Source organism: Alligator mississippiensis, chromosome 9, assembly GCF_030867095.1.
Source record: "Alligator mississippiensis isolate rAllMis1 chromosome 9, rAllMis1, whole genome shotgun sequence".
Classification (NCBI taxonomy): Eukaryota; Metazoa; Chordata; order Crocodylia; family Alligatoridae; genus Alligator; species Alligator mississippiensis.
Genome location: NC_081832.1, coordinates 45,093,454 through 45,219,209, shown reverse-complemented (window position 1 = coordinate 45,219,209; position 125,756 = coordinate 45,093,454). Strand labels below are relative to the sequence as shown.

Here is a 125,756-nt window from a genome sequence, read left to right as displayed (position 1 = left end):
GGTAGGTCTTGCTTGACCAATCTCATTTCCTTCTACGACCAGGTGACCTATCACCTGGACAAGGGAGAAGAGATTGATGTCATATATCTTGACTTCAAAAAAGCCTTCAATCTGGTGTCCCATGATTGCCTCTTGGAGAAACTGGCCAATTGTTGCCTTGGGTCCTCCACGATCCACTGGCTGGAAAATTGGCCCCGTGGTCGGACCCAGAGGGTAGTAATTGATGGAAGTCGCTCATCGTGGTGTCCTGTGACCAGTGGGGTCCCCCAAGGCTCTGTCCTTGGACCCATACTGTTCAACATCTTCATTAATGATGTGGACACTGGAGTCAGAAGCGGACTGGCCAAGTTCGCCGATGACACTAAACTTTGGGGCAAAGCATCCACACCAGAAGATAGGCAGGTGATCCAGGCTGACCTGGACAGGCTCAGCAAGTGGGCGGATGAGAATCTGATGATGTTCAACGCCGATAAATGCAAGGTTCTCCACCTTGGGAAGAAAAACCCGCAGCATCCTTATAGGCTCGGCAGTGCTGTGTTGGCTAGCACTATGGAAGAAAGAGACTTGGGGGTCATCATTGACCACAAGATGAACATGAGCCTGCAGTGCGATGCTGCGGCTAGTAAAGCGACCAAAACGCTGGCTTGCATCCATAGATGCTTCTCAAGCAAATCCCGGGATGTCATTCTCCCCTTGTACTCGGCCTTAGTGAGACAGCAGCTGGAGTACTGCGTCCAGTTTTGGGCTCCACAATTCAAAAAGGATGTGGAGAAGCTTGAGAGAGGCCAGAGAAGAGCCACGCGCATGATCAGAGGTCAGGGAAGCAAACCCTACGATGACAGGCTGAGAGCCCTGGGGCTCTTTAGCCTGGAAAAGTGCAGGCTCAGGGGTGATCTGATGGCCACCTATAAGTTTATCAGGGGTGACCACCAGTATCTGGGGGAACGTTTGTTCACCAGAGCGCCCCAAGGGCTGACGACTAGGTCGAACGGTCATAAACTACTACAAGACTGTTTCAGGCTGGACATAAGGAAGAATTTCTTTACTGTCTGAGCCCCCAAGGTCTGGAACAGCCTGCCACCAGAGGTGGTTCAAGCGCCTACATTGAACACCTTCAAGAGCAAACTGGATGCTTATCTTGCTGGGATCCCATGACCCCAGCTGACTTCTTGCCCTTTGAGCAGGGGGCTGGACTCAATGATCTTCCGAGGTCCCTTCCAGCCCTAATGTCTATGAAATCTATGCATATGTAGCCTCGCTGCTTGATGGGTGCCCCGCCCCCTGGTCACCAGCTAGTGACTGGAAGTCCTGCCCCCTAGCCCCTGACCTTTGCCACCAGAAGTCCCTCCCCTCCCCCCTAAGAGTATTCCTTTCAGCAAGGGGTTTTGCAGTCTTGGAACCAGAAAAATACCAAATTATATTCTAAAAAACAAATGTCTAAAACATTCATTAATTTGATTTCAAAATTATTTTTGTCCTGGTTTACATGCGTTTGTGTAGTGTACATAAGCTATTATATACAATCACCTCCTAAAATGAAGTCTTACTCTTGTATATTGTGGGTGGGTATGGGGGGTGGTTTGGGAATGTGTGTGTGGATATGGGGTGGGTAGGTATGGAGTTTGTGGGGGGAGCTACATGTGGGAGGAGGGTGGCTGGGGTGTGTGAGGGTGTGGGGTTATTGCACGTATGGCAGTGCAAGGGTGGGGTGCATGTGTATGGTGAGGTATGCGTGTGGGATTCTCCCTATGAACACACACAGTCCTTTGCTCCCTATCCACACACTTTCACCATAGACAAACGCAGGGTGCTGCACCTTGAGAGAAAGAATCAACAGCATACATACAGGCTGGGGAGTTCCGCTCTTGAAAGCACAGAGGCAGAAAGGGATCTCGGTGTCATTATTGACTCCGTGAGCCGCTGATGCCAGACCGCAGCCAGCAAGGCCAGCCATACCTTGTCATGCATCCAAAGGTGCATCTCAAGCCGGTCCAGAGAGGTGATACTCGCCCTCTGTGTGACTTTGGTCAGGACACAGTTGGAGTACTGCGTCCAGTACTGGGTGCCGCACTTCAAAAGGGATGTGGCCAGCCTGGAGAGGGTTCAGAGGAGGGCCACCCGCTTGGTGAGAGGGCAGGACAGGCCCTATGAGGAGAGACTGAAGGACCTGAACCTGTTCAGCCTCAGCAAGAGGAGGCTGAGGGGGGACCTGGTGGCTGCCTACAAGCTCATCAGTAGAGATCAACAGCAAATAGGCAGAGCCCTTTTCTCCCCAGCACCACCTGAGGTGACAAGGAACAATGGCAATAAGCTGATGGAGAGTAGGTTTAGGTTAGAGATCAGAAGGCAATATTTTACAGTTAGGGTGGCCAAAATCTGAAACCAACTTCCCAGGGAAGGGGTCCTCGCCTCTACCTTGGGCAAATTCAAGAGGAGGTTGGACGATTACCTGTCTGGGGTCTTGTGAACCCAATTCCTGCCTGTGGCAGGGGGTCAGGCTAGATGCTCTGTTCAGGTCCCTACTGACCCTAGCTACTATGAAACTTCTCCCCCACAACCAGGCGCAGGCCTGTGCTCCTGGGTCCAGCAATGCAACCAGGAGCCACATGGTGTTGGAGCAGTGCTGGGGCAGGAAAGCACAGAAATGGTAGGGGCTGGACTGGGATGGGCTGCTGTGTCCTACTGACAGCTCCCCTTGGGTCCTATCACCCCGGCTCCTGTCACTGTTGACAGGCAGCCAGGAGCAGATAAATATTTTTCTAAATTTTTTTAGGAGGCCCACAGGCTGGCTATAATGGACTGGTGGGCTGGATGCAGCCTGTGGGCTGTTTTTCACCTACCCCTGCAGTGACAGAACCAGAGGGTCATGTGTTTGAATTGTCAAACAAGTACTTCTCAGCTGTTTGGTCCACAGCCCACAAAAATGGCCAAATCAGTTCTCTAAAATTTCAGAACCTCGTTTAATTTAGTCTTAGGTAAATGGTTACCCAAATGATTTTACTTCCTTGGCCTGTCTTCAGGCATGCTCATTTAAATATCTGTATTACAGCACTGCAAAGCCCTCTTGTAATGGGAGCTGTATACAGGATAGTGCTTGATGTTGCCTGTGGTCCTTGAGGGCTCTGCATAGCTACTAAAATAATGTTAGAAATTGTCTGAGATGAGATCTACCCCCAAGGTATACATTTAAAGGTGGAAGAGATGAAAGATGAGGCAGAAGGGTGAAGAATTAAGTGTAGTTCCAGAGGAGGCCTCTGGATTCATTAACCAGCACCATCAGATCTCCTGAGTTTTGTCGGGACCCAGGGCAGCCGGCCAGCAGTTGTCCCTGACTCCCACCCGGGCAGTTAAGGGTCCGTTGCCTTAGAAGGCCGTCAGGTGGGTACTTGTGACGCTTGGAGTGGAATTAATTAAGCGGACGCTTATCGGTTGCGAAGCAAGATTATTTACTCACGCCGTCAAGGTGGTGAATAGCGGAGGTCAGAGATACTTGGTTAGTTACAGCTTAAGGTTTGTAGGTCATAGGTCGGTCTGCATAAGAGTTTGTCGGTCAGGCAGATAAATAGAGAAAAAAGTCGGGCCGGCAGGTCGTTGATTTACGTCTGATTAGGTCGAGACGGGGGAGACTGACAAGCGATCAATTTGTCAGTTATTCTCACGCATACATTCAGAGGTTTTTCAGGTGTGTGCCACGTCATAAATTTAATTAGAATCACCAATTATCTAGCGGTCTTCGCTAGGGTGTTCTCGTAGGGACACTCCCGGACACTCCCCTGTCATTCCGACCAATTACAATGATTTATGTACAGCACAGAAGGCTAAGTTCTATTTCATGTTGGTGTCGCAGTTATAAATTCCTTTTTGACACGCGCAGCAAAAAAAAGCAGTTACTATCATTATTGTGAACCCTTAGTTAACCTAGTGCAGAAAAAAACTGTTTTGAATGGTTTTACTTGTTTGTGACATGGGCACTACTTAATTTGGTTGTGACAGGTTTTAGCCTAGGGCCTTAATCACTGGACTAGTGCACAAAAGCTCCTGCCTTTTAAATGTCTCTTGTGTAAAAAAGGGTAATTAACATAAATTCCAAAATTCAAAGTTTTGACTGGACGTGTTATTCCAGGATCAGATTAAATACCCACTGCAGCCTCTGAAGAGGCTCCTATAATCAGTTTCAGTAATTCCATATAGTTTTTCCTGTGTGTTCCTATTGAATAATCTATCACTTACTTACCTGCTCTCTTCATTGTTACAATTCTCATATTTTTGCAGTGGCTTGCTTTTCTGTAACTTGTGGGCTAAGAACAAACTCTGCATGACTTTAAGCCAGGGGCGGACAGTTATTTCGGGTGGAGGGCTGCTTACTGAGTTTTGGCAAGCCATCGAGGGCCGCATGACAGGCAGCCAGGGGCAGATAACTATTAATTTTCTAAATGTTTTAGGGGCCCTGCGGGCTGGATAGAACAGCCTGGTGGGCTGCATCCAGCCTGCGGGCCACATTTTGCCCACCCCAGCTTTAAGCAACAACCCAAATCTGATAACCCTGAAGTCCTAAGATGTATGTAGGAACTGGCTCTGTATTTCTATCTTAAGTCTCTAGGATTTTCATTTTCCCACAAAGATCTCTGTACCACTGTCTAGTCTGATAAGGGAACGGGTGATGCTAGACTGAGATGATTTGAGTTTTCCCCTAATTAAACGTTTTAACCTTTTAAACTACTTTTAGCCCAGAGGCAGTGAGAGAGGATCTCATCTAGAAGCTGTTTGTTTGGTTTGGAGTTTTTTGAGCTGATAGTTTCATTCCATTCCAAATGGATGGGTTGTGTTTAACACCACGTTTTCCATTGTTAACTAAATCAGCAATGAGGCTTAGGTATTGGAGAAACTAGTGGTGACTGTCAGTTCTTCTTCTATGGGTGCTAAATTGGGGTTAGGGCAATGCAGAGGAGGTTGAACAGCCTTGGAGAATAAAGTGGTGACACACTGTGGCCTTTTGTCATCTAGACTAAATTAATTCCTGTACCCATATGTGCCTTGAGTAACTAGAGGTCCCCATGGCATAATCCACTCTAAAGGGTTCAAGGATGGGATCCTTGGCCCAGATCCACACGCTGCTAAATCCTGTATCTGGGCTGTGAGCATTTCTCCCTCCCAACACTTGTGCCCTCTTCTAAGCAGCTGTGGATATGCGTAATCAAAGCTCCACTGGTTCTGGCCATGAAGCCCCTTCCTGACATGATCCAGAACATTCAAGATGTTTACTGCCCTCCGCCCTGCTACTGCAGTTGTGCTGATTTCACTGCGAGGCGAGCACTTTGTAAACTTGTCCTGAAAGAACTTTCAAGCAGTATTTTATTTTGCAATGCAGCTGGTTTCATATTAGTTTCTTATGCGAGTCAATGCAGGTAAGTTCTTTTCAAGCAACCGGTTCTCTCTCCTTCCTCAGGTAGTCACGTCACCTGAAAATTATTTGCAGCAAGACACCAGTGCACGGCAAAACAGTCCAGTGTTACCACACCCATTGTGTGTGCATAGGCATGCAAGAAGAGGCTAAGTGCCAAATTTACTGGCTGTGGCAGTAACAGAAAAAGAGACATTCTCCAAGGCATCGGCAGCTGCAGAGAGCCTGTGACCCAGGACAGGAGTTCAGTGTCATGCTGTGATGTGTATGCTATTTACTGCAATGTAGAGCAGGAAGGAAGGCACCCTGATTTTGCAGTTAGAAAAGGGCTGTCCAACTTATTTTGCCACGTGTACTACATGAGGTGACCCACCTCTGGTGGAAACGTCAGCATGCCTCCAGGACTTAAGGGCCAACCATTGTCACTTGCCCTCTTTTTCCTTGCTGTCAGTCTAACAGCAGTGGCTGAAGCCCCAGACTTCAGTAGTGAGCAAGGGATTTGGGAGGGGCAGGGAAGAACAGCGGTGGCGTTCACCCCTTGGGTTCCAGAGCGGTGCTGGGAAGTCCTGTCAGCTGCTGCTTGGGCAGTGCCGAGCTACAACATACTGGTACTTGCATATGCAAAGCTGCTTGCAAAACTTAGATATGCCACCTTACTCATGCACACGGTACCAGTAATCTGGTTCATGTTAGCTGTATTCACCTCCTAGGCAAGGTACAAGTTTGTACCTGTTTGTGTAATTTCTGTAACAGAACAGTAGTTCAGTGCAAAGATTGGTTTCAAAATGGTGGTGCTTGGTTTAAGACAAACCTGGATGGATGTAGTATCTTTAATCCTTTTAGGTTAGACTAGTGTATTGAACTTCTGGTCCAGACCTCCCTCAGTGCCTTAGGTGACAGGCCCCTGGTCTCCCAGGATGCTTTGCAGTCCCATGTCCCCTCTTCCCACCAGCCAGTCTCCCCTTGCCGGGTGGCCCGTCTAGCCCCCGCCAGCGCGCCCGGCGCCCCCGCCCCCTGCAGTGACCCGCGGGCACCTAGCACCCCCTCGGCTGGACGCTGCTGGAGGCGGTAGCCCCGTCCTGGCCGGGTGTTCAGAAGTCCCGGGGCGGAGCCGGGCGGAGGGTGGCCAGGGCTGAAGGATACAGACACGGAGGTCCTTGCGGTCTGGGTCTGGAAACTGCCAGGATCTCACTCGGTTTCTTAACGTCTGGAAGAAGCGGTGTGTGGACCCGGAGCAGTCTACAGACCCCGACTGGGGCCTCGCATTTGTGTTTTGTTTTGTTTAGATGAGTCTACGACCCGCCAAAAATACGGAGTCGAGGTTATCATCCAGTATTAGCTCCAGCAGCCCGTGCCCGCCCCACTCGCGCTCGTGACACGTGGCGCGGACGCCGCCGGCCTCTAGCGTCCCGCCGGCACGGGCTGCTCTTGCCCGGCACCCGGGAACGAGGCCGGCGCAGGGGCAGGCTCCGCACCCCGAGCCTTAGCTTCGGCCGTCCCCTCGCCGCAGCCGCCGGGCCGCCTCCAACGGCCGCGCACGCAGGGAAGGCGGCGGTGCGGCCAGGCTGGGGCCGAGCCCTACTCTGAGGGTCACTTGCAAATGGCGCCGGCCACCCCCGGGGGCGGTCGAGGACAGACACAGAAGGCGCGTCCGGGGCCCCCGCCCCACTACGGCCACCGCCGCCCGCGCGCTCTGCGTCACCCCCCCAAGATGGCGGCTCAGCAGCCTCCCCTCCCCCATGGGTCCCAACGGGCACCGCGCGCGGCCTACGCGCCCCAGCATACAGCGCGGCACGCAGGGCACCGCGTCCCGCCCCGGCCCCGCCCCCGGGCTGCGGGATGACGCCACCATGAGATGAAAGACTGCGGATCCCGGCATGCAGCGCGCCGGCTCCCGGCCGCACTGCCCCAGCTCCGCAGCCGCGCGGCCTGCCGGGATTTGTAGTCCAGTGTCTGGTTCCGGATCAGCGGGGGCGTGGCCTATGGCGTCACACAGGTAGCGGAAGTGATCTCACGTCCGCCCTGGCTGTTGTGTTTGGAAGGGGAGAGGGGCGGAGGGTGGAGAACGCGAATAAAGAGCGGGCACGAGGCGGTGGAGGCGGCAGGAAGTAGTGAGGTCCGCGCGCGTCCCTGGTTGTCTGCTCCTGTGCGTCAGGTGGGCCGCGCTGGGGGCGGGGAGGGGCGGGCTCGTCCGCGCCCCGGGTCCGGTGGGGTTGGGCGGGGCTCCCTCAGGGTGGTGGGGCCGAGCGGCTGGGCCAGGCTGCCCAATGGCGCCGGCTTCATTGTCTCGAGCGCCCTCCATCCGGGTCCTCGGAGGGGGGGGTCCCCCCGCGGGTGGCGCGCGGGGCATGCCGGGACCGCCCCCCCCCCCGCGCCGGCGGGGCCGCATTGTTGGCGAACAAAGCGCGGGGGGGCGGAGCGCGGCGCGGCGGGGCGGGGCGCGGCTGAGGGAGCCCCGGGGGGGGAGCGGGGGGGCGCTGCGTGCAGCTGCCGCCTCTTCACCCCCCCCCATGTCCCCGTGCTGGCATCCGCGGCAGGGCCGAGCCCGACGATCTGCCCGCGGCCTCTCTCCTGCCCTGCCCGTTCTGCTCCCGCCGGGGCCTCCCGGTAACGCTCCGTCCCCCGGGCCGCGCGGCGCCGGGCACGAAGCCCCGGGTCCGCAGCCCTGCCGTGGCACCTGCCCGCGTCCCTCCCCCTCCCCGCCGGGGCCCGCGCGGAGCCGGCTCTGCGTCCTGCCTCCCGGGCTGCGGGGTCTGGGCCCGTGCCCGCCTGTCACCGGGGCAGCCCAGAGCGCTTACTTTATCTGTCTGTGTACCCCGGCCTGCTTAGTCCCTGCTCGCTAACAAGCCACAAAAATAAAATTAATGTCATACAAACACGTGTGTGGGGTGGGGGTAGGGCTGGATGTAAATAAGCAAAGTATTTAGCCAGTTGCTCCCAACAGATGTTAAGAGGCTGCTGTAGGGACTCCAAAGGTTGGAAGGAATTCATAGCAATCTGTGTAGGGACTTTGTCTAGGTGCCCTGGGCTGATCCTCTCTTCCAGCTAGTGGTGGCGAGCACTGCATAGTGCAGAGAGTGCCAGAAATGTCACAGGAGATGGGTAGGGGATTGTGACCCTCAATGACCTAGCTCTTCTAAATCCCTAATAAAAGTCTGTCTTAAACACAAAAAAAAAAATGAAGCTTTGTGATCTACAGCAGTTTGCTAGTAGCAGCTGGTCATGGTATAGGGATATCCAGTATTTCCTTGCATCTCCTTGATTTCTAGAATTACCAACATGCTGTAATGAGTTCTGCCATCTAATTACAGGGAGGCAGACTGTGGAAACAGACATTTTTTTTTCACAGCCTCCCCCCCCCCCCCCCCCCCCCCCCATATCTCAGATTGCAATAGCTTAATTTAAGTGAATAAGTGATGGCCTCCTTTGTTCTTGTTTTGAGGTAGGGAAAAACTGATCTATCCATATTTATCTCTATTGCAGTGTAAACAGTTCCTTTCTTTTCAGTCTTTCTTATGAGTTTTACATGCCCCTAGTCATTTTTATTGTGCTTCTCTGAACCATCTGTTGTCCTCACTGATCAGGTGCATATTTTTTGGATGAGGATAGCAATATAATAGCAGGACCTTTCCCTATTCTTGTTTGTTCCTCAGCATCATATATTAAACATGAAATTTGAAGTAGAGCCTTGAGGCCCCCTGCTGTTCAGTTATTGCTGTGATGGAAATGAATATTTCTCCTGTTTCCTGGGCCTCTTTTGTGAGTACTCTGCCTGTCATCCTTGGATTTGTTTCTCTAGTTGGCTCTAGTGAGGCACCTGTTGAAAGTGTAAAGGCTTGAATTCTTGTTGGTAATATCTCTTATTGGACCAGCTGCATGTTTGGGATAAATGTGGTGGTTGAAGTGCCCTTCCTTGGGTGTCTCAGGTTGGAAATTTCCTTTATCCACTCCCACAGTGACATTGTTAAAGAGCATGTGTAAATGGACTGTGTATGTTTTGGATAAATTCTTAATCTTGGTCTCAGTCCTTGCTTGTAAAAATGGTTTCCTTACAGCACTGGGGGTAAGTCCTATAAATATTTGAGGTATTTAAACTATTGTGACTATATGACCATCTAGAACCTTCTTTCTCCCATTTGGTTTCTAATAACACAGGTGTTTGTATGCATTCTTCCCTGTGGAAAAAATGACCAGACATTTTTATTCAGAGCTTATGCTATCAATGCTCTTCAAATATAATTGAGAATATAGGCTTTCACCCACTTTGAAGGTAGAACAATAGCATCATCCTCTATTAGTAATGGGTCATATATATAAGTCTGGAAAATAGCTCCCAGGTAAATTATGGCACTTCCTTCTTGGCTTCAGCTGTTAATGTCCCCTCTTACTTTCCCTTAGTAATTCATGTATAAATTGGTTGCTTTCATTGTTATTTCTAGTTATTGAGGGATACTGTCAGTTTTCCCCAACCCAGCCCTGTCATAGTTTGGAAATTGTATCTCTTAACAGCTTCCTTCTGTGAGATCTCTAAGGTGCTCTTTACATGAGAAGAGAGCTTCCTGCTGTTTGGCATTGGTATCTTGCTTTTTAAATGGTGAAGAACAAATTTTAATAAATAATTTACTTCCTTGAGGCAACTTTAAATTTATTGATATCAAATACAATACCTTAGTGCATTTTTGCTCATCTCATTCTGTTTCTTTGCAGGTTAAATTGGCATTGTCTCTTATTTTTGCATTAAAAATCTTAAACAGCAATGTTTCCATTTTTTTCTTCTTCCCCTTGTGAAACAATGCATGTTTTATCTAAAAGTTAGTGTTTTGTTTATGTCTTGGTCTTAATATTTGGACAAAGTGAACCTTTGGTCCAGCTCTCAGTTAGTGAGCCAATTTCTGTCATGCAGCAGGGGGGGAAGTAGAGAGAGTGCAGGCATATATAGATATAATTTTGAGAAATAACAGATTTTAAATGTATTTGTATTTTTTCTATCCCCAGCTGGTTTAATCACTGGCTGCTTTAATCACTCTTGTATAACTTCTGGCTTTCTGGGAGATACAAAATTTCACACGATGCTGCAGTGTCAATATGTGACTGTACTACAGCCTGCAGTAGGAGAAGTTGGGGAATGAGTTGAGGTGTTTGTATGTGAATGCTGCTCACTCTAAATATAGCAGGAGTGAATATCATGAAATACATGAGGTAATTGCATTAAAAAAAGTCTCATTTTGGGACCAAAGTATAAAGTTCCCAAGATTAGCAAGCGACTAGTTTTGAATACCTTGTAGGCAAACACTAAATGGAATACTTGAACTTACTCCAAACTGGATGGAGAACAAGTTCTGTGCATTTGTTTGAACCTTGTGGCCTGCTAGCCTTATGAAAGGGTCTGCATACTCTGTACCCTTGACCTTACACTTATTTGTAAAATGGCAAAGGCTAATTATTTCAGTCTGGATTTGTCATAAATCCAGGGTTAAATTACATGTAGGTACTAGAAAATGTGTTGACTAACTGCAGTTCTCAAGTTCAGGATTCAGTACATCCCATGGAACAGTATTACAGTTGCAACTCGTGACCCTGCTGCATGACTGATACAGAATCCTGACTTCAGATTTCAAAAGAAGTTGCCTCTAAAATAGTTAAGGAACTGTATAAATACATTAGTGAATTGGGATCTGAGCCAAACCTGTATTGTCTTTCTTGCACTGAAACCCCTTTTAGTCAGTGGGCTTTTGTTAATTGGATAGCCATAGCACTTTATGGTTAACTGATGGTATGAAGAACTCAAATAGGATCCTGGAGTTTTCCCAGGGTGTCTGAGTAGTGAAATTATGCATGTGTCCACATTTATATTTTAGTTTGGTGTTTGAAGCAACTTCCTCTTTTCAAGTTGGACTGTTTTGTACCACCCTGCTCCAAACTCCTTTTCAAAGAAATAATTCCCCAAGAAGCATTGTGTACTGCCTCCTAAAATAATGGATGTTGGGTTGGTTTATTGAGAAACTTGATACAGTTTAGAAAATGGGATTTAAAAATGACAGACTAATTTCCCTGTCACTTCAACACTTCTGAACTATGTTATACATCTGCAGAGTAACTGCTTTAGCAATGCTGTTGATTCCTTTAGTGGTCTTGCAAAGCATCAGTGTTCTGTTGAGGCTTGGTAAAAGAACTGTGTTAATAGTTATTTGGGGAATGCTCCAGTCAGGGTTGTTCCCTGTTTTGTTAATTGTGGTTTGCAGAAGTTGTCTTTCTCTGGGGAGGCTCTAATTACAAGCATAACAATCAGACTTGACTTGGCCTATATATGGATTTTGTAAATACAGATCAGGTATTTACCCATGATTGCTTGGATGGGGTCTCTGCAGAAGGTGAATGATGGGAGAATAAGCTTAAATTCTCCAATGCTGCAACTTTTTATTTACAGACTTCAGATCAGAAGTGCAGCCATGAAAGATCCAAGTCGCAGCAGTACCAGCCCAAGCATCATCAATGAAGATGTGATTATTAATGGTCACTCTCATGAAGATGACAATCCGTTTGCTGAGTACATGTGGATGGAAAATGAAGAGGAGTTTAACAGGCAGGTAAGTTGCTTCCCAGTTTGTGTATAATATAAAGTGCACAAAAGTGTATGTGGGGGTGGGGGGGCACTTTTTTTTTTAAAGAGGCAGCAGAGAGCCTCAATAAGAGTTTGGGAGTCTGGATATGGGGTAGCCTGGCTAACACCCGCCCCCCCCCCCCCCCCCCCCCCCCCCCATTTGCTCAGCCTGTCACTTTTGGAGACAATCTACATTTGTTTCTCCATCAGGAAAATAAGTAACTTCTATAAATATTGGTATTTTGATTTTGGGGTTTTTTTGGGGGGGGGGGGGTTGGGGTTCTTGTTTTGGAAATTCAGAGCTCTACCTGCCCCCTTTGCTCACCAGGATGCAGGTCCAGGTCCCTCGCTCCCAAGCCACAGCTGCGAGGGCTACAGGGCCAGGGACCTGAGTCCACAGCCCCCTGCCCTCCTGCAGCAGTACCCATGCCCCAGCTCCTGCCTGTGGGAGGTGGTGGCTGCTCTAGCAGAGCAGAGTGAGGAGCCTGGCTCCCTCTCCCTCCATGGGCAGCATAGCCAGAGCATATCTGGAGTGGGACCTATCAGGGCAGAGCAGGACTGGGCAGTGAAGTGCCTTGCTGCTGCCTTGGCGAGGCATCCCCTACCCACCCAGCAGCAGTGAGGGGCACAGCTCTGTGCCACGACTCCCACAACTGCCAAGTGGGCAGGGGGCACCTAACCAGGGTGGCATGGGGCTTGCAGAGCCAAGGAGCTTCCCCACCTGGCCCCACTCTGCCCTGCTGCTCTGGGTCATGCCTGCTGGGGCTCCCTGTCCTGCTGCTGTCCGCTCAGGGCCTCAGCAGCCACAGCCTCAGCCTGCCCCAGTCCTGTGCACGGATATGGGGACATGTGCCCTCCTGTCTCCTGGGAGTGGTCCCAAGGGTGTGCGCAGCGGCAGGAAGCCAGGCCCTGCACATTCCAGTCCCAGGTCCCATGTACCACCTGTGCTGGGCAGCAGCCCCAGCCCTGCCCAACTCCCTCTTATCTGTTCCTATGGGGGGGCTTCAACCAGCCTGCCAGCCTGCAAGCGCTCTTTACAAAAGTGGAAAATCAGTCTGTTTCTCTGTTTAAAGTGAACAATGCATGTTGTGTGGGTTTTTTTGTTTGGTTGGTTGTTTTTCCCCTTGGTCAAAAGGAAAAATCCGTGGTTTTTTCCGTTTTTTGTTTTTCCATTGGAAATGGAAAACCTAGGTCTCTGCTTATGGGAGAGTTATGGGTGGGGAAACTTCTATACCCTTTAGCTCATCTTACTGGGGCGAGTTACTGTCTGGCTTATTCTCAAGTGATAAACATGCCAGCAGTACAAATCTTTGATAAATCTGTGAGGAAAACTGCACTTGGTCGTGGGAATGTTAAGACCAGGTGTATAAAGAGTGCCTAACACTTTTTCCATTAGAAAAAGTTTTTAGATCAATTTCTCTAAGATTTTATCTCTCTTCAATAGGTTTTGATTTGGTAGAGAGTAAAGTCTTGAATAATGTCTGGTCTTTGTCAGACTTGAATTCACAGACACAGAAATTGCCAATTCTAAATCGCATTGCTGGTGAACATGAACCTCCTTAAGTGGGTTCCTGTTGTGGCCTCTCTTGTATTGGGAAGCCTTGAGCTGTTGCCAAGGTTCTCCAAAACAAATGCCCCCTGCTAGGGAGCTTTGGATCATGGCTCCTGGTAGCTAAGGAGATCTAGCAGTTTCCTGACTATCACACCAGTTGTTGCTTAGTCCAAAGGTTTGAGTCCAGTGCAGCCCATAGCCACTATCCTACTTCTAAGACTACAGCTTGGGAGAGAGCCTGTTATGTTGCAAAGCTGTGAAGGCTAAGGATTCAAACCCTGCTGAGGGCTACAGTTGTGTATAGCAACATAGCCTTTTTTAAGAAATTGAATTGTGTTCATACAATTATTTAGGCCTGTTTTTTGTGAGGTTTTTTTCCCCCCTCTCTACCATCACTTAGTTAACCCTGAACCAAAATCATGTGTGGGCTACTGTATGTTAAACCCAATTAACAGTTCCCTTAGGGGAAAGGAATCATGCCTGGGTTCTTGCTAGAACTAATACTAGATGAAAATTGTAACGCATAGCCCGAGGAACTGTGCTGTACTGAGGCCAGTGCTATGGGAAACAGGTTTTGGTAGTCTCATACAGTTCCACTCAGGTGTTAGGCAGGAGCCAAAGGGGAGTTGTGTTTTAATCCAATGTTTCATACTCATGCTGAGAGAGAGAGAGAGAGAGACCACTAATGTGTGTACCAACCCACACACTAGCGGGGAGGGAACTGGCCCTTCCCCTCCCCAGACGAGCCACCCACAGTCCTGTCTTGCTTCCCGCTGGGGCCTTGCAGCCGTGTATTATGGCCCCAGGCCCCAAGCACTGCCTGGCTGAGCAGCAGCCCCAGCCCTGCCCAGCTCCCTCCCACCCTACAGGAGTTTCACTCAATCCCCCTTACTTGATGGAGCTGCCCTGCAGGCTGCCTGGGACCATGTGCATGTCCATGCAAATGGCAGCCCCAGTCTCACTGCCTTCCTCCTGCTCCCTCCCAGCTCCGTGCGGGCTGGAACTCTGCTATCCTGCAGGGAGCTTGTTGCAAAATTGCAAAATCCAACGGTTTTCTCCGGTAAAACAAGAAATCTGCATTTGTCTCTGGTAAAGGTAAAATCTGTGGTTTACTCTCTTTTTCCATGGGAAACAGAAAACCTGAATCCCTGCTGATCACCTAGTCAGCTCTGCATTGAAAACCTAGCCCTAGAGTTACTGTATACATTAACCCTTTGTCAGGCTAAGGAAGTTTCAGCAGTTGGTGTGTGCTCTTCCTGGAAAGAGCACACACCAACTGCTGAAATTTCCTTAGCCTGACAAAGGGTCTTTGAACTTGACAGCTTGCTTAACTATTCTCCAACTATTGGGTTGGTCTAATAAAAGATATCAAATTCACCCAAGGAACCTTGTCTGCCTATGTCCTTAGACCAACATGGCTACAACCTACACCCCTGTATACATTGACACATTTTCCCCTTTTTAACACTAGATTGAAGAGGAGTTGTGGGAAGAAGAATTTATTGAACGCTGTTTTCAAGAAATGCTGGAAGAGGAGGAAGAACACGAGTGGTTTATTCCAGCTCGAGATCTCCCACAAACAATGGATCAAATCCAGGACCAATTTAATGACCTTGTTATCAGTGAGAGCTCATCACTGGAAGATCTGGTGGTAGGCTGCTTTTCAAATTATTTTTCAGTAATTTAAAAAAAAAAAAAAATTAAATTGAAATAACTAACCTTAACCTTACCAATAGAGATGCGTAGGTCCATAATATAACTTTGTTCCTGTTTGTTTCTTCTGAACTAATAACGCACTGTTTTCCCAATCTGTGTTCCAACACCTAAGCCAAAGTCTCTTAACATGCATTTTCCCCATACATATACAGAATATTACTTAGTATCCTATTACTGTTTCAAAATGGTCTCTGCTCTGGAGCTGTATTACTGTCATTCTAGCCTTAAGTACTAATAATTGGCCTTCTTAAACTTCATTGCTCAAGTTGTTGTTTTGGGCTTGTGCACTAAATCCTTTTGCTTAAAAGTAGTAGGACTTCAAAATTAAGCCTCTGGGATATTTAACTCCTGCCCCCCAGTTTTGCCTAGCTAGACTTTAGTCTACTGCTTAAATAACAAAGCTTATGGTATAATGGGGTGAAGATGACAAGTAGTGGTGTTAGTGATGGCTAATATGTAAATTAAATGTTTAAATAACACTTCTGTTAACACGTCTTCCAATCTGTTCCCTGACTTATTGTTAGGAAATGTATGAAAGTAGGAAAAGTCCTATAGGATACCTGATTATGAAATAAGTGAGAATGCATGTGCAGTTTTAGACATCAAGAGCAGTCAAGTCTAATGTTCCGCTTTTTAAAATCCTTTGCTGAAATTGCATAACTGAATGTGGTTAAAACAAATGTATATTGTCAGGCACCTCAGGCCACTGCTCATGATACTCTCAGCAGGACCCAGCAGGATATCCCTGACCTGGATGCAGATTTTAGTAGTTTATTCACCTGCTATTAGCATTTCATTTCTAATCCTACTTTTAGCATGCAGTGATGAGTAAGTGAAATGTCCTAAAATTTACTGTACTTTTTAATGTATTTAAGAAATCATGCTGTAGTTTAAGTGCCTGTAAGCTGTTCTGATGAGCATATTTATCTTGATGAGGATGTAATTGAAGTTGAGAGAGTCCCAATTTTTTTTACACTAGACATGTCTTTCCTCCTCTTAGGTCAAGAGTAATCTGAATCCAAATGCGAAGGAGTTTGTTCCTGGGGTGAAGTACTGAGTATTTGAGTAGACTGGGCCCTCTCTTGGTGGATGTAGCACAATTTCCACACTGTGAAGCCAGTATTAGAAGATTTAATTGTAAAAGCTCTCTCTTCTTGTCACTGTGTTACACTTATGCATTGCCAAAGTTTTGTTAGTCTTGCATGCTTAATAAAAGTGCTGAGACTGTTATTAAGTAAAAAGCTGTCAAAAGTTTAATGAAAATATAATTGGACCCTGGCTTTCTGTGAAGGAAACAGTGAGGTAAGAAGCACCAGTCAAGTTGAGACAAAGTACCAAATTTATGAAAATCTCTTGCAGACTCTGACTTTTTAATAGGTTTTAGGATTGGCTGAGGATGGTCTGTTTTTTTTTTTAAATGAGAACATGTAAACTGGTGCTAACTTGCACTGGATAATGCCTTAACTTTAAAAAGAAAAGCAAGGTTATCTGATTATTATGCAAATTAGCTAACTTTCCTTTAAAACTTCAGTATTGTTACTAATGATTTTCCCTTATCAAAAACTTTACTTCATGCTCTTTTTGAGAAGCATGAACTATAACAGTACTATTTTACAGACCTGTACAGAGTCCTAGATCTGAGTTACTGAACTAAAATCCAATTGATTGGAAGAAATGTCCTGTATTTACAATGTCATCATGTTTTAGAAATGTTTTTCACTTAATTACATTAAAGGAGATGTGAGTTTCATCACAATTTCTTCCGAGAACCCACATACATAGAACTGTATAACTTCTAGTATACAACTTTTAATATAGTTGGATTTAACCAAGAAAAACCCTAGCATTAGTGATTTGAGTGGTGCTTTTCCCTTGCTTTGTTTATTCATCACTACACAATAGTCTACAGCACAACAACTTTTTTCTTTTAATAAAGCTAGAACAGTTTTGGCTTCTTAAACTTCATATTTGGGTAGGTTAAGCTGCCATACGTGTTCAGTGTGAATAGTGTTTAAGTTGAAAATATTGTAAAAAAATTATATTTTTTCAAAAATATTTAAAAAAATAAATAATAGTAGAACTGATCTGTGCCCGTCTCTTGAATCATCATGAATCACCTTACTTGAACACTGCTTTTTAGCAACATGATGAAATGGGGGAGAAAGATGTTTAAGCTGCTGCTTATAACAGGCTAGTACCAAAGTAGTACAGTAAGTTAGATCACCTGTATCTGGGTGGTTGGCAACCTGCTTAATTGGCAGGAGGCTGCCAAATTAAGGACAAAGCTGCTCTGATGTTGTCTGTGGCTTCAGCTTCAAAGGGCACCATTTCTTTGTTCAGCTGGAGCTCATCAGTGATCTTGCCCAGCTCATGGGAGAAGCAGTGCCCTTTGAAATAAAAGCAGCAGCATCTTTGGGGGTTTAGCGAACCTTGCACCATGAGGATTTCAGGTCATATGGCAGAAGCCTGAGATCGGTCATGGATGTACTTCTGAAAGTTTCACAGGAAGGACGGAAGCTTTTTATAGCATAGTTGTTGATAGCAGTGGTTTTTAGGGTGTCTGCAACAATGCATCTGAAGCTAATGCAAGCTATTGGAAGGAACTTTGAAGCTACATATCATAGTTTAAGACTTGTCTGAAGAACTAAAACTTTAACTTCAGCAGTAAGCATGTCACCAGAAGAAGCTATTGAAGTATTCAGTGAAGTTGGTTGAAGGAGATGCCACCCTCCGTTTGGTTGGTTGGTTTGTTTGTTTGATTTGTACTACAATTGTTACATCTTGCCTACAGAGATGCTTCTGGATTGCAATCTTGATTGACAGCTAAAATTTTCAGTTAACATGAGACTGATGAATCAGTTGGGCTAGATGAGTCTCACCCAATCTTCAGCTTTACAATTCTGTGCTTTTTTTTTTTCTTCTTTTGTACTGCCTGGTAACTAAACTGTTTGTAGACTGTAGCCAACCAGGCTGCCCAAACACCTTAGAATTTCAACCACTGATGTCTGATATCCAATGACAAATGCGTCTTTCATAGGCATTTTTCCCCTTTTCAATGAAGTCTTAAGGAGAAAAATGGGAATAATAGCTCTTATATTCAGAGTAGAACTGTAATCTAATCATGTAGAATGGAGTGGCTTATTAATGACTATCTTAGTGGCAGTGGGATCTTCTGGAATTGTTGGTTGATGACAGAGGCTTCTTATCAGCAATGTGAACAGTAACAAGCTGTTCTTGTTGTATGCGTGTGTGGTGTGTTTTTTGTTGGTTTTTTTTTGTTTGGTGTTTTTTTTTTTTAAGGGCACTTCATCAAAATCCAGGGAGGAATCTTTCTCAGAGAAGCCCAGGAGTGTATTTTAGTGCAATAAAACTCGGGTCCTTGTTTGTTCTCTTCAACCTCCCCTTCTCTCCCTAACACTGCTGCTGCCCCCCCCCCCCCGCTAAAATTCTTCTAGATTTGCCGGAGGATCAGGGGTTGCCAGAAACTTTCACAGGCAGATGGGGGACATGGCTCCAGCCTAAAATGCCACCTGGCTAGCTGTGTACCACCCCTCCCCATCAGTGTCTGCCTGGCCACCTCCCCCCCCCAGCTTCATGGTCAGTGTGCCATGCTGCTTTTTTATTTAGGTAAGTGTTCCATGGGGCAAAAAAGATTGAGAAAACACTGTTTTAATGGATTACCTTGAAATGTATCTCAACAAAAAAAAAATCCTACACTGCTTATATTTAAAGACTACATTCCTCACACTGATTCTTGATTTAATTCTTGGTATAATTGTGTTGAGGTCTGTGGAGTTGAATGAGGGATGGATTTGGTCCAGGGTGCCTAGATGACCACTTGAGCCATCTTTTGCCTAGGTTTGCAAGCCTTCTTGGAACCTGAACAAAGTTCTGCATAAGTCTTAAGTGAATTTAGGGTTTGAGTTGTAAACTGCAGAAGGTGGAAATTTGAAGCCAGTCTTGGGGAAGGGGGTATGACTGTCATTTGGGGTGAATAGCTTGGAAATTCACTTGGCTGGGGTCATCTGACCCCAGATGTCTTTCTTGCTCATGCAGGGGGCTGGACTCTGATCCTTCAGGGTCCCTTCCAGCCCTATGATTCTATAATGACATTAAAGGGGCCTGCAGTAGTAGAGCCTGGTGACATTTCAGTAGATTGTCACAAATGACATGAACATTTAGGGACAATGTCTAATACAGTAGAGATGGTGCTGTGTTGGAGTTGTCTTGCACAGACTCCACTGGAATGGTAAATTGGAATCAAGTTCTTTCACTCTCAAGTTTGGCACAGCTCACCTTCCTTCAGTAATCTGAAATAGGCCTATGGTAAAGCAGGCCTAACTGCTGCTGCATCTGTTATGCCAGGGGTGGGCAAAATATGGCCCATGGGCCAAATCTGACCTGCAGCAGGTCCCTTGGTCTAGCCTGGCCCAGGCACCATCCAGCCATGGCATGTCTTGCTGCCTCCTGGGCATGCAGCAGGGCTCAGTTGGCACTGCAGCTGGACTGCCTTTCTAGGCAGCCCAGATGGTGACAGTTCCTTCCAGCTGCTGCCTCTGGCCCCAGCCACGCAGTACTGGCAGGGACCCATGGACGTAGCCCCAGCCTTGCACCTGTTCCAGGTTTGCCTGCCCAGGGTCAGCAGTTGAGGCACAGGACAGAAGCTGTTGCTCAGCACAGCAGAAAGCAGCTCCTCCCCCTCACTGCTGCTGGCTGTTCCTGCTGCAGCTGCCTGGAGCCTGTACCAGACTGCCCTGCATTTTGTTTTGCAGTGTCACTGCTGCCCCACAGGGCAGCCTGGAGGCAGCGGTGACAATAGCAGAGACAGGGCAGCCCAGTGCAGGCTCTGGGTGGCTGCAGCAGGAATGCCCAGCAGCAGCGAGGAAGGGGAGGGGCTGCTTTTACCCCCCGCACTGAGCAACAGCTTCTGTCTTGTGCCATGGCTGCTAAGCAGGACACGTGGGGTTGCGGCTGTGCAGTGCAGGTCCCCGCCGGTACCATGGGGCTGGGCCCAGCAGTGATGGCAGCCAGAAGGAGCTGTGAAGCTGCCCTAGCACCACTGTATGCCTAAGGGGCGGCAGGATACACTAGAGGGAGGCAGTGCGGAGTAGGCGTGGGTGGGCTGGGGTTGGGGCTGTGCCCAGGCTCTGGCTGATCTGCTCTGTTGGGGGTGAGTCCAGGGCAGGGTAGGGGCTGTGGGCCTCTGGCAGTGGCAGGGAGGTGCTATAGGGCACATGAGCTCTGGGCTGTTGCAGGCAGGGGTGGATGCTGACCAGCTCAGGCAGGGAATGTGTGGGGAGCTCCAATGCATATCCCACCATACCTGCAGACTCCCCTGCAAACCACATCCTCTCCCACACAATCACGTCCCACAAACACCGCACCCCTCCCCCACATGCACCTGTGCACATCTGGGGGGAGCCCTGCTCACTGCTATGTGCCCACAACCCATACCCCCCCCACACACACACACACCCCCCCCCTTCTTATACAAGAATAAGACTTCATTTTGAGGTATTATGCAATCACCCACACACAGACAAATATTTTTTTTAAAATAAAATACATTGTTGATTTTAAAAAAAAAAAAAAAAATCAAACACTAAGTATAGAATTTGTGGGGGCTTTTCTGGTTCCAAGATGGCAAATCCCTCTTCCCAAAAGCAGTACTTCTGGGGGCAAGGGGAGGGACTTCTGACAGCAAAGGTTGGGGGCTAGGGGACAGGTCTTCTGGTCCCAAGATGGCAACCAGGGGATGGGGCTCCTGTCAAGGGGCAAGGCTACCCTTGTGGCTCTCAACAGCTCAACAAAACTCATTAAGCGGCCCTCTGAAATAAGTGCCTGTCCCCATGTTCTGCCCATGCCACCCTCTATGCAGTTCTTTCAGACCTTCGTGCATACGGCTAAGTTGTTTGTGTTGTCTTGTGCATCTTCCGTTGCGTCATGATTCTTTGTCCTTGACTTGAATCCTTTGAAAACTGGACACACTGGCACATACTTCAGCCAGTGGATCCTTTTTACCACATTCATCCCAAATGGGAAGTCGTAGCTTTTCAGGTTTTCAGACATGCTGCTGTCAGCATGCGCTCCTGCCTTCCACTGCACCAGTCCTCGTTCCTCTTCCGTCCCTGGGAGGAGGTAAAGGTCCCAGAGTTTAGGTTAACATACAAGACTGGTAGTTAAAGTAGAAGAGGAGCAATAGAAGAGTAGAGCAAGAGAAGTAGAAGAGGAGCTGCCTACAACAGTAGGGTAGCAAGTAACTTAATCTTTTCAAGTTAGAAGTATTTTTGTGGGCAGTTCTGGGGAGAGGCAATTCCCACCCCACCCAATACTGTGTCAGTACATTGATCTCTCTCACGTGGGATCCGGCCTCCTCAAGTGGCTAGTATCTGATGCTTCTGATGGATGCAAACTCACCTGGCTAATCTGAGTCTACGCAAGCAGAGAAGAAAACTTCCCTGCAGTCTGTTCCCTGCATTGGATTATCCTGCCATCACTGAACATGAACTGTACTTGCCAGCATAAGATCTACTATGAAACTGCATGCAGGAAGACAGCAGGAACAAGCTTATAGTGTAACATCTGTTGCTTGTTTTCAAGACTTCCTGCCCTTTTTAAAAATACTGTCATAGTGTTTCATTCAGACCTTCTGTGGCAGACAGACATTGTAAGTTAGCTGGTTGTATTGCTGAATGATGTTTCTGCTCATTTATGATTGTCACTAGTGATCCTTACTTATGCTCTGATACTGGGCACAAAGGGCAGCAGTGGGGGGATGTGTGGGACTGATAATGAATACCTCATTGAAGTGCTTTCTAAAGTTTTTTCTTTTTGTCACAAAATGTTTATATTTAGTTCCAATTGTGCCAGTGTTGTATACTTGGAGAAACCATCTTAAAGCATGGCTATCCAACTTCTAGGTGGTTTGGGGTTGCACTAGTGTGAGCTATGGCCCCTATGTTGCCCTGTATGTGTGGCTAGCATAGCTAGCTTTTGCACCACAAAGATAGCCCTCACCTCTGTTCTCTCACTCCGTGTTCAGCTGTGCTGTCTCCTGGGTTGGGAGCAGGCATCATAAATGGAGGGAGGGAGAGGCTACAGCAGTGGTTCTCAACCCTATGAAACTTAAGGCACTCCTTGCTAATGTCATGGTACTCAGAAAATGCTGGCTCTTAATTTTTGCTCTCTTTTGACTACGGAAAAATAATAGAGCAGTTTTTCTGTTGCAAAGAACTCAGAAAGACCACATCAGATGAGAGAGGATTCTACAATGTGAAAAACAATTTGCATGCCTAACTACTAGGATTGCATGGCACCCCAAACACCCTTGAAAAAGGTGGTTGCGAATTACTGGCCTAGAGACCCCTGGCTGCAGCAGCAATGGGAGCAATAGGGGGAGTGGTGGCTGGATAAGAGCTTGGGGGCCACTCATTAACTCCTTTGGCTGTGGCCTGCCAGCTGGACAGCCCTGTCTTAAAGGATTTTTATGGTCCATCTCAAAATACAGTTTTAAAGAAGTCCATGCTTCTTGCTGAAGATGGATCATTTGCCAGCAGCAATTAATATGGCTTAACTTCCTCAGCAAGGCCTGAAATCATAACACGGGCAACATGCTCTATGAGAAGTGGACTCATAACATATTGGTGCATTATAAAGGCTTAATATCTTGTCTTCCAGCAGCTGTACCTGGAATGGTGTTGTCCAGTATGAAGGCAATGCTACCCCCAACAAACATTTCTGTTGTTAACAGCACTGTTAATATTTGGTCCACTTCAGGCACACCTGTAAGACAGTGAGCAAGTGCACCTGTCAGGTTAGATGCTATTATCATTAAAAAGTAAGAATGGTGAGTTTAATGGGGATTACCGGCTGTTGTCTAGAAACAAACCTCCATGCGACTGGGGCATAACTATCTGATTGAGTCTAAGAAGTTTAATGGTGGTGTGTACATTGCTGGTGTGTCTGCAAAGTACAGCCCAGGCAGTTGCTCACCGCCCACACCAAATCCCAGGCCTGAGGCAATGTAGCTGCTTCAGAGTGGCAGCTCTACTTCCTCTCCACCACCCCCATCCCCACCCCCATTGCTCATTGTCCTGTTTGAAGATCATATTTTGTTTTCTGTAAACTTCAAAAAAAAATCTAATTTATGAAGCCCAGCCTGTGTCAAAATGCCTCAGGGAGTTGCAAGCACATGGCAAAGGGAGAGGAAACCAACAGCTGCATGTTGAAAAAGTCCAGCTAGGGCTTAGATCTAATATGGAGCATGACAAAGATCTTAAATGCCTGAGGGTGTTCCTATGGAAGCTGTATGAAATTCCTAAAGTCAGGCTGTCACAATTAAGGACTGTGATTTCAATCATCACTGCTAGTACATGTTTACATGGCATCCTAGGGATCTACATTCTGTATAGAAGCCATCAAACCAACAGTTCAGTAAAGGGGACCGCTCAATGCAGTACTAACAGAGCATGTCACATACCTTGGGAGGCTTTCAGCCATGGAGACATACCTGTGTTAATGGCAGTGGGGTGTGAATCCAAGTAGTTTGGCAGTGTCAGCCCAAAAAACATAGCGAATCCCAGAACAAAAAGATTGCGAGAGGAGTTCATGTCAACGAACTGCAGATTGGAAAGGCCAACAGCTGTGATCATGCCTGTGAATGTGCAAGCAGAGTTCAGCCTGGATGCAAACACAGTAGGGACAGTTCATTGAGAGAGGCTGCTGTGATTGCTGGCTCATCTTTTGAGCTAAGAGGCATGTATTCCAGGTAGAGGTGGAATAACCAAACAGCAAACTATTTTACTCCTCACACAGATGCAAAAGACCTGTCCAGATGCTCCTGATTCAATTTAAACCTTGCTCAAATCAAGTTAATTCAGTATTAAACCAGGTTTAAAAGAACTGTTCACAATGCTTTGCACTGGTTTAACTGAATTAATGAACAAATTGATATAAAGTTAAACCAATTTGTCTTTGAATAGCCAAATCCTAGGGTTACCTCCCTGAGCTGGAACAGTATAACAGCTGACTGAAATCTCCCTTGCAGACATTGGCAGCACCTAGCCTTAGCATCAGGTGACAAATGGAGGAGATAAATATGAAGTGTGAAGTAAGTACCACACCTCTCTCTGCTTCCCCCTGCCAACCTCACCAGCCTCAGTGACCCTATGGAGTTGCAGTTGTGCTGCAGAGATTGTTCTCTAGATTTGATGCTCAAAGGAAAGGCAATGCTTGAAGATAAGATCTTCAAAGCCAGTTCTGATGGGCACTGAGCTCCCAGTCTCATGAGCAGCTTTGCAGATCTCAGCTTTATTGTTCAAGCTTTGTAAGCCACAGCATTTTATCCAATAGTACATGAATGTATGAGGGGAAAAAAGGGAAGAGTCCAGCAATGTAATGTCAGTTCTGGACTGACCCTGCTGATTGAACATATAAACGATCTATAGACATTTTACCAAATAATGTACAGAACATCCCTCCGAGGATGGGGTCAGGGAGTGAGGCAAACAGAGCTGTGAATTTTCCAATGGTTCCCAGAACTAGCATGATACCAGCTCCATATTGAATCACTCTTCTGCTGCCCACCTGTATGGGAACATCACCAACAAGGTGAGACAAATTGCTTCATGTTTGTTCATGAACATCATCATCATTCTCACATGATCTCAAGTCAGTTTACAGAGGAGAGAAGTTCTGTTAGGGCATGAGATACCAGGTGGTTCAGTGATGCATAGTTTTACCAGCTCCTTTTCTTGGAGTATAATCTAGTGTACAGTCTTAAGAGAAACACTGTATTGCTGGTTTCATGATGCAGGTTCTGTCTGGGGAAGCTGGTAAAACCAGGAAGATTCTTTGAGTTTTGTCTCACTCTTTCTAAATATAGTCAGTTCTTGAGGCAAAGTTGCTCCCTGAAAACTGGGCTGAGATTCCTGAAAGCAGATTGCCTTTATGCTCTCTGCCACTTCCCCTGTTCAAAGACTTCTGTATGTAGTGTAAATAAACACAGTGCCCTAACAAACAACATAGAAACTCCCAGTCAGTGGTTTCTCTTCCAATGGGAAGTTGATCAGCAAGGGCTCAGTAGGATAGTGAGCTGGTAAACTGAATAATGATGAAGTAACCTGTCAAAGGTCACCTCTGCTCAGTGGCAGAACAGAATCCAGCCCCCTGGGTGCTTTGTCAAGTTGGCCACACTACATACAGCTTTAGAAATTAGAGAGGGATTGTTCACTGTCATGAAATGAGAGTTGGGTGCTTGAAGACATTCTCTGTAAGAGCTATTGGCTGTAATGTTACTGTCAGCAGCATGTCCTACTGCCTTGGATGAAAAGCCCTAGTGAGACTTGGCCCTTCTAGAGCTTCAGCCCTCCAAGGACACTGGTGTTCAGGAGTCACTTGGCACCCACAGAGAACTGAGGTTCATGATCACAAAGAACATCTGTGGTGGAACAAGGAAGGAACACGGGCCTTCCGCATGCCCTGCCCTGACTGCCAGCACTGCCTTCCCTGCACACCGCACCAACATCTCACGCTTCTCAGCTACTTTCATCTTTAAATAGAAGCTTGGCAGCTTCCTGATTCTGTACCTTGCAACCCAAGCATGGAGGCAGGGCAGCAATGCTCACCACAGCAGGCATCAAGTCTCTCCCTATTCCTGTACCTCATGGCTTTCTCCCTATTAACAGTAAAAGTCCCATGTTAGGCATGGCCTGCAGTGACACCCACAGCTGCTAGCCCAAGCTGTGTTGAGGAAGTCCCTGAGGGCATCTATACCACCTCCAGGCTGCTGCCATGAAACACCCCCACCCTCTCTGCCCTGCACATACTACTGCTCAGATACAAAGCAGCATAGCACCTGGAAAGGTCCAAGCAATGATCCCTGGATAGTACCTTTGTGATGCCCAAGACGCCAATGTTGGGGCTGGAGGAGGTGGAGCCATTGCCTGTTCCCAGCAACCCAGCAATGATGCAAGAAACTCCTTCCGTGAAAATGCCTCTGAAAAGAAGAAAACATTCAAAGTGTTCCATGCAGTCTCCAGGGTACTGGCAGTTCTCAGCACTGCTGCTGCACGGCAGAGATGTGTGATGCTGCTTAGGGCTAGACTGGGTATGTCAGTGTGGCAGGAGCCCAGCAAGAATGCCAGCTTCTCCCCTGGAGACTGTGTGTTGCAGCAGAAGACCCCTGCACTGGGAGGAGGTGTATTCCATGCTGCCCTTCCATGACTGGCGAGCATGGTGCCTACTGTGGCGGCTGGCATTGTAGCCACTTTAAGCTAGGTCATTTCCTGGTCCAGCACAAAGGATGGGGTGGGCTCCTGACAGTTGTTTTGTATGCTAGTGCACTTGCACATAGCCTGGCATTTATGTGGGCCTGGCACATTCACAGTGCTCACTGATGCCCTGAGAGATGGTGGTTGTGGGGGGGTCACAGCCCTCATTCAACGCAGGGTCACTGGGGTTCCAGCCAACGCAGTCAAATTTGGATGCTTACAGATATCTCCATCCAGCTTTCAGCATCAAATGTTCTGAGGGGCTGAGCAGCTGCAGCTTTATTGAACTTAGTGGAAATGCATTTGCCTGGTGCCTTGGAAATCCAAGCCATGGTTATTTGAGCACCTAATTTTGGGCACTCACATATGAAAGCAGCCTAAGTCCCTTTCCCTTCTCAGCCTCCTCTCAGTGCCCTTTGTCAGTGGTGATTGCTCTTCTGTGGAGCAGACTCTGGTTCCCCTGTGCATGCTTGCTGGTGACTAGAGGGGCAGGCAAGATGCTGGGACCATACCTATTAATAGCATGGACAGGTGGTGCCGGAGCCCCCGCCAGCCTGGCGCAGGAATAGTAGTCCCCAATGGACTCGATAATCCCGGCCAAGGTGGCGCTGAACATTCCCAGCACGGCCGCAGCTGTCACTGTGGGCACCCCCCACTGACCTGGGAATGGCAAAACAGAACAAGGGGTTAGCTGCTACGCCTAAGAGCTGCCCTGGAAACCATGTGCCCTGACAGGACCCAGCACAGCTCAGTGTGCCCAGGTGCCAGGACTACTGGTACAGGATGGTTTTCCCATTATCCTCCCAGTGAGGTTCACCATGGCACAAGTATCCCTAAAATACAGAAGCTGCAAGGCCCTCGATCCAATGCCTCCCTACCACACCCACACTACAGATATGCTTCTGGGCTGAACGTTACTCTTTGGAGAACCACCTGGTGACCAGTAACACGGCCTTCCTCCCCACTCCTGCAGTGCTACCACCCATGCAGCAGCTCCTGGGGCTCCAGCCACAAGCTGCCAGCTTCCCTACTCTGGTGCTGACCTCAGTGCACCTGTGACCCTCTGGGAGTCACTTCTGCCCCACCATGCCACAGCACAGTGCAAGAGGGCTCTGCACTCTAGCAGATGGGGCTGGTCAGTAAGGCAAGAATCCTCTTTCTCCCATTACTCAGTGTCTGACTGGGAGGAAAGGACTTTCTCTGCCCTGGTCTAAGGCTGTTGTATAGAAAGCAGAGGGAGGAAGCAGCACACTGAGGGGGCAGTGGGGCAGGTATTAAGTTGGGGCAGGAGGTCCTACTCCTGCCTCTGCCTGGGGGGCACACAGTGCGTTTAGTCCAATGCACACCAGCGAGTGAAGCTGGGCTGTGCAGAAGGGGAGTGTGTGTATAGGTGCGTGTGGGGGCTGTACATGCACGTGTCCCAGCCACGCATATGTGTGGCACAGAAACCTAAGTACACTCCTGGGCACCCCTTTTCCAAACCCCTTGACAGGAGCGCTCTTACTCACATGGATAGGGGAGGCGGAACCAAGGTGCAGTCGACATGATTTCCCCTCTGGCGTCAGTCCTGGCCTTGTAGCCATACACGTCTGCCTCACTCGGGAAGACGTTTGTCAGCGTGAGGAGGTAGCACAGCAGCCAGACCATCGTGATGGCCAGGATGATCTGGGGAGGAGACAGGCACAGGTAACACCTGCTTTCCATGCCTGCTCAGTACCAGCACCCCAGGCAGGGGGACATTTGCTGTGGATGGCAGAGCTGCTTTGACACAGCCAGACCTGCCACCATGTCATCCAGGCCTACCCTGACAGCTGTGGGGCCCTCTTGGCTTCATAGAAATCCCTGTGCTCCCTGGACAGGCAGGGGGCAGGGGAGTGCTATGCCAAGTACCTGAGAGTAACATGGGAAGGGAGGAAAGAGGGTGGGAGAGGGGACAAGCATGGGAGGGTCTTATTGACAGTGACTGCTGTTGGGCTGTCTCCTTGCCTGCTGTCTTGCTGGGGCTGGGGCTGGTAGCAGCTCTCTGCCCTTTGCCTGGCAGTGGCTGCTGGGGGGCCACCATACTAGCATTCCCTCTGGATCTGTACCCAGGGCTGGTGCGCCCTTCACTCTACCCCAGTTGCACTTCTGGTCATGGCAGTGGCACAGATAGCATGTGGATCCTTTGGATCCACAATTCACAGGCCTGTGTCACTTCAACATGCCCTTTGGCAGCTGGCTGTATGAGGCCCATGACACACTGCAGAATAGTTCCCTCACCATCCAGTAGAGGGCAGTGGTGACACGTGCAGGCCAGGCAACCCTTGCAGTCTTCTGAGCTTTCCCCAGTGTTATTAATAACTCCCTTCCCTCCCGGCCTAATCACCATCTCCAAGGAGTTCTGCTATCTTGGGTCCTGGCGGTGCAACAGGAAGGGCCGTGTTTGTTGTATCCCCAGTCCATCCACAGTGCCAGAGATTTTTTAGGCCAGTAATGTGGACCCACAAGAACTAGGTAATACATTGAAGGAATTATTTAACACCACCCTCTGGGTGGTAAAGTTTTGCCAGCCCCTTGTAATGAGTCTGGCCATACCGGAAACATTTTGAAGATCTGGATCCTGAACAAAGTACATCCTTTACCCCATCTGTATCCTGGCAGCCGAATCGTTACATTTCGTAGGTATTGGGCAAATAAGATGATCAGAAAAATGGACCTGTTAAAAAGAAAACTTCATTAGGACCCCAAGCTCACACCACTGGCCGGTTAGTGTGTTTGAACTCAAAGGAGTTTACCAGTTAAGATTGGCTTCATGCAAAGCCATGTATGTCCTTGGGACTAGGTCAAAAGGAGAAGTGGTGAAGTGATGGATGTGGTTGGATTAGGGAAAGGAGAAATCTTTCTAAAAATAGGAACTTTACTGAAGAATGCCTTGGGGGGGGGGGAAACAACTGAAATTATTCATATATTTAAATCAAACTTAATAAATAGTTTTTAGTAGAAAAATAATGGGAAAAATTTTGGAACAGCCTGAACTTTCCCATTTAATATGGCAAAATGAGGCATTTGACTTTTCATTCTGAAACACCTGCTAGGTTATGAATTGGCCTGTGTTAAAAAAGCCTTAAAGGGGGACAACATAATGTTTTGGATCAACCTGGGACAAATATTTTTGCCATCTTCATTTCACAAAAAGAACCCTGAAAAAATTCTCCTTTGGGGGTCAATCTGAAACTGCATGTATTACTATGAAGATGATTTTTTTTTCAGACACCCAAGTACAAATTCCATAATTCAGAAGGCTAAAGAATGAATGAGACGTGCCGAACGCACAGGCCACGGTGCTGAGTGTACAGACTGCAGAGCATGGCAGGTTCTGATGACCAGCGACCTCCTTCCTTATTTGTTTCTGCTTCATTAAAGAGAGGGTTTTGTTTTGGGGTGTATCTGAGAACACATATCACAGACCAATAGTGAGGGTTGATCCTGGTTCTGTGTGTTCACCTCGTGCATTTGGTTGGCTGAACCAAGCTGCTTTTCACTATGGAACTAGACCGGGGTAGTGCTTTGGGTGATGGGCAGAACCAGTCAAGAATTTTCTTTCCAATGTGTATTTCTGCAGATCACAATTTTTCATGGGAAAATGGTGATTTTACTCACAGTATTTACCATTTGGGGGAAAAATTATTTGGGGTCAGGTCACCTTGAATCAAAACATTTGGCTGGGTCAAAATGAACTGAACTGTTTCACTCTGGTCAGCTGGATATTACTCTGTGTCAGCCAGAGCTGCTGCAAGAGAGTTGCCATTTGGATACCTCATGTCCTGTTCTCTCTTCTGGCCAGGCTCCCCAGCTAGATTCATATGATCCACTAGGATTTCCCCTTCATTTGACTAGCTACAATACATTATGGGAGTCTCATGATCACAGTGCGTCACGAGAAATGGCTTCAGCTAGAGCAGGATTGGGTCCATAGGGCAAAACCTTCTGCAATCAACAAATGCATTTGGGGATGGAGTTTCACTTCAAGTCATAGGCAGCGGAAGACCGGGGCTAACAGGACTTGGCGCCCCCCCGCCAAATGGGCCAGCAGCACCGCACCCAGCACCCCTGCCACATGCTCCTCTGCTGCCGTGCACGCAGCACCAGGTCACACCGGCCCCGGAACAGCCCTGCAGCAGGGAGAGGTGGGATCAGGCAGGTGCGCTCCGCACTGCCCAGCCACACCCCAATAATATTTCCTAGTGCTGCTTATGCTTCAAGCTCAAGGGCCAAATTTTGCCTTTAGACATACACCTGCACAACTCCCATAGAAAACCTTTCCATAAGGATATACAGAAGTAGTATCAGGGTATCCCTCAATGACAACTAGAGACCCATCCTCTCTGTTTCTTGTCCTGTGGAATAAACTAAATGCGTACAGTGCTGCAATGCCCCAGTGTGATCCGGCACGATCCCCAGCTGCTTGAAACACTGAGAGTCCTATGAGGGAGACAGTGGGGGTGACGGTGAGGGGTCCAATGTAGCTGAGCAGTGCCCCAGGGAGGCCCACAAGCCCGATGACCACTTCCACCAGGCTGGACACGATGATCGCCCCTTGGATCTATTGTGCAAAGGGAAAAAAAGGCCTCTTAACGCATGCTTATCTCTGAGGAATCACAGGCCATCAGGCTTCAGTCCCCATACTGGTGCCACAGAAAAGGGCAATATCTGTGTGAGTCTGGAGGTCTCACAGGATCAGTGTAGCTCTGTGTTTGGGAGCTGAGGCTGTAGGATTGTGGAGGCATCAGAGTGTACCTCACATGGGCCTGGAGCCACTTTGCCAGGGCCAACAGGCTCTAGAGGAGGAGGAACTCTAGGCCATGCCCATGGTGAGGGATGTTGAACACAGCTGCAGAAGTCTAGTGGCTCCTGAGGGAGAGGAGCAGTGCCTATGCTCAGCACAGCCTTTCTGCCCAAAGGTGGGTTTCCCTTGCAGGAGAGGACCATAGGCCTGCTTAACTGCACACCAGCACTGCATGGTGCATAAGGAGATGGCACATGGCCCCACCATCCCAGCAAGCCATGTGGTTTGGCTCACAGGACTGCCCTGGCCAGTTTCCTAGGGATGTTGCCCAGGCCCAGCCCCGCCCTGCACTGCCCTGCCCTGTCCTGTGTGGAGTCCTGAGTGGGCTTGCAGCCCTTGAGTGGCGCTTACTTCTCTCATCCGTGGGTGCCATATGTGCGATGTGTTCAGTGGTAAAGTCCAGTTGCCATAGATCTCCTCTAGAAAATAGAAGGAGGGATTTAGAGGCATCAGTGCTCAGGGATAACAGGAGTTTCATAGTTTCACAGTTGGTAGGGTCAGAAGGGACCTGAGCAGATCATCAAGTCCGACCCCCTGCCATGGCAGGAAAGAGTACTGGGGTCAAATGACCCTGGCAAGGTGTTCATCCAGCCTCCTCTTAAAGATCCCCAGGGTAGGAGCCAGCACCACTTCTCTTGGAAGTTGGTTCCAGATCCTAGCCGCCTTGGCAGTGAGGTAGCGCCTCCTGATGTCTAGTCTGAATCTACCCTCTGCCAGCTTGTGACCGTTATTTCTAGTCACTCCTGGTAGCGCTCAGGGGAACAGGGACTCCCAATGCCTGCTGGTTCCCTCTGACTAGTTTGTAACAGGCCACTAGATCCCCCCTCAGCCTTCTCTTGTGGAGGCTGAACAGGTTCAGGTCCCTTAGCCTCTCCTCGTAGGACCTGCCGTGCTGACCCCTGATCATGCGGGTGGCCCTCCTCTGGACCCTCTCCATGTTGCCCACATCCCTGAGGGTTCAGGGCAGATGCATTTGCTAATGGTCTACATTCACCCTGCACTATGCTCATTAACTCTAGTGTCATTCCTGTGCATTCTGGGTTAAGCTGGAGTAATGCAGTGGGGAGTCCAATCCCACGCTTGTACCTTGCCTGGAAGCTGAAGGGTGCCCTGTGCTATGGGATCTGATCCTCCGTGCAGAGAACGCATCTGGAAGAAATGGCCATCCCCAGCACCTCTGAAATTCTGGCTCAAAACATCTCAGTTTCGCCCCTTTATAAGGCCTGACTACATAATACACATTTTTTTTACCTACAGCCCCACCAAGTGCTAAACACTGTCTACACACCTCATGACCTTTCACATCAAGGCCTGAGAAGTTGATCATGATCACACAGCAACTCAGTAGGAGAGCTGGGACAAGAGCCCAGGCTTCCTGATACCCAGACCAACATGCTATCGATTGATTAGACCAGTGGTCTCCAACCTTTTTAAGTAGGAGTTCACCTTTGGCATTTAAAAGCAACCCAAGATGTACCGTTCACTGCCGCCACTCCCCACCCCCCTCCCCCGCCCAGGAGGTAAGTCTGTGGGAAGGGAAGGGGGGTAGACTGAGAAAAAATTATTTGGGGGTGCGCCTCCCCAGCAGGTAAATCCCACCCGGCTGGGACCCCACTCAATTTACCTCTGCTCCTGCCTCTGCAGCACTGTCCCTCACTGTGAGGGCCTCACTCTAGGCCCCTTCCCTCCCCTCCCCCACAGACTGACCTGCTGGGCTGGGGCACACGCATGCATGCACACAGGCACTCAGCCTCCCACCCCAGCCTCGGGCGGACTCCAAGTGGGTCTGAGATCTACCACAAGAGGATCCAAGATCTATTGGTGGATCGAGATCCATTGGTTGGTGACCACTGGACTAGACCATGTTGCCTATGTGATAGCAGCTAGGAAGCTGGATGTGGAACCTAGTCTGTAATCCTGACATATGACACTGGGCTACAAGGGTGTCCTCAGAGGAGGCATTAACTTAGTCAAGTTCATTATTATACCGCAGTGGAGTAAAATAAGCTTGAGTTACCTTCTGGGGGACATTTCCATTTCTCCAGGGCAAGAATGGATTTGGCAGGAACCAGGAAGGCTAATGCACTTGCTTGGAACAGCGGGAGTCTGCAAAACCAAGAATAAAGACCTTCATTAGCAAGTTCTTTCTGTTTTTAACTCACTTTCTAAGTTTCCATCCCAGCATCTCAATAGAAAACAAGGCTTTAAGAGTAATTGTAAGATGTAAGAGCTGAGCTGAGTGGAGGGAACCCACCTGATCCCCACAGTGGTCTGGATAAGTGTCGTGATCCCAACGCAGGTGAAGATGGTGCCGATTAGCTGGCTGACAGTGTACTGGTCCTTCCCCACGCACAAGCACTCAGCCAAGAGAAACGGGACAGCTATGGTGCCGCTGAAACAGGTCAGGTAATGCTGGAGAAGGGAAGGGGAAGAAGCCCCCTGTTATGCCTATTCGTTGGACTGGGGAAAAGGGTGGAGTTTCACCTCTGTTCCCAGTTACAACAAAGTTTGCCTCTGGATGGAGGACTGCCTAGGTACCATGGACATTTTGTCTGGGCTAAAGGATGTCAGTGGTGCCTTGGGCTTTTGCAGAGATTGTGCACAGGAGTTGTAGCCTGTAGGTATTTTTTGTCCCCTAGTAAATGAGACTGAAACACAGTCACCTGCAGGGACAGGGTCTCAGACCTCTCCTCAGAGCCTTCCTTACCTGAAAGCCAAGTAGAATGCAGAGGTACCATGGAGGTGTATCTTCAATCTTATAGATCATGTCAAACCCCTTCCTGGCTGGCCCTGTGTGATTCATGCTCACTGTGTGGGGCTGGAAAGGGAGAAAGGAGGATTTTAGCTCTGGGGCAGTTAGAGCAGGGCTTGGAGATTTTGCCAAGATAAATGTGCTACAATTTCCTTACACTGAGCAACACCCCCACAAACTGGTTTCTGGAGCATAATCTCTCCTGTCTCCTCCAAGCCTGAGCAATCATCCCAGGTCAGTGACAGCTCAGGAACCAGTTCTAGGTGATGGCTGTACTGAGCTCCCCAGACACTGGGGCAAAACTCTGTCTGCATGGACTTGAGCTTGTGCTGTGTATACAGGAGGTCAGACCTCTCTGGCCTTAGGATCTATTCCTCCAAAGGCCCTACAAAGACCTAGGGCAGCAGCCTCTGCCACTCCAAAGTCCCCAGATCCATTGCCTGTTGCTTTATTGTCCCTTTTCATACTGGTGAGCAAGAAGTAAGTAGGGAGGGTAGTGAGAAGAACTTCAGCTATATCCTCACAAAGTGACGGCTATGGGACTTGCTTGCCAGTTATCATCACCATCTAAGGGTCTGGCAAAAATCACTTCCTCCAGGAGGAGAAGAGTAAGATACAGCTAGATCATAATTTGCTGATTCACAGCCTGGTCTTTGGCCTGCTTCTGGGGCACTGCAGCTATGTTTTCCTCCTTGCTTACATCTTAGCTGAGCCCTAACTTACAGTGCATTAATCCCTCAGGTAAAGGTAGTGGCCCAGGTACCCTTAGCTGAGCCCTTGCCTCACCTTGTTCTCAGGGACCGGCTCCTTCCCACATGGATATTCAGCAATGATCTCAGGTGTCCTGTCATTCAGAGCAGAAGGAGGGTTGCCATTCTGGTGTCAAGGGAGATATAAAACAAAGGAAGTCACTATTTATTTAAGCTGTTCCATGGGGAAACTGTAGGCCAGAAGGCAGGCCAAGAGCAGGTAGTTAAAACCTTCAAGTCTGGAGATCTTCAGAAAGCACTAGAATGCATCAAAACATTTGGAGTTCATTCAAGAACATCTGAGATAGATAAGGAAAGCATGCAGGATGGTACAGCCAAACCTGGTACAATAGATATGAATGCTATGAAGGAATGCTCTAATTAAATAAGTTCATTAATCAGCAAACTGTAAGGTGTTGGCACCAACTATGATTGATGATGCGTGGGCAGTGCTGCAGGCTGATGTTAAGTGCTTCTAACATATAAAAACAATAGAATACAAAAGCACCCTGGATTTGTGTTTAACCCTGCACTATCACCAGTTTGATCACCTGGCTGGTAGTATGAATGAAGGCTGGTAGTATGAATGAAGTTTATACTCACTGAAAGCTGCTGTGTGCTTATATGACCTGTGTTGGTTTCGTTAGTACATAGCAGGGCCTTGGAGGCAACAACAAAAACGGTAGAGAAAGCAACAGCACCAAAAGATCAAATGCGAAACAGACAGTGCTGCTGAGTGCTTTGGAAAGGGCGTGTGATGCTGCTTCCTATTGTGTTGGCTGCTCTAGTCGAGCAAGCTCAGGGAATCCATAGAAAAGGACCCCGGCATGAGGGAGCCCCCAGAACTGGTTTGAGTTCCTTTTGTCAAGAGCAAGCATCACATCCCAGCCTAGGTAGCCATGACTTACATTTAAAGGGAATGGCAAAACAAGATAGACTCAAATGAACATCTCAGAGGGAGAGCAAAGTGAGCGTCTCTTCTCTGCAACATGCTACATCACCCCACAGCATATCAGATGGCCAAGCTTTATGCCTACATACAGACACTGTATCATTTTACCTACCTTAGTACAACCCCTCTGCTTCAATATGCACACAGTTAAACTGGTATGAATATCTGTGTTCCACTATAACAATCTCTACGTGGGAAAGGACATGAGCAATACTAGAATAAGGCACTTTCAAAGCAGAATAGCTGTGTCCACACTAGGGTTTGTACTAATCTAATGATACTGGTAAAATCACAACTCAGTGAAAAAAGATAAATTGGTACAAAAATCTGGGTGTAGATCAGACTTTGGAAATAAAAAGGTACAAAACAAGGAAGCCACAAACAGGACAACTGAATTGCTGCAGACATCTCACTAACATATATAAACAGAGTTAAAATAATAATCATCCTCTTCCTCACTCCCATGTAGCACATTCAGAGACCCTTACAACAGAGTAGCTACTCAGAACACCCTGAGCAGTGCAGCCATGCAGTAAAAGAAGCAGTATTTGACTTAAAAAGCTTTGTTTCTGTGGCATCCTCCCCAGCATGGAAAGTGGACCATAAATAAATGTTAATGTGTATTATAAAGGAGTCGCTCAAAATCCCTCACAACAGGGGCCCACTCTTACAAAAGGCTGAGGGGAAAGATCTGTGCCTTTAAAACCCAGTATTTTCAGTGAAAGCTGCAGATGCTCAGCTCCAAACAGGATCAGGCCCTGGACTCTGCCAGTCACTGCAAGCTAAAATCATGTTCCTTGCAAATTTACTTCAGAATAAAACCCAGAAGCCCTCACTTCCTTGGATCCTTTTCTTCCTTCTGTCATTCTTACCCTGGCAGGGGGAGGTGAGGGAATGGGCCTGATGCTTATAGCTCTTCTCTCCTGTGCCCTTACTGAAGCGCCTCCCAAGAGTTTCCAAGTCTTTTGCTGAGTTGCAGCAGCTGATCAAGTACAAAGTGAGGCTGGGTGGTTTCCCTGTGCTGTGTTAAAGACAAGGCTGGCGTAAGGGGAGGTGGGAAAGAGCAGGAAAGAAGGGAACTAGCAACAGCAACAGCATATGCGTGGACCTCATGTGTTTCAGGTGATGGCCAGCAGTCCACTCCTGAGTGGCAGGTTGGATACCTCCCCCACTGGGAGCAGAGTGGCTTCCACTCTTTCTCCAAGCCAAACCAAGCCATGGGCAAAGCCCAGCATTAAGGGTCAGTCTGACAGGTCACGTTGTGTGGAATCTGTCTTCCTGCAATGATCACATTTAAAGTTGCCTTTACCTTCTGCCTCTGGTCAGCAGCATACACTCTCAGATTCTCCTATTCCATTGCTTATACCAGCCCCTTCTCATAACCAACGCAGATACCTGCCATCTCCTTCAGATGCAGTTATATCAAATACTCCTAAGCAAGGAAACTGATACAGATGGTGGGAGAAAGCGAGAATATGGTAAATGCAGACAATGTGTTCACCTTGGTCTGAGGTAAATCCTCCGAACTCTTCCCCATTCTCCTGCTGAGTGGTGCAGAGATTGCTGCGGAAAGAAGAGCTGGAGTAGTTTTTATGGTAGTGTGGAGGACTTTAGTCAACATATCAGACATTGTTCATGGAGTCAATCTATAACTAGAGCTATTGACTGCTGATTGTGAAATATAGGAGAGGTGTGTTTTTGAAGATCATCTATTAACTCCATTAATCACAGGAAATGAACAACCCTTCCTCACATTTATCAGTTTTTCACAGCAGTGTTGTAAAACATTATAGAGAGATGAGTTACAGTGTAATTGACTGGCTGAAAGACAGTTCATAAACAGACTGGAATAGAAACTGCCCTAAGCAGTTCATCCAAAGTGTGTGAGGCTGATAAGGAGCAGCAGTGGAGCCAAAGCAGCTTTCTGCAAGGGGTTGGGACCTCTGTGGGAGTGAGCATTTTGAAGTGCACACTCCTGAGAGGTGGCCTCAATTGCAATGTAAATCTGCAGAGAGGCAGACTAGAAAGTGGGCAGAGCTGCAAAGCATGGTGGGGGCAAGCCCTAGAGTTTGGTTTGGCCCCTTATTCAAGTAGAGGTCCAGCTGTGAAACTCCAAAATGCAGTGATCAAGAATGTTTGAGCCAGCTGTGTTCCTCTAAACCAAGGGTGGGCAAAATATGGCTCGTGGGCCTGATCTGGTCCACCAAGGGATTTATCCAGCCCACAGTGAGTCCTTTGATCCTACCTGGCCCAGGCATGGGGGGGCAGTCCTGGCCATGGTGCATGCTGCAAATCCCACCACCCCGAGGCATGCAGCAGGGCAGGGGTGGTGAGGTGCCTGGACTCTACTTCCCAGCAGCCCCTGCAGCGGCCAGCTCCTTCTGACTGCCATTGCCAGCATCGCCACTGTTGCCAGCCCCGCCCTGCTGCCTGGGCACCCTGGCCCACCCACTCTGCACCCACTGCCGGGGCACCAGATGGAGTGGGTGGGCAGGGTCTCCATGGAGACTGGCCCAGGACCTATGTGGGCAGGATGCACTCAGCCAGGCGGATGGGATGGGGCTGTGGGTGGGCGAGGAGTGGTATCTTGGAGCAGGACAGGTAGGTGGGAGCCAGGGGGGCTGTGGCTGAGGCCAGGATTGTGGGGTGGTGACCGCGCAGAGCTGGGGCCCAGGGCAGAGCCACGATCCACTGCCTGCATGTCCCTGCGATGGGCAACAGTTCTGTTTGCAGGAGAGTGCTGGGGGTGGATCGGGCTCTGCCCCAGGCCCAGCCCCATGCTGTCATTGCCCCATAATCCCAGCCCTGGCCCTGCTCACTCATCCTGCTTCCAGATGCCACTCCTCCATCCACCCACAACCCCATCCCATCCATCCGACCAAGTGTGCCCTGCCTGCGTCTGGCCAAGTGTGCCCTGCTTGCTAGGGCCGGGATCACTGGGCAGTGACAGTGCAGGGCCGAAGCCATGGCATAGGGCCACTTAGGGAGTTTTGGTGAGCTGCTGACCTGGCCTGGCTTGGCAGCAGGAATGTGTGCTGACCTGGCCTGCAGCAATTCATCAAAACTCCCTAAGTGGCTCTCCAGCCTAAATAATTGCCCACCTCTGCTCTAAACCTTGTTCATACTCCTCTCCCATCTCATGTGTGCAGAACCAGGTTGGAGATCCCTTGCTAAGAGTTTGTGTAGTGGAAAGCTGTCCCTTCCTGGCACAGTACATGGCTTCTGGACTGGGAGAAAGAAAATAATACAAGTTCTAGGAATGTTTGAAGACCTAGAAGATGGCTGGGTTGAAGGCTAGTTCTTGATGCCTTTCAGACCTTCACAGAAGCCAGAGGTAGCTTGTGACAGAACTGACAGGAGCTGCGCCTCTCAGTGCCAAGTTACAGCAGAGGCAAAGATATCAGGGGCGTAGAGTAAGAACTGTAAGGAGGTGGGGGCTTATAAATAGCAACTGTCCCATGGGAGAAAAGTGCCAAGTATCAGATCCAAGCCATGGACCAGAGCAGATTCCCATGGGCCAAAGATTGACTTGCTCACAGGCTACTGATCTTTTCCCCTTGGGGTTCAGTGTAATTGAGGTTATACAGAGCCAGTTAATAATTTCCTTTGTCCCTGCTACTACCATAGCAGTAGCTCAGGGCTGAGGAGATCAGGCCAAACCATTGCTTCAAGTGGTTGAACAGTCTGTGCGTGACATGGGTCTTTGTGGGGAAGGTGATTTGGGGGGGGGGGGGGGGGGGGGGGGGGGGCACTCTGATCTGCCTGCTGGCAGATCAAAGTCCTTGTACAAAGCTGATGTTAGTGATACTGGTGTAAATGCACTCTAAATCCTGGACCTGACACAGCTGTGCCATGTAGTGTAGGAATAATTGAGTACAAAAGATCATGAATGCACCTTTAAATCCTGGCAATCTCATCCCAGGGATGTACAGTGAATCCAGCCCTTTCCCAGCCCTGTGATGCTGGCAAACACCATTGCATCCTCACTGGACAGTGGGGAAACTGAGAGTTAAGGTTCTGATTGGTTAGTCAGGCTGGCATGAGAAGCCCTTGCCCACAGTGATGCATAGCTCAGTGTTCCCCAGCCCCACCCCTCTTCCCCTGTCATGAGTAGATAACTCTGTTGGGTGCAAATAATTTCCCTGCTAGGTCATCTGTGTATGAGAGCTCAGAGAAATCCAACAGGTCCAAAGAGACAGGGTGACATAGACCTGCCCTGGCTGGGCCCTTTGGGCTGGCCTGGTTAAGGCATGTCCTTGTCTATAGCTAACAGCACACAAAGATATGACGTAGCGGGCATCCAATCCATTCCCTCTGAATGACCAGGTGCCTACTTACACCTGGGTTGACTGGGAGCAATCTGCAGCATAAATCCAGAGTGAGAGTCAAGATCACATTTCTGGAGCTGTAGAAAGACAGCTTAACCACACTGCCCCAGCACCCTCCTACCCTCAGGGCTGGATGTCAGTGAAGAGGCCTGCTGGGGCATTTCAACTCAGCAAACGCCATAGATAGTTTATAAGCAGATGTCCAACCAGGCAGAGAAGAGCCCAAACCTTATGGGGGCGGGGGAAGAGCTCTGGATCTGTGTGCTGATCCACACAACCTCACTTGGACTGTGCTGCTCTATGGCTGCTCAGTCTACACTAGAAAAGCTCCTGCTGATAGAACTACCCCAGTTTAGCTACTCCAGCAATGCCTTCCTGTAGATGCAGAACTCTTGGCAGAGGTGATATCTAGTATTAGACCAACTAAATAGTTGCAAAAAAATTCTTTATTTGCAAGCTTTCAGGCTCACTCGCCCTTCCTCAGGCAAAGGAGAATGCACAGATTGTAACATTTCTCCCAGGTAGAAATGAAACTTCATATTGCTCTAGAGAATAAAAAGATGTTATAGGTGCCCTGGGTGGAAAAGTTAATTTTAGGCAAATTAGGCTAACATAAAAGTTCAAGCAGTCTGTTTACCTTCAAGTTGTCTGATGGCAAGCAGGGTGTTGAATTTTTTCTTCCTTCTTAAGATGTTTTCTATTGCATAGGAGAGAGGTTGATGGAATGAATCTCCTGGGTGAGGCAGTTATGTAGTATGGAGCTAGTTTTCCAGGTATGCAAATTCAGCTCAAACAAAAGGCTGGCTGGAGCAGGGGTGGAATTCCCCAGGTCTCTGGGTGTTGGATTTTTGCTGCTTTTTTTGTAGAAATTATAAAAATTTCATTTCAAAGCAGCTAATTGCGATATCTTGCATGTTTCAGGGATACAGGTTTTAGCTGTGTTGGTCTACAGGCAAAAAATATGCAGAGCTCTTGACAGAGGGGATATGTTTTATTAGACCAACTAAATGGTTGCAAAAAAATGTCTTTATTTTCAAGCTTTCGGGCTCACTTGCCCTTCCTCAGGCAAAAGAGAATGCACAGATTGTAACATTTCTCCCAGGTAGAAATGAAACTTCACATTGCACAGGAGAATAAAAAGATCTTATAAATTCCCCTGGGTGGAAAAGTTAATTTTAGGCAAATTTGGCTTATATAAAAGTTAAAGCAGTCTGTTTACCTCCAAACTGTCTGATGGCAAGCTGGGTGTTGAATTTTTTCTTCTTTCTTGGTAAGATGTTTTCTATTGCACAAGAGAGAGATTGATGGAATGAATCTCCTGGGTGAGTCAGGTCCTGTAGATACGACTTTTACTGGCAAAAGAGTTCCCTGGATGAAATCAGCTATGCCACAAAAGGGCTTTGGGGGCAGTATGGGCACTTGTACACATGACAAAATTTGTCTTTTCTTGCATTCCAACGCCATTACAGTTTGCAAGTGTGGGTTTTCCTGACATTTTAAAAGTCTTTCTGGCACACTAAAGAAAACTCATCTGGATGTAGTTTAGTTTGGGTCACCATGAATTAAAATGTCACGTCTATCAACTCATCACATGCAAACAAAAATGCACTCAAAGACGTGTAGTGAGCCCCTTTGTGTAGCAGATGGCACTGCAACTTTTGTGTAGTTCACCCCTTTGTCCACCAGATGTTGCTTTGAATTGCAGATAGGAAGGGAAGAAGTTAGTTGCCCTGTTTCGATAACTGGGTGTAATGTGTTTCTTCAGACTCGAGGTGTTGCATGCCAGATGCTTCGGTCCACCCAGGCCGACATGAACCAATGTTCATTCTCTTGTACAGACACCCGTGCCCCCTCCACTCACTCCCTTGGCCATGCTCTGGCCAGGGTGACAATGGCACTGTCCCTCATAATCTGACCCTGCCCCTGAATGAATGATGCTTTTTTTTCTTGTGCTGGTTGCTGCACCATTCACAATTGCTCAAGGTCACCCCAGAATCAGACCCAAGGCAGCTGGCAGCCCTTAATGAGAACAGTACAGTTACCACATAATCTACCCCTGGTTCAATCCAGGAATGAAGAGCCACTTGGGTGCCTAAAGGGGGTGCCAAGGACTGCTGTCGTTTGTCCTTCAGTTACACAGAGGAAATGGAGCCCGCCTTCTCATAGCACTGAGTGCAGGTACCTCATAGCTACCACACTCCCTTGTGCTGCTGTCTGCACCAGTCACGATTCCACAGTCAGACCTACATCCATGTCCCCTTACTCACTTCCCCTGGCCAGGGTGACGACGGCACCATCACCCTAAAATCTGCCCCTGCCCCTGACTGAATGATGATTTTTTTTCTTGTGTTGGCTGCTGCACCATTCACGATTGCACAAGGAAGGTCTCCCCACAGTCAGACCTATGGAAGCATGCGAGATGCCCTTAGAGCAAGTGGCACCCACCTACTTATAATACTGAGTGCAGTTAGCCTGTAGCCACCATGCTTCCTTGTGCTGGTGCCCATGCCAGTCATGATTGCACAGTCTCACCACACAGTCAGACCCACACAACAGCAGCAGGCACCTTCATTAGGGTTACCATATTTCCATTTACAAAATGAGGTGCCGTGGTCCAGCCCAATCCCTTGTCCCTCACTCTAGGACTCAGGACCCTGAGCCATCCTGCTGCCCCAACTCACAACCAGGGCACCCCTGGCTCTGGCAGTGCCCCCCACTCTCAACCCACAATACCCTGCCCCCCAAGTGCCATGCTGTTGCCTCTTGGAAATTTACTGGTTTTTCCAGTTTTACAAGTTAAGCAACCCTCCCTAATGTTGCAAACAACTTTTCATTTGGCAGTGATGACAACAAAGCCAAGAACAAAGCCTGGAACCCTGGCTTGATGAACTCCTGATGGCCACCCACATTGGAAGAAAAGAAGGCAGAAAAGTTTTTTTACATAATTAACGTTTACTGATTTATTAAGCATAACTTAAAGAAAATAACCAAGCAACCATTACAGAATTTTCAAGGTAAACATTAGCAAGAAGTAGTACTCTTCAACTTTTTTAAACCTCAGGCAATATGCAATGAGTTTTATTACAAGATCTTTTTACAAGCATGAAGTAACCATAGGCATTGTTTATACTTAAATCAACAAACAGGATGACCACTAATTAGCAATACTCAGCTACTATCACTGCACATAAGCAACACCACTTTTCTCTGTTACCAAGCTGGACTGCCCTTCTCTCTCCCTTTCTCGTGAATACCTCCTGCTGCGTTGCCTAGCCAACACTTGGCCGCAGACTTGACATGCCTGTCTTGGTATCTCCAGCAACCACACAGGTACTGATGGTGCTGACAATCCTATCTGTCTGGCAATCTTTCTCAGGCTTCCTTCGTGGCCTGTGTTTTCATGGTGGCAGTGGCAATGGCAGCATACCTAAAGGAGTTGAAAACAAAGGAAGGAAGGAATGTGGGGGATTATTGTGTTAACTGCAATCCCGCAACCCACCCCCTTCACATCACATCCCAGCCATTCTCAGTTTAGTGTTCAAGTACATCCATTAATGGTTGGAGGTACCAATAATATGGCACATTAAGCACAGGGGTGCCATTCTGATGAGCTCTTGCTACTCCACGTTGGAAAGCAGATCTCACATTCTTGGACTTCAACCTGCACTGGACTGCCATCTTGTGCCCCTGTTGGGCAAGTCTCCTGGAGAAATCCAGGTAGATGTGCAAGTTTGTGGCTGGGCTGTTGCCAATGCTGAATTGGCTTAACACCTCAGGGTCCCCCAGCACATGCACCAGGCTCTTAGTTTCTTCTTCCCCTGGTATGCTGTTTTCTCAGATCAATAAGGGGTACCTGTACCTGGGCCCCTGGGCCCTCAATTTATAGGGCTCTTATTCAGCAGGTCAAGAAAAGTTCACCGCCCAGCCTGCCAACCTTCATTTTGCTGCAAAAGGTTTGTACTGCAGACATTCTGGCACCATCCTGGCAACTTTGTTTCTGTTGTCCATACTTTTTTTCCAAAAAGGGCACCTAAAATCTGTGTAGGTAGAAAAGGAGCCGTGTACTGATGGGTATGCCAAGGAGGGTCACCCGCAAGGTCCCTTTTGGGACCTTGCAACAGAGGGAAAGCCACAAGTCACCCAAGTGTCAAGGCACTGGTCCTTGCTCACAGTCTCCATACTTGGTGAGGCAGTGAGTCATGATATGAATAAATGAATGAATGAATGAATGTGTAACCTAAGTGGTACTCCAAGATGTACCCTCTCTCCAATAGAAGGGATCAAAGCAGGTGCCCGAGTGCATGGGAGGTGTAGGGACCCTCTGTGCCTGCCTGGCCTCGAACCTCTTGTCCCGGGTGGCTTTGGTCCGGATAGAGGATGGTGTCCGCCTTGTTACCCCAGGTGGCCCGTCGAGTAGATGTTTGCTTCCGACGTGGTCGTCCCCTATCTCGTCTGCCACGACTTTGAATCTTAATACAGTGTGGGGTGAGATCCCTTGGATTCCCTTGAGGGCGCACTGTCTCTCTGGTGGTCTTCTGCGAGGCTCCACCTCCCCTCTACCTCGCCCTTATACCTGCCTTATACCCAGCCTGGCAGGTCACTGCTGTTCTTGTGGCCAAACTCCCAAGCGACAGGCCCCTAGTGCCTCCCCGGTTTTCATGCCCATTGACTTTCCTTAATGTTAACCCCGATCCTGAGGCTCACACCACAATGGGGCCTCCCCCTGTGCCCTGATACTCAACCCCTCCAGAAGTGGGAAACGCAAACTAGATCACAACAAAACCCCAAAAGAAAAGAGCATTCCTGACACACCCAGAGGGACCCTTCTGTACCAACATCCGGCCCTTAAGGCCCAATCACACACAGCCCGCTCCCCATGACTTTTATGGGGCTATCCTAGGCTCCCCATGTGGTCGTAGGATCCTGTGGCCTTCCACGGACTTCCTCTCCCTCGCCACTCTGGCTCCTATATCTTTGGGTCCCCTGAGGCCCTCCACTGTCCCACCTGATCAGGTGCTGGGTAGTGGGTCAGCACCTCCCCCTCCTCCATGGTGGCCGCTGGAATCAGGGTCCCTCCAGGCTCTTCCGTCCTGTTCTTCTGGTCTTCGCACGGGAGCTCCCGCTCCTAGTATGGTGTCATTTTCACCACAGCCAGCAGCTTCTGGCTTGCAGCGTGAGGAGCTGGATCCTTCCCTGCTGGGGAACACTGATTTCAGCCCCATTCACTCCGTTTGGAGCTTGATGGAGACCCCTCTGGCTGGGGTTTCTGCCAGCATCTGTCCCCCTGCCTCTTTGCTGGTGGCCCGCTTTATTTCCGCCGACCGGCTGACATCACCAGCCGGCCGCAGCTGTATGAAGGTGTGGCTGATGATTCACGTGGGCTCTTCCCGGTGTTCCAGCTTCGCCGCGGGTCTCGCTGCAGGTGAGTGTTCCCTTTTACTTCTGCTTTTTCCTCCCTGTTCCTCCCCAGATTCCTGTTCCTGGGGTTCCCCCCTTGCCCTTTTGGGTCCTCCTTTTTGTCTCTCCCTGTGACACCCTCCTTCCCCTATAGAGAAGAGCCAGATCACCAATGGGGATTAACCATACAACTTTTAATGAGAGAAACAGTGGTAGGAACATAACATGTATAAATCAGGTAGTATAGGAGACACTACAATGCCCCAAGGGGACGGGATTCAATAAAGGTTAGGCATTCACATTCATAGACATATTCATCCAGTTAACAAAAGACAGGTTTACCAAAGCATAAAGCTCAAACAACACAACAAACAATACTGGTTGACAAAATATAAAATGCGCAAAATACAAAAGCCAAATAACAAGAGATATAGGGTGTAGGTACTTGGAGGGGGGAAGAGGGAAAACACAATGACCCCGTCCACTCCAACAAAAATCTCTTTCCCTGTCACTTCACTCACCCCTACTTGACCCACCCAGAGCTTGAACTCAGAGCTCCCACACAGTAGGAAGAAACTCTACCACACAACCACTGGTATTAGAATTGCTCTAACCTGCTAGGGCTTTTGATTTTCTGGCAGCCCCCGCCTCATGTCAAGCTGCCCTGAGTCTTGCTGGAGAAACTGGAAGCGGAGCTGGGAACCTCTCGGGTCACTGCATAGCTTCTTGCTGGAGCTGGGGAACCTCTCCTGCTGGCTGTAGCCTCTCGCTGGGAATCCTGGAGCCCAGCAGGGAGCCTCTCCTGCTGACTACATGCCATGCTGCTGGGAGTTTAACTGCTGCCTGCAGGTCCTGCTCCTTCAGGCTCTTCTGGGGCAACTGCTCCTGCCCTGCTGGCCCAGCTCTTGCCATTTCTTTGAAACTCCTTCCTCGTGGTCCCTCACTGGTCTCCCTGAGTCAGCTGTGCTGCCCCTTTTATTCCCCTCCAGGTGACCCAGGGGGCCAATCAGAGGACATGGAGGGTGAGACTCTGGGACTTCATTGGTGAGGAAAGGGAATCCCAAGACCTCCAATCATTTTTTACCCTTTCAAAACCCCTGGGCCAAATCACTATCAGCTAGCCCATCACAAATGAATGAATGAATGAATGAATGAATGAATGAATGAATGAATGAGAGAAAATATGTTAGTTATGTGGAATGTCTACCCAGGAGAGGACAAGGAGGAATGCCCCTAAATTGTTCTAGAGGATAGTTTCTGGTTGGATTAAAGGAAGAACTTGTTTACTGTAAGGATGACCAGAATCTGGAATAGACTACCCAAGGTGGTTGTGCAGTTCCCAACCTTGGAAATCTTCAGAGGCTGGACAGATGCCTTCCTGGGATCTTTTGATCTCAGCAGTGTTCCTGCCCTGCTTAGGGTGCTTTGAATCGGATGATCTTTCCAGGTCCATTCCAGCCCCTACTTTCTATGAATCTACATGATTCCTAACCTGCTATTCATTAAGCATGTCAGCTGAACACTGTGAAGTAGACTCACTCACACATTGTCTACCACACATGACAGGGGACCACCATGGATGGCAGCATCCAGCATGCACACAAAGTCCATGTTGGGTGACTCTGTTAACTTTAGGTGCAACATGATTAGCAAGGGAACACTAGCTCCCGCCCCCTCCCCACCCCCACCTGGTGCCTGTCCATTGCCCTGACAGTGGCACAAAATTAATAACTACTTCTTGGCTTTGAGTGTTTTCATTTGCCCTTGAAATGATCATGCGGTTCTCCAATTCCAAGGCTACACTCATTGGGGAACTACTTTGACCCGAGTTAGCTACCACTTTCCTCCTGTACTTTGACTGGGTCATACAGAGGTCAGACTCAAGGCTTCTGTCTGTGCCAATTCCAGGGATGGGGCAGGCATGATCATGGTTGGTTGTGCAGGGCAGGAGGAAAAAGGGTCGGGCAGGGGTCCCTGGCACTGGTGTCTGGGTCAATGGGTCACAGGTTCTGGGTTAAAGGTTCTTATTATCAGACCAACTCCCCAGAACTCTCCCCCTCCTCCCCAGTGGCTGGCAACAGGCAATTATGTGCAGGGCGCTCACCAGTGCCAGTGAAAACTACGATTGTTGCATCACGGAAAATATGTTAGCACAGCAGTGCTCCCAAGACTTTGTACAAAAGCAGTGGCCTTGAGGAACACCTACCTCACTGAAAGATACCTCTTAGTTGTGCTGTGTTTGAATTTCCAAAATGCCACTCCCCAAAACCACTGATTCACTTGCTGTACTCACAGAAAACCTGACAAAAGGTGTTCCGTGATCCTGTGGGACTGTAAAGCATGGCCGCCCACTTGATGAATAACAGGTCATTTCTTTCCCCAGTGTGCCTCAATGCGCACACTGACCTTTACTATAGGGTAGGTACGGTGGCACAACAGACCCCCTGTTCCCACCACCTCAGAACACCATGGCACAGCACATGCAGAGCCACAATAAGGTTTGCACACAATTTTATTTGTCATCTTCTTTCCCTTCCCCAGAGCTGGGCAGGAGTGAGCGTCCCTCACATGCTGAGGAAGGTGTTGATTCCTGTGGGATTATCATCTTCAGTATCGGGGATCAGGGTTTTGTAGTGCTGTGGCAGGTATCCATCCAGCCACTGGCAGAGGTTGTGTGGAAGACCAGGCTTGCCCCCTGTGTCATTGTAGCTAAGCATCCCAAACCATGAACTCAGGTGTGCATGGGGCACCAGCAGGATCATCAGCAGCAGGGCATAGTGTCTAAGGCAGCCTTAGCCTTCACAAAATGCTCATCACACATGGCCTGGGGCACACACAGCAGTGGCACGTTCTGTGCCCATTGGCATTGCAGGGAGTAGTCATTCCTGGGTTGCCTCCCTGGAGAGCCTCTTGTGGGGGAAGGCAACTGCCCGGCAGAACCCTCTCAACAGTTGTCCTGCAGCCCCATGCGACAGGATGCCAGGCATCAAGGGCTGTGCAGCAGCGAACCAGAGTGTTTGTCCTGCATGGGCAGACAATGAGGCAGAGAAAGTGTTTGGAGTGGCAGCCATAGTTGCCTGCAGCCATCACCTGGTGGGACACTGCCCACAGTGGACATAGCAGGGGGGAGGGGGAGGGGCCTAAAGCAGCCTTCTGGCCACTGTGTCTGATCAGTTGACTTACCATTGTCACGGTGCACCACTGTGCATGGCCAAGTCACGATATGAGGAAAGGTAGGGGACTACAATATTTGCTGAGCATTTCATTTTTGCAATGTTCCAAAGTTTCACAAAGTGTGAAATGTTGCAAAGTTTCACAAAGAGCTTCTGTCTCTTGGCTCTGCACAGACAACATCTGTACACGGAGGGGAGTCCAGCTCCAGATACAGAACACCTCAAGGTCTCACACATGCTGAATGTAGAAATTATGCTTACATATGAAAATATAGAAGTCTCTAGGTCTGACTTCAAGACTGTTCTGTCCAAAGGGTGCCACTTGCTGATCCGTTATGGGCAGGCACTTTCTTTGTCAATGCATGGTATTACGCAGCCACTTCACATTTCAAAGAGGACAATTATCACCTACTCGGGCCGGGCTCCCTCGCTTTGTTCTCTTGCTGCAGCAATGGGAGCAGTTGACAGAGGGGGTTGTTAAAAGTTCATCACCGCTCTTCTCCCTCCACCCCCACCCACCATTCACTTTTGTGGAATGACGTTTCATTACTGCTCTGTGTCTGAGGCAAGCCAAGGAATATTTGGCTTTGCTTTCACTCCCCAACACCTAGATCTAGACATTTTCACCCCTTCCCAATAAAGAAGGCAGACAGGGATGGGAAATGCAGTTTCACTCCACCTAATAACTTACTAAAGAATGCATAGAAACAAATAGGAACTGAAAACTTACTGAAATAGGAACAAAAAGCAACAAATAGGAACCCCTCTCCCATCAATTGGCTTTCTTTCCTACCCGTGCACCCCCCATCTGATGCACCCCTTGCTCCCTGAACCACAGTTGTGCTGCCCTGGTCCTGATCACATTGGGGTGTCCCTTGGCTGACTGAAATGTGGGTCAGGGAACAGGCTCAGCCGTAATACTCCTGCTACCTCCAGGACAGAGGCAAGCCACGTGGAGCTCATGTGCACTTTCTGGGGGTGGGGGGAAGGGAGGTGCTAATGGATAAGGGACTTGTTCATGCACTGAAGAACATGGTCCTTAATCAATGCACGTGTCTCCTGCAGGTCCTCATGGCATTGCATGGCCAGGTCAAGAAGCTGGTTTGTATAGTCTAGAAGCTGCTTCCTGAATTCTATGGTGTTGTCCACACTTCAAATCTCCCACTCATCATCTGCCCTAAGCACCTCCCAGACTTCATCCCACCAGTCATCCACAATGGCCACTTGGGTTTGTGCTGCCTCCACCACAGCCTCCATCATGCTCTCTCTGGAACATTGTTGCCTGTGGCAGTATTCCTGCATATGCTCTGCTCCAGTGTGAGCTGGGGTCTGAGGTTAGGACACACATCCTTGGCTGGCACTGGGCATTGTAGCTGGTAACAGAATAGGAAAACAAAGTGTTCATGGTAAAATATCTCTTCCCCAAATGTTAAAAGGCATGGTTAACCACCTCCAATGATACATGCACAACGCCCCCAGCACATCCAACCCAATGGCATCAAAACAGTGCCTACCATAGTGGCACAAATGGCTATATTGCCCATTCCCTGATACTTATAAGTCCCCAATCATGCATCCTCTTGCGTCTCAGGAACAGAAACCGATCTTTGGGTCTGAGGAGGAACCCCTGATACATTAACCGCATCCAAAGTGATGTCCTCCTCCTCCTCATCTGTGGTCACCGGTGAGAGTGTAGGGGAGACTGGGATCATGATCAGGGTCACCTCCTCTTGGCCTTCCCTGTTTCAGCAGCACCAAGCAGTCACCCTGCTGCTTCAACATGCTCATGGTTTCCATCTCAGGATACTCTGTGGCTCCAGGGCAACAGTCCCAAACAACTGGAGACAGGAAGCCTCATCTGCATCCTTGGAAAGACTGATGGACAGCTGGTTGTAGAATGGAGCAATTGGGCGTGCTGCCCCAGAATGAGAGTTCTCATCCTTGGCCCAGTGAAACACACACTTCAGGGCCTTGATCTTGCTCTGGCACTGTCCAGTCCTGGTTGTGCCCTTGCGCTTTCATTTTCTTTGCTATTGCAGTACACACAGGTTTATTCCTCCTACTTTCCAGCTGCTCAATGATCTTTTCCTCCAACCAAATGCCAATTGAGTCCTTAAGTTCTTCCCAGGTCCAGCTGAAGCCATGCTTGATAGATGTATCAGCCTCCTGCTCTGTTGACTGTATACTGGACTTGTTCTTCTGAGACATTGAAAAGCTTTTTGTGGCCAAGTCATGGAAAGGTTTCTGGCAAACTTTGGGGGCTGTTATATAGACATGTGATGAATGAAACTTAAAAAAAAAAATCCATATATGCATAACTATGAAGGTGTGAACTGATCAAGTACCATTTACAAACAAAGCATCAGTGATCGGCACAGCCTGGCCTAAATCAATCCCCATTGTCCATACAGATAGATTGATAATTCCCATTGCAAAGCACACCCAAGCGTCTGTAGCTGGCAGCTCTTCCTTCAGGCACAACTTCCCCTATACTCGCTGTGCCTCCTAATTAAGCAGTCGGCTGTGCTGGGGTTCATAGTATACTGCTTCTTTGACTACCAGAACCCCAACTTTTGTTGTAATGAATGATTGAATTATTTCTGGGAGAGTGGGGGTGGGGGGCCAAAACTCATACTAGTAAGTAAGGGGAGGAGAGCGGGGCACAGGAGACTGCAATGCTCAGCAGTACAAATGTAGCATGGGTGCTAATGAAACCCTAGACCAAAACTGGGTGGGGGTCAATTATGGATAGTGTTTGGGAAAGGACTCAATGGTTCTGGCACTTCGATGCCTGCCTTAGGTTTTGAGGTGTTAATGGGAGCTATTGAGACATAGGGCTGTCCCACACACACCCCTGTTTCAAATGTGAGTTATTGCAGGGCAGGGCTGTTTTCTGGGGAGATGCTTTTTTCTAAACTAGGTTATTGCAGGGCAGGGCTGTTTTCTGGGAAGATGCTTCTTTCAAACCTGGGTTCTTGAACGGCAGGCCTGTTTTCTGGGGAGATGCTTCTTTCAAACCTGCGTTCTTGCAGGGGCAGCATAGATGGAGGGAGAAAAAATTATTTGCGGGGGGCTGAGCCCCCCCCAGTAGGTAAGTCTGTAGGGGAAGGGGTGGGGGCAGGGGAAAGGGCTGTGGGGGGGAGAGCACGGCTGGGTCAGGCCCTGCACAGCCGAGGTAGGATGGGGAGTGGAACAGAGCAGTTAGCGGCTTGTCTGGGGGGTGCATGGTGGGGGGAGGGTGTGGTGGCTCCCACCACTGCATGCATGCTGGGAAGCATGGAGGGGCGTGTGCCTGGGATCTGTGCAGGACAGGGCGGCTACCACTGCAGGCTGGGACTAGGGCTGCACTGGGCTCTTCCCAGTGGGGGGTTTGGGCCACGTTGCACATGGGAGTGGGCAGCAGCAGTGCTGGGAGGAGGGGTTGTGGGGCTACAACACATTTGGGGGGGATTGCAGCACTCCTCCCATTGCCCCCCTCCCAGCACTGCTGCCGCCTGCCCCAAATGCAGAGTGGCCCAGCACCTCCTCCCCCCCCACCAGGAAGAGCCCAGCAGCAGCAGCCCCCAACTCAGCCCACAGCAACATCCCACCATATCCCCCATGCAGATCCAGGGGCATATGCCCCCCATGCCTCCCAGGGTGCACATAGAAGCAGGAGCCACACCCCCCAAATGAGCCGCTTTCAGCTCAGTCCAGCTCCCCCCGCCCAGCTGCTCAGGGCTTGCCCCAGCCCCAGCTCCAGATCCACTCCCTCCCTCACTGCTGCCTGTGTGCCCCTCCCCACCCCTGCTGCAGCTACTGGAAGCCCATGGCCAGGCTGCCTTATGGCCCTACTACTACTCTGCATTTGGGAGAGCTAAGCCCCATTAGCCCCTCCCTTCTACCACCTATGAGGGGCAGACCTGTTTTCTGGGGAGATGCTTCTTCCTAAAGTAGGTTATTGCAGGGCAGGGCTGTTTACTGGGGAGGTGCTTCTTTCAAACCTGGGTTCTTTCAGGGCAGGGCTCTTTTCTATGGAGATGCTTCTTGGGTGTGCCTATTAACTGATCTGGTAAATGCCAGTATCTTATCCCCAGGGTGCATGAGTAGGTTTCTGGGGTCATCCTAAATCCCATGAGTTTTAAGTGGGTGGGAAGTACATCACCTGCCCCACACCCACCCACCACAGTACAGGGCAAAGGCTCTGCTGAGCCAACGCCCAGCACATGGCCTCCTGAGCCAGGTAATCACTGACATGCAGATAGCAGGTCACTTTCAATTCTAATTGATTGTAGTCAGCTATCATTTCTATTCAGATGACCCCCTGACCCCCTTGAACCTTGGTGGTGCTGTGTGCTGAACAGCAGCCCTGCTGTGTATTGGCAAACAACATGGCTTCGTGGAATCCAGCCGTAATGAGTGAGAAGGACCAAATGGAGTTTCCAAATGAAATGCACGAGGAGGATGATATGGAGAATAGTGATGAAATGAGTGAGGAGGCTGAAATTGAGAATCTGGACAAAATGGGTGAGGCGGACAAAATGGAGTTTAGTCTCCTGGTAATGGTCCTGGATTTATTGGATAGCATAGAAGCGCAGCTAAGTAGCGCAACATATTTTATGATGATCCTTGTAAACAGTTGCGATGAGATGCCAGCATGTAAACATGCCTTGTGAAAAAAGGCAATTAAATGTGCGGTGGACAGGGATAACCAAGAGGCAGGCACAGAACTGGTGGCTGACAGGGCTCTGTGGATCACCCTCAGGAGCAACGACCACAGGGTCTGGGCCCACACAAGCAGCTCTGACAGGTGTGAGTGAATTGTCCCGAATGACTTGAAACAATCAAGAAGTAGCTGGAGATGTTCTGAATAGCCAGGGAGACATTTATTCACATGGTCTCAATGCTGGGACCAAAAACAGTGATGCAGGACACTGTCATGCATTGGCCCATTGCGTTAGACAAGAAGGGGCCATGGCCACCATGAAACTGGCCACCCCCACCAGCCTCTACTACATTGTGAGCCAGTTGGGCATGGCTCCCTGCACAGCCAGGATGTTGAATCATGAGGTATGCCAGTTGCTGCAGGACATTGTGCTGAACACCTTTATTTGCCTCAATAACCCCTAGGAAGTCATGGATGGTTTCAATGCCATGGTGTTCCCTAACTGCGTGGGGGCTTTAGTCAACACACATCCCTGTGCAATCTCCCTCGCATGTGAGACACTCATTCATGACCAGGAAAGGATTTGTCTTGGTGATCCTGTAAGCCATAGTGGATCATTGGGGCTGATTCACTAACATTTACACAGGGTAGGCTGGCAGTGCATATGATGTGCGTGTGTTTAGAAACTCTCCACTGCCTGGTTTAATGGAGAAAGGGTACTATGCTCTCAGAGTCCCCAACAGAGTGATCCATGGTGTTGCTGTCCCTCCCATTATAATAGTGGATGCAGCTTACCCCCTCAAGCCCTGGTTCATGAAGCCTTATGGAAGACACATTGCTGACCCGCAAAAAATGGCTTTCAACTACCATCTCAGCAAATGCAGGATGGCTGTTGAATGAGCCATTGGCCACCTCAAAGCACAGTGGAGGATGCTGAACTGCAGGCTCGAGTTGGAGACAGAAAACATAACAGCCTTTATAGTGGCATTCTGCATGCTCCACAATATTTTTGAAAGTAGGGGAGAAGTTTTCAGTGAGTCATGGGCTGACAAAGTGTGGGAGGCAGCAGGCAGACAGAGACATGGGCGGCAGTGCACGGCACCCCACAACATCAGCATGGAGACTCTGGTTTGGTAGCCCTTGTGTGAGATTGCCTGGCTGTACATATTATGCACATTGCCGATAATTAGCACTGACTGGTCCTTCCAATAAAAAAAAAAATATTTTACAACACAAAACTTCTGTCTCTTCAGCACATTGTCTGTGCTGGCAGGAAGGAGGTTGTGGTAAGGATGGGTGATGGTGGGGGTGGAGGGGCAGGAGGGAGTTTCCATGAGGACAGCTGTGGCTTCCCACAGTTACTTGAATGATTAATAGCTGGCTGCCATTTGGGACTGTAGCAGGACATGGGGAGAGGGGAGGGAGCAGCTGCCCGGGCAGGGGAAGGGAGTTATTGTTTGCAGGCTGCCAGCTTTGGGGGGAGGTGCGGGGCAGGGGGGTACCCATACATGACTCTGTGCCCAACAGACACCTGGTACAGGTCCACAACCCTAGGTAGCCTAGCCTCCCAGGATGGACCATGTCCTGTGAAGGGTTAATGAAACTTTTCCTTGGCACAGGCAGGACAAGAGGAGAGGGATTGGTATGAGCCTGTAGGATTGTGTGGCTTTTTGGTTGGGGGGTGGAAGGGGGTTGGTGTGAGGACAATATTCAAGACTGGAATTGAGACAGCTCAAAGGTAAAATGATGACTAATAATGAATAGACATAGGAATAGAAATGGAGATAGATAGAAATAAAGAATTCACAGAATTGTATTTTTGGTAAGGAGGGAATGTATGTGAGCCTTCTTGCAGCTTGCCGGGGTGGGGCACCTGCTAAAACTCCAGGAGCACCCACTCATGGCCATGACTGTACTGAGAGGTAGTACATAATAATCGCACACCATGGCCAGACTGGTTAATGGGTGCCAACATTTCTCTTCGTATAGGAAAAGATAGCAAACCACATCCCTCCCCTCCAGCTATGGGCAGATTATTGCTCAGACCAGCTACTGGCTGGGGCTCATTGTTGGCTCCTGGCTGTGGGACAGGGTATGGGTGGTGGGTGCATGACCCTTGGGGGTGGGGGAGGGGTCTGGGACCAGGGTCAAAATGAATCTTAATACATCCATGTGGAATATTATGGCCCCCAAAGTTCCATGGGCTAGCAACAGGGTTGGTTGGCACAGGACCGGCTGGCCAAGACATGGATCATCTGCCCCTGGGGAAAGTTACACCCCCAAAAGAGAAGTTCCTTGGGTAGCAGTAAGTTTGCTTGTAACACTCCTGTCCAGCGGGGCAGATGGAGGGACAAACCCTGCCTTGACCCACCCAGCTATGAGGCTGGTACCAGTGGTAGCGGTTGCTCTATCAGCTCCCCAACACACACACCCCAGTCGTGTGGGTCCTGCTTCTCCCACCACCCCCACACCCCTCAATAGCACCCACGCTAGCACCCACCCATGCAGTAAGAGATGCAGCAGGTGCCACAAGTGGTAAGTTTCCATTGAGGGGGTGTGCCTGAGCACGTTACCATGTTAGTGGTAACTTGTGCTGCTCCTTTAATTATAACTGCCTTCCAGAAAATCCACACATGGTGGATGCATGGTCCCAACCCCCTCTCCTGGGATATGCTGCTGCCAAACTAATAAATAGGTACTAGGGCTGTGTGAGGCTTCAGACAGAGCTTCGGCTTCCCGAAGCGCTTCGGAGCCGCCTCGGAGATCCGGCCATAGGGTATAATGGGGAAACAAAATAAAATATCTATAAGTTTGTTGTTTTTTGTCCAATTTAGATTAAATTTTCAGGATTGGTCGACTCTGCTGAGGGAATAAAGTCTGCCAAGTTTCAAGAAAATTGGTGAAGGGGTTTGGGGGCAATGGCACCCCAAATTCTTGAAAGCAAAATTCATGTCACGTCTAGGCGTTACAACATAGCAGGGTAAAAACTGCAGGGATGGTATCTCTTACTGACGCCACAAAGCCTGCCAAGTTTCAAGAAGATCGGTGCAGGGATTTGGGGGGGACTGCATCCTAAGTGGTGGACAAGCAGAACTCATGCCATGGGTGACAGTGTGTGTGTTAAGGTGCCAGCAGGGTGACAGCTGCAGGGATGGTGTCTCCTGCTGTGGCCACAACGCCTGCCAGCTGTTGAGGAGATCGGTGCAGGGGGGTTCGGGGGGCCTTGCACCCCTAGCTGCTGATGGGCAAAACTCATGCCATGTGTGCTTGTGGGACTCACTGTGTCTGTCTTGGGCCGGGAGGGGAGACACTACTGCTGGCCTGGCTGCTAAGCTACTGTGTTACCCATTACCAATCAATTATGTTTCACTCAGGGACCAGCTCAATGTACAGGACCTAGCTAATGGTGGCCCGAACAGGCATCCTCGCCTGTTCGGGCCACCATATTCAGGGCGTCACCGCCCCTCTCATAGCATCGCCACCCTCCCGCAGGGCCTGCAGTCCCTGCGGGACAGGGAGGTGGGCCCCATGCAGCCTGTTATGCCCCTGGGCCGTGGGGGCTTAGCAGCACAGGCTGCTTTGCCCTGATCCATGGGGGCTCAGATAAACTGGAAGTACCATGGTGGGCACTTCTGGTTTCACTTTACCTTACAAGCCAGCATGCCAGGTAATAGAGCATGCTGGCTTGTAAGGTGCTGGTTAACAGAACTTTTACTGTAATAACTGAATAAACATTGAAATAGAAATAGAAAACATACATAGAAATGGAATAGACATACAATAGAACAGAATCGATTAATAGAATATAGAATAAAGAGTAGTGATAGAATAGATAATATTGAATATAGAGTATATTTTAATATAGAATATGAATAGGGTAGAATATAGAATAAAATAATGAAAGCTGGTTTATGTTGCTTCTGCAGGTTGTCTACTTTATATTTATTTATTTGTACATGTGTACAAGTACTTGTAGTTACCTATTTAGGTATTTTGTAAGTTATAGAAGCCAGATAATGCAAATTTAAATTTTTATAAATTTTTATTTTTCAACTATATTATTATTTGATTATACTTTTAATGCTATATCCAAATGAACTGCAAGGAATATTTTCAGGAAGAAAATAAAGGTGTCAATTTTATACAGTTATTTCTGGACATACTGTGATGCAGCTCTGTGCCATGCCACTCCCCATGATGCAGCTCTGTGACATGCTATGCACCCAACCAGCAGCTCTGATGGAAGGTGGAGGGGTGGGGAGCTACAGCCGGCTATAGCAGGGGTGGGCAATTATTTCAGCTGGAGGGCCACTTACATAGTTTTGGAAAGCTGTCGAGGGCCAGATGGGTAGCCCTGCCCCTTGACAGGTGCCCCATCCCCCGGTCACCATCTCGTGACTGGAAGTCCCACCCTCTAATGCCTGACCTTTCCCACCGGAAGTCCCTCCCCTTCTTCCCGGAAGTATTTATTTCAGCATGGGGTTTTGCCATCTTGGAACCAGAAAAATAACCAATTATATTCTAAAAAGCCAACATCCACAGCATTCATTAATTTGATTTCAAAAAATGTTTTTGTCCTAATTTACATATTTTTGTATAGTGTACACAGGAGTGATTACACAATAGCTTAAAATGAAATCTTATGCTTGTATATTGTGGGGGGGTATAGGTTTGTGGGGGGCTGTGGGTGTGTGGGTAGGTGGGATGAGGGAGCATGTGGATCTGTGTATGGATATGTGGGATGTGGGTGGGTATGGGGTTTGTGGGGACTGTGTGCAGGGGGGAGCATGGCTGGGGTGTGTGAGGGGTGTGGGTGTAGAGGTCTGTGTGTATGGCAGTGCAAAGCAGTTGTGGGTGCATGTGTATGGTGGGGTGTGTGTGTGGGATTCACCCTACCAACACACACACACACACACTGCCCCTGACTACATGCACACACACTCTGCCCCTGCCTGCACACACACACACACAATGACTTTGCCTACACACACACGCACACACACACACACACACAGACACACACACACACATACTGGTGGGGCCCTGTGCTCCCCGGTCCAGTGATGCAGCCGGGAGCCACCTGGTGCTGGAGCAGTGTGGGGGCAGGAAGAGAGTGAACTGGCTGGGGGTGGGGCAGGGCTGGGCTGCTCAGTCCTGCTGAGGGCTCCCCCTGGGTCCTACTGCCCCTGGCTCCTGTCAGCTTTGACAGGCAGCCAGGAGAAAATAAATATTAATTTACTAACTTTTTTAGGGGCCCTGCAGGCCAGATGGAATGGCCTGGCATGCCAGACCCAGCCCATGGGCCATATTTTGCCCACCCCTGGGCTATAGTCATCCCAAAATTGCACAGAGTCAAATGCACAGCTATGCCACCACAACTATTTTACATCCACCACTGCCAACACCACCATCACAAATACTTTACATCCTTTCTTCACCCCATCCACACCCACCAATGATACAGAGGAGGATGAGGAGTGGGGCAGCAGCAGCAGCAAATGGTAAGTTTGCAGCTGAGGGGGTATGGCACCTCTTCTTAGTACTTTAATACTTCAAGGTAACTTTCATATTTCTTATGATTGAATTCCAGAAATGCAAGCAACAGCAAGGGCAAATGCTGCGTGTCAGACCAACCCCTCAGGATAAAATTCATCCTGAGTATTATATAGGTAATGTCAGAAATATCTCACTGACTTTGTATCTTGTAGGGGACAGGTGAAGAAGGTGCTTTTTGGGACTATGGGCCAAAACCAAACTTCTTTCTTTCCCTGCAGAAGACTGAGAAGATCAGAAATAGAAGAAGCTAATCAAGAATAAGAAAAGTAGAAGACATAGAAGAAGAGAACAATGAAGGAATAAATAAGATGTATTAATCAATAAGAAACTGGAATAGATAGATAGATAGATAGATAGATAGATAGATAGATAGATAGATAGATAGATAGATAGATAGATAGATAGAGATGTAAAAAGAATAAAAAGAAATAGAGTAGCTAGAGTATGGAGTAGAAATTGAAGGATGCAAATAGTATAAATAGTATATATAGTATAAATAGTATATATAATAAAAATGTTTTATAATGTTTGTATAATATTTGTATAATGGCATAAAGTTTTTCATATTGCTTTTTATAATATTTTTATAATGTTTTATAAGATAATGATTAAGGGTGCACTGATAAAGATTTTTTTTGGCGAATAATGATTGCAAATTATTAGTGAGCTGTATTGGCCAATACCAATCCAACTGCTGATACGCAGCCCAGCAGCTTGGAGAGCAACATCCAGCTGGTAAGTCTGCTGGGGGGAGGGGCAGACCGAGGCCCCTGTAGTGAAGGAGAAAGTGGGGCTGGGGCAGGAGCTGGGGCAGAAGCTGTCCAGCTGCAGTGGGGAAGGGCATGGGAAGGAGCCACAAGTGGCCCGTCTGGGGGGGGGGGGGGCATCTCCTGCTGCTATGCACACCCTGGAGAAGGCAGGGGAGGTATATGCCCCCTGGATCTGTGCATGGGGTGAGAGCAGGTTGCCTACTGTGCGCTCGGGGCCAGGGGTGGTGCCGGACTCCTCCCAGCAGGGTCTGGGCTTGGGCTACACTGGGGCCAGGTGGGGCAAGATAGGTGCCAGTAAAGCTGGGAGGGGGAACTATGGGGTGGGCTACAGCCACCCCAAAATATGCTGTAGCCCCCCCGTAACCCCCTCTCAGCACTCCCTCCCCAGCCTCACCTGTCCCAAGCACAGCCTGCACCCAACCCCTCCCCCACCACCAGGAAGAGACCAGCACCGCCCTGAGTCCCAGCCACCAGAGAGAAGCCTTCCCTCACCCCGCACACAGCTCCAGGAGGCGCATGCCCCCCCTGTCTCCCCCAAGGTGCGCACAGCAGTTGGAGCTGCCCTTGCCCCACCACAACCCCTGGATGAGCTGCTCGCAGCTCTGTGCCATGCCCCACCCCACCCTGGCTAGGCAGCCCTTGCCCCAGCCCCTGCCCCACTCCCTCCCTCACCATGGGGGCCTCGATCTGCCCCCGCATGTCCCTCACCTCCCACTGCTCCTTCCCCATAGCAGACTTACCAGCCAGATGCTGCTCTCCAAGCTGCTGGGCTGCGTTCCTGGCCGTGTGAATGCGGCAGCTGCGTGCATGCACGAGACATTTATCAGGGACATTATCAGCCACATCAGCTAAAAATGTTGATTGCCAATAATGACAATTTTCCTTTTATTGGTACCGATATGATATGGAATGATATATTGGTGCACCTCTAATAATGATTTTCATCACATTCTTTATAATATATATAAATTAAATCTCTTATTCCAGAGGCCAGCTCTGTTGACCTACGCCAGAGGTGGGCAATTATTTCAGGTGGAGGGCTGCTTAATGAGTTTTGGTGAGCTGTCGAGGGCCACATGGGTAGTCTCACTCCTTGACAATTGCCCCACACTCTTGTCATCATCTTGGGACTGTCAGTTCCACCCACTAGCCCCTGAATTTTGCCACCAAAAGTCCTTGCCCCCAGAAATACTCCTTTTGGGAGGGATGTTGCCATCTTGGCAGGGCCATCCCTAGAGGGGCGCGAATCTGGGTGACTGCTCCAGGCCTTGCACTTTTGTGGGGTCCCACAGAGCCGGGCCAGTTTTGCTTCCAGCCACTCGCCACCCCCGCCACCCCCTCCCACTGCTGCATTTGGGCCCTGCACAGGCTGATTTGCCCCTGGCCCTGAACCCTGCTACGGATGTCTCTGCATCTTAGAACCAGAAAAAACAAACAAGTCATACACTAAAAGTTAAAAACCTGCTATAAATATTTTAATTTTATTACAAAAAATATTTTTGTCATGATTTGTGTTTGCATCGTGTATATAGAAGTGATAACTCAAAAATAACTCAAAAATAAATTCTTAGTTTTGTATATTGTGGGGGAAGAGTGTGTGTGTGTGTGTGTGTGTGTGCATGTGTGGTGTGTGCGTGGTATACGTGCGTGGAATATGTGTGTGTGTGTGTGTGTGTGTGTGTGTTGTAGGTAGTATGTATGGGAATTTGTATATGACACTGTGTTTGATCCTTGTTAATTTACCGTGGCTTAAAAATTTTAATCCGGGTTCTTGTGGTGTGTCGCATTTGTGTTTGCACTCCCTGCTCTTTCAAGCGAGTTAAGTTCCATGTGTCATTCCCCACAGATTTCAGCAGGGGGGAAGCAAATACCAATCTACTCCCCATAAAGTCTTTTCTAATGAATCAGAGCAGGAGGTTTATGTAAACTGGCCTCCACAGTCCCCGCCCCTTGCCCCCCACTGGGAGTCTCCTGCTAAGATCCCTGCCACCCTCCCCTGCCTGGGCACAGGCACCCCAAAACCCCTCCATTTGCACCTGCCTAGGCTCGGGCCTGTCTCCCAGTAGGTGACTCCATGGTGATCCCAACAACAAGCCATGTGAATCATCCCCTCCTGTCCCTTTCCCTTCCCCTCCATGTTATGAAGTTATGACAATTTATATATATGATTTTTTTTCACCATATAACTGATATGATTTCTGAAATGTACAGGGTTGAGAGTAGCAGGTGGGTGTTGCCACCCTGTGGCTGATGGTGGTGGGTGGTGAGGTGGTGGTGAGCTCTTACTTTTCTGCCTTTTTAGGACTACATTTTCCCAGCATTCCCAAGTTGCTAGGACTTGGAACGGTTTCCATGGGGACGCGTCAATAGGTCTGCTTCCCCTGCTCCCCTTCCCTGCACCCGTTCCACTGTGAATCTGTTTAGTGCAACATGCGGCTTTTGGATGGGTGTTTTGAAATGTTTTTAAAATGGTGGGTTGTTCTTAGGCTTGGGGTGGAACATGCCCCTCCCCCACCCCGCAGCCACACTCCTAAGCCAGACTCCTCATGCTGTTCACTAGCTCCCCATCCATCCATCCACCCACCCGCCCGCCTGCCACCCCCCCCCCAGCCAGCCAATGCGTGGTATACTTAACCCTTCCACTCATGGGACACTAGGTGCCAGTGTGTTATGAGCCCCCCCCTCCCCCCCAAACCACTGCCAGCCTCAAAGCAGCAACCCCTACCTACCTGCTCATCCTCCCCTCCATCCCCCCATCTGCCCCCATCCCCCACACACCCCTACAGACAGGCACATATGTTTATGCTTTGAAGATGTTTATGTTGTAAATTGTAAATTGTAAAATAATTTACTGTAATCAAAAGAAAGAACAAGCACTGCTAGTTGTTGTCAGCAATATGTGCTGCCAAGCAATCCGGCACAAGGGTCGCCCAACCAGCTTCTACTTGAGGCTATCTCCTCGGTCTCTGCACTGACGCCCAGCCACATCTCTGTCAGGCTGCTGCCTGTTGTGTTTCTTCAGCCCACGAATCACTGAAAACCTCTCTGCGGGTCTCACAGATGTTGTGGAGCACACAGGCTGCCACTACAAAGGTGGTATATTTTCTGGCTCCAGCTCAAGCTGGCATGTAAGCACATTCCATCGTCTTTTCAGTCACCCAAAGGCACTTTCAACGGGCATCCTGCAACTGCTCAGATGGGAGTTGAAAACCAGCTTCTGCAGGTCCGTAATGTTCCATCCATAAGGCTTCATGAGCGAGGGCTTTAGGGGATAGGCAGCATCCACTAATGTAAGCAGTGGAATAGCAACACTACGGATCACTGTCTCGTGGGCTCTGGGTGCATAGTGTCTGTGACGGGCTAGCTGGCAGTGACTTAGCCCAGGGGTTTTGAAGGGGTAAAAGATGATTAGAGGACTTGGGATTCCCTTTCCTCACCAATCTGGCCCCAGAGACTCACCCCTCATGTCCCCTGATTGGCTCCTTGGGTAGCTGGAGGGGGATAAAAGGGACAGCACAGCTGACTTGGAGGAGACCAGTGAGGGACCACAAGGAAGGAGCTTCAAAGAGCTGGCAAGAACTGGGCCAGCAGGGCGGAAGCAGATGCCTCAAAAGCACCTGAAGGAGCGGGACCTACGGGTAGCAGTTGGGCCCTCAGCAGTGCGGCGTGCGGCCAGCAGGAGAGGCTCCCTGCTGGGCTCCAGGATCCCCTACAAGAGGCTGCAGCCAGCAGGAGAGGCTTCCCACTTCAGCAAGGATCTAAGCAGCAACCTGAGAGGTTCCCAGCCCTGCTTCCAGCTCCTCCAATAAAAGACCAAGCAGGTTGACTTGAGGCCAGGGCTCCAGGAAAGTCAAGTTCCATCACAGCTTGGAGCAATGCCAGTACTGGTGGCTATGTGGCAGAGTTTCTGTCTACCATGTGGGAAATCCAAGTTGAATCCAGCTGGGTTGACTTGGGATAAGTGAAGTAACAGCAAGAAATTCTTGTTGCAGTGGAAAGGGGCCATTGTGTTTTCCCCCTTTCTCCCCATCCAGGTACCTAGGCCCTATATTCCTTGTTATTTGATGTTTTGGATTTTGTGCCTTTTATATTTCACCAACCAGTATCGTTTGTTCTGCTGTTGGTGTTTTATATTTTGGTTTACCCTGTCTTTTGTCAGCTGGATGAATATGTCTATGATTGCAAGTGTCTAACCTTTGTTGAATCCTGCCCCCTCGGGGCTTTGTAGTGTCCCCTATACTCCTTGGTTTATACTGGTTATGTTCCCAGTACTGTTCTCTCATTAAAAGTATATGGTTAAGTCCCCATTGGTGGTCTGGCTCTGCTCTATAGGGGGAGGAGAGTCCCTACACCTCCCATAGCACTCGTGCACCTGCTTTGATCCCTATAATTGGAGAGGGGGTACCTCTTGGAGTACTGCCCAGGTTACAGTGTCCTTTCTCCATGAGGCCAGGGAGAGGAGAGTTCCTGAACACGCGCACGTCACGTGTGCTGCTGGCCCACCCAGTAAAAATGTTTGTGAACCAGCCCTGGTGGTCCACCACGGCTTGCTGGATCATGGAGACAAATCCTTTCCTGTTTGTGAAAGATCTTCTCCTCCCCAAAAGGGACTGCATTGGGATGTGAGTGCTGTCTAAACCCCCCATGCAGTTAGGGAACCCCATGGCATTGAAACCATCTATGACTTCCTGCAGATTCCCCAGGCAAATAAATTTGTTTGCAGTGATGTCCTGCAGCAGCTGGCATACCTCGTGAGTCTCCACCCTGGTTGTGCAGGGAGCCATGCTGAACTGGTTCGCGATGTAGTGGAGGCTGGATGGGGTGGCCAGTTTCATGATGGCCAGTGGGATGGCCTGACACATGTTAGTGTCCTGCCTCTCAATTTGTGGCCCCAGCATCGTGACAATATGATAAAACATCTCTCTGGCCATTTGGAACGTCTCTAGCCACTTTGAAGATGTTTATGTTGTTTGTATGTTTATGTTCCAAGTGCTCAGCATGATTTTCTCCCACCAGTCTGAGCTGCTTTAATGGCCCAGACCCTGCGTCTGCGGATGCTGCTCATGAGGTTTCTCAACAGAGCCCAGTCAACTTCCACTTCTTTGCATGCTTCTTGGTTTTCCCACTCCTCAGAACCTCCCCAGGTGCCTGTACCCATGTCCTCATGTAAAGCTTGGAGACACACTAATGCTGGATACGCTATCTTCATTATCTGGCAGTGCAGCATGGCTTGTATTATTTTTAAGGCCAGCAGTAGTTCAATCAGAAGCACTGTCACCTTCTCCTTCTGCTCACCCATGTCCTCCAGATTCTCCATGTCAGAGGAGTATTCACTGAGTTGTTCTCCATTCTCCACTTCCCATTCTGCACACATTTCATCCATATTCTCCATTTGGCCCCTCTCTGTCATCAGCCACTTCTCCGATCTCACCTGAGCAGGGGGCGGGGGGAGGGGGGGGGGGGTGGCTGTGGTCTGGAGCTCTGTCTAGCTGCATTCAATAGGTGACCACTGTTTTTTCAACAAGTAACCCCAGGGTAGCGGTCATTTGTGCAGCCTTTTTTGGTCCTGAGATAAGAAGTAACAGATGTTCTGATGCATCAAGTCTTTGTTCAAGACAAATGTATTGTAATCAAGCTTGAAAAATAAGATTTTGCCATAGTCCTCTCCTGTTAATGTAGGGCCAGCCAGCTAAATACTTTTGCAAGGTCAGTGAAAACAGTCCGTGTTTCTGCAATAAAATTATTTTATTCAGCAATAAAAAAATGACTAACTAGGGGAAGACAGGCAAAAACACAAGCAGGCAGGTATGAGCAATTTTTGCAACGTTCTGGGGCATTGAGCAGCCATCCCAGTGGACAATGGCATTATTTAGCCCATGCTCAAGCCCATCACCATGTCTTTGTTGGTAAACGGGGTGGGTGCTTCATCACCTTTGGGTATTGTGAAACTTCACAATCTCTGGAATTTTCCAAAATCCTCATGCAAGGATGGCATAAGTATAAAACCGACCTCAAAATTTCGCCAGCAACCTTTGGTGAATCACTTGCTATTGACCACAAACTGCTTTGCCATGTCTCATAAAGCCAAGGCCAGCAGTATGGAGGCAATGGAGCAGGAAGCTGATACCTTCCAAAGGCTGTGGACCCAACGGGACCCTGGAAGAACTGCAGAACTTAATCGACATTTGGTTGAAGCAAAAGATCATAGACCAGCTGAAAAGTCAGAGGAATAAGCCTTTATGTTGCCATTGCAAAAGCCATACAGGCACAAGGGCACAATCGTGACTGGACCCAGGTCTGGTGCAAAATCAAGGCACTGAAATCTGCATTTTACCATGCCAAAGATGCAAACTCTTGTTCTGGGGCAGGGCACATAATTGCTCCTTTCTAGGAGCAGCTGTCTATCATTCTCTCCAAGGATGCAGGCGACACTCCTGGTATGCTCGCTTTTCAGACTGGGGTTGTGGAGGAGGGGAACACATGGACAGAGGCAGCTCCCCCTGAGGGTGAAACCATGAGCTTGTCAGAGCAATACTGAGACTGCTCTGTGCTCCCAGGTTACAGGGACTGCCAACAAGAACAGCGGTACACCTTGCGTTTGTTCCCAGTGTCCCCCCTCCCCCCCCCCCGCTCCAAATTCCATAGACTAGCACAGATGATGAGATGGAGGAGGAGTAACAGGAAGAAAACAGTGTGGCCGATTAAGTTTCTCTTCCCAACAATACTCAATCATCATTTTCTGTTCCTGAGACCCAAGAAGATGCGTGACTGGTGACTTGTAAGTATCTTGTAATATGCCTTTTGCCACTGGCAGGCACTGCTTGGAAATGGGCTAGTTGGGTTTGGGGGATCGGGGGGTATGTCGCAGGACACTAAGGTTCCTGCTTCTTTAAGGGCAGAAACTGCCTAGGTAGAGGGCCCCAGCAGTCAGTCAGGAACCCCACAGCTGCAGGTTACTGTGGCAGCAGGAATGAGGGAATTAGCCCACACCTGCAGGCAGTCAGATGACCGGAAAAGGCAGGGCCTTGGGCACATATAAACCCCAGGGCTGGGACCAGAGGGCAGTTCTCTGTCAGCAGCCAAGGGAGAAGGAGCTCTCAGGGAGGAAGCTAAGTGGAAATGTTTGACTGCCTGTTCTACTTCTGGTAGGATTAAGAGGCTCCAGGAGCTCACCAAGGACCCTGGCCTGCAAGGCATTTAGTGCTAGGGGGGAGATTTAATCCTTTTAAAGGGACAGAACACACCCTGAACTGCTTGCATTATGTTATAGCCCGGGGGCCCATATTTTGATTTCTGTTTGTAAACTGGTGGATTGGGTGAAGCTATTGGGGAAGAAGAAGGCATCATTGGGGGCCCACTACAGTGTGGGGACCCCAGCGCCAGTGTGGGCACAATATTTGGGGATGAACAGACCCCAGTGCCAGGGGCGCGGTGACAAGGGGGTGAGCAGATCCCAGCACCAGAGGGCACAGAGAGATTGACAGGGCTGTGGAGAGCCCAGTGCCAGGGGGTGCAGAGAGAGAGAGGGCTGCGGAGAGTCCAGCAATCACTGGAGACCAAGCCAAACTAAGGCCTTGGAGGAGCAATGTGTGAATGTCATCTGCAAGGCTTGGGGCATGGTAAAGGGGAGGTTTGGAGCCATGCAACTAGCTCATAAGGCTGAAGGTGTCCTGTGAGGCATCCATTTTGGAGCTGGACCCAAAAGGGGTCCGAGAACCCACAGGGTTCAGTGGGGTCCATCAGGACCATGTCCAAAATGCAAACTTGAGGGCAGCCTCCCTATTACAGTTGCAGCAAGACGTGGCAGGAGAGAAAGAGGGTGCCTGTTGGGCAGGATTGGCATGGTCAAGGGGCCCTAGGGGTATCACGGCCATCCCTGGGGACCCCATCCTATGACAGGGTAGAGAAATTCATGTATCACTGAAGGTGGGTTGCCACGCTCTTTTGGTGGTGGTGGATGAAGGGTATACGGCATTCTCTTTTGGGGTTGGATAGCTCGGAATGTAACAGATGCCAAACTAATTTTTTTGCTTTACTTCTGTGCAGCTGGCATGGGCAGTGGCAGCCATGGACGTGGTTCCAAACTGGGCACGTGTAAGTTTTTTGCAGGGTCTGGTTCCGTGCTTGCTCTCCACTGCAGAGTGGGGGGTAGAGGGGTGGAGTTTCCACCTCTTGGGGAAAGGAAATGTCACAAAACTGGGATTTTTTTTTCCATTTTTTTTACCAGCTACTGCACCTGATGTCAGTCAAGCATGTACCCCTGAACCTCGACCCCTAGCTCGCACACCAATGGAGCTCTCAAGGGACATGTGCTGTAGGCAGCAACACTCCCAAGAAAACTCACTGGAGGCTTTGGCAGAGTTGTCACGAGCCACAGTGTCAGGCACAGAAGCCTGGTGGGACGAACTCTGGGACTCAATCCATTCTGATTGTGCCTTCCATGAGGAAGCGCTAGATCATGTGCAGTGGTTGGTAGACATGGCCATGGAGTCCCGTGTGGATTACCAGAGGTCACAGGACTTGATAAATGATGTCCTGCAGTGCTTGCCAAACTGCCTCTTTAAAAAATGGGTACCACCCCAGAAAGGGAAAAGTAGCTCTGCTCAGCTTGCCTCTGTCCAGGAGGTAGCCAGGAGCATTAGAGCTGAGCTCAAATGCAGTGCAGTCAGGGGAGGGGTGTACAACCACCCCCAGGGTCAGGTGGCCATCCCTGAGGTTCAGGGAGCCAGGGCCGGTTCAGGGTAATGGTGGGGTGAAGGCAAAGAAGCCAAAGTAACCAACTGCTTACAATATTGTGTTCCTTACAATAAAACCTCACGTTATCCTGGCTTTCTGCATCTGGCTCCATATCTTTGAAGGGATGGCAAAATCCCCCCTCACACTGCTGGGTGGGGAAGGGGGATTTCGTTCATTCTTTGGTTTCATTTAATTTCTTTAGTCATTCTTCTGCCTGCTTTTCCTAGCCACTTGCTGCATTGGGGGGGGGGGAGGGGGCGCTCTCTTGTAAAGGTATACAGGGGGGCTGCCTGGGTCACCCCTCACAAGTCTGGCTGGCATTGAATACCACCAGTTTTCCAAGGCAGCAACCACTCTGCAAAGTCACTTTGATTTGACCTTCCTCAGTTTGGAGAAGAAAGGGAAGCACCCTAACATTCCCATCAAGTGTACCTGTGTCACCCCTCACAGGCCTGGCTTGCACACAAGCATTTTGCATAACTCAGACACTTTGCAAAGGCACTTTTCCTGCCTTCTTTCATGCTCTTTTCCAGCCCAGCATGAGACTGTCTGTTTTTTTAGGGTTGTTTTTTTTTGCTTTTTACACTGAAACGAGGCTGGGAGGTGGGGGTGTTTCTGCCATGCTCAGGGCCTATAAACTGGGGGAACAGTGGTCAGGGTGAGCATTTGCTATATTGATGAGAGAGGTTTGAGGCGGTAGAGACAAGGCAGCACACCAGAGGCAGAAGGACTCAGCTTAGTGGGGAGAGTTGCCCCTGGGGGGCACCGCAATGTGAATCCAGCATTCGAGAAGACCGCAGGCTGCTGAAGTGGGGTGCAGAGAAGCTTCGAGTGCTGGATGACCGCAGCTTTGCAACGTGTAACTTGAAAGAGGATGTTGTGATGTGCTCCATAGCACCTTTACGCATTGGTAAGTGACACCTGCAACTTGTCTGTGCCCAGAGGGTGGGGGCAGGGCCATCCCTAGGGATGTGTGAATCGGGGCAACTGCCCCAGGCCCCATGCTTTTGGGGGCCCCACAGAGCCGGGGAGAGTGGCTGCAGTTACTCCTCGCCACCACAACCAGCTTTGTGTCCAGCTGCTCACCATCTCCTCTCCCCCTGCCACCGCCACCAGCTTCTTTGGGGCGCGTGGGATCGGGATGGGGCAGGGCCCTGCACAGGCTAATTTGCCCTGGGCCCCACACTCTGATAGGGTCATCTCTGTGGGGTGGGGGTGGGGGGGTTGCATTATTTAGTTCAACTTTCTTGTAAATGGGGTTGGTGGAATTTTTTGGTCATGAAGGAAGATACACAAGGTGCACAAGAGGCACTGCATGTTGGTTTTCAATAAAATTCCTGTGTTCTTTCTATCCTCCCTCCCTCTGATTTTAGCTCCCATTCCACTGCTAGCCACACACTGATCCCCCATGGGTGTGACAATGGGCAGAAGAGAAGAGGAGAAGAAGAGGAAGAGCCTGACGACAGTTCCTTCAGGATTCTTTCAACTATTCTACTATTATATATCACAGTATGCATTATACTTATAGTGGCCTTTTATAATATAAACATATATAGACTTATATTATATATAGCCTATATTTCATATAGACTTATTATATAATAAGTCTATATAATATAAGTACAGTAGACATATGTTCTATTAGTATCATTACAATATTAATAATCATAACTTATAATAACAAAGCTCTGGGCACCGTTGTGTCTTAGTAATGAGTGTGCTCCTTGGTAGCTTGTAGAGTGCAACCATCTTTGGTCTGGTTTTAATTTTATGAGGTGCTGGCCACAAAGCCAAATGCTTCACTGCTTGACTACCCATCGAGCCTTGATTTGATTTTGATTCCCATCAAGGGACACCAAGGCTACTATTGAGCCTCCTTTGAGGGCATCTAATATATTCTTATTAGGCAAACAAAGATCTGTGAATCAAAACTATCTATACAATACCTACACACCTATAAAACACCAATACACACACACACACACACCTGTGTTGAGGAAATACACACTGTGAATAACAGTTCGATTTCTTATGATAGCATTTCAATATATTGTGATTTCCCAATCAAAAAATACATCGGAGACAGTTGGCTTAAGTAAGTTCTACTGGCATATCCTGTTTCAGCTAAAAAGCAATCCTTGGTCTACAGATTTCCATTAGAGGAAGAAGCTTTGGAGTTAGCAGTCACTTCCTCAGAATTTCCTGCACTGCAAGAAGTTATTTCCTCAGGTCTGAAACCAGGTAACTCTGGCTGCTCTTATCACCCTGACTAGCTCCTGTCCCTAGCTTCCTCTTGCCCCATGGCTAGTTGACTGCCCTCCCCCTTCTTGGTTACTGGCCATGTCCCAGGAAATAAGTAAGCACTAGCTCCCTGTTGCCCCATGGCTGGGGCCTCTTAGCACCCGTGTTGGGGCGGGGATTCCCTCCCTAGGTCCCTGTTGCCCCATGGCTGGGGCCTCGGGCAACCTCCCTCCCTTACATATTGTAATTTTTGAGTTGGTGCTGGCCACAAAGCCCGCTGCTGAGGCTACTGCGGATGCCTAGCTCCCAGTTGCCCCATGGCTGGGGCCTCTTATCACCTTGTTTCTTATCACCCTCCTCCCTAGCTTTCACCTTGTCACCTTCCTCCCTAGCCCCCTGTTGCCCCATGGTTGGAAATTAGGAGGAACTTGTCAGGGGGTGGCACAGCACTTATATTTGATGGGAACATTAGGATGCACACATTACATACATGCATGCACACACTTGCCAATTGAGTGACATCTGTGAATCAAAACTCTTCCCCCCCCTCCCCCAAAAAAAGTTAGTTCACTTGCAATATTTGTAATGTGTTTATTTAGAAGTAAAAGTACATGGGCTTGTTAAATATCTAATATTAAATACCTAATTTATTATTATTATTCACCACTTGGCTACCAATAGCATTGTTTATTAAAACACTACTGTCTATGCTGTTTTAGCTTTATTGTCATTTCCCAATTGAAATACATTGCATTTCAATTTATTGTGAAAAGCCAAAGGACACAAAGAAACTGCTGATTCGTACTTGCTCCTGCTTGGTATCAGAGCCAGAGCCTACGCCTGCCTGCAGAGTTCAGGTAGGAGGTCCTACCTTTTCTCATATACATACATGTATGAATAGTATTTCAGTGTATTGTGATTCACCAATCAGAACAGGTTTTCAATTGATTTCAGCTATTTTTGCTGCACTTGCAAAAAGCACGCACTGGATACTATCTGTTTTAATGCAATTTTATTGACTTTGTTCACACCCCCTTGCCCCAATTTCCTAGGATCCCCATGCCCACTCAGGGCAGATGCACCCCATCCTGTGTTGTTCTTTGTCTCTGCCTTACAGGGGCAGACTGGGTGGCTTGGTTCTCACTGAATGTACTGAGATGTAACTGACTTGTGGCTTTACTAATAAAAAGATATTAAAGGATTCAGTAAAAAAATTAAAAACCTTAAGTGAATCAGCGATCCCACCTGATGGCGGTGCCGAGGACACTGCTCCACCTATACTGCATGTCAGGTGTGGGTGGCGAGGAGGTAAACCACACATGGGGTGGGGAGGGTGTTTTGGAGGTGATGCAAAAAACAAAAGCCAGCCATTACACAGAAGAGTTGCCCTCATTCAAATGTTAAGGAAGGCTCCCCCATGCATGCCTGGCCCAATATTACCTCTTGCTGCTATTTCTTCTTGTCTGTTGGGTTCTGGAGTGGACAGGTGGAGGGGATGGGAGATGACTGTTGCTTGCAAAAAGGTGCTGCAGGATTTGGGATTGGGGGCAAAAAAAGTATTGGACCTCCCATAACAGTACACCCTGTAACTCTTTCCAGTAATGCCATCACTCCATAAACTCCCCCAAGCAAAGCATTCCCATGCTGAGGTGGGTGGCCGGGACACGGTCATCAGTGATCACATTGTCTCCCAAACCACCCACCCCCAAACTGCATGGACAGATTTAACGTAGCTCAGTCATGATTTTAGTGCTGAAAAGAAAAAAAAGGGTAAATAAATATCATCATAGGTTTGTTAAAAGAGAATGATTCATATGAACTCCTGTCTTTTGTGAAACTATCTTGCATACATGCACGAAGCTGACCAAAGGTGCCCAAGCATTAGGCTCGGAAGAGTTGCTAATTGCCCTCTTTCAAATGTTAAGAAAGGCTCTCCCATGCCTGCCCCAGTATTGCAGCTTGCGTTTCCAGTAATGCCACCACTCAGATAAACCCACCCAAGCAAAGGATCCCCCCACTCAGAAGGGTGGGTGTGGTCCTCACCTCTCCCAACTGACCCCCTCCTCCCCACCCCAGCTGCATGGACTGCCAGTCTGCCTATGACAGAAAACATGCCACACACACACAACTGACACAATTAAAAATTTTTATTTAAAAATGAGGTAGAAAAACAAAGTCCTATTTAATGAAAGCAAGTTGCTTCTAACGGGTGGGTGTTGATTCATGCTTTCCTTCTTAATACTGAAAATTTTCAGTTTCAGATCTCCAAAGTGTTCTGCCGGGAGGGGGAGAAAAAAGTAGAACGGGGTGGGTTTTGAAACAACAAAAGTCCAAACACTGCCTGAAGCCCCACTACCTGTCAAGGTTGGTTGGACATTTATTACCTATATATCACCAGGGATGCTGCATATCTTGGGTAGCGGGTCTGGCAGGCAGTGCACACCTGGACTATTCATCGTGGTTCTGGAATGGGAATGTCAGTCATAAGAAATAGGAAGGTTTGAAATATTGAAGTGTTAAGGGGTACCACACTCCATATAGTTGCAAACTTACCATTCAGGTGATACCGCTGTGCTCAGCAGTGCTGAACACCGTGGCGAGCACAGTGGGCAGGGGGCGTGGGTGGCTGGGACATGAGCGCAGGGAGCGGAGGGGAGAGCACATACATTACCCCTGGTGGAAGTAGGGACAAAACTGCCAGGGGTTAGTAAACAATAACAGAACTTTGCAATATAATAGGTTGCTCCTCCATTCACCTTTATTAATTACTCTGTGCCCCTAAACTGTGCATGCCCTGGTTGCCTGTGGTCAGCTGTGGGAGTAGGGGGAGGGAAGGCTGGATGGGCAGGGAAAAAAAAGAAAAAATGAAAAATAAAATAGCAGTGGCACCTACTGGCCACGACAGAAATAGCACAGTGCCACCTGGTGGTGAAGGAAAGTTATTACAAGTCTTTGAGTCTCTGTTTGCACGGCACAAATCCATAGACGGGGCTGCATAAGCAGAGGCTACGCAAAATAAAAAATGCCTGAGCAGCATTAGTTTAACACACTGAAAAGACTTTTAAAGCAGTGGGAAATCCAGCTCATGCAGACACAAATACAGTTGTGGCAGGGTAAATGGGAAAGATCATGGTGTGTACAAATGCCCTGTGTGCTGTGTGTGGTATGTATGGTGTGTGTGGTGTGTCAGGGGTATGTGGGGTGTGTGTCTGGTGTGTGGTATGTGTGTGTGTGATATGTGTGGCATGGGTGTGTAGTATGTGTGGTATAGGTGTGCGGTTTGGGTTTGTGGTGTTGTATGTGTGTGGTGTGCGTGTGGCATGTGCATGGTAAGTGTGGTGTGTGATATGTGTGTGGTATGTGTGGTATATGTAAGGTGTGTGTGTGTGGGGTATGTGTGCAGTATGTGTGGTGGGGAACCCCCACACTCTTCCCATGATGCAGCAGCAGGCAGGGCGCTCAGGGCACAAGTGCCTGGCGGGATGTGGCTCTGGCCAGGGCCGCACATCACAGCGAGAGGTGCAGCCTCCATGAAGCTGCCTGTATCGCTGGCACTCCTTGCCACTCATGCGCAGCCCCTGTAGTCGCACAGCAGGGAGGGAAGCCTCATGTGCTGGGGCCAGGTGCCTTCCCTGCAAGTGTGCATATATACACACATACACACACACAGGTGTGCATAGCTAAGACAGCAGTGGGGTGGATTGATAAGTGGGTCCCCCTGCTGGAAGTTACTGGGAATTGTGCAACAGGCTGAATTTGTTGTAAAGGCTATTACATGCAAACATTGACACAAGTTTCTAAAATAAACTATTTTAAATTTAATAAACCTATTTAATTTAATGAGGATTAAACCCCATTATGTGTACAAGTGTCCTATAATTGCCTCTACACTAAGGCTTCTACATGTATTGAAATGTGTGTGGAAGGGGAGCCCTCCCCTTGATTGACATTACTACACAGCAAAAGGTTCTAGTGGCTTCTGTCTCAAAAGACAGCAGCCTCTTCTCTTCTATATGAGCATCTCTCAAAGCATGAATTTTTTAACTGCAATCCCAAGGTGTGTCCCCATGAGCATGCACATGTAGGGCTACACATTTCCCATGGAACAAATAGCAGTGGCAGCATATATATTGTGCCACTGCTATTTGTCCCTGGGCATGCCCCTGCACACATGCTCTGGTATGTGGCAAAGTGATCTGGGCGTGCTGGCCCCAGCAGCCCTACCTGGGGTCCTGAGGACTTCCTGGGACAGCACTCTGGAGCTTGGCTGGCAGCCAGAGCGTGACTATAGCCAGCTGCTATGTGCGCCACACTGCTTTTTTTAGTGGCTATTTTTTTTACACTGGGGTCTTCTGGTGTCAAAAACCCCCACTGATCTGCTAATTAGCAGCATCACGCACAAGTGCACATGTGCCGCATGCAGTTTATGGTGCCACAGATAGCTTTGAGGAACCACAAACTGAATGTGCACACTTGTGGGGATGCACCTGTAATGGCCAGAGGGATGGGTGGGAAATGTGAGCAGAGATTTTCCTTGCATTATGGCCACCGTAATTCTTGCTGCTCCCTGGCCATGTGCCTGAGCCCAAAAGGAAAGGCTGAGGCCACTTCTCACGGTGCTATAGCTTCATCCACCTAGGACCATGCACTTGTATAGGTCTAGTCTGATAAAGCTGGTTCTAATTTGTCCCTGAATGTTAGTAGCTGAAAGTTGGCACCATGTTCCTGCTGCTTTGTGGCATTAGTTCTGTTCCCAGGGGATAAACATGAGCCACCACCTTTGGACCTCCATATTGCTAGCCTCACACGAGATGCCCAGGATACATACATGTTCAAGAATAAGACGAGGCAGCAGCTGATAAGGTCTGAGGCACACTTGCAAGACAACAGGTAGGAAGCACATGCTGCCACTCCCCTGGATGTCCTCTCACTGCAAAGACACACAGAACACTGGTCTGCTGGGCTGTCTGGTCACTGTCCCTCACCAAGGTATAGCTGGGCAGAGGCCGGGTGGAGGTGGGTGTGAGCAGCCCCCAGGGCTTGGGCTTTGGAACAGAATTTCCCCATGCATGCCCATGCCTGTGTCCCTCCCTGACTCATTTGGATTCTCACTAGTTGCCCATTAATTGCAAAGGTCACTTTGAAATTAAGCATTAACTGCAACATTAGACACTACAGCATGTTTGCTGATGAATAGGGGGGCTGATGCTTCCCAAGTCCAAGCTAATGGCATGGACCAGGCCTATGGGAAATGACAAGGAGTGGGTTTGGCAACCACTCAGATCCAGTGCAAAGACAACTGTTGGTGTAGCTGGATGGATGGCAAAAATGGGGAGCCAGAAAGGAGGCAGGGCTGCTCACAGGGGAATCCCATCTAGAACAAAGTGATTTCCATGGGAACTGCACAAGATCCATTGTGCAAGTGTTTGGGAATTGGTCCAGTCAAAGTACTCAAGCAGGACCATGTATGGCTGGTCAGGCCCTGGCCTCTGTACCACTGTATCTATAGGTCCCTGTGTAATCACAGCCATGATAGGGGCTTGTAGTTATAATGGGACTAAACCTGTGTGCAGAACAGACCCAAGGCATAGTCCTGCATTGGCAGAGGACTAACTAGATGACTTGAGAGGTTTTCTCTGTCTCTAGTTTCTAGTGTCCAGATTATCCCTCAGATGGGCTAAAACTCATGTTGGGGGCATAAACTATGAGTGTTTGCTCCTAGCTCTTCCATCAGGGGCTGTGGGGAATAGGGTCCTGATCTGTTATGCCTGCAAATGGTCCTGATCCATTATGCCCGCAACTGTCCCCAAGTCACATGCATTTCTTGGGATGCCTCATGGCATATTTGTGATGGCCTGGTGTCTCTGTGCTGCTCTCTCCATCGCCTTATACCATGCTGCCCTGTCGTCTGTGCTGGACACCAGCCCCTGGCCTATCTGGGGGTTGAGGCAGGCAAATGCTGGCCACATGGCCATCCTATTTATCTCATTTTATGCCTAAATGTTCATTAAGTGACATAGAAATGTTGCCCCTTCCAAGGATCACTAACCTGGTTCATGGATCAGTTTGGGTACCACAAGCTACAGTAACTCGGAGCTTTGAGTGTAATAAGGCCCAGCTCAGCTTAGCAGTATTGGCTTAATCACTGGGCAGCCGGCCCCTCTCAGCCTCAAGCTAGCACCAGTTCCTGGTACAAGGCAGGAGAGAGATTGGTGGCTAAGGAAGGGAAAACAGTTTTCAGACCCTGTCCAGGACAACAAGGCCACCTGCACCAGCAAGGAGTGACATGCTGAGGAGAGAAGCTGGCATGCTGGAGGGTATGTCTATGCTGTATTCAGAGGTGCAACTGAGCCTAATGGACACTTTTACATGTGCTGCATGGGTTGCTTTAATTAAAGCACCACTGCATCTTGTGCATTATTGTCCCCACACTTCAAAATGGTGGCAGGGGCACTTGAGTTAAAGCTTGTGTGGTGGGCTAGCTGGCAGTGACTTAGGCCAGGGGTTTTGAAGGGGTAAAAGATGTTGGAGGGCTTGGAATTCCCTTTCCTCACCAATCAGGCCCCAGAGACTCACCCTCTGTGTCCCCTGATTGGCCCCTTGGGTCACCTGGAGGGGGATAAAAGGGGTAGCACGGCTGACTCAGGGGAGACCAGCGAGGGACAAGGAAAGCGCTTCAAAGAGCTGGCAAGAGCTGGGCCAGCGGGGCAGGAGCAGTTGCCCCAGAAGCACATGAAGGAGCGGGACCTGCAGGCAGCAGTTGGACCCTCAGCAGCGTGGCGTGTGGCCGGTAGGAGAGGCTTCCTGCTGGGCTCCAGGATCACCTTTGAGAGGCTGAGTCCAGCAGGAGAGGCTCCCCAGCTCCAGCAAGGATCTGAGCAGCAACCTGAGAGGTTCCCAGCCCTGCTTCCAGCTCCTCCAATCCGAGATCAGGAAGCTTGATGTGAGGCTGGGGATCCAGGAAGGTCAAGACCCCTAGCAGCAAGTCCCCATTAGTGATCTGGCTCTGCTGTATAGGGGGAGGAGAGTCCCTACACCTCCCACAGCGCTTGTGCACCTGCTTTGATCCCTTCTATTGGAGAGGGAGTACCTCTTGGAGTACTGCCTGGGTTACACTTGTTTGATGAGCTTTAGTTAAAGCGCCTCTGCTGCCATTTTGAAGCACAGGGATGCTAATATACAAGATACGGATGCTGGCTGGAGTGGTGATTACCATGCTCCAACACACTCAATTAATCATTGGAGCAGTCTTGCAGCACCTATACAGGCAACCAATGTGCCTGGCTGTAAATCAGGTAGCCTGAGTCCTGCTACCAGCACTGTTGCAATAGCATAGAGCTCAGGGAGGGGAAGGAACTAGGCCAGGGGCAGGCAAAATACAGCCTGTCAGGCACTTTCATCTGGCCCACGGGCACCCACCAACAAACTGTATCCTGCCCAGCCCTTCCACCCAGCCCTTCCACTCCCACTCTTGTGGGCAGAAGGGCCCAGCCAGGCCAGCAGCACCTTCCGGACTGAGCTCTTGCTGCAGCTGCCCGGGGACCTGCTTGGCTTCCCTGGTGTCATGCTCACTCCAGGTAGCAGGTAGGGAAGCAGCTGGGGTGCGGGGAGCTGCAGCTGGGTGGGAGCGTGGATCACAGGCTGGGGCTGGTGGCAGTGCGAGTTGCACCCAAGGGGATGGCGGCAGTGTGGACCTGGCAGGGCAGGCTGTGGGTGTGAGGGAGGATGGGGGGTTTGGGGACCCCCCCCACACACTCCCCCATGCCAGCAGCAGGCAGGGTGCTCAGGACACTCGTGCCTGGCACACGTGCTGGTGCCCGGGGGGGGGGGTGCAGTTCCAGCCAGCACTGCAAGTGTGCAAGGAGAGCAGCCTGCCTGGCTCACCTCTGTTGTGGGGGCTCTGTGCAATGGGGGAAGCCCTGTGCTGGAGCCAGCTGCCTTCCCCACCCCCTGCTGTGCAGGTCCTCAGTCTCCATGGGGAACCTGAGCAGCAGGGAGCAGGGAAGGCAGCTAGCTTCAGCGTGGAGCTTCTCCCATGTGAGTATAGGGGCTGTAGGCACGCTGTGCAGAGGCCCCGCAATAGAGACAGCCAGGCAGGCTGCGCTCCTTGCTGCCGCATGCAGCACTGGCCAGAGCCGTGTCCTGCCAGGAACCAGTGCCTGTGACAGGCACGAGCGCCCTGAGCGCCCCCGCCTACTGCCATCAGTGGAGGCTGCAAGCCTTGGGGGGGAGTGTGTGGGGAGTCCCCACACCCTCCACTGACCTAGACACAAACCCCAACATACCCTATTTTCCCCCACACACAACCACACACCCCTACACCCCACCATACACACACACACAATATACAAAAGTAAGACTTTATTTTTGAGTTGTGATGCAATCCCTTCTATATACAGTACACAAACACAAATCATGACAAATATTTTTTGTAATAAAATTAGAATATGTTATAGTAAGTTTTTGACTTTTAGTGTATGATTTGGTTTTTTTTCTGGTTCTAAGATGGCAACCCTTCCCTCGCAAAAGGAATATTTATTGGGGGCAAGAGGAGGGACTTCTAGTGGCAAAGATCAGGGGTTAGGGGGCAGGACTTCTGGTCCCAATATGGTGACTAGGGGTTGGGCAACTGTCAGGGGGTGGGGCTACCCATGTGGCCCTGGATAGCTCACCAAAACTCATTCAGCGGCTCTCCAGCCAAAATACCTGCTCACTACTGCATTAGGCAGACAACGTGTGCTGGGCTCCATATACCAGCCAGCTCGCTTCCAGCTGATTGAGGTATGTCTCCATGAGCTGCAGTGAGTGTCATGTGGTTGACCTGGTATACTGTGCTGATGGGTCAGTGATAGGCCCTTCCCTCTGCTGGGCCCTGTATAGCTGGCAGGCATCAGGTGTGAGGTGTGCTCTGAGCACATGGATGGATCAAGCCCTGCTGGTGACACAGGATTCCCTTCCCTTGTTTGAGGATCGTGCACTGGAGCCTCCAGGGCTTTGACTTGAGCATCAGCTGCAGGGGCAGACGAGTGTGGGAGCTGCTCTGCAAATAGCAGCTAGCAGAAGCTTGGGCACCTAGGGAACTCAGGAACCCACAGGAGGCAGCAGAGTGATGGGCTTGAAAATGTCAGAAGCACCTTGATGATGGATATGGTGCTTAGAGAGGCTGAGAAATGCCTGGATCTGGCCCAGGTTTTCATGCCCTTCAACTAGTAGTCACATTCAGGCCTACAAGTTCTGCTGGGAAGAAATTAGTGATGAGAACAGGTTCTAGAGCAGGATTAGAGCAATTTATTGAATATAGAAGGCCCTCTTCAGACAGCAGGACTATGCTGCACAGTAGGAGGCAGACAATAAATAGCAAAATTAATAAAGGGATGGTTCATGGTGCCAAAAATTTCCCTCTGTGCAGGACACTGTTAGGGAGAAAATAATCAAAGCACCCCTAGGAACTGGGGAAGCAGGTCAGTGGGATCCGCTGCTGAGCTCAGAGATGCTGAGCAAAGTACAAGAAGCTTCAACTTAGGTAGAAAATAACAGGGTGTAACCAGGGGGAAATAGCAGGACTATGCTCCCAGATGCAATAAAACCCCTTGCATCTAAGTAAAGGCTAGAAGTTTCAGTACAGACTTAAGATACAAATATCCTGGTATTCAAGTTAGCCTGGTGTGGGAAGCATTGTAATACTGAACTGGCCCTTGGCAGGAAGAGGAGAGCAGCTTGGGAAGACATTTTTCAAGCCATCTGGAAAATATATTTGCAGCATGTGCTCTGTGTGTTCAAGATTCATCAAAATTTCCTCTGGGAATAATGGGAACATGCAAGATTCAAGGAAAAGAAAATTGATGGGCCACTGATTTACCCCACATTTGTGGCAAAATGGATTCATTGTATGATACACAGGTAGGATCCTGATCAAATCAACAGCCAATCTAGATATGTCCCATGACCAGGGATCTGAGTTTTCCGTTTCCCATGGAAAAACAGAGAAAACCACAGATTTCCCGACTTTATCAGAGAAAAAACAGATTTTCCCTTTTAGCAGAGATACCCGCAGATTTCCCACTTTTGCAAAGAGCTCTGCAGGGGGCAGAGTTCCAGCCTGCAAGAGCTTCTTGCAAAGAAGCCGGGAAATCCCCAACCCTGTCCTGAGGAGGAGGGAGAGGGGGAGAGGGCAAGGCCTGAGGCTGTCAGTTACCCAAGGCTTGGCTCAGGCTCACTGTTCATTCCTGGAGCCTAAGGTATGTGGGGCCTGCAGGGGGCTTGGGGTCCCCTCTGGCAGGGCTGGGGGGTTGTGGGTCATGGCTGGGGGGGCACTGGTAGGGCTGGGGGGGGCGGGTTCTGGGTTGCAGGTGTGGGCGTGGGTGACTGCCAGGGCACAGTGGGGCCGTGCAAGGATCTCCTCACCACTGTGAGCTCCACGCTGCCCTTGTGATGCGCCTTCTGCTCACAGGGCTGCAGTGAGGGCAGCAGCGCAGGGTTGCACCCTTCAAAGCAGCAGTACGCACAGGGGGTGCATTGCCAGGGCAGTGTGGAGCTCACAGTGGCAAGGAGATCCTCGCACAGCCCCACTGTACCCTGCTGGCCAGGTCGTGCCTGCTGGGCTGCGGAGGTCCCAGGGGAGGGAAGCTGAGCGGCAGCCTGAGCCCATAACCTGCACCTGCCCGACATACAGAACTGGGAGGTGAGGGTCTCCCCTGCTCCCCAGGAGTGTGTGCGGTGGCAGGAAGCCAGTGCCCCTGTCCAGCCTGCAGAAGGCAGCAGGGAAGAGTGGGGGCAGGGGCTGCGAGCCCTGGCAGCTGAGGGCTCCCTCCAGCAGGGCTGGGGGAGCAGGAGCTGCGAGTGGGGGGCAAGGGGCACCAGCAAGGATGTGGGGGCTGTGGCAGGGAGTGAGAGGGACAAGCGGGGGGGGGGCTGAGGGGAGCTTTTAATTTTAATAACAGATTTTGTGGTTTTTATTAGAGAATTTGTGATTTTTTTTTAGCAGAGAATTTGTGATTTTATATCAGAGAAAACCAGGATCCCTGATATAAAACCAGGGAAAACCAGGATGACAATGTGATGGGGGGATGAAGTCAGGGAGCTGTAGGTACTTAGCACCCTGAAAATCAGGCTGGCTATAACTCTTTCAAGACACCGAGTACAAGCAAGGTGCAATGTGTCTGATCCTCAGCTGATACAGCTTGTCCCAGCTTCATGAATGCAATCCATCTTCAGCTGACTTCAGCAGAGCTATGACCATTTATATCAGTGAAAGATCTGTCCTGTCCTGTCCCGTGTCCGTCCCCCCGCCATCACTAGATTCGTAAGTCATACATAGGCTTTACATAGGTGTCCATGGGTGATAAACTTTGTCTACTGGCTTATTTCAGGGATTCTCATAAATTGGACTGCGATTAATTGTTATTATAGGGTCTCCTGGATGTATAGGCTGGTTTGTTCCTATAGGGTTGATGTGAGCCCTGTTGGGGTAGTTAGCGGCTTTGGGTTTTTTTTAAGGATTGCCATTTAATTAAGAGAGCACGAAGCAATTGTTTCCTTGGGGAAAGTCCCCAAAAGCACACTGGTCCCATTTGCTGGTTTGTCTGCCTTGGCAGGGGCCCTTTCAGCAGTTGCCAGGCTGGAACAGAATGCTCCTAGCTTACATTTCGTGCCAGATCTTGGTCCAGAGGGTGCAGAGCTACAGCTCACTTTGCAGAGACTTTACTTTGATCCTGTCTTTGGTGTGGGTGAATCTTGTGCAGGCTTTCTTAGCCCCATAGCACAGGAACTCTTCCAAGCCACCTGGCCTGCGTCTGTGCTCCTCATAGATCTGCTCTTCTCCTGACTCACCGAGGTAGCTATGGCACATCATGTATAACCTGCAGCAGTGAGAGAGATGGAGCGAGGCATTCACGTTATCACAAAAGCAGTCACCCCCACCCCCAACCTTGCCTGGTGCACCATCACAAAGTCTTGCAAGCGTCTTCCTTTATGCATGAGCTGTGTGCAGGGTGTGAAAAAATGCTGTGGTGTGTTAGCTCTGTGATGCAGTTTCCTTGTGGGATGCTGTTGCAATCAGCAAGAGTGATTACTCTCCAATTGGCTGCAGTTCCTGAGGTGGAGCTGGTTCCTGAAAGAGGGGGTTTCCTAGGCACAGATTGGGATCACTTCTCCTTAAAACCTGGTGTCTCCAGCCAGGTTGCCAAGCCTCACATTTTCTATATAGGTTGGGCTTTTTGCCAGGCTAGAGCCAGTTTTGCCATGATACAAGAAACTCCTAACTCTTGCAAATCTCAGCCCTGCCCATGGGAACCCTGCTCCATGACTGCCTGCCTGCCCTATTCTGCTACCTCCTGGGGAAGAGCAGACAATTGGAGTTACTTCAGGAGCAGGCAGAAATCTTCCACCTCCGTTCAGGAGCAGACACTGCTCTCACAGGGGCAAAAAAGGAGAGATAAGAGCAGAAAAAGCCCAGCCACTCAGCTCAGGGTAACTCTGCTCCAGCTTCCACACCTGGGAGCAACAGAAAAGGGGCCCTGCTCCTCCCTGCTCTCTCTCTATTCAACAGTCAGCCTGGGAAGGGGGAAAGAGTGAGGAACCCCTGAAACCAAAGGAGGCGGGGGCAGTGGGGAGCAGGGGCTAGGAGAATGGGCGAATGTGTGGGAAACTAGGCAGATGGCTGGGCATGGGGACTCGCTGGGGCTGCAGGATGAATTGCTGTGCAGTGGGATGGGCAGTCAAAAGGTTGATGTAGCGGCCACATGTCTTCACTCTCTACGTTATCTGTGTCTATATGTGCATACACACGTGTACACAGAGGCAGGGGGGTTCAGCAATCAAGAGGCAGACCACAATGTGTTTTTGGGGGTTTGACTCAAGATTTTTGACTCTTTGGGGACCAAGTTACACAGTGTAAATAATAAAGATGATACCCTAAGACAATAAGCTGATACCCTAAAATTATACTATATGTGGTAACACTGGGCAGCAGGGGTTGGGAGTTAGCGAGCCAGGCGGGAGTTGGGGTGAGCTGCTGCTGAGCAGGAAATGGGGCTGAGGAAGGTGGTTCCCTGTTGGGGGTAAAAGCCTGGACTGGGCAGGCCCCATCTCTATCTCCTTTGCCATCAGCATGTTGCTTGCCACTGGTGGCGTGTGTAGGAGGATCTCTGATCTATAGCAGGTTGTCCCCGGCCAGCAACTGCACTGGGTGTTGCACAGCTGCCTGGGGCCGCTGAATCTTCCCCTCCGCTAAGCCCATCCCTGCCCCACTCCTAACAGCCCACAGCACCTATGCACCCACACACTGTTTTGCCTGAGCCCTGGCTTACCTTGCAGGCCAGGGTCCTCCCGTCATCATTACACTCATGCTCTCCTGGCTCTTCAATCCGGGCCCTGCAAAGCGCTTCACCCCATTCACTTCTTTCACCCCATAGCTGCAGAGAGACAAAAGCGAGCAGGATACAGTCAGGGGGACAGCAACACAAATTGGGCAGGGGGAGGACACACTGGGCCTTTAAGAGGTTTCCTGGAAGCAGCTGCTTTGCTTCATTTCCCAGCTCCCTGGGGAAGGGGTGTGAGGCCAAGCAGCTGGTGGCTGGGGCTGGCAAAGGCAGGGTAGCTGAGACCTTTCCTCCAGTTACTTGTGGGACAGGAATACATTAAGCCTCCTGTTTGTGTCCCTGCTGTTAAGTGACACTTGCCCCTGGGGATCAGTCTGTGCTAAATTAAACACCTTCCATTATTTGGCTTGAGCCTGAGCTCTTTGCCTCAGTTAGACTCCAGGCTGGGTCAGAGCCTTGCGAAGTCATGGAAATGCTCCTCTCCGAAGCTGGGCCCTGCCCCATAACAACTCTAAACCACAACCAAATGCCCCCAGGATGCAGGGCAGTGTAGGGCTAAGTGTCACTTGCAGGCCTCAGCACCTTTGTGCAAGCTAGAGGGGGCTCAGCGGCCAGGGCTGTGACAGGCCCAGATAGGGTTCTCCTGGGAAGGAAACCTCTGTTGCTGTGCTTCACGCCCAGGATAGGGGAATAGCCTTCTCCTCCCCACACTTTGGGACACCTCTTGTTTGCAGGGGAGAGAGTGGGAAGCTGGGAGTGTCAAGCTCCATGGGTTTCTGGGCTTGCCCTATCCAAGGATGTGAGAAGGGAGAACTCCTTGCATGGTCTTCATATTGTATGACCATGCAGGAGGCAGGCAGAGCCCAGGAGTCTCGCACTGGGTGAGCCCTGTCCTGTCTGCAGTAGTTTTGCCGTCACTGGGTGGCCTGTTCCAAACTCCCGAGCTGTTGGTTCTGTTCTGAAGCCTGGGATTCACGAGGACCGAGACAGCGAGCAGCCTTTTGCTGAGTCACTCAGCATGGGACACCTCAGCTGAGGCTGGAGGCCTGGTTCTATCATTCCCAAGTAATACAAGAGGGATTTAGAGGCTGTAATTGGATCCAACTATAATCAGATGCACGCAAGATGTGCAGCTTTCAGACATCACATGGGTCCTCTACTGGACTATGGCCCAGTCCATGCTGGAAACACACAGCCTGCAGGACAAATGCCCTGTGCTGTATAATCCATGCCTGGGTACTATAGGGGATTTAACTGATCAGAAAAATCACTAGAAGATCCCTCTGCCCATGTAATGGGCCATAAGGGACTGATCTTGAGCTGGAAGATGAAACTCAGCTCATCTGGGTGTCCTCATTTCAGGATCCTCAAAAGAGCTGTGACTACATTACAGAAGGGTGCAGAGGGGTAGGGTACAGCCCTGAGACTAAAGTAACCCAGGTTCAGTTTTCTGGTCTGTTGCTCCATGGGTGATTCTGGCAAGTCAGTCTCTCTGGGCTCCTTTCCCTGTATGTAAAATGGGGAATATAGCCTTTCCCTATCTCACAGGGTGCTTTAATGCTGTGAGAAGAAATACGTTGAAGATTATGAAGTGTACTCATATAGGAAAATGAGAGCGGTGTCAGTGGATGTCTAAGCTCTGTTTCCTCAAACATCTCCCACTACTGCTCCATGGAGAGTGTGAAGGGCAGATGCTCACATGTAGGCCATGAGGGAGAAGTTCACGGTGCAGTTTGGTGCCTGGCTCCAAGATGAACCCATGAATATCAACCATAAGGGGCATAGTGTGGGCATTGTGTCACTTGACCTGCTTGGAGGTGGCACTACAAGGGGGAACGGTCAACAGGGCAACGTGAATGGCCAGCCAGGAACAGGAACAGTAGGTGCCTGGTAGCTTCCATCAGCTATAGAGCCCCATAGCTGTTACAAATCTTTCCCAGGAAACCAGGGGGCCCCTGGTGCACCCCCTGACAGCCAGTGTTCCCCGCTTAGGCGACGGGTGGGGGGGCAGGCAGGAGCACTGATGTCCCCCCAAGAGTGCTGGCTGGGGAGTGGGGGCACCAGGAGAAGTGCCACTGGCACTTCCAGGCTTGCCACTGGCTCTTCTGGGTCAGTGTGATCAGTCGTGCCCCCCCCACCCCCCGAGTTGCTGACTGGCTGCTGGGGTGTCAAGTGCCCTCTCTGACTCAGGAGGCACCAGTCGCCCATACCAGGGGCTGTTTATGTGCTATGATGGAGACAGCATCAGCCCATTCAGATAAAAAATGACAGCAAATTAATGCCCCCTTCGCTCCCCCTTGCCATGGAGGATCAGGAGCTAAAGCAGGGAGAGTAGCAGCTTGGAGGATGCACTGCCTTTGAGGTCAAAGCTGCAAACTGTAATGACTTAACCAGAGTCCATCCCCTCAGCTTGTACCATGACCCCCTGATTCTGCTTAGTCCTTTGGCTTGGTTTCAGACTCTTGGCTTTGGATCCCACCCCTTGGTTTGGAACTTGGAGTTGTCCTCGGTTGCTTCCAACATACAGTTCACCCCTCCAGCCCCACTGGTCCTCACTCCTGGCTCCACCCATAGGTCTGATGCCCTTATGAACCCTGGCAGGGTCTGTGACAGGGGTTCTTTCAGTGCAGCAGCAAAAGCACTCAACCCTCTGACAATCAGAGCATCATAGAGAAATAGGGCCAGAAGGGACCTCTGGGAGGCAGGATCATCCCTAGCTAAACCATTCCAGAGAAGTCTGCTCTGAAAAACTTCCAAGAATAAAGACTCTACAACCTCTCTGAGTAATCTGCTCTACTGCCTAAACACTGGCATAGTGAGAAAGCTCTTCCTAACATCCAACCTAAACTTCCCTTGTTGCAGGTAAGACCATTGCTCTCTGTCCTGTCTCTTGGGGCCACAAAGAATAGTTTATCTCACCATTCTCTCTACGATCACCCTTTAGGTAGTTGGAGTGTTATTAAATCCCCTACCAGGCATCTTTTCTTCAGACTAAATAATCCTATGACTTTTCTCATAAGTCATGCTTATTAGTGCTTCCAATAATTTTTATTGTTCTTCTCTGGACTCTTTCCCATTTGTCCACATCTTTCCTGAAGTGCAGTGCCCAGAACTGGACACACTGCTCCAGGTGAGGCCTCACCAGTCTTTCTAATATCTATAGATTGTCTCTGTGGAGTAAAAGTGGGAGAGACCCTAGAGGAGCTGCCATAGCAGGGTCTCTTAAGCCTGACTCTGGGGCAGCCCTGAAGGAGCCTGGTTCACCAGTTTGATGGTCCGGAATAACATGGTGAGACATCCAGAGGCCTAGACCATTGTCAGTTCACCACATTGAGAGACCATCAGGAGCCCTATCCTAGCCAGAACATGCATCTTCAGCTGCCTGGATCCAGTGCCCAGGGTGCTGGGCTGCCCAGTCAGCCTCATGGCAACTGCCAGGCTGTTGCCACCTTCTTACTGAGAAAAGCCAGGAATGCTCAGGGAGTTGCAAATATGCATGGAGATTGATGCCCCTCACCCCAGGCTCCTGGTGACTTGCAGGGAGTTGAGGGCACTCAGTACCTGGCAGAATCATGGCCTTGTATGAAGAGAGGTCCCTGGATCTTAGCGGGGTGACCAGCCACTCTTCCCCTTTACCCCTCTTGGCTTTGAGCATTAGAGTCCCTAATGGAAAGAGCACTTCCTGCTAATCAGTGCTCTGTATTGGACATGGGTTATTCCTGGGTTACTCAGATCTGATCTGGCAAGGACTGAGCCCCTGTCCCCAGCAGGAGCATGCTGTCCTTTCTATTCCCATCCAGCCCCTCAGAGGACGTGTCTTCGTGGAAGTGCTCGTAGGTCTCTCCGAGTTTAGCTCTGCTGTGTCACAAAGCACTTTTCCATTCCTTTCCTGGGGGGCATTAGGCAAGCCTGCCACACACGCAGTGCTGGAACACCGTACACCAAGTACCTACAGAGGCTTCTGCTGACTCACTTTTCCCAGCTCTGTGAGCAGCTGTTCTCCAGCGCATCCACATATTCAGACTCACTCAGGAGAGCACCAGGCTTCTTTGCCAATGACCATTTGGATTCTGCTTTTTCTAGGTATTGCTGCATCTTTAATGAAAGAAAAGGAAAGGTAAATGTAGGTGGAATCAGAGCAGCTGGGAACACTGTTCATGTAACTCCTGATCCCTGCCATGTCACTGCTGTAGCAGGTGCTGTGTGCAATGCTCAGCCCTGCTCCAAAGGGGTTAGACCCTCAATAGTCTTTCTGCTAGAACATTCTTGGAAAGTGAATTCTGCTTCTCCACATTTAAAGCTGTCTCACAGCTGAACCTGAGGGGGCTTTCACAACATTTACCAAGGTCACTTCACCCAGGGCATATCTACACATGCATTAAGGCACTTTTTCTAATGCACATTAAATTTAGTACCTCCAGTGTGATGGCACCTATACATGAGTGTGGAGGCTGCTCCGACATGCTGGAATTCCAGTGCATTGGAGCAGACTCAATTAATCGAGTCTGCTGGAGTATGGCAATTACTATACTCCAGCAGCCTCCTGCGTTTCGTGTATCAGCGTCCCTGTGCTTAAAAATGATGGCAGGGCCACTTGAACTAAAGCTTGCTTGATGAGCTTTAGTTCGTGTCCCCACTGCCATTTTTAAGCGCAGGGACTCTTCTACACAAGACACAGGGATGCTTTAATTAGAGCAGCTCTTGGAGCCGCTCTAATTAAAGCACTATTCCCCTGCCCTTGGAGCACACGTAAAAGTGCCCTAAAATACTAAAGAAATGTGCATTAGGCTGCCTTAATGCACAATAAAGAATGCATGTGGTTTTTAAGTGATGCTTAATGTACAGCAGCCGACTTTACTGTAAAGTAGGCTGCTGTACATTAAGCATCACTTAAAAACCACATGCATTCTTTATTGTGCATTAAGGCAGCTCGCAGAGTACTAGCTTCAGCCTCCTGCCAGCAGGGTCTGATCTGTCTAGTGCTGTGCAGGCCTGAGGCTGCAGCTTGGTGTCCCATCCAGGCAGCTCATGGCCTGGTCTTGCCTGTCCATCCTTGGCTTTTCCCTTTGCCTGAGACTGGGAGGATGTAAGAGCAGGGAAAGTGAGAGCCTGGCTTGACTGGAGGAGCTGAACTGGCTGGAGAGCAGGAATCGAATGAGGGGGGTAATTTTTCTCTCTAAATAATCTGCAAGACAAGGGCACAGGAAGGCGTCAGCTTTAAAGCAACCTGTGGGCAGTGTGGCGGTAGAAGCGAGGGACAGGGGAAAGTGGTACGCTCAGGCTGCTGCCTTGCTGTGTAAGGTAGGTCCCTTGCCTGCTGTACAGCTTCTGCTTTGCCTGCCCTGCTGGTGGGTGCAGTGTGTATGTTCCAGCACTTAGGGTGCCCTGGCAGGTTCAGCTGAGCATGGGTGAGAGCCAGTTTGCCACATACTCCTGGAACACACCCTGGGAGTTTTCTTCTTTCAGGCCCAGAGCTAAAATAACTTTGTGTCCCCCTTTTGCATATCAGCTGTAGGCCACAAGTTGGTGGCATTTGCAGGATACCTGTTAGCGAATGTTGGGACTTGTGCCTGGGGCTAACGGAAAATGACACACAGGTGCTTGTCCTTAAGAATGTCAGAGGAGGAGTCAGGAGAGAGCAGGTGGGGATGGGAAGGAAACCACAGGGAAGAGAGAGAGCTGGGAAGGAGGTGGAAGCGGGGTGACTGCTCCTGTCTGTTGGGGCAACCTGGGGAGCCTCCTCTGTCTTACGCTTTTGTGAGCCCTGAGTTGTTCTGCCCAGCTGAACGGCTGGTTTTGCAAGGGCTCAGAGCCACAGCCAGCACCAGGATTCCTAGCACTCCCCTCTCTCTTAGGCAGCTAAATAAGGCTCTGATTTTTAAGAGCTCAGCACCACGTGCCTCCAGCAGGCTGAGCCAGTTAGAAAACCTAGTCCAAAGGGTAGAGAGGGAAACAGTTGCCCCTGCCTGTATTCATACATGTGCATGTGTGCACCCCCTCCCCCCCCGCCCTCCCCTCCAAACACACACACATGCTGCTTTCCTGGGTTGCTAGAAAGAGAAGCAGAGTCAGGGAATTTGCCTACAAGGGGTTTAAGACCCAGTTTGGAAACCTTAGCCCACACCCTGATCATTGCAAACTGTGTAGTGCAGGGAAGTGACCAGAAACCCAGTAATGCCATGTAGCATGGCACCATAGCCATGAAATACTTCCATATGGCCAGAAGCAGCCAATCATGAGCCCCACTTGGCTCCCTTCTTGGCAGTCAGAGAAACTAGGACCAGAAGAAAGCACCCTCACCCACCCCATCACTGCGAGCAATGGTTCCTCCAGCCAGGGCTGAAGTGCAGCAGTGGAGGCCAGGCACTGCAAGGGAAGAAAGCTTGCTCAGCATTTGACTGGACATTCCCTTATAGACTTGAGCCCTGAGAGCCATCTGTGCAGCCCCAAATCCGCACCTGCATGGGGTTAGGCATAGGGACTATGCTGTTAAAGTGTCACCCAAGGCAGTAATCTCTGCAGCTCTGACAAATCCACAATCAGAATAGGCCACAGCCAGACCTTGACAGTGTTGCTACTGCTAGACTGGGAGCTGTGGTGCTGCAGACCTTGCCATGGGCCCAGTGCAGGGCACTGAGTGCAGCTGGCTGGATGTTCTGCAATAGCTTTTCTCCTGTGACACTCTGCACCTGCAGGCTACGCGCCTGGGGTGATTTGCATAAATCCATTTTTACCCTCTAGTGGGAAAACAGAGGGGCTGCCAGGAGCCAGCTGCTAACGGCACACCCAGCTCTCTCCCAGGGACTGAGGGAAGATGTTCATGGCTGAGCCAGGCTTGCAGGGCAGCCTTTCTTGACAGTTTATGTTTGCAGCTGCTGGTTTGGGATGCTGAGCTTGGCACTTTCCAGGCCTGGCAACATTTTGGGAGCTAGCCCCTCCTCTGCTAGCTGCCCTGGGGCACAGTGTCATGCTCCCAGTGGGAGGGATGCAGCCTTATCACAGGCAAGTTGGCTCAGAGGTCACAGGCTACATGATAAAGGATATCAGCTTGGAGGAAGGTGGTGTTACCACCACGTTCTGAGTAGGCTCAAGACAGGTCACGGGAGGTGGCTGTCCCATGGGCAGTTCTGCCACTGAGTGGCTGTTTGAGATCATGCAAGTCACTTAACCTTCATGGATCTCAATCCGTTTGACTGCAGAGGAAGTCATGGCACATCTAGGCCTGACAGGGGCAAGGCAGGGCTTGATTTCTAAAGCACTCAGAGCCCCTGGATGGCAGGTGCCATGTTATTGCAAGGGTTTGTTATTTGTTTCTGTTGGTGCTAGCAATTGGCATAATACAGGGGCCACTGAAATCAGTGGAAAGCTTCCCCTGGACTTCAGTGGGCTTTGTATGAGGCCCACAATATAAGGGTTAAGGATGGGTCATCAGACATTATTTGCTCTGGCCTTTCCCTCCCTGAAGTATCCCACCATTGCTCATTTCCAGGCAACTCCACCAACGGCAGCCAGTGCTTAGAGAGGCTCTAGTACAGATGACATGCTGGCATTGCAACCCTGCTCAGAGTGAGGGTAGATGACCTGATGATAGAAACTCAGTTCTGAACCCTGGGAGGAGCCAGTCTGCAAAGGCAGAAGGCTGGATGCCATAGGTCCGCTTTTCAAAGCAGGGCTGTAGGTTAAGAAAGTGATTTGGGGTGAGATTTCTTCTAAAAAGGGCCTCTGTCATTTGGGTGGGAAAGTCCCTGGCTGCAGAAATAACTCTAAAGAACATCAACGGGGCTTACAAAGAACAGGGGGTACTAAACTGGGGGAAGGCAGGCTTTCCAAATCAGACCTTTGCTGATCCAGAGAAGGAGTCTAGCAAAGTCAGCTGGGGATTGTTGGGTTTATAGCCATATGTTATAGCTTGCACTGATGCCTCAATTTCAATCTCAAAGCATAAATTCAGAGACTGCCATTCAGTGTGTCACATTAAAAGTTGCTTGCATCAAATGTCTGGACAGAGATTTTGGGGGACAGTGGGATGGGCCCTGCCACCCTGGGCTGTCCATCTATCACCATGACTCAAACACAATTAGTGCAGCTTGCTTCTGTTCACACCCAGCACTGGTGACTGTCCCCAGTTGTCAGAGCACAACTCCCAGCACAGTCAAATATGGAGATCACACTAGAGTAAGGGACAAACACCTAGTGGGGCCAGTGCTACTAGATTCAGTCACAGAGATGGGTCCTAGATCAGACACATGAAATGCCTGCTTCCTGCCAGTGACAGTGAAAGGTTATTGCCTCATGGCTGCTGACCCGTTCCTCTTCCCTATACATGCAGCTCAGGGGTGAGGAAAGGCACCTTTCAAATGATCTTTGCCAAGTTTGGGGTGCCAAGTTCTCCTCTTGGAGTCACCTGATGGAGCCCATTTCTGATACTCTTCTCTTCTGCCATCCCCAAGCCCTCAGTTTCTGCCCCTCCCCTGCCTGACTGGACCAGTGTGCTTGTGCTGTGGGCAGAGGATAGCTTTGTTCTGGAGCAGGAGGAGGGAATGGGGGCTGGGATCTTCCCTCCACTTTCCCTGGAGGAGGGAACAGACATCAGGGGAGCTTGGGTGGGGAGCTGCCACTCAGTGTGGCCCCATCCACTCCTTGAGGCCTCCACAGTCCCTTCACTGACCTATCCCGAGCTGGATGCTCTGCCCAGGAGGCGTGGAGGGGAGCAGAGAATGCCACGTACACCCTTACTAAAGGCGTGGAAATCCCCACCAGCTGGGAGAGGGACAGCTGGACAGCATCGGGGATCAATTAGATAGTCAGCCTGCTTCCTTTCTCCCTTACTCTGACTGCAATTACAGCACTATTACAGTGTAAGAAGATGCCATCCCAACCAGGGGCTTCACCTCCTGATTATAGGGTTTCTTGATAAGTAAATGTGTCCCATAGTGTTGGCTGAGAGGCAAGGCTAGTGTGATGCATGCTGTATGGCCCTGAAAGAGCAACTCAGCCCAAAAGTTAACTTGCCTGCAATATGAAATAATGGCCTCTCCATGTATGAGAACCACAAGTCTAGGGGGCCTTCAGGCCAGTATGACTAAGGCACACGAGTCTCTGTAGCCACCAGCACATGAGGGAGTGATGTGGCTGGCATCACATCTGCCCACCTGTGACCCTCCCGCCAAAATGACCAAGCCCTCATGAACAACCAGGACAGCAACAGCAGCCTCTGGAGCTGCGCTGAGACAATATAACTGCTCTGCCACTGCCTCTGGTCACGCGCTGCCATTACAGCCTAACTACCCTGGAGCCTCCACAGCCCCTGAATTGTAAGCCAAAAATATGGTAACAGCACCTCTTGCTGTCTTGCTTCAGATTTCAGTGCCTGCCCAGGTCCTCTGAGGCCATCAAGGGAAGTCTAAGCAACTCACCTGGAAGGATATTGCTCTACAGGCATCGCAGAGGAGGTGCTCAGGCATGTGGGCAGAGTAGGTTTCCTCGGCGCTGAGCTGGGGGGAGGATGCAGAGAAGGCCCTTTCTGAGACGGGGGGTGAGTCCTGGAGGGGGTTGCTGGAAGAGGAGCTCTTTCCATCCTCTGCTTGTCTCAGCTCACAAAAGCTCAGCACCAAGAAAACAGTCACCAACAGCTTCATTTCCCCTGCTCAGGCAGCCCTCTGGGAGGGGTGGGGGAAGGCAGAGAATGTGCTGAGAGGAAGCACCAGGGCAGCAATAAGCAAATCCTGGGGCCAATGAGAAGTCACTGCTGCTTCACCAAGGCAGCATCATCCTTGACAGAACCACTATCTCAGTGGTTGTTACCCAAAGGAGAATTTTAGTGGCCCAGTCTCTGATGCAAACCAGTGAGCTGCAAGTTTCTGCCATTTTACCCTCCTCACATGGTTAATTCATCTACACAGCACTGCTATATAGAGAGACAGGGAAGCACAGGGCAGGTGGGGGGTGGACAGAAATGGAAAATCCTGTAAGGGCCTCCAGCTTGCTTCCTTGGGGTCCATGAAGGATCGAGTTCTTCAGTATCCGAGTTCTTCTTCGAGTTCAGTATCCAGCCAACATCCCAAGCCCGGTGTGTCTCCCCTTTCCCATAGGCATCTTACTCCTCAACCTCATTCACTTGTCTTGGGAAGATTTTTCAGCTGAATTCCATCCCATAACTCCTAGTGCGGCCCTCTTGTGCCAGGCTGGAATATTCCCTCCTGCACCAACATGTTTAAAAGCTTCAAGAGTTTGGAGAGGGTTCTCAGGTTCCCTCCTCAGCTGTCACTTAGCCAAGCTGGGTATATTTAGATCCTCTAATCTGTCCTCATCAATCAGGCCCTTTGGCCCCCTGACTGCTTTGTTGTTCTTCTCTGATCCCCCTCTCTTTCCTCTCTCTGCATCTCCTTCATACAATTACAACATGACAAGCTATGTTGCGGTGCCTTTGCTCTGGCACTTGGAACATGTGCCTAGCTTACGGTTTGGCAGTGAATTTTGTGTGAGCCCAGTTGCAGGGGAATGGGAAATTTGTCCTGTAAGGACAACAGGGTCAGACCCTAAGGGTGTGCCTACATGGTCTCCTGAGTGAGACCAGGCATGCCAGTAAGAAATAAGCCCAGTCCATTTGTGCCCACTCTGTGCGCAACCTGGCTCACAGATTTTCAGAGCAGATGGCTTAGTGTTCTCCCACTTGTACATCACAATCTACTTCATAAAATTGCAAGCTTGGGTATGCAGTCAGGGGTACCTTCATTTCAAGAAGGCTTCCTTAGATAGATGGTCCAGCTTCTTATTGGGGACAGAAACCGAGCTGGAACAACTTGCTAGTTGTTGGTGCAATGAAACCAGCAGGTGTTTCCATTGACGTCCTTGTGAGTGCTCTGGTGCACAGGAACAGCCCTGCTACTAAAATGGGACTTTATATTTTTCCAATCATTTGGGCTGGGATTTTTCAAAGAGATGCAAGGGCATGAGGGCCCCAAGCTCCACTGCAGCAAGAGCTGGGCGCACAACTGCATTCAGAGCTCTTGGAAGTCATAGTCTTTACCAGTTGGTGCTGTTCTGGGTTAAAGCATCAGCGGGTGTGAAGTGATGCAGTCCATGTACTTAACTGGAGTTACGCTGATTTAAACCAGTTTGTGAATTGGCTTATTATGTTCTGATTGAAGAAATCTAGTGCTGGTGAGTTTCTCCTGGATTATTTTTTTCACCACGAGAGTCTAAGACATTCTTTATTCACCTGTAAGGTGTGTGGTGGACCTCAGCAAAGAGAGCTATAGTATCTCCTATCTATTTTCTCTTGTCCAGGCTCTCCCTAATGTTCTCAAGTTTGTATTGCAGTAATATGTTTCTGCTGTGTTCTATTCTCGTTAGCTAGCAGAAGCTACCCACCACTCTTACATTTATATAGTGTGGGAACATCTACATGAGACCCTTAACTGGGAGTATCTACATGTGCATTAAAGCCCTTTTTCTAATGTGCGTTAAATTTAGTACTTCCAATGTGAGGCACTAAACAAATGTGCGTAAGGCAGTAATGAATGTGTATGGTTTTGAAGTGACACTAAATGCGCAGTAACCTATTTTACTGTGCATTAGTGTAATCACATGTTTTTTTATGTGACGCTTCGATGTACAGTCAAATGGGCTGCACATTAAAGCACATCTATAAACATGCCTGCTGTGCAATAGACTAATCTACTGTGCAGTAAAGAATCACTATGTAACTGTGGGCTGAGCTACTGTGCAGTAAAATAGACTAATGTGCAGTAAAACTACTACCTTTATTTACAGGTAGTAGATTTATTGCACATTAGCTAATGTGCAGTAGTGCATGTATAGATGTTGGCAGGGAGCAAATTTGCTCCCAGTCAGCCAGACCAGCAGGGGGACAGTCTCCTGCCAGCTGCAGAGCAATGTGGGTGAGAGTCCCTCCAGCTATGGGGCAGGGACAGCATTTTAGCAGTCCCTGGCTAGTTTTTAGACCCGTAGTTTGACTCCTGGGCCTGGGCCATCTGATGCCTGCCTCTGGCCACTCTGTGCTGGCGTGGTGGGCACGTGCTGGTTGCAGCAGTGCTGCAGAACCTCAACCTGGCCTTCCAGGCCTCTTGTGGCTGCTTCCTGGCCCTTAGGCACCATGCCTCTGTTTTGTAGGCATATGCTGGCTCCAGCAGTCCCACAGGTCATTGAACATGAGTGGGAGAAGGACTAGGAGGACCGTGCTTTCTGGGACAGGTTCCTCGACTTTGAGGAGAGGCACATTGCCCTGCTCTAGAGGATGCTGGGAGCACAGCAGAAGCAGGCCACCATGGTGGCCTGGGCAGTGGAGGCCACAAAGGAGGACCGCTGGGTGCTGGACACCATCCTGGCCCTTGCAATCACCTTTGTGCCGCCTGCCACCTGGCAGCTGCCCACCGTCCAGCCACCGTCCTTAGCCTTGACTCTGGCCCTGGCCCCAGCCCTGGCCCCGGCTCTGGCTCCAGCTCCAACCCTGCCTGCTGCCTGACAGCCACCCTGCAGCCCCTCACCAAGCCCCACAATGGGCCTGTGGCACCTGCAGCAGCCAGAACCCCCTTCCCCTGCTCCCAAGCCGGGTCTCCTGGTAGCCAAACTGGTCACCTGGGCTGCGCCCCGCCCCACCCCCCCCAACCGCCCACCATGTGACCCCTAAGTGGGAGATGGCCCCCGCTGGGCCCGGCCTCATGGAGGAGAAGGGAGAACAGGCTGGACTGCCTGCTTTCACCCATGGCTGAGCCCTTGGGCTGCCAGCCTCACCACAGTGTTCACACCCGTGGTGGTGCTGCCAGAGACCAGGGTGCCAGATGCCTCTCCCCAGACTTTGTGCCATAGGCACCTCCAGCCCACCATTCCCCCCTGACACTGCACCAACCACAGTCTTGTAAATATTTGTGCAGGGAAGAGGGTGTTTTACTGGTGGAGAAGCTGTTGTTGGGGAGGGAGGGTGGGTGAGAGTGTGTTGTGGTAGAGGGAAATAAAGATTGTTGACTGGAAACTGTCCACAGTACATATGGTCTTGTGGGTGTGTTGTAGGCCTGGGGTTCGCCGGCAGCTGCCCAGGCATCCTATCGTGGTAGGTTGGGGAGGAGGTGGTTTGCGAGCTCCTTGCAGACATGGTGCCCTGTCTGCTGCTGCTGGGTGGGGGAGGGCAGTGAATATCCATGAAGCATTCACCACAGGCTCCCAGGACAGCATCCCTATCCAGGCTGAGCCTGCCCCCCCCCTCGTAGACCCCCGCTAGGCTAAGCCTGTCCCCCATGGAAACCCCAACCAGCCTGAGCCTGTCCCTCTTGGAGACCCCTGCCAGGCTGAGCCTGCCCCCTGGAAACCCCTGACACCTAGGCATCTGCATCCTGAGCCTTTAGCGCCCCCTGGCTGCTGCAAGAGGTCAGAGCAGGGCAGGAGCAGACCTGGATCTGCTTATTTCTATAAGGAGCAAATTTGCTCCCAAGAGGGTGCATGTGTAAATACCTTCCCAGGACTGGCTTATTGCACAGTAAATTACTGCACAGTAAGTCTAAATAGCATTAATTGCATGTGTAGATACATCCTGTAAACCTCTACACCTGTGTAATGTAGTAGAATATGGTGTACCCTGGGAGGAAAGTAGAAGTAAAAATACATTGGTGTAAGTTATGCCATTGTAAGTGTCATGTGTTCACAGATATCTTGGGGTAGCTGCTTACTCAATGCAAACAGACTCCCCTCTACCTACTAATGGGGTGCTGTAACAGCACCTTTTCCAGGAATTACTGCAGGAAAACAGGTTGTCTGGGGCAATTTACGTCATTTTATAAAACTGCTGTAAATTAAACTTGTGTCAACAAGTCATGTATCCAAGCCCTCTGTGGAATGCACTAAAATGGTTATTAGACTTTGCTCAGAGCTAAAGTGTCAGGAGGAAACATGGGTGCTGCAGTTTATAGGTGATCAGATAACTGACAAAAATCCTATTTGTGTGAGGGAATTTTGCAATTACCTTTGACCATGAAATTTCCATTACTTCCAGGTAAACAAACAGATCAAAGGAGGGGGAAAGGAGGTGATCTGCAGCCGCACTGCAGCTGGAGAAAAAACTGCCTGGAAATATGGCACTTGGTCCAAGAAGAAATGTTCCTGTCCTGAGTAGTGTGCATGTGGCTGGCTGCCAGGCTTGGTTCTACAAGAGGCTTCCATGACTTGCCAAAGGAGATACAGCCCATCTCAGAAGTGCTGAAATAGAGTATGCTGAGATTAAGGGGAAATGGCCTATGTGAAGTGAATGAGGAAGTCCCAAAAGGTCTCCTATTAAACAAGGACATCCCACATGATCAGTGCCATGTGGTACCACTGTGGGCTGTCAGCTGGTTTTCCTAGGTAGAACACAGAATTATTATTAGCATTATTAGTAGTAGTAACAGTAGTAGTATCAATAACAGTAATAATAATAATACATTCTTCATAAAGAAAGGTTCCTTTATCAAGCTGGTAGGTCAGTGGCCACTGTAATGGTACAGTCCAGTGACATTTTATTTCAGATATAAACTTTGAATTATAAAGTAAAACAGAGGAAGACACTAAATAATAATAAGTAGTAGTAGTAGTAGTAGTAGTAGTGCTATTAGGCAGACCAGGTTCTTTGGGGATATGTGATATCTTTTATTAGATCAACTAAACAGTTGGAAAAATTGTTCTTTGCAAGCTTTAGAACACAAACACCCTTCTTCAGGCATAGGGAGACTCCATTGCTGTTTTGTGTGCTGTCCTGGGTAGAATAGAAGTCAGTATGCAAAATGCAGGTTTGTGAAAATGCAAATGTGTGGCAGTGAGGTTCAGAGATGATGGGAGACAACAGGTATGAGACAGGTGGGGGTGGGGGATGTTGACCTGATGATAGAATGTAGCTGGTAAAATGTAGACAGGTTACCGGGGGTTATCAGATGGTGGGCAGGTTATAATGAGCCATAAATCCAATGGCTATATTTAGTCCAAGATTTTTTGTATTCAGTAGATTTATGAAGTGAAGTTTCTAGGCTCATCTACAAAAGGTGTTTTGTAAATTCCCTTTGAGGGATTTGAACTGAGAGATTGGTTAGCTTGTGAGAAGTGTGCACCCACGGGTAATTGGGTATTTTTGTCTTTGATAGATTTCTGGTGTGTGTTCATCCTGGTACGTAGTTGTTGTTTGGTTTCTCCTACATATTTTCCATCATGACATATAGTACACTGGATGAGATATATTACATTTCTGGAGGTGCAGGTGTAAGATTCAGGAATGGTGATGGTTCTGTTGTGGGGTGTAGTTATTGTGGGGTGGTGGTGATGTGTTGACAGGTTTTCATTTTTGTACCGGCATGGTCTGGTCCCCCCATCTGTCTCACACATATTGTCTCCCATCACCTCTGAACCTCGCTGCCACACATTTGCATTTTCACAGACCTGCATTTTGCATATTGGCTTCTATTTTATCCAGGACAGCACACAAAACAACAACAGACTCTCCCTATGCTTGAAGAAGGGTGTTTGTGCCCAAAAGCTTGCAAAGAACAATTTTCCAACTATTTAGTTGGTCTAATAAAAGATATCACATCTACCCAAAGAACCTTAGACCAACATGACTACAACCAACAACCCTAATTACTACTCTTAGGTAATTTACTGCTTTGTGCCACAGCTTTCTTGTGAAGTAAGACCCTGTTACTTTTGCAAGGTGCTGGGACACCTGCTTCCCCTCTGCTTGTGACTCTTTGCTAGAGAAGGGAAATGTTGGAGACAAAAATACCAATAAATAATTCCAGCAGGAGCAAGGACCTCACTCAGAAAGAGTCAGGGTTTCTGTCATCCCAAGCCATCTTAAGGAAATAGATATAGACATGCTGAGAGTTTGCCCTTGTGTTCCCACTTGTCCAGCCTTCTCTCCCATTTTATGCCTTTATGGATTTTATCTTTTTGATGGTTTCTATCAGGATCCAGTCTGGCAGACAGGGGTGCTTTAGGAGCCTCCTTAGACAGATGTGATTCAATGGGGTCTCCTTAGACACATGGAGCTGCTCTTTCATGGGGACAGAAACTGAACTGGGACGACAGGTTGGTCAGTGAAATCACTGAGTTTTTCAATCACTTCATTGTGCTTTGGCTTAGCATCTCCTTTAAACAGTCACACTCCAAATCACCAGGAGCAGTCCCACCCCTTTCCTGCTGCTTCAAATACAATTGCATACACAGTCTTGAAATATATTGTATTTATTTCATCACTTGTATTGCTATTTAAAAAATATATTGGTTTTTAAACTTCTCAAACGTTACACAGAATTTTCCCAGACCATAGGAAGAAACACAGATACAGGCAGGAAAAAAGGACAATTCGAGCAGGTTCCATTTGAAGCTATGTTTCCAGTTGGTTGGGCAGGGATGTGAGTGAGTGTGTATCCTCTGGAGGAAAAAGCGTGGTATGTCATAGCTGTAGAAACCACTCTTTTGTATACAGCAAATTGCTTTTGTGTGGCAACCACGATTGACCACATTTTAGAACCAAACCTGATGAGTAAATAGATGCTTTTACCATCCACACCATACAAACCATTTAGTAGAAATCTGAATAGAGATAAAGCCATAGACCCAGTAATGTCCTGATCTTGCACCTGTGGAGCAGGATCCCACTGATGGCTAAGCTATTGTAATGCAATTTACTCCCAACAGTCCATCACACTGGGAGATCCGATTGCAGGGCCCAGGACAGGTGTTCTCTAAAAGATGATCCTTCCTTTAAAACTCTTCAAAGGGCTGTGATTAACTCCTCTGTATCCTCTGAAGAAAGACCACTGCCTCCCTGACTCCTCCAGTAGTGACTCCATGAAGACCTAGTTTCTCTTTGGTATAAAAATGCAGTGCACTCAGGGGCAGATCCTGCAGGCCATTCATTCCCCAGGAAAACTGACAGCAGGTTCTGGCCATTAGTGGCTCTTCTGGTTATACTGCCGTGCTCTGTAACCTACACTTGCCAAACAAGGTGAGACCCTCAGGAATTCTCAGCATTGGCGTGACTTTGCTCCTTGGAAGTTGGTAGGAGTTTTGCAACTTGGGGAATAAGAGTTGGGCTAATGACAGCCAGTAGCATTTGAGCATCCTGCCCTAGCTAGCTAATGAACAGCTTGCCTCCCACCCCCATTGCTCTGTGATCACTTAATGAAAAATCCCATTGTGATGGACAAGAGTCAAGATTTTTGTGGCAGCGTCTCCTAGCTTTTGTGGGTTCCCAGTATTACCACTGTATTACCATTACTGGCCTTTAATTTCTCTGGTCTAAGAGAGACAGAGAAAGTACAAGCCCCTCAGGCCATGAAAGGTCTTGCTGCTGGTGCTGTCTGGTGGGGTCAGAAAGGATATGTCTCTTCATATACAGCACTGAATAAATGCTTAGGTGTATTAGAGAAGGCATAACTTCCTTAAAACATCAGATATTGCATGTGATATTCATGGAAGTATGCTTTGCTCCAGCATGGCATCTCCAATTATCTGAAGGGCAGGAGGGACTAAAGTTTTCTCTGCCCCCTGGCCTTTGCTTTGATTACCTTGGTTTTCCAATCAGATTGCATTTCAGGCTTTCCAGAATACATGCAATTGAGAAGAGTGATTAGACTTCTCCCTGGCTAGGGTTCACTGGTGTAATGCTGAGCAGGCAAGTGGGGGATGAGTCCTGGGGGAAACCACTGGAATGGAGGTAGGGGGGCACCTCACCCCCATGCACCCCCCTGCCACCCTTACATCTTATACATTCCCTACAGTGGTTCCAGCTCTGAATCTGGCTCTGGCTCCAGCTCCAGGGAGCACAGAGTATCAGCGGTTGAGGACAGAGCAGCCCCTCCTGTTTTGGCACTGAAAAATGGTGTTTAAATGGCTGCATGACACATATGTTGGTAGCCAAAAAAGGAGTTGACAGCCCCATTCCTTGGAGCAGCAAACCTCTGGCTGTGGCCTCTGCACCATGCACTGCCACCACCCAGGGTGCAGTACCAGCTGGTTATACCTCTGCTAATGTCCAAGATAAGCAGTGAGAGAAAGAAAAGTAAAGGTGGCTTAGCTGGAGAGAGTTCCTGATCTGGGCTTTTCTGGAATATGCTTTCCATAAAACTTTGTGGTAGATGTAAAAATATTATGCATGGTACCTAGAAAGGTCTCCAGACCTCTTCTCTGTCTCTCCTGTGTCCCTACTATTGACTTTCAAATAAACCTGTGCCTTTTCCCAGACATAGCTAGGTCATGATAAACATTCAGCAGAGAATCAGGGTTTGATTTTACCTTTACACATAAGTCTTTATTCCCCTTACCTGAAATCTCATTGGTTTGGAAAATACCTCACAAATGAAGTTGTGTCCTCACAAATACCACAGATCTCATTGCAGCCTGGGCAAGGTGTGGTATTCATGATGTCATCAGAGGAGATGTCCTGGAGCATTTTCAGGGCATACAGAAATACAAAGAGGATTCCCAAGAGGGCAAGAACTTCTGAAAGGTTCGTTGCTGTTATTAATCTGTGCAGCAGGCCAAAGCCCCTTTGTTTTAGGCTCGCTTTCTCTATAAGGCCCCTTAGTCGCGTCTACACAAGACACTGACTGTGTGATAGCCCGAAACTACTGCACAGTAGCGTTGCATGGCAGAAATCATGATGCGAGGCTACTGAGCAGTAGTCTTGAGCTACTGTGCAGTCAGTGCCATGATAAAGCCATTCATCGGCACTACCGCGCAGTAATGCAGGTTACTGCACAATCATTTAGGACTTGTTTATACAAATATTAAATGACTGTGCAGTAATAACTACACAGTCAATGTCTCATGTAGTTGTGGCCCCTGTAGCCCTCTGTACCCAAGAGGAAAAATAATTAGTGTATTTAAAAAGCACTTTTTACGAGGGGTAAATGTGCAAGTGCTTTGCAAAGATGAGTAATATTGTCCTCATTTTACTTAAAGGAAAATTGAGGCACACTTAAGTGACTCACCCTGGGCCCCACAGGGTGCGTCTACATATGACGCTACGTTGCTGTAGTAATGCACTACGGTGACGTAGCATTGGTGGTCACAAACCATGACGCCGCAGTTACATCGCCGTAGCAATGCACTCCCTTGTTATAGCATGTTGCTATGGCGATGTAGCAGCTAAATATAACTCAAGTGCGGCATGCATGACACAGTATGGGCTGTTACTGCATTGTCATTTAGTACTTTCAAAAGGAAGTAAATACTAAATGACGGTGCAGTAACAAAGGTGCCATAGAGACATGTGTAGATGCACCCACAGTGAGTCAGTGACAGAGATGGGAACAACAATAGGACTCTTGACTCCCATTCTCTTGCTCTGTTTGCAGCACCATGCTAGTTTCTGTTAGGACACAGAGGGTGAATGGGATAGAAATCTGCTTAGCTCAGTGTTCAGTCATCCTTAGCATCTGCTGTTGGTTATCTCTTAGTGTTATCCCTCAGCCCTTCACACTCCTTTTTTAAAACATCTTTGCCTCGACCAGACACCAACTCAAAAGAGCGCAGTGCCACTACACAGGACCTGCTACTCACAGTGTCTGACCAGCCCAGAGGCCCTGGGAGCAGCAGCACTAAGACAAGGTGAGATGGGAATGCCAGACAGTACAGACTGTCCAGGGCTCACAGGCTGATCCCACCCACCTTCCTCTACAGAGGCAAATCTGCCCTTTTGCTCTGTGCTGCTTCACTTCATCTCTCCCCATCCTTTCTGCTCTTTCTCCCGTGCTCTCTTGCACATGCTGCCCAGCCAGACAGCTCTCTTCTGTCCCTCCCATTACCAGCTGCCTGTCTGCCTCACTTCCTCCTGCTCCAGCTCCTTCTGGCAGCTGCAGTCTCCCAGGCAGCTCTGGTCCCTGCAGGCAGATTCTGTTTCCTCCCCTGTGGTAGGGCAATGGTCCCCAGTGGAGGCAATCAGGCTGGTTCCTTCTTGTTTCCAGCCACCTATTTGGGCTTCTTAGCAATGAACAGTCTGACACCTGCAGAAACGTACACTAGGTAGGCACCGCCTGTGACCTGGGAGCTCTCCACAGGTGATGGCTCACAAACTACAGCCTGAGCATCACTGTTTTGGTTTACTGAGCTAAAACATACATGGCTTACGCAAAGTTCTTCAATGCCACTTGATATGAAGTGGGGCCCCTTATGTGAGCAAAGGCTAGTCCCATGAATAAGGGTTGCAGAACTGGGCCCTTAGGGGTCTAGCATAGAGTCCTCCCCTGTCCTTCCTTGTACAATTTACTCTCTCAATTCTGAGTGCGTGAAAATTCTTCCCTCCTCTGTCCCAACACTGGGTGGGTTGGGTCACTATTGCCATCCAGTACTGTCCTCCACACAACCACCTCTGCACCAGGTAATTGTTGTTCTGGGCTTTTGCAGACTGTAAATTCCAAAGAAAGTGAAGGAAACAATCATGTTAAAAAATGCTGGGGAAAATTGTCAAACAAAGGATCATGTACTGTAAGAAAAGGCAAAGCCAAGCCAATATTATAAAGAATTGCAGTGTCCAGGGGGTGAAATGTGCCCTGGTGTGGTGGGAAGGTAGGAAATCTAAGGGTTCCATAAATCCAGCATAAGCCCAAACTTCAGAAAGGCTTGTGAGGTGCTCTGGTCTACACCTTCCCACTATCACAGAAATGTATTTCACCCAAGGAGCACCTGAAGAAGCTGAGGCCAGTATATCCTGATACCACAGCATATCCTGATCCTGTAGTATTTAGGATACGGCTTTTTTTTCTGAGAATGTATATGATATATTCGCAAGTCCCATAAAAACTCCCCACTCAGAGGCTGGTGTCATGACACCATCAGGTGGTTTAATCTTTCCTTACATGCACACTCTTTCCCTGACACAACAAAACAAATAAGGCTGTAGACTTTCCAGCCACAATGTGTACATTCCCCATTGTATGGACTTTTCCAAAAAAAAAAGGCTTTGTCTGAGACTTGTAATATTTTGAATACTGGGAAGTTCCATGTTTCAAGTCTGGACCCAACAGGGAATACAGCAGGAACATAATTTAAGATAAAATGGCTGCTCCTAGTCGACAATAGGGCCTGATCCAAACCCTCTCAGTGCAACTCATGCAGAATTCTGGTTGAAGGTGTTCAGCACCTCCCAGGAACAGGCACCGCATTAGAGTAGTTTACTCTGCAAAACAACCACCAGACTGGCAGCTACAGTCTGTTCAGCTGAATCCTGACCTCTTTGAAGTCAGTTGCAAAAATGCTCTTGACTTCATGAACACCAGGATGCCCAGGATTGGTTACATTTAGTTTGAAAATGACCAATAGGATTAACAGATAGTGGTATGTGCCATGCAACCTTGGTGTGCCATTACCTCTTACTGACTTCAGAAGTCCAAATAGCTGGATAAGGTGAGCAAAATTATTTTCTTTTTCACCATGTCTTGCGGACTGGTGCAAACATGACTTCTTTTTTAAAGTACACGTGATCAAAAGTAAATGTGCAATACACATGCCTTCTGGAAACCCATTGTTGAATTCTCATTATGTTGCATGTTCATATCTCACATCCTGAGCATGGACCCTTTCTCTGGCACAGAAGGACTTGAACTTGTCGCCGGAGAGAATAAGGGCTGATTAGGATTAGGACTTGCATTCATTCCGGTGGGAATATAATATAAACTCTCCATGTAGCTGCAGTCACTGGCTTGGGTAGGTGGTGGAGCTTCACTTTTAGGAACATGGCTGAAAGTTCCATTGAAGTTTGTACTTTCTTGAGCAGGCTGTTGATTTTGCAGATCAGGGTAGGTAGGTGGCATAGCTACAGGAGGAGGTGGCAGGGGGAATGCTGGAAATCCTGAATATGGCATGTAAGATGGTCCATAAACCCCTGGATTCATGACCAGTGGGTTGAAAGGAGATTGGTAAAGCCCACTGTGTGATGCCAAGGGGACAGGTGGTATCAACACTTCAATGTACTGGCCTGTCTCTGGATCATAGAGCATCTTCAGCTGGGGCTGCCTGGGTGGTTCCATGTAGTAACATTTCCCACTGTCTGGATCAACGAGCATTTTTCTGTGCACATGGGAATGTGGAGCAAAAGGCCTGGTTGGACTAGCAGCACTTTTACCACATGGGAAACTGCTGTCACTTCTCCTCATGAAGTTGGGTGACTCGTCATGCCGAGGATAGGGATGTACGTGACTTGGGGGACTGGATTTGGAATGATCAGTGTCTGCCTTCCCCTCTGGTGCTTTGGGCTGAGAAGGCTCATTGCTCATTTTGCTCGCTGAAGCTTCCCCGCCTGGCTGGAAGGACACATTGGAACTGAATGAAGCAATGTCTGGGTTGGAGACCCCTGAGGGTGTAGGAGCTGGTTCAGACATCTGGCCCTTCGTGGGAATTGCTAAGTAGTTTGCATTCTCAGCCTGGGCAGCTGTGAAATACTGTTCAGTTGTTGCCTGCAGTTTACTTAAATGATCCCTACTGTCTTGGAGCTTTCCAGATGGTGGTAGTGGCTCAGCAGATGGGCTGCTTGGTGGTCTGGTTTCTTCATTGTATTCTCTTGATCTATAGAGAGTGTTTGTATTGGCACTCCCTGGGGACATGCCATACTCTGGAACAAATACCTGGCTCCCTGGTGGCTTGAGAGCATCCAGTATTTTGCTCTCTGTCTCCTGGTGAAGTGCATTGTTAACAAAATTATTTTTTATTGGAGTATTTGCATAACTTTGGAGGGCACTTGTCACAGTTGGTTTTACAGGCTGTAGATATCTGTGGCTTTCATTGGTTGGTTCAAGTTCAGAGACCTTGCCTTTTTCTTCTGGATTGGCAGAAAGATCTTTACTATCCAAGGGTGTCAGTGAAATTATCTCATTGGATGAATGTGTCTGCAATGACAAATGGGGCTTTTTGCTTCTGTAAGCCTCCAGTAAATGACCTGGTATAGTTGTGTTGATGTGACTATCTCTGGGTCTCTTGGTTTCCTCTTTTGGACATGCTGAAGGTGGAAGGGTCCTCTCTGAAGTAGAATCTTTGCTGTCTTCTAGTATGCTGAAATTAGCTTGTGATGAGAAGTCTTTCACAGCCTTTCCCTCCACAGCTGAGTAACTTGGAGCTTCTGTTCTGTGTGGCTGTTTTGAAAGAGAGCTCTTGACTTTGATATTAAGTTGGGATTCCTTCTGGGGGGGTTTCCTCGTGGCTGCAGAAGAATGTGTTACATTTAACTCACTCTTCTCATAAGGCACTGGTTTGTTTTCAGTCTTTTGCTGTGGTTCTTCATTCCCAGCCACCACCTTCTTCTTCGACTGAATTTTAGTGATGTGCATTGGAGATTTAGCTGCCACAACCCCTTTGCTTTCTATCACTTTTACAGGCATGCTCATACGTGGCTTGATGGTGGGGTTCAAACTGGTACCATACAGATTCTCTCTTGCACCCTGATCTTGCATAGAATGTACCGACACATCTGAGTCTTTTCCATGGGACTGGTTCATTGTTGGTGTAGCGTCTTTACGTTGTATTGAGGTGCAGTGGATAAATAGTGGGGAGGCTGCAGTGGGCTCCTTTGTTGCTAGGCCTTCACTGTTGGTTTCTTCGCAGGGGTATTGGACTATTTGGGAAATGTCTGAAGATTTAAAGCACAAGCTATAGGTGTTCTTAACTAATTTTCGGACATCCCTGGGCTGATGTATTCGACCCTTCCCTTTACTTCTTGTCTCCTTGGTCTCCTCAACATGTGATGCTTCAGGGCAGCTGGTCTTCCCATCGTCACACGGTTTGCCAGATGTGGGCAAAATGAGAGATGACTGTTTGATGCTGTGCACTGCTGCCGGCACCTTCCCCTCAGAGCTTCCATCTGGAGTCAGGTGCCTAGAGGTAGTCGGTGTCTTCTCCTCATTTTTAGCCTGGGGCATCAGCTTCATCTCCTGTGTTTTGGATGTGAAGGTGGTTCTGGATGTCTTGCTGGGTACTGCAAGGCTTTCTGGCTCAAAGGGGCTCTTTTCCTTTTTCCATGACATTTGCTTATTTGGCTTGATTGCTCGCTGCTTAAGGTTTGGCCATGGCTTTTGTATTTTAGAAAATGATGGGGTGGTATCCACTCCCTTTGGATCAGCCTGTTGGGATTCAAACAGGGCACGAGCTTTCTGGTATTCTTTCCTCTTTCCAGCAATCTGTTTCTTGTTGTTCTTGGACCCCTCATTCACACCATCTGCCAAGATAGGAAGTCTCTTGGACTGCAGAACATCTTGGTACTTCATTCGTTCATTGAGCTCATTAAATGTCTTTTTCAGCTTACAGACATTTTCTCTTAGCTGCTTGTTCAACACTACCCCCTTGGTCGGCCGTAGGACATCCATGCTGTCCTGACTCATTGCTACAGACTCTGACTTTTCACTTGTTGAATGACTTTGCATATCTTCCCCTGAATAGCTGCAGTCAGACTTGGACAGAGAACTTGACTTCTGTTCCATAAAATCCCCCATGAGGTCAGTACTTACGGAGGATGGTGCTGAAGAGGTGGAACTGCCCTGCATGGATTTTTGTTCCATTTTAATCTTTTGCTCATACTGCATTTTCTTGGCCAGCACATTTTTCACCAGGCAAGAAGCCATCTGGGTTTTGCTGTAAGAATCATTTAAGGACGCTGTTCTCATAAACTGTTTGTAGTTTATCCTGAATTCATCACTGATGATCCTGCCTTTTGTACAGGACTCGTTCCTAAGTGGTAAGAAACCTTGTTGGGCAGTGCTCTCGCCCCTAGCAAGGAAATTCATGTCTTTTCTGTCCTTCTGTTTGAGCTGGATCTGACGTTTGGGAACAGTCCTTTTTTTGAAGTGACTCTGTCTGCTGTCAGCGTTGTCCAGCACCACATCGATACACTCAAACTGCTCCTTCCTGCATGTGTTATTAAGCTGATCTTTTTCAGGGGCTTGGCTGACAGTTGGGAATTGTCTGTTGCCCTTTGCAGGGTTGAGCACCTCTGCTTTTCTCAGATCATGACATGTTGACCACCTGTTTACTCCATTACTGTCTTCTGACAAGGAATTGGACAAGCTGGACGATGTCCTGTTGCTAGAACTGTACATATCTAGGTAACTGCCATGGGGACACGAGAGACTCCGGAATGACAGAGCGGTGAGCTTCTGAACCTCATTATCAGCCTCATCGGAGTCACTCACAGCACTTGAGAATTCAGCGCAATACTGGGGACATGCTGGTTTGCTACTTACAGGCACTCGGCTGGGCTTCTTCATCTGGCGGGCACAGAGGAACATTCCCCCGGATCTCTGCGAATTAAATGGCAAAGGATGATCCAAATATTTAGACCCAGTGTCTCCAGGCTGCAGCTCTCTTGTGACTAGCCCCATCCTGACACTGTACACAGGAGCTGAGCTATTCTTAGCCGTGACTGACATCTGAACCTGTTGATTCTCCTTGTCGCTGTAGCAGCCTTGGTCTCTGCAGACTTGGTGGCTTGGGGCATGCATGCTGTTTGCCTGGCTCTGTGGCCTCTTAGCTGTGACCGCTAAAAAGGCTCCTGAAGCCTGGCTTCCACAGGAAATTGAGTGAGTTCCAGCTGTAGATGCAGCAGCAGATGTGTGATCATCTCCTTTGCTGCATTGGTCAGGCCATGGACGTGAGGCTTTATCAGAAAGACCTGGTCTCTCACTGAGTTGCTCAGCTTTATTGTCCGAAGGGCTGGCCAGGAAATATTTCACAGCAGCAGAGCTCAGTTCTGAAGGACTTGCCGGTACCAGGTCATTAGCAGGTGAGCTGGTTAACAGCCTATCTATATCATCTTCAAAAGACTCCACACAGTCCTTAAAGCTGTCGGTTCCCTCTGAGCACAGAGCAGTGTGGTAAGAAGAACCAGAGGAGTCTGATGGATTTGCTAGGATGTCCCCCATGGAATGGCTAGGTATGTGACAATCCTTTTCTGAAACCAATTGTTTGCAGTCATAGTCACCAAACAGCTTGTCATCAATTAATCCGGGAGGCTCAGCAAGCAGCTCTTTGCTAGGAAACCGGACAGGGTTTCTTTTTACAAAGGGGATCATTTTTTTTTTATCCCATGAAGTGCACACGAAGTTGAGAACCTTCCATTTGGAACAATGCAAGTCAGGATCCTCTCTTATTTATTGAACCTGGTGCTATTTCCCTTGGGACTTGAGAACTTGATCTTCTGAAGGGGGTTTTATTTTCCATCACCACTGTTTAATCCAGTCATAATAAAGAGCAAAACCTTGGTCACATGTGCGCTACAGAAGCCAGCCTAGGAAAAGACAACAAACAGATATCATATGCCAATAGAACAACTGACAATAACTCACAGAAGCCAACATATCAACAATTTATTTATTTTTAACCAAGCAACTGAATTAAAAGATCAGACCAATGGTATATATTCAGGAAGCGGTGTCAAAATGCAATCAGATAGAAAATCTGCTCTGAGTAACAGCTGCAGGGCCCAGTCATAGTGAAATACCAGCATTGGTCTAATTGCACAGAATCGTAATCTGGGAAGTGCATCCTTTCCACAATCTAATAGGCCTCTTTGAAAAGGAAAGCATTTGGGGCAATACCCCCAGTTGGAAACTTTCCTGTGCTCAGCACTAAATGGCCAAGAAGAGAAAGAGTCATCACAAACAAGCCTTTATGATGAGCATTAGGTTATGGACAACTTATTAAAAGCTGCCTAAAGGGGTTGGATGCATAATTTTCATTTGAGTTAATAGAAACCAGGCAACTAAACCCCCTAAGCAGCTTTGCAAATCTTAGCCTTGACACTCATTGTCCAGCAGTGCAAGTTTCTTAAAGCAAAATCATTCTCAACTTTACTTTTCAAGTAACGGAGTCAAATGTTTATTAAGAAAGAAAATTTAAGCACTCTTGGGCAGGGCTTGTACCTTTTGGTCTCACCATGGGGTAGAATTTTCCAGATCACCTAAGTGATTTAGAGTCATTCATAGGTTTACAGACTGTAAAGCTAGAAAGGACTGCTGTGAATATCTAGTCTGACCTCTGGCAAAACACAGACCTTGGGATCTCCATTAAATGATTGCTGCTTCTAATCCAACAACTGTAGCTGAATTAGAGACATTGCTTAATTAAAGATTTATGCTAATAGAGGATCCATCACAGCCCTTTTGATAGTGACTGAGCCTAGATCACCTCTGCCTGTACCAGAGATATGGCCACATGCAGCTGTGAAAGATGGAGCTCAGTGTGGGCTGCAAACCCAGTCTGAGAACTTGGTAAGCACCCAGGTGATGTTACCATGGCAACACTAGTACTAGGTAGCTAGTTTAAAGCTTGCTCAGGTATCCTTGTGAGTATTGCCCTCACAAGGATAATCAAAGCTGAGATCTTTGCATATTCAGAGAACATTCTGCATCTTTACCCCACCTTCTTATTGGCTGTTTGCTTCAACCCATTCTCCCTTGCAAGGTGGGTCTATGGTGCAACCCACCCCCACTCTGTTCCTGTCTGGGATTGGCTAACGTGGGAGGAATAGCAGTAGAGACAAGCAGCTTGGTATGTAATTTGGGTGAGTGGCTAATGTTCTCCTATAACCTCCTATAAATCTCAGACCATTTTTAAAGCACATTAAGGGTGCACCTTAAATTTAGACTAATGTGCGTTAAAGTGTCTTGAGTAGATGTGCCCTGTTTCTACGGGTCCTGGTACACCAAAGCACCATTCTTGGTTGGCCCTTAGGTTATGTCATAATAAACATTAACATCATTATCATTATTATTATAACAACAATAACACTAGAAACTCAAGTCCTACTGCCTTTCATTGAGATGTGCGTCCCTATGTATGAAAGTCACTTTGGAAAATGTTACCTGAAAAGCAATCTGAATATCATTACAGCACTAACAATGATGGATAACAGATGTTACCATTTTTGCAGGCTTCTTAGTTAACTGAGCTGATTGCAGTAATTGAGTTCCATTTTTAACCTTTCAGAGATATGTTCAGGAGGAGAAAAATCCCTTTCAAATGTATGCACTTCTGTTACTCAAGCTTTTTTCATTTTCATTCTGCTAAGTTAATTACACTGACATGTCATCATGCCAATCTGTGCTCCTGTAGTTTCACATTCCATATTTATTTTGCTCTTTAGGTTGCTACCATAATTGTGTGTGCCTGGATTTAGAATTGCATAGATGCTAAATAGGGAGTCAGTGTTTGTTGTTGTTGTTATGGGCTTGGCTAAAGCTCATTGAACTCAAGGATGTGTATTGGCCTGTTCATTTGGGATAAATGGTGCCACATAGCTGCAAGAACAGCCGCCTCTACCCAAAACACTGGCACACGCAAAGCCCCGGAGAGTGGCAGAATTGTGTTGGATATTGTCCAGTGAAGGCTCATATGTTTGTGACCAGATACGTTGTGAGAGAATGCAGCAAAGAAGTGCCAGCCCCAGCCCCAACCCCAAAAGGGCTGGTAACATCGGCCTGAGAAAAATTCCAAGTTTTGGGGCCAAGTGTTGGACAGAAGGAGGCAGGAAGGAAGGATGTTGTCTCCAGTCTTTTGAGTCCTTCTGCCTTCAGGGAAACAAGACTTTGTATATACCTGGGAAACAAACAGGTTTGCACCAAGGTTACTTGACTCCATCACCAGTGTCTGCCTTCCTGGGGCTAACAGGATGTGCATGGATGGTAGGGTCCAAGAAGACTTCCAGTGAAGGAGCCATTAGTGTCCTGGTGCTCAGGTGAGACCAGGGAATGCTGCTTTCTTAATTGTCCCAGGGCCCAGACTATCTTGGTGCTCAGACGAGAGCAGGGGATTCTTTATTCTGGGACACAGAATAGTCCAAAGGAGCAGCAGTGAACAAAGGTGCAAAAGAGGAGGGGAATTAGTGGCTTTGCCCTTCTTCCATGCATGCTTGTACAGCAGCTCTGGGATGTGGCAGTAAGGGAAGGTCTTCTCTCTAGTGGAGGCAAAATTCTTATCAGGATACTGGGCAAGATGGACCTGTGGTCTGACCCAGTAAATGACAGTTCTTATATTATATTCTTATACCTCTCAGGTGCAGCTAGCTGGAAACCAAAGGCTGCTCACGGAAAAATGTGAAATGTGAAAACTTTTCTACGAAACTGTTCAGCTTTCAAATGCAAACATTCAACATTTTTCCCCTAGAGCCAGTTAATTTCTTCTAGAAATGTTCCAGGACCTGGGCTTTTCTAAGGAAACCTGGGAAATCTCAACTACAGTGGTTTAAAAAAAACGTTCCCTCACAAAACATCCACTTGCACCAGCAGACGAGCTCCTGTCCTTCACTGCAGACTGGGCTGATAAGCCACTGCCAGTCTCCCATTTGCTCCCACTTGAACTTAGGGAGATAATTTGTCATTGATTTGTAGGGGAGTAGAATTAGGGCCTCTCTAGTCAGGCTCCACTCCTATCATTTTCAGTGGGGATAGGTTTGGGCTCTTAGAAAGGTTCTTGCCTTTACTGTAGAGATCTAAGAATATGTTAACAGGTGGAATCAAACCCTAGATCTGAATCCTCCTGAACTAACTCTGAGGAAGTTTGGATCCAAACCCAGGTCTGACCATTGTGGTTCAGACCCATGCCTGAATAGAATGGTTGTTTTCAGCAGTACTTCTTTGTATTTCTCTAAGAGATGAAGGATAAGAAAGCACTTGTCTTTCTGTAGCTTCAGGTACCTGTAGCAATATTTATCAATGCATTTATAATTGTTATAGTTCCACTAGAATCATAGAATCACAGAAAATTAGGGTTGGAAGGGACCTAAGGAGGTCATCTAGTGAAAGGGCAGGCAATTATTTCAGGTCGAGGGCCACTTAACGAGGTTTGGTGAGCTTTTGAGGGCCGCATGGGTGGCCCCGCCCCTTGACAGTTGCCCCACTCCTTGACCATTGCCCCACCCCCTGGTCACCATCTTGGGACTGGAAATCTTACCCCTAACCCCTGACCTTTGCCACTGGAAGTCCTTCCCCTTGCCTCCCAGAAATACTTCTTTTAGGAGGGGGGGTTACCATCTTAGAACCAGAAAAAAAGACCAAATCATATACTAAAAGTCAAACACCTACTATAACATTTTAATTTTATTACAAAAAATATTTTTTGTCATGATTTATGTTTGCATACTGTATATAGAGGTGAATGCATAATATCTCAAAAATAAATTCTTAAGTCTTGTATATTGTATGGTTGTGTGTGTATGTGTGTGTGTGTTTGTGTGTGTGTATGTTGGGCTGTGGGGAGGTATGTGGGGGGTTTTGGAAGGGGTGTGGCTGTGTGTGGGGGCAAAGGGTATGTGGAGGGGTTGTTTATATGTGGGGGGTTCTGGGGACAGGGTGTGTGGCATTTCTGGGGTGTGAGGGAGAGTGGGGGATTTGGGGCTGTGGGGACCCCTCCACACTCCCCCCCATGGCGCAGAAGTAGGCGGGGTTGCTCATGCCTAGTGCAGGTGCTGGTGCCTGGAGGCGCACAGCTCTAGTCACTGCTGCATATTGTGGTGAGGAGTGCAGCCCCTGCTAGGCCATCTCTATCGCTGGCGCTCACTGCCACACACGCACAGCACCCGTACTTGCACGGCACAGGAGGGAAGCCCCATGCTCTGGAGCTGGCTGCCTTCCCTGTCCCCTGCTGCGCAGTCTGGGTGCTTCTACATATTCGTTTGATTCAGGATCAGTTTACTTATGATAAACTGTTTGCGAGTAAACACTCCCAGGCAGGCGTCTACACATGTAGGGACATGGGAGCAGATTTGCTGCTCCTAGCAGCAAAGTGCTCCCACTTTCTGTGGCCCTGCAATGGCCCCCTTTAACTACCAGGAGGAGCTTGAGTCTCTGACTGCAGCTACCTGTGGCTGGAGACCATCTTGAAAAGCCAGCCCCACTTTCTGCTCCCTGGCCAGTCACTTCCCTGGCTAGCAACAGTGTGCACAGTGCAGGGGCAGCATGTGGTAGCTGTCTTGTTGCCACCTCTGTCTTGCCACGCTATGGCTGCCTCAAGGGATGCTGGGGCACCCTCACCACCTACCTCAAGTTCACTGAGGACAACATCCCCCGCGTTATTGTTGCAGCCTGCATGCTGCATAACATCTGTGAGGCCTGGGGGGAGCTGTTTCGTGGGGCCGGGGTGGAGGAGGCGTGGCAGGCAGAGGACGCCTGGCAATGAGAGCACCAGCTGCAGCAGCAGCAGCAGCAGTGGTGCCCACTGGGTCCCCCCCCCCCCCCCCCGAGGCCCTGGGCTAGCTGCATAACCACCAGTGGGGGCCATGGCACTAGGTGCAAGAGCCGCTGGCCGATCACCTCTTCCTGCACTCCCTGCTGTAGCCCACATGGACAGCTGCCTGTGGACCCCCTGACCCTCAGCACCACACTCACTGCAGACATGTCTCAGAACAACAGTTTTATTCCCCTCACATCAAACAGACCCCCTCCCCCCCAACAAACAGACTCCTACTCCCCCCCCTTCCTCCCCAACACAGCCCTCCACCACTCACCAACAATAAATACCCTCTTCCCCATGCAAACTATTTACAGCAATGTGGTGGCTTGTGTGGGTGCACTCCAGGGGCGGGTGGCCTCCAGGGGCCCATTACAGGGCCTGCTGCGGGGTGGCGGGAGGCTGCCAGGGGTCAGGTGGAGCTACAGTTGGGGACAGGGCAGTGGGTGGCACGAAGGCAACCACCAGGACCAGGATGGTGTCCAGCACCTGGTGGTCATCCTCCGTGGCCTCCACTGCCCTGGCCACAAGCGTACCCTGTTTCCTCAGGGCCTCCACATGCTTGTGCTCCAGGCCAGGAGCTGTGCCTGGGATTCTCAGTCCGCCCGGTACCACTTGTCCTTGCGGGTGATATCCTCTGCCCACCAGACCAGTGCATCCACCAGACAGTCCTCCATAGCCATTACCAGCTAGTCCAGGAGGAGGGTGCTGTCCTGGGTTCTCCTCTGCTGGAGCCGGTGCATTCATGGGGCCCTGCCCAGTGACATATTAGCACAGGTGTCAGGCTGGAGTGGGGGCTCGGGGAGGCCACTCATGCTGCAGTACACGGCATGGCTGTGGCCTGGGTCCTGGGGTACGAGGATCTCAGTCATGTGCCGCATAAAGGACATGGACCTGCAGGCACTACCTGACTGATGACTGTGGTGGGTGATGGTGACCCCCTGTGCCTGCAAGACCTTGACCTTTATGTGGCACTGCCATGCCAACTGGCCTTGCCTGCGCTCCCACATCCACCCTGACGGCACCTCATACACATGGGTGTTAAAGCGCCCACCCCACACAAAGTGCTGCTGCATCTCCACCTCGCCTCACAGTGCCATGAGGTTGCCAGTCTCCTCCTGTGACCAGTTTGGGCCCTGGGTGGCGGGGTGTGGTGTTGGCAATGACAAGGCTGTCAGGGCTCCCATGCCAGCTCTCCTGGCCTCCATGCCAGAAGAGCTGGCGTGGGAGCCCTGATGTGAGTCTCTGTGCTGCTGGGCCTAGGCAGCTGCCTGCAGTGCCCAGTGCAGGGTCATGGTGTGAGACTGGAAGGCGATGCCCTCCAGCACCTGCAGGTTCTAGGCAGGCTGCTGGGGGTGGCTGTGGGCAGCTGGAGCTGCCCCAGGAAGCAGCACTGGAGTGTAGGCAAGCTGCCATAGCTGGCTTGCCACCTGTGTAGGGGGACACAGTGGCCTGGTGTGGCCTCAGGCTCCCTGCATGTGCCCCAGAGCTCACTGTGCCTGCAGGCTTTTAAGGGCCCAGGGCTGGGGCAGGCATAGAGCTGAGCCAGCCCCAAGGCAGGAGAGGCTCCCAGCCCTGGAGCCCTGGGGCTAGCTTCAGGCTGGCCCCCTAGTATAGGGGCTGACAGGGAGCAAATTTGCTCCTGGTTGGCCTCTATACATAGGTTACTGTGCAGTAACCACTCACGAGTAACTTTGCTACTTGCATTTTCAGGTAGCAAATTTACTTATGAGTAACAATTTTTACTGCTCAGTAAGCGTGTGCACGTGTAGACGCAAAAGATTACTATGCAGTAAACTATACTACTGAGCAGTAAAGCATCTTCTATAGATGCACCCTCTGAATCCTAGCCCTAAGCTTCAGTGTATTTACTACAAGCTTGGTGTCATCTGCAAACTTGCTGAGGGTGCCCACCATCCCATCTTCCAGATTGTTAATGAAGATATTGAACAAAACCGGCCCCAGGACTGACCCCTGGGGCTCTCCACTTGATACTGGCTACCAGCTAGACATTGAGCCATTGATTATTACCTGCCAAGCCTGACAATCCAGCCATGTTTCTATCCACCTTACAGTCCATTCATCATCCAACCCATACTCCTCAGCTTACTTGCAAGGATGCTGTGGGAAACAGTATCAAAAGCCTTGCTGAAGTGCTAAAGGTAAATTTTGTCCACTGCTTTCCCCACAGAGCCAGTCATCTCATCATAGAAGGCAATCATATTGGTCAGGCATGACCTGCCCTTGGTGAATCCATGCTCACTGCTCCTAATCACCTTCTTCTCCTCCAAGTGCTCAGAAATGGATTATTTGAGGATCTGTTCCATGATTTTTCCAGAGACTGAGGTGAGGCCGACTGGTCTGTAGTTCCCTGGATCTTCCTTCTTCCCTTTCTTAAGGATGGGCACTATATTTGCCCTTTTCCAGATGTCCAGGACCTTCGCCAATCACCATGAATTTTCAAAGATAATGGCCAGCAGTTCTACAATCACATCAGCCAACTCCCTCAGCACCCTCAGATGCACTGCATCTGGCCCCTTGAACTTGTACACATCCAGCTATCCTAAACAGTCCCTAACCTGTTCCTTCACCACTGAGGGCTGCTCACTTCCTTCCCAAACTGTGCTGTCTGGTGCAGTAGTCTGGGAACTGACCTTGCCTGTGAAGATCAAGGTAAAAAAGGCATTGAGTACTTCAGCCTTGTCCTCATCATCTGTCACTGGGTTGCCTCCCCCATTCAGTAAAGGACCCACACTTTTCCTGACCTTCTGCTTGTTGCTGACATAATTATAAAACCCCTTCTTGTTACCCTTTTTATCCCTTGCTAGTTGCAACTCCAATTGTGCTTTGGCTTTCCTGATCGCATCCCTGACGCCTGAGCAATGGTCTTATATTCCTTCCAAGTTGTTTGTCCAAGCTTCCATTTCTTGTAAGCTTCCTTTTTGTGTTTAAGCTCACCAAAGAGTTCTTCGCTAAGCCAAGCTGGTTGCTTGCCACATTTGCTATTTTTCCTGCACATCAGGATGATTTGTTTCTGTGCCCTCAGTAAGGTTTCTTTAAAATACAATCAGCTTTCCTGGGCTCCTTTTCCCCTCAGACTGGTCCCCCAGGGGATCCTACCCATAAGTTCCCTCAGCAAGTCAAAGTCTGCTTTTCTGAAGTCCAGGGTCCATACTCTGCTGCTCTCCTTTCTTCTTTTTGCTGGGATCCTGAACTCGATCACCTCACGGTCACTGCTGCCCAAGTTGCCATCCACTGGTACATCCCACCACAATTCTTCCCTGATTGTGAGCAGCCGGTCAAAAGGAGCATGACTCCTTGTTGGTCTGTCCAACACCTGCACCAGGAAGTTGTCTCCAATGCAGTCCAAATCCTTCCTGGATTCCCTGCGCACTGCTGTATTGCCTTCCCAGCAGGTGTCAGGGTGACTGAAGTCCCCCATGAGAACCAGGGCCTGAGATTTGGAAGCTTCTGCTAGTGGTCTGAAGAAAGCCTCCTCTACCTCATCCTCCTGGTCTGGTGGTCTATAGCAGACATCAACCACAACATCATCCTTATTGCTCTCCCCTCTGACCCTAATTCAGAGTCTTTCAATGGGTCTATCTCCAGTTTCATATTGGAGCTCTGAGTAATCATACAGCTTTTTTACATACAGCACAACTCCTTCTCTTCTTCTCCCCTGCCTGTCCTTCCTGAACAAATTAAATTAAAATTAGTTTAATCTCACTCCCCCCCCAAACAACAATGACCTGGCAAAAAACAGTCCTTGAAACATGCCACCACCCTCTGCCCTCCTCAATAGCAAGTCTAAACAGATATGTTTTAAAGCATGCCCTGAGGGGCATCATATGTGATTTATTTTAGAGCAAATTCTAAAACTACCAGAACTTGCAGAAAACACCCGTCCAGCAGTCCCCTGTGTTATGCTTGGGGCCTGTTTGCTTAAACACTGACTTAAGGAAAATCCAAATTCACAGTAAGCTCCACAAAGACTATTGATTTAATCTGACTGTCCTCCTTTGCTCATTTCAGAGATTCCTTTCCTCAGAGTTAAGGAACAAAAAAGAAAAATGTTCACAAGTGATTACTAAATAAAGAAAGTTAAAATTACCTTTGGAAGCACTCAGGTTACTGTGGTAAGTAACGTGCCGTCTTGTGGGCATTTCTCAGGGTCCAAATACCAGAGGATTTATCCAGCTCCCCAAACACCATCTCAATGGGGGAATAAAGCTGAGCCTGTAAAGAGTCCATCTGATGCTGAACATTTCACACTGGATGGATCCCATCAAGCCATTCTCCAAGTGGGTGCCAAACTTGCCTCAGTGCCAAGAATGCATTCTTTCTCTTCAAAGCTTGAAATCAAATCAGGCAGTGGAGTTGACAACTCCCAGCTCATCCAGATTTAGAAAAAATGTGAGAGAAGCAGTGTGTTTTATTGGGTTCAAAGCAACTGAATCTGCATCTGAACAGAAATAAGAATGTGCAGAAGTGCCAGGTTTCATAGCTAATAAAATGATACGTATTAGACCAATCCTGCTGAAGAGGATGGTGTGTATTTTCTTTACTTTTTTTTTTAAACATGGATCAGCAAAGTAACAGCAGCAGGTGCTGATCTAGCAAGGATGTGCCAGGGCCAAAAGCAACTTGAGCCCTGGGTCAATTGGGTTCACACAAAGACCTAAATTTAAACATTGGCAATGAAAATAAAACTTTACTAGAAATAAATCCTACAGCAATTAACCCTTCAGTGTTGTGACCAACTGCAGGGCATTTTCTTAGATCAGCCGCTGGGTTATGTTAGGTATGGGATTTGGGGCCTGATTCTACAGGGGGCTGAAGTGGAGGGAGGCAGAGGGACTCCACAGTTTGCAGCAGGCACTGTCTTTAGCAGTGTCTAGGAGCAGAGCTGAGCAAAGAGCAAGCTGTCTTTGGAGGAATGGCCTACTGCAATTGATGCCTCTGCCATAGGCTTCCCAGGCATCAGGATGCTTAGGCATCCTGACCACTGATTGCTCCATGGCCTTAAGTAGAAATTTTGAGATACCTATGGGATTTGGATACACTGTACAGCTTTGATAATCCCACCCTTAAAGCAACCAGTTCCTCACAGGAAAATGCTGATTTGAGCAGGGCCAACAGGTTTCTGGAGAAATCACTCCAAAGCTACAGCATTTAATAGGGAGTGAGATCCTTCCTATTAACCTTCCTTTAGAACTTGGGAGCTGGGTTGGAATTCTTCACTGAATTCAGAAGGATGGTGTGACAGCCCTGATAGAGACGTGATCTTTCACTATGAAATTCCACAAGGTGTTTCCATAAAGGACAATATACTACAATGTCAAGATTTTTTCTGCTTTCCTGTTCTTTTGGTATTTTTCATTGAATGCTCAAGTCAGGTTTAGAGTCCAGATAACTGTGTGAGGGGTTTTCTTGTGAGGTTAGACAAGTAGTGAGCCTGATCCTGCAGACGATTGCATGTAGAGGCTTGCAGGATTCTTCTTCAGCAATCCCTTGCAGTAGAGGATGATTGTCTTCCATGTTTGTCTTATTTGAAGGTCCAAAGATGGCCAACGAGGCCTATACAGGATCAAAAGACTCTCTTGCAGCTTGGACACATGTTTCTGTGCAGGGAGGGTGGCTCAGAGGGTGGCTCTGGGTTCTTGATTCAGTCTACGACATGCTGTTCTGTCTCTCCTGGTTTTCTGTCTCCTGTTGTCATAAGGTTTCAAAGTAGTGAGATCCCTGAAGCAGGCTTTCTCCATTTGGGGCAGTCCTTGGCAATAGCCTCTTATGAGTTGATGTTGATGTTGCATTTTTTCAAGTTGGCCTTGAGGATGTTGCTTTCTCTGCTCTCCTCTTGGATGTATGCCTTGACTGAGCTGGGAGAACAAAACTTGCTTCGGGAGTTTGGAGTCAGACATCCAGATGACACAACTAGCCCAGTGAAGCTGATGACAAATGATCATTGCCTTGATGTACACGCTGTTTACTTGTGAGAGAAGGATAATGTTGGTGCATCTGTCTTCCCACTGGATTCAAAGGATCTTCTGCAGGCAGCGTTGATGGTTCTTCTCCAATGTCTTGAGGTGTCTCCTGTATGTTGTCCACCTCTCAGCTCTGCACAGTAAGGTGGAGATCATGACTGCTTGATAAACTATGAGCTTGGTTTCAGATCTGATGTCACAATCTTCAAATATCCATTTCCTCAGGCATCCGAAAGCTGCACTTGCACATTTGAGGTGATGTTGAATTTCTTTGTCGATGTCAGCCTTCTGTGAGAGATGGCTTCCAGGGTACAAGAAATAGTCAACATTCTCCAGAGTCTTACTGTAAATCTGAATTACTGGAGCTGGGGGATAGTCATTAAGGGCTTGTTGATGGAAGACTTTAGTTTTGTGAATGTCAAGCGTCAGTCCCATTTACTTGTATGCCTTGGTAAAGATTAAGGATTAAGCCCAGGATGTGTAAGGACAGTTGACAGATAAAGTTTACAGGACAATGCTGTACCTTCATTTTGATCAGCTGATCAGGGGAGCTAGGCAACCTGACTCATGGACCATGCTGCCAGGGTGGCAATGGATGGTTAGATCCAGGGTAATTCACTGTGCAGCCCCTACTCTACATCCCAACTGCCTCTCCAGGAGGGAGCAGCAGGTGGTCACAACCAAGGCACAGCCTCCATCACTATCACCAACACTGGTCAGCCACGATAGGGGAAGTTAACAGTCACCTTTCAAGAGTGAGAATGGAGCCAGGAAGGGTTTTGTGCATCAGAGAGATGTCTCTTGGGCATGTCATCCTTTACACCCTACTCCTCATTAAGGAGTGGCCAACAGTAAACATGACAGCATGAATAAACCCTTCTGCCAATCATGTCTTCACAAAACAGCCCTGTGTAGGGTCTGCTGGAAAACTCCTGGTCTAGGAGGAAACAGGTCTACAAGGGCATGGAGGGGGTTCCATATTCTGCTTGTCTTTACTATGAAGCTTAAGAGGCTCTAAACACACAGATGTTCAAATCGGAATCCAGACAGTCATTACCTTTGCATTCTCTAGCTGATTTCTTTGCTGTGGTATGAACTTTAGGTGTCTCAAGGAGCCAGTATACCATGTGTGGCCAAGAGAATCAAGGAAGCAACTAAGCAGAAGAAAAGCATATGAGAGACATAAATCAGCAGGGCAGTGCTACACAGGGAAGTGTGGATGGCTACAGAAATCAATCGCACGCTCTGTCCCTTCAGTGATGTCTGCTATTCCACGCGCAGTATAGGACAGCTTGCTAAACATAAACAGAGAGCCATGTTACCTTCAGAGTGCGGATGAAGAGACAAGCTTGGATGAAAGCCATGGCCTGAACCCTAGATATTTCTGGCACAGCTTTGTAAAGACACCCAAATGATGGCAGGTATGTCTGCTTGAAGTACATAGCTACAGTATTCTGTTGGGCTTCTTCAGGCATAGAATAGGAGTTGTCTGCCCCAGCACCATATTAACCTAAGACCTCAGACCACCTTACAAAGATCTATTAATTAGTCCCCACAGCTACTCAGAGAGGGAGGCTACATGAGTGAGACCCTGCAGTCCAAGCAAGCCTGAGTGCACTGAGTGCGCTGCAAGGCCTCTCTGCCTACTACTGCTTGTCTGGAGGTGAGTTTGCTGAGTCACTGTTGTGTTCCTAAGACTCAGGACTTGACACGCGGCCAGATCTGTTTTGTGTTCCCACCAATGCGCATCCAAGCAGAGGTTTCCAGGGAGACATCTTGTAAAACAACTGAGGACAAGTAAAATGGACCTGATCCTGCAGAGAGCTGCATTGACCTCACTAGGGTTCTGTCTGTGAATGGCATCTCTCCTACATCTCGTGGCAGGATCAGGGACTGTAATTTTTGCAGATGCATAAAATACAACACAGAGGGGTTACATAGTACCCCGGGAAAAAATAGAGCAGAGCACAAGTGTCAAAGCCTCAAGTCCCAAGTACTCACAAGGAATCCTAGAGAGAAAATAAAAAATGAGGTTGTAAAAATGTGTACTGCAGGCAGCCAGGGGAACCTTGTGCCATGCATGCAGTATGGGACTGCAGGTCATTTGGGGTATGAGAGATGGAATTGAGGGCCTGAACTATGGGCATTGCTGGAAAACTCAAGTCCTATGAGAAATATTCTTCCGTCAGCCATGTTAATACAACCCTAGAGTAGTGTGACACAGGAATTATCAGAGCTAGCCAGCTTAGGGGGCCATGTACTCCACTATTCTGGCTCTAGTAGTGGCCAATACCAGAAGTTTCAGGAGAAGGTGCAAGTTTGTCCCTAGTGGGTAATTAAGGAATCACCCGCCTATAGGAGAAGGTTTTCCTTAGGTGTTAGTGCTCGTACCAGTGGTTCCCAACCTTTTTTTTCTGCAACCCGCTGCTGGGAGCGGAGTGCAGCGGTGGGGGTGGGGGGAGCTCCTGGCACGGGGTGCGGCTCATCTTTTGTGTGTGGCACCACCAACATTGCCCCCATGATCCTCATTTGGCCCGGGGTTGGAAACCGCTAGCTTATACCATGAAGCATTAGGCTTTAGCATTTTTTAATGCTACCTAATGAGACTGAATATTTACAGCTAGAATGGTTGAACTTCAAATCATCTCCTTCTCTGGAAGGTGGCAGGCAAAGTGAACAAAGGTGGTTCACTTCTGGAGACAAAACAGGGAGACCCTGTCTGTGAGTCTGGCATCCTTTGGAGCTGAGGCTGAGGCTGCAGAGCCAAGACTGCGAATGGTCTCCTGTCATTGCTTGGTCTCTAATTGAATGTTGTAGCTAACCAGGACCTCAAAAACATTGGCAACAGGAGCCCAGGCGGTGCCAGATATCATTCATGACCAAGGGATCTATTTGCCTACTGCATTCTTTAGAGGGTGTGTGTGTGTGTGTGTGTGTGTGTGTGTGTGTGTGTGTGTGTGTGTGTGTGTGTGTGTGTGTGTGTGAAGTTATATAAAAAGGCTATGTTAAAAAAGAGCATCAAATGTACCAGGTCAAGCATTCACATGTGAGGAGATGTCATAGTAAAGCTTGCCCGTACAACTTAAATCATGTCTCCCTTGTGTATATGTGCCATGAGGAAGTCTCTCTTTACATGGTCACTCACTAGTTTTTCCACAAGCACCCTGCCCCACAGTTCATGGTGCTCACCCAATAAGCAGCTGTTCAATATTTTTCTTCTTGCTGTTCAGTGGCCCAGGCCTTGCTTGCTGTATGCTGCTGGCCAAGTTAGAGCCTTAGAGCTAGGTAGGCTGGTCAAAAGGTTAATTACCCAAATACAGCTCTGAATACAAAAGGATTCATTTCCTTATGGGCTTTTCTATGGTGTTTATCATTAGAGAATCTGAATCAAACTTTACAACACCCTGGTGACTGGGGTGGGTGGTATTAGCTCCATTTTACAGATAGGGAACTGACACATGGAAGCATCAGTGTCAAAGTCTCTGCTACTTTTGGGGTCCTATCTTCTGAGCCCTGTGGTCTGCTTGTTTAGATAACTTGGAATTTTGTACCACCTCAGTTGACCAGAGCACAGTGGCCTTTGATGCCTATTGCACCTGTGACTGCTCAGCACTCTGCAAACCAGGCTGCCAGGGTCTCGAGTCAGGCACCCAGAACATGAGCAATGCACAATTGGTGACCACCCATCAGCAACGTGTTTGAGTTACGTGACCTCTGGTAGGGACAGGGCTAGGATCTAGCCCTCCAGCACAGCATCAAGTGCCTCAAACATGAGACTGTGTTTGTTTGTCCTGTAGTCCCCTACTTTGGGGTGTGATAGGCACTGTCAGAGGCCATCTACTCTATGTTCCCATCCAGAACTATTATTTTAACCCTTTGCTCTTACCCCTGTTTGTGAACTTGTTCTCTCACAAAATTAATTGGGACTTAGGTTCTGTGAAAACCTCCATTCCCCCCAACCTGAAACTATGGTGATGGGCCTGAGTCCACTTACCCTAAGATCATTCAAAAGGTATGTATTGCCTTCAAATCCTGCAACAAGGAAACAGGTCTTACTGCCAGGGGCCTTATTACCTTCACATTTGCTCTCTGTACTGTTGGTCCTGAACTGCAAACTAGGCAGAAAAATAACATCATCCTGCAGTTAACAAGTGTAGCAGAATACATATAAAAAAGGAGGGCGAGTAAGGTTTCAGTGTAAGCTTGGATAAAATACAGGTCTGCTGTGATTCTGCCCTGTAGTCCTGGGCAAGTCACTTAGTCTGTCTGCCTCAGTTTCCCCAGTTTTGCAACGGGAATAATAAAATGTATGTGGTGCACAGTGCTGTTGTGAGCATTGATCAGCTAGGAGAGGGAACATTGATTGCACTGTGCTGCCCTTAGAACTGCTCTTCCACTATAGAACACAAAGTAATAATCCAGCTGATAGCTCTGTCCTGTCTTATCCTGATCCCACTGAAGTCAGTAGGGGTTTTGCCATGGACTTTAACAGTCAGACTGGGGTCTTACTTTGTTCTTGCAGAGGAACACAGGCCACTACTGTTGAACTGAGCACAGTGCTATCAGTTTAGTGTAATTATCTCTGGGAGACTTAGCTTGAT

The 125,756-nt window shown here is 48.9% G+C and overlaps 4 protein-coding genes and 1 long non-coding RNA gene across 8 annotated transcripts; 2 read left to right on the top strand and 3 right to left on the bottom strand.

Moving 5' to 3' along the window:
* The first annotated feature begins 7,414 nt into the window (after positions 1–7,414).
* PAIP2 (poly(A) binding protein interacting protein 2) lies at positions 7,415–17,354 on the top strand. Of its 3 annotated transcripts, none has more exons than XM_006268883.4 (4): positions 7,415–7,517; positions 11,829–11,988; positions 15,026–15,205; positions 16,271–17,354. In XM_006268883.4, the coding sequence occupies exons 2-4, from the start codon at positions 11,851–11,853 to the stop codon at positions 16,325–16,327; spliced, it is 375 nt and encodes a 124-aa protein (XP_006268945.1). In that variant the 5' UTR covers positions 7,415–7,517; positions 11,829–11,850; the 3' UTR covers positions 16,328–17,354. The 3 variants fall into 3 exon arrangements, with proteins under 3 accessions (XP_006268945.1, XP_006268944.1, XP_014462056.1); XM_006268882.4 differs by having other exon boundaries at positions 7,417–7,547; XM_014606570.3 differs by having other exon boundaries at positions 7,417–7,556.
* A 3,419-nt stretch (positions 17,355–20,773) lies between these two features.
* Positions 20,774–37,427, bottom strand: SLC23A1 (solute carrier family 23 member 1). Of its 2 annotated transcripts, none has more exons than XM_014606542.3 (15): positions 37,320–37,427; positions 34,904–34,993; positions 34,073–34,183; positions 33,620–33,777; positions 33,383–33,471; positions 31,717–31,784; positions 30,941–31,122; positions 29,115–29,235; positions 28,049–28,205; positions 27,053–27,200; positions 26,161–26,266; positions 24,726–24,855; positions 23,780–23,923; positions 22,957–23,052; positions 20,774–21,398 (listed from the first exon to the last, which is right to left on the bottom strand). In XM_014606542.3, the coding sequence occupies exons 1-15, from the start codon at positions 37,353–37,355 to the stop codon at positions 21,154–21,156; spliced, it is 1,881 nt and encodes a 626-aa protein (XP_014462028.1). In that variant the 5' UTR covers positions 37,356–37,427; the 3' UTR covers positions 20,774–21,153. The 2 variants fall into 2 exon arrangements, with proteins under 2 accessions (XP_014462028.1, XP_014462029.1); XM_014606543.3 differs by lacking the exon at positions 37,320–37,427 and adding an exon at positions 36,691–36,801.
* Positions 37,428–66,757: 29,330 nt separating this feature from the next.
* On the top strand, positions 66,758–68,551 carry LOC109283089 (uncharacterized). Its single transcript, XR_002090131.2, has 3 exons — positions 66,758–66,832; positions 67,734–67,781; positions 67,915–68,551. It is a non-coding gene; the product is annotated as an uncharacterized LOC109283089 (long non-coding RNA).
* Positions 68,552–81,184: 12,633 nt separating this feature from the next.
* Positions 81,185–93,669, bottom strand: MZB1 (marginal zone B and B1 cell specific protein). Its single transcript, XM_006268885.4, has 4 exons — positions 93,400–93,669; positions 87,957–88,078; positions 83,972–84,076; positions 81,185–82,522 (listed from the first exon to the last, which is right to left on the bottom strand). Exons 1-4 carry the CDS (start codon positions 93,619–93,621, stop codon positions 82,342–82,344), a joined length of 630 nt encoding a protein of 209 aa, XP_006268947.1. The 5' UTR covers positions 93,622–93,669; the 3' UTR covers positions 81,185–82,341.
* Positions 93,670–100,216: 6,547 nt separating this feature from the next.
* On the bottom strand, positions 100,217–119,494 carry LOC109283078 (uncharacterized protein C4orf54). The gene is made up of 2 exons (XM_019487123.2): positions 119,283–119,494; positions 100,217–110,234 (listed from the first exon to the last, which is right to left on the bottom strand). Exon 2 carries the CDS (start codon positions 110,017–110,019, stop codon positions 105,523–105,525), a length of 4,497 nt encoding a protein of 1,498 aa, XP_019342668.2. The 5' UTR covers positions 110,020–110,234; positions 119,283–119,494; the 3' UTR covers positions 100,217–105,522.
* Positions 119,495–125,756: the final 6,262 nt, after the last annotated feature.

Excerpts from the sequence above, each read along its gene's own strand:
- PAIP2 (XM_006268883.4), top strand. The coding sequence starts at position 11,851 with ATGAAAGATCCAAGTCGCAGCAGTACCAGCCCAAGCATCATCAATGAA. Across the intron at positions 11,989-15,025 it reads AAGAGGAGTTTAACAGGCAG|ATTGAAGAGGAGTTGTGGGA; the intron begins GTAAGTTGCTTC and ends TTTTAACACTAG. Across the intron at positions 15,206-16,270 it reads CATCACTGGAAGATCTGGTG|GTCAAGAGTAATCTGAATCC; the intron begins GTAGGCTGCTTT and ends TCCTCCTCTTAG.
- SLC23A1 (XM_014606542.3), bottom strand. The coding sequence starts at position 37,355 with ATGGGGAAGAGTTCGGAGGATTTACCTCAGACCAAG. Across the intron at positions 33,472-33,619 it reads CAGACCACTGTGGGGATCAG|ACTCCCGCTGTTCCAAGCAA; the intron begins GTGGGTTCCCTC and ends TTGGTTTTGCAG. Across the intron at positions 31,785-33,382 it reads ATGGAAATGTCCCCCAGAAG|AGGAGATCTATGGCAACTGG; the intron begins GTAACTCAAGCT and ends TCTATTTTCTAG.
- MZB1 (XM_006268885.4), bottom strand. The coding sequence starts at position 93,621 with ATGAAGCTGTTGGTGACTGTTTTCTTGGTGCTGAGCTTTTGTGAGCTG. Across the intron at positions 84,077-87,956 it reads TGCTCACAGAGCTGGGAAAA|CTATGGGGTGAAAGAAGTGA; the intron begins GTGAGTCAGCAG and ends GTCTCTCTGCAG. Across the intron at positions 82,523-83,971 it reads GGAGGACCCTGGCCTGCAAG|GTTATACATGATGTGCCATA; the intron begins GTAAGCCAGGGC and ends TCACTGCTGCAG.
- LOC109283078 (XM_019487123.2), bottom strand. The coding sequence starts at position 110,019 with ATGATCCCCTTTGTAAAAAGAAACCCTGTCCGGTTTCCTAGCAAAGAG.